General features: G+C 43.8%; 1 protein-coding gene across 1 annotated transcript; it reads right to left on the reverse strand.

The window, feature by feature from the left end:
• Nucleotides 1–17,064: 17,064 nt before the first annotated feature.
• Nucleotides 17,065–105,522, reverse strand: plppr5b (phospholipid phosphatase related 5b; the record flags this gene model as incomplete). The annotated part of the gene is made up of 6 exons (XM_080794082.1): nt 17,065–17,094; nt 24,235–24,369; nt 38,799–38,975; nt 57,885–58,135; nt 68,899–69,031; nt 105,319–105,522. 6 exons carry the CDS (start codon nt 105,520–105,522, stop codon nt 17,065–17,067), a joined length of 930 nt encoding a protein of 309 aa, XP_080650208.1.
• Between the last annotated feature and the right edge of the window lie 35,773 nt (nt 105,523–141,295).

Consider the following 141,295-nt stretch of genomic DNA (forward strand, 5'->3'; position numbering starts at 1 on the left):
AGGGAGGTACTGTTACTATGGGACTGATACTATGGGAGTTCATGGGAGTGAATGGGAGTGAATGGGAGGTATTGTTACTATGGGACTGATACTATGGGAGTGCTTGGGACTGAATGGGAGTGAATGGGAGGTACTGTTACTATTACCGTCACATTATAGAGCTATTTAACACTGTTACTGAACACACTCTATAGCAATGATTACTGTCACACTATAGAGCTATTTAACACGGTCACTGAACACACACTATAGCAATGATTACTGTCACACTATAGAGCTATTTAACACGGTCACTGAACACACACTATAGCAATGATTACTGTCACACTATAGAGCTATTTAACACTGTTACTGAACACACACTCTATAGCAATGATTACTGTCACAATATAACGATTACAATAATGACAATTAAATAAACCAATTATAGCAAAATGAGGGAGGTGGTGGGTCAGTTCAGAATAAGAATCACTAAACAAATCGGCAAATAAGCTTAAACTGTGATTTATTAAATCAAAAGAAAATCAAGTGCTCTATCACATAATGTTCACTTAATCAGATCAAAATGAAATAAAACTCTCAAAAGGTAGCACTGTCCAAACTAAACTCAAAGTGTCCAAACTAAACTCAGGTGCCCAAAAATAACGCAAATCCAAACCAGTAGAGTGTGGCCAGTCTCCTCTGGCCACTCTTAAACTCCTTGGGAAAGTCTGGTCAAATGTCCAATATCCACACTCCAGGAAAGGAAGAAGTTCTCTAAATCCAGAGGTCTAATCCAAATTCAAGGGAATAATCCAACTCCAAGGGAATAATCCAAAAGGGAAAGAATGGCAAGAACATGGGAAATATTCCTCTTGCCCACAGCCGTAGCCTGTCTGTCTCCCTGCTCCTTCACTCTGCACTGCCTGAGTCAAACTCCCCAGGTGGCCCAAACATTGTGATTGCCCATCAACCCCAGGTGAGCTGTGGGCGGGGCTTCACAATCACTGACTGTTGCCATAGCAACCCATGTATCCAACTGGCTTCTTGTAGCATAGTCCAGCAGATAATTAGAAACATTTCATAGCGCAACGGATTGGTAGAAAATAATAAAATACATGAAAAATGGTGCATAGCAAACAAAAAATGCATGGAACCAATGTGACTCTGGGCACAGATGTTACAACAATACAGAGCAATTTAATTTAGGTAACCAAATGGACCCCAATAGTAGATCTTTACACTCTCAATAGTTCAATTGTTGTTAAGCATCTGCTTAATTTCCAAAAAACTACACAATTAGAGAATGTTTAGAAGATTGCTACTTTTGAGCATTTGAGCCACGGACCACCATTTGAGGCCATTTAGTCTCTCAGACCCATTTGAGCCACCGACCACCATTGTGAGAGTCTATTAATGTGAAATGGTGGTCCGTGGCTCAAACATGTTATCACTTTTGAAGTTACTTGTTCTGTTTATATATGTAAATACTACTCTATGAAGCCGTGTTCTGGTAGCCGAGTGGGTACTCTCGACGGTTAGTATAGGCCCGGGTTCTACTCCCCGTCCAGGACTGAGAGTGTGTTTTCTTCTTACAAAAAAAAGGTTGTTTTTGCATCTAGTCGAGGTCCATTCAGTATATGAGCCACTGACCACCATTGTGAGTCTATAAATGTAACATGGTGGTCCGTCCGTGGCTCAAATACTGAATGAATAATGGACCTCGACTAGTCTAGCAAAAACAAATGTTTTGGTAAGAAGGAAAAACAATCTCGGTCATCGACGGGGAAGTGAACTCGGGGTTGTTTACAAAACGCAGAGAGTAACCATTCGGCTACTGGAACACTGTTTTACATCTTTGTGCAAACATCATAACAAGTAACTGCATAAATGATAGACGTTTGAACACAAAAACAACAACAGCGTTAAGTATTAAATAACATTTAATGACTTACCAGCTCCGACGACGGACACGATGCGTGACGTGAAACTTCCAAACAAACACTGACCAAACGTGCCTCATCGCGTCTGCGCCGTATTTAAGGGTGGCATCACTTCCTTCCGGTGTGAGGCCACGCCCGCGAGATTTAACCGCGAATGTCTTGAATACTCTATGATGTCTTGTAGTCATATTGTAGTCCTCCTACGTTACATCCGGGTCCCATCCGCTTCTCATTGTAACATGTTAACATGTAGGCCTACTGTAGGCTACTGTACGGCTACAGTGGTGATTCAGTCGGCTGTAACCCCCGCACTGTCTCTCAGAGAGAGAGAGAGAGAGAGAGAGAGAGAGCGAGAGAGGGAGAGAGAGAGGGATAAGGGGATATATGTAGGATTTATGACTCAGTAGAGGTTTGTATATATTCGGCACACATATATTTGACACAACTCTGAAGCTCTTCCGAGACCACTCTGCAAACGAGACGGAGAGAGAGAGAGAGAGAGAGAGAGCACTCTATAGTCTCTTTCTCTCAATCCTTCCAGTCATCTTGTCAAGAATGCTTGAGTGGAGCTGTGCTTTATAGCCATTATACAGACAGTACAGTACAGTACAGCACAGCACAGTACAGTACAGTACAGTACAGTACAGTACAGTACAGTACTGTACAGTACAGTACAGTAAAGGACTTTTTGCTGAACAAGAATGGAAATTAAAAAGAAAAATAAAACTATTGGTAAGAGAAATCTATGAAAATCTGGGAACTACCGAGAAATTTCTTCACCAATGTGTTTCTAAAGGTGTCTAATAACATTTGAAATTCAACTCCTGTGGGAAATTGCGTAATTAGCATAATATGTGACCATACCAATAACATCCTATATAAAGAAAAAAAAAAGTCCAAATTGCATCATTCTTTCAGTAGCATGTGACATATGAAACTAGGGGGTTTTCATGATTCTGAATCCATTCCAAGCATTAGTTTTGCACAAAAACCCCTCCTTGGGCTAAATTAGGCCATATCCACTTGGAATGGATTCAGAATTTCAAACTTTTAGAACATGTTATTAGACACCTTTAGAAACACATTGGTGAAGACATTTCTTGGTAACGATTTTAGTTCCCAGATTGGTCAAATATACCTGATTAAATGCCCTTACTATATAGGTATATCTGAGGCTATACGGAATGACGTCAGGGGCGTTTTAAAGTTATACTGAAACTCATTCCTGTGTGTCGGCTTATAATACTTGAGGCTGCCCTGCAAAGTGATCCTATATGCAATTACGTTATTACTTTTTTTACTTCTTTGTTTTGCTCATTGTTCGTCACAGACTGTAAATGGCCCATTTGTACGGTGTGGTGTGTGTGTGTGTGTGTGTGTGTGTGTGTGTGTGTGTGGGGGGGGGGGGGTATAAGCATATTTGATTTGTCTTTATTTCTGTCTAAAAGTCGTTAAGGACTCAAGTCATGGAAATTTTGCTAATGGTTATTGATGTTAGGCCAGTTAGGGCAATGATTGCCAAATATAGTTACTGATGGCATTGCGTTCACATCATCACATTTGCATGTTTCTGTGTTTTAGTTTTTCACCCCATGATGTATAGGGCTTGTCACACACTATAAAAAATACCAAGTGTTCCAAACCAAAATGGACCCCTAAGGGTCTATTATTTTGTGTGCACTTCAAATTAACACTCAGGATTATGCAGTGCAGCCTCACGCATCAACAATGACTGCTTTAATGCTTTAATCCATTCTGTAAGGCGTCGGGAACCCCTTTTGGTGTTTTATGCATTAGCTTTATAGCCATGTGAAAATAGCAGATCTACAAGCTCATAGCGCGGCACCGAGTGCCGCGCTACGAGCTTGTATAGGTCTGCTATTTTTGAAAAAAACCCGTGAAAATGTGGTGCAAATCTTTTGAATATATATTCTTTCAGAGCGAACGTTTTTTTTAACTCAAACCTTTGCTTCTGGGAGGGGTTCCTGCAATAACATGCTGTATTTTCAGATGGGGGGGGGGGGGGGGGGGTCGGCGACCAAATGCATCTAGTTTTGGGGAAAACGACTGACATATTATAGAAACACGAGGTTTTCTTTCCAGAAAACAGAAAAATCGAAGAACGACTGACAGAAATCTCCTCACAGCCGATATGCAGATGTATACATTGTACACTGTATACAGTGTGCTGTCCAGGGTGAGAAGCTTTTTCACTATGCACACACGCGCTTGCACCACCTTATTTTACAATTATATACCTACAGAGGCATGCCATAAACAAAACAAAGTGTGTCCGATCTCTGCTACCATAGCAACCACGATGTCATATAAATGCTCCGTCCAATCAGTATGCAGCTGTGATGCACCAACTTGGGAGTGTCTGGGTATATAGATACGTGTCAGTGCTGTGTTAAAGGGAAAACACAAAATCATGTGTGTGCACGTGTGCCGGTACTCAGCCATTATCACACGACTACAACCGAAACATAACTACAACAATGCTTAATGTCGTATTCACTGTTGGTCTTTTATTGGGCGGTTGTGGCGCGGCAGCGACATTCATGATTTGTCACTCTTACATGCAGAAAAGGGCAAAAGGACAGGAACACACCCTCCAGAAGGAAATGAGCCAGAGCTCCTTCGTCAAGGAGAAGAACGAGTGGGAGGAGATGATGACGGACAAGCTGATAGAGAGGCTCCTCTCGCAGGAACAGAACATCAAGGGCATGGAGGAGGAGATCCGGATGCTGAAGATGTCAAAGAGGCTGAACGACGTGGACGCGGAGGAGAAAAGGAAGTGCCAGATCTCCAACCTCAAGGAGGAGTGGAGCGAGAAGAGGAACAAGTGGGAGGAGGAGAGGCTCCGGCTGCACAGAGAAAAGGAGGCTCTGTCGCAGAAGCTCGCCTCCGCAGAGCAGAGGAACAAACCCGCGAGGAGCAAGACAAAGGTGGCGGAGAGCGGCGGCGGCGCCCTGTCGAAGCTGGAAGAGAAGATCAAAGACGCGGAGAAAGAGAGGCGGGATGAGAGGAACAGGTGGGAACAGGGGAGACTCCAGCTCGTCAGAAAGGAAGAGGCTTTGACCCAGATGTTTCTCTCCGCGGAGAAGCGGAACGAAGACGCAAAGCGCAAGATGGAGACGGCGGAAGGCAAGCTACTGAGAATGGAAGAGGAGATGAACAACCTGGAGGAAAGGAGGAGGGAAGAGCAGAACACGTGGGAGGAGGAGAGAGTGCAACTAATCAGAGAAAAGGAGACTTTTTTACAAAGGTTCCTCGATGCAGAGAAGGACACGAAAAGCAAGACGAAGGCGACAGTGAACGTGGAGATGAAGAGTGTTCGGCTGCAGAACAAGTGGACAAACAACGTGATGCGTTTGGGAGACAAGTGGGAGGAGCAGAGACTCCAGCTCATTAAAGAAATGGGAGCTTTGGTTCCGACATTTTTCTCTGTGGCGCAGAAGATCAAGGCCATGGAGGAGGAAAAATCCTCGACGCGCGCGCCGGACCTCACGCTGAACCCAGACGCGGCAAACGAAAACCTCGTCCTGTCCGAGAGCAACAGAAAGGCGACGCGCGTGACAGAGAATCAGTCATATCCTCATCCTCCGGACAGATTGCATCACTTTGAGCAGGTTCTGTCCGAGGGTCTGACCGGACATTGTTACTGGGAGGTGGTGTGGAGCGGATGGGTTTCTATCGCGGTGGCGTACAGAGGATCCAGCGACAGTCTCTTTGGAAACAACAAGTCCTGGAGTCTGGAATGTCAGTATGGTCTCCATCATAACAGCTACACCGTCTGTCACAATGGGAAGAGAACGGTCCTCTCTGCCTGCCCCTCGGACTCCAACCGAGTAGGAGTGTATCTGGACTGGCCTGCTGGCATTCTGTCCTTCAACAGAGTCACAGCGGTCTCTGTGACTCACCTGTACACCTTCTATTACAAATTCACGGAACCCCTCTACCCCGGGTTCTGGTTTGGTTTTGACTCGTCGGTGTCTCTGTGTCAAATGAAAGAGGTTTTGTGGAGTTGAACTTCGGGGACTCGCAGACGAAACAAAGAACCTGCATAATTTTTTTCCCCACTTGCTTTATATTTCGCACAGCCACTGAGACATCGATGCCCCGCCCTGCACAGTCCCTTAAGTCAGACCTGTGCTGCGGGTTGTGAATCACCGGTTCTGCGGGTTACAATTCACCCCTGACTCCCGACATGCGTGGCGGGTTAAAATGAATCTGTGCTACTGGTTACAATTCACCCGTGGCTCCCGACATGCGTGGCAGGTTAAAACTAATCTGTGCTGCGGGTAAAAAATCACCCGTGGATTCCTGTGAGGTTAGGGTTTGGGATAATGTTAGTAATGGTCGAAGGGGAGTTCGAATCAATGTCACGCTAGCTGATTCCCCCACGTGCTCTGCCCGCACGTTCCTGTATACACTTTCTAGACACCATCGTCTTTTTATTCTGAAGAGAATCTGAATTCTTAACTCCCCCCTGACTCTCCATCGCCTCTTCAAATGAATCCAGTGACTCCGACTCGGGAGTTAGTACGGACATTGGTGAGGAGTAATTTTACCAATACATAATTTTCATGAGAGGGCCAGCTTATTTTATTTAAATATTTATTTATTTCACTGATAGTTCAACAATGTATTAAAAATAACTCTTAGCTTAAAATCAATTACTGTATTTGTATGGACTTAAAAAATCACTGTTGTGGGCTCGATTAGCGAGCTCACTATTGTTGTCGTACATTTTTATTCCCGGGCACTGTGCACGTTTTCCTGCCGGGCTGTGATGTCATGTGGGTCATCAACCAATAGGAAGACAGACGTGTGGGGCTGTGACGTCATGTGGGTCAATGCGTCGCCATCGAGTAGAGAGCTACTCGAGCCCACACGGTTTCTTCAGGAGTAGTATTTTCTAGTTTTATTTGATGGCCTTCATTAGCATTTGTTCTTTGTGCACTCACAGGAGCCATATGTGGACGACGACATCCATAGTGATTACATTTATTTCAACCGGTTAAAACTGGGAAAGCATCGGTGAGGTATGATGTACACTGTATAGCAACATACATTTTTCCGAAAACCCTTATGATTTACCACAGTGGTTTAGAACAAAAATAGCAAACGAGGAGGGAGGGGCGAGGTTCCTTCCTGACACAAAACAGTTTGAGAACTATAGGAGGCATTTGTATACTCGGCACATACGTGTACAGTAACACAGCCACACAGGTCAAGTACAATTTTGAGGCACTTTGTCTTTTACTTTACGGTATTTTCAATTTCCAATACTTCTCCACTACATCTCAGAGGCATGTGTGTACTTTTTTTTTTCTTACTCGACTACAGTTAGCCTATTTGTAAACTTTAGTTACTATAATTACTTTGTAGATTTTAATTATAACAAAACATGCATTAACCACTTCAGTCCTAAACACATTCTGGCCATTGAAAATAGCCTAACTACAAGCTTACAACGAGCTTAACTTGTAGATCGGGCCGGCTATTTTCAAATGATTTTTTTATACATTTAAAAATTTGGAATGGGACATTCTGCATAATGACTTTACTGGATATTTACATTTACTTTTGGTAGCTATACTTTAAGTACGTTTTGATGTCAATGCTTTTCTACTTTTGCTCAAGTACATTTTGGTTTAGTTTTAGTCTATATATGAATGTGAATCAAACATTGGATTCATTTGAACCATGTTTTTATTTTTTATTCAAAGGCTGTAAATTTCACATTTTCTACAGTGTAAAAGGTCACATTTGTCATGAAGTTGTAACGAAGAGACAACAAACAAATAAGAACTGATAAACAACCAGGTTTTTTTTACCAGAATACTGTAGCAACGACATCCATCCTAGATTAGTCACTGAATGCAAACCAAGCACATCACCGACTTGGAATGAAAGACAGCAAAGCAAACAAAGTGTTTAGTAAAAAGAAAAGAAATTAAGAAATATAGAAGGAAACAATAAATTGTAGATGTTGTTGTCGGGCAGTAACCTTGTATAATTCAAAAATCACACCCGTGTGAAGTGAGGGGTGCTACTATATTAAAGTCTAACTCATGTTGATTAGGTGATGTAATGGTGATGTAAAACAAACGGTGCCAACACAAACATTAAATTGTCTTTATTGTTAATGGCATTTAATGTTTGTGTTAGGGACATGACGACGCACATTTTCCCGTGGCGTTTTTAAAAGCAAACATTGAACTAAAACAAAACATTAAACTAGGAGGGGCTAGCGCCCCTCCTAGTTTAATTTAAAATGGAAACAAATAATAATAACCACCACATCTAGTTATTATTTAATCAAGTACTTTTCATAGTACATGTATATAGACCCTAACCAGAGACATTTAAACTTTTTCAAACTGGCACTCTTATCTTTTTGGACATATATATACTCCTCCCTCCTCACCAGCACACTCACTGGCTTGTGCTTTCCTCACACCCCGCCCAACTACAACCCCCCCTTCCCCCGCATGGCGGCCATCGCGGCGCATTACGCCATCTCCTGACCGTCCTCCCCAGGGATGGAGCTCGATACCCGAAAAAGACAAAACTCAATAATAACAACTTATCAAGCCTGTTGTCGATACTGTAGCAGCCCTATAGTGGGCTCGAAAAAAGCCTGGCTCGATAAGTCAGCTCGACAAGGTGTTGCTCGTTTAGTCAATGAATATTAACGAGCTCCATCCCTAGTTATAATGGTCAAAACATTCCATTAAAAGCGTATGTAAAAGGACATTACTATATGGAAAAAAAAGAGAAGGGGGAGGGGTCATTAAAATATGACATTATGAAGATACAAAGGTTTCTTTCCGACAACAATAATATCCAGAATTTGAGCACGACCTCAGTGGGTATAAAGAAGTGTGACGCACAGCGAGGCTGGGAGAACAATTCATCTGAACACAACAAACAGGGTGAATATTAATTAACACTATTCACAAATGTATAATATAAAAACAGAATGTGACCAAACTTCCCAACATAATAACAAGATATATCGTCCGTTACGATGACTTGAAAAAAACGACAACACCATAGTTATCTGAGAAGAAACGAAACATTTAACATTTCGTGTTTTTTTCACGGACGGACAAACGAACGCGTGTGCACGCACACCACACACACACACACTCGAGCACACGCGTGCGCACCACACACACACACACACACACTCACAGCAATAAGAAAATAGACAGCAGTAATGTGTAATATGACCAAAAAAGGATATATCATTATACTTTTTTTGAACATGTACATTTTATACAGTTGCATTTTCTTTTGAATAGTCTATAAACAATACTGTCACAAGTTGTTGCACATTTGAGAAGGTTTCTCGTGGTTTTTTTAAGCAGCGGTGACACTGGCGGCCTTTTCTTTTGCGATGACAAGAACTGTAGCTGGAGTTCAACCACTTAAACCATATTCCATATTCTGTGGAAAAGTTTATCAGAAAATATCCAATCTTGCAAGCTTGCGACATGGCGTGGAAAGCTTGTTAGATCGGCTATTTTCAGCGAGGACATTCCGTGTAAAAGCGAAAACGGAAAATATACAGAGCCTTGTGGGACTCCGCTCAACAACATAATATGGGGTTAAGAGTTTAAAGTGCTGCCGTTTCTACCCAGAGACCACCTCTCGCTGTCTCGATTTGTGTGTGTGTGTTATAAGTGCTTGAGTGAGTATTACAAAAATAGACATTTTAAGTGGGTGGGGATTAACAGAATGGGATCGCTCGCTACGTTCTAATTTCCTCTCCTGAAATAAAGCCAAATACGAGTGTGATTTCACATAGGTTGTACGTACTTTGTCTCAATTCATATATGCTACAAAACGTGTGTGTGTGTGTGTGTGTGTGTGCGTGCGTTATTACAATGTTGTTATCGTTGTCTGGCCGAATATAGTATTTCCATATTCCAAAGTTTTATGTATGTTTTATTGTATTTGTATTTTCTTTTAAATGAATGCCTTACCCACGAAAAGTTGTATAATAGCTGATCAACAAGCTCCGAACACGTCACATTGTGAGCTTGTAGGTCTTCTATTTTTATTTAATTTTTAAATAAATGTGTGAAATTAGTTACATTTGTTCACGAGGATGCTTACGCACATCAACGTCCTTATGTAACGAATCCCGGGTGTTACACCTACACCGGTCCATGGGAGAATAAACTGGAGAGGGAATCTTGAAAAAGAAAAAAACAAGAAGATGGCTTCACACGCTGATAGCCAATATTGTATTCAGGACACAGATTAAGACTGTTAAGCCTTCTTCTTCCCTGAAGGTTCTCTGATGGTTCTCAGCAGGAAACCGATGGATTGTGCAGTCCTAGTAGGGAATGAGACATTGCCCCAGGTGAAGGAGTTTAAGAACCTTGTGGTCTTGTGGTTCACGAGTGAGGGGAGGACGGGAAGGAGATCAGCCGGAGAATCGGAGCAGCAGGGGCGGTATTGTCGTCACCGAAAAGAGAGCTGAGCCAGAAGGCAAAGCTCTCTGTCTACCGAGCAATCTTCGTTCCTACTCTCACCTAAGGTCATGAAATATGGGTCATGACCGAAAGAATTAGGTTGCGGATACAAGCAGCCAAAATGTGTTTTCTTCGACGGGTGGCTGGCATCTCCCTTAGAGATAGCATGAGAAGCTCAGTCACACGGGAGAGACTCTGAGTAGAGTCGCTGCTTCTTCGCCTGGAAAGGAGCCAGCTTAGGTGGTTCGGGGCATCTGGTTAGGATGCCTAACCAGATGCGTCTCCCTAGGGAGGTCCTCGATGCACGTCCAACTGGAAGAAGGCCCCCGGGGCAGACCAAGGATGAGTTGGAGAGTTTATATCTCCAATATCTGCCGGGACCGCCTCAGGATCCCAGATAAGGAAGTTATTAATGTTGCTCTGGAGCTCTCTGGTGGAGCTGTTGCCCTCGCGGCCCGACTACGGATAAGCGGTTGAAGATGGATGGACTTTTACTTGTAACGGAGTAGTTATACATTGCCGTATTGATACTTTTTTACTTAAATAAAACAATTTTGTACCACTGTTGGAAACCACTTGCCTGGCTACGCAAGACTACCAGGTGTAGGACTGTGACGTCGATGTTTTGGCGATCAACACTAGCACAGAGCCAACCAGAGCAACCTACACTTTCGTTGGGTGTAAGAATGTGGAAATTGTACGAACAACACAGGAATCACGTCAAGCACACCTGGGACAAAATGACTCATACTAAGTACTGTGCTTGGTATCTTAAATCTAAATCATATGACCAGTGTTATTATAGTTGAAAATACCAAACTAGAACTGGATTAAATAAAAGAGGCTTTACAACAGAGGTGTCGAACTAAATTTGGGGCGAGGGCCGCATTGGTCAAAAGGTCACTTGATGGGGGCCACAACCAGTTACGCTCGATGTCTCAGTCAGTCACTGCTAGAATATATATATATATATATATATATATATATATATATATATAAATATTCTACTGTAATTAATAAACAATTTGAAAGTAAAACATTTCAATTTGAAGTAAAGACATTACTTGTCTACCTGTTTACATCTGCTAATATGCAAAATATCTGCAGTTTCTGTTCAGTCATGTGTGGCTTTTGTTCTTATGTTTCAGTTTACAACAACAACAAAACTAACAGTATTGTATGTTTACAAAACTAACATTTTTTTTTAGCTGTGCCAGTTTTAAGGCCCGTTGTCAAAAATGTACAAAACAATCTTGGAAAATAGTGATAATTGCCATTTTACAAGCTAAACAAATAAGAACTACTGTAATAGGCCTACTAATCCCTTTAAAATGAATATCTAAACAAAGTCAGAAAACCTGCTTTAAAAACATACCAAATTTAAACTGAAATTGAAAACAAAAAGTCAAAATGACTAGCTAAGCTAAAATTCTATACCTTTGCATAATATGACAAATGTTGCGACAAAGCATTCCCAGGGGATTATATCACGGCTACAATATATTTCCGTATACTGCCCTATATACAAAGCCAAAGTAACTACATTTTTTTGACACACCGACTTATTTGTGCATCTCAAAGATCAAATTAGCCTTTGTGAGTTTGGGGGATAAACATTTACCTCAAGAACATAATATTACAATTAGGGTAATATCACTTATTTGCCGATATCTCATTTGGCTGACCAGTTGAAACACGTTTAAAACCCAGCCATCCCCCCCGTATACTTAGGCTTTGTAGGGCAGTATACCACAGCCATTTGCATCTAAAAGGCCTTTTCAGACCGGGCAGCGACTGACACGCCTACAGTATAGTAATTCATTTTCAATGAGAGGCACTGCGTTTATTTCTGGACGCGCAGAGAAGTTGAGGGGCGATTACGCAAGCGTATTTCCGCGGGCACGGTCCCGTGAGATTGTCGCGCCGTGCTCGTTTCATGCACACGTCCGCGGGGGCGACTATAGACCTGGATTGTGGTGAACTTGATTTAAAGAGCAGACGTGTCGCTGATCCAGTTAGGCGACAACGCCTGTGTCACTCGCTCCCCGTCTGAAAGGCATTATCTCCCATTGCCACCAGTCTGACGCCGCTCTGGCACCCGGAACGCAAATTAAAGTGTATTGTACCTTTACAAAATTAAACAAACAACATTTTGATATAATCTTTGACTGCATACAGTGTATATTCTCCACAATAACCATTCAACTTCTCTAGACACCATTTATAAGTGTCTGCCTCGACACTCATCACGCCATAATGACGCAGGCACTCGGAGGAAGTGCTTTTGACCGGGAAATGTTGGGGTTTTCTTTCTTTTTTTTAGACGGAGTGAGACCAAAGACACCAACGAAACTAGCTACTGTACACATGTCCCGTAAATCCCTACGACGCTATAAGAAATCTCAATTTTGGCCTGTGAGTCGAACCAACTGCGGTGACTTTCATCCTGCAGAAATCATGGTGAGGGACATGGGCAGATATTGTTTTTTTTTCTTCTTTCTTTTTTTAACAATGGATTTATATCCATGGCGCTACGTTGTGCATTTACAGTGTTGGACGACAATGTCTGCTGAAAATAATATTGCTTTTGTAAAAAAAAGGAAAATAGATTGTAAGGGGCGAAGTGATTGCGAAGATGATTGTCTGATGCAGCTTAAGCCTGGTTTATTTGTGGTTTGCGTGCCAGCGTCGCACTCCAAACAAAACAAATTAGCAGATGTAAGAGCTGCTATTTCCGGAGTGCAGCGCCGGCATGCAGATCAGCACAGCAGGGGGTGTTTAGAAATACCGCGTGGGGATCTGGGGGAGGGAGAAGCACAGAAAGAGGTAATATAATGGATTCACATTGGTTAGCTCAGCTTGTCTGAATCATACATAATATATATATATATACGTAGACGTGCACAGTTGCACACACACGCACGCACGCACGCACTCACACACACACACACAGGCCCCTAAACCCTCATGTTCCATTGTTATGACGCATAGACGATACACAACGTGCCAAAAAGGTAGATTACGTTTTCTACGTATTCTTACGTATAGTTTCCGAGGACATTAACAACATTAAAAACAGCTGTGCTGGACAGTCCCCGCAGATGATTTTGGTTGAGTGGCTGCTAGCTAAGCTAAGCGTTTGCAAGGGAGATCTTCTTGGTCGTAATGGCTACATACAACATTTTTTTAATCAAATCTCTTATGTATATAGTTATAGTTATAATGTAATTGAGTTGATGTGTATTTTGAAGGGTAACTGTGGTATAATCGCAATATTCACTTCAGCGCTGCATGCTCTCCTATGGGCTTGGTCCTGCAGCAACGCAGGTGTGTCATTTATGGTAACGCACACCAACACAACACAACGTATACACAAGTGCAATATTGCTTCATTAAACAGTCAGACAATTCTCGTCCAATCCATTGGGTTTCAAAGTGGGGAGACACCAGGTGGTGCAAGAGTCCCAATTGGACCTGAACTAAAAATATATATATATAAATCTCAATTATCTTTTTAATAAAGATGAGACAAAATAAGTAAACGTGAGTAAAAATGACTAAATTAATTTGCTCAAATTGATTTTTTTATTTGCAGTGCAGCAAATGGTTTAACCTTCAAGTCAAAACAGTCTCCAGCACTGCATCTCAGTACAACCTCTAAAACACAAGTCTTCTATCGTCTACAGTATACTGTCCACCGTATACATATAACCACACATTTATACGTGATACAAATCACTGTTTCTCAACGTCGGGTCCAGGGACCAACCAGGCGTCCAAGTCGACTCCTTTGGGTCTGTAAATATCAGACTTAAATGACCACACTGAGGACTGACCTTTATGCGCTGTGTCCACAGAAACCGTTTCATTTGGGGGGGGGGGGGTTTCTCCAGCTGAGAGATATCAAGGTCCACGTCGCACGCACACACCGTGTGTTCAAAACAGCCAAAAGAGTAGCGCTCCTTTCCACAAGTCGAAGGGTCTCCATCTTGAATTGCACAGGGTGTAAAAAATAAAAGCAAATAATAATAATCACACTCAAAGTGAGGGGGCGCTCTTATCGTCATACGTCATCAGCCAATCAAATCATCTCAGATTTGGTATACACAAACACACAAAGGTGGGCGTAGGAGGGGCGAGCGCGCCACCCCTCAACAATAATAATCACACTCATGTGAAGGGAGGGGTGCCTTTTATCGTGATGACCATGTATGATAGCCTGGTAATGTTTGTTTAGAGTGCTCTAAACACACGTTAAAAGACACATCCATAGACTTGGCTGCCACTAGTTTGTCTAAAGTGCTCTAAAAACAAACAGACATTGGACGGGGCTAGCACCCTGTGGCGATTAGCTGTGCGTCGCCACTCACGCCACCCTCAAGCCCCCCCCCCCCCCGCCACTCAAGTGAAGTGGGGGGCAGCTGGTAATGTTTGTTTAACCCATTCAGGATGGAATTGTGTGTTTTTGGCGTTTTAAGCATTATGTTATACTTCGTATAGCTATTGAAATATATTTGAATATATATATTCACATCTTGGAATATATATTCCTTCAGAGTGAACGTATTTAACTCAAATCTTTGCCTCTAGGGGGTCCCCGGAACGAAATATTTTGAGATGGGGGGTCGGCGGCCAATTACATATAATTTGGGGGCTCCTTGACATGAAATAGTTTGAAAACCACCGATATAGAAAACTGTCAGGATTTAGAAGACATTTTGGTGTTGGGTCAAAATGGGTTAAAGTGCTCTAGACAAACATCTCTAAAAAAAAAAAACATGGACCTGGCTGCCACATGACGTAATTGCAAAAGCCAGATATGCTCTACCATAGAAATGCGTGGCAGACTGTCACGGCCCCTTATAGTGTAAACCACTGCTATAAAGCGTATAGGCTATTTCTTCACTGGATAGAAGGACAATCCAGAGACAACTTTTCCCCCAGAAGTCGGCTTGCTTGCTGAAGAGCCGTTTGTCATATCTGACAGTTGCGTTTGTTTATACAGTACGTACCAACACACGGTAGCCCAAACAAAGCCATCAACACAACTCTTCTCTTTCGTTCTTGACGTTCTTCTAGATCGTTTTTTTATGGTGAGCGCCGGTGCTTTTCATTCTGGGAGGTATAACAGTTCAGGGAATAAGGTTTAGAACTGAGAATATGAAGCCACTCGACTTGTTCCACCAAACAATTATAGATTTTTCTGTCCTTTTCTTGAGCTGTAATCGACGCACAGGGAGGGGAGGGGCAGCAGAGGTGGGTAGAATAGTGTTCACTTGAGTAACTTTTTGAATTCATTGTAGTTGTAAGAGTAGTTACTTTTCATTTTCACATATATTGTGATGAAGAAAATGTTGCTTTTACTCATAAGGTAATGCAAGACAGTCAATTATTCACTAAGAGAGATAATAATAATACTAAATAATAATGAGCTGCCTTCTTTGTCTGCAAGTAAAGCATTATTGTGTATTGCTTAATTAAAAGTTGTATGGTAGGCCATAGTTGAAGTTGCACATAATTAGTTGAGTACTTTATTTAAATTACAACCCACCCACTGATTAATAACGTGACCTGTTATGGTGTCTATTTAAGTGGGTGAGGTATACACATGTTTCGAGCTTGACCCGATGAAGAGTCTCGGGGCTCGGTGTGTGGGTTTATTCTTTTTCCTTTCCTTAATTACATTCTGACTACTTTAAATTGTACTCGTGCCACTAAGTGATTAGCTTTTATCTGACTATGTTTTTCTTGGCTGCTCTATCCACCTCTGGAGAGGACGGTCGGAGGGACGGGAAATGCAAACACAGTACACCGCAGTGACATGACAGCGCTAGGGGGGGATTGTTGTTTTTTATCGGTAATGCGCTCCGTAGCCGGTAGGGAGGGTGTTGTTTTTTAGCGGTAATGCACTCCGTAGCTACTAGGGAGGGTTGTTGTTGTTAGCGGTAATGCGCTCCGTAGCCGGTAGGGGGGATTGTTGTTGATGTTAGCGGTAATGTGATCCATAGACGGTAGGGGGGGTTGTTGTTAGCGGTAATGCACTTCGTAGCCGGTAGGGAGGGTTGTTGTTAGCGGTAATGCGCTCCGTAGCCGGTAGGGAGGGTTGTAGTTTTTTTTGCGGTAATGCACTCCGTAGCTGGTAGGGAGGGTTGTAGTTTTTTTAGCGGTAATGCACTCCGTAGCCGGTAGGGAGGGTTGTAGTTTTTTTTAGCGGTAATGCGCTCCGTAGCCGGTAGGGAGGGTGTTGTTTTTTAGCGGTAATGCACTCCGTACCCGTTAGGGAGGGTGTTGTTTTTTAGCGGTAATGCACTCCGTAGCTACTAGGGGTTCTTGTTATTGTTAGCGGTAATGCGCTCCGTAGCCAGTAGAGGGGGTTGTTGTTGTTAGCGGTAATGCTCTCCGTAGCCGGTAGGGAGGGTTGTTGTTAGCGGTAATGCGCTTCGTAGCCGGTAGGGGGGGTTGTTGTTGTTGTTAGCGGTAATGCTCTCCGTAGCCGGTAGGGGGGGTTGTTGTTGTTGTTGTTAGCGGTAATGCTCTCCGTAGCCGGTAGGGGGGGTTGTTGTTGTTGTTGTTAGCGGTAATGCTCTCCGTAGCCGGTAGGGATGAGAGTGGACGTCCAGTGGGTCTGCCACACGGCCGACTCCAAGTCATGTGACCTCAGCGAAGGCGATGTGGTTCTGTAAGGACAAACACACAGAGAGAGAGAGAGAGCGAGTAAGAAAGAGAGAGTGACACACACAGATAGACAGATAGACTGACAGAGAAGTCAAGCTGCCATTCATGGGAGCCATGTATCTACGCCGGCCTCCTAACTGGTCCCCAACGGCCGCAATGTTATAGAGGGTTTAATGCAATCAGATAGGACTTTTCTGTTTGGATGTACATGGGCTGTCAACGCCAGAAAGTAGTTTTTTTTTTGCCACTCAGTACCCGCATAAGTTACGGGTATGATGATGATGATGAAGATGTCACGCGCATAGCCTCTTATTGCAAGTGGGCCCCCAAATAATATTTATTATAGTATCATTAAAAATGGTTATGAAACAGAAACAGGGTTTTAGTCTGCAACCACTGCTGCCCAGGTGCATCTGCCCATCATGACAGGGAAAGGCAACGCGTCAGCTTACAGTTACAATCTGTTAGGCGTCGCTCACATACTGTATGAAGATCAGGGTGCTCTCTCGCTGTCCTTGGGGGGAGAGAGGGGAGGGCAGAGCAGCTCGCAAATTAATTTCCAATGGGAGTCAAGTGGTTTTGACAAGACAAGCTTGCTCCATGGCTGTCTTCTGCCAACCCCCCCCCCCCCTCCTCATGGAGCAAGCTGAAAGCAAGCTCGTCTCGTCAAACCACGTGACTCCAATTGAAAATGCATTGCGAGCCGTGCAACACACAGAAGACACACGAGACAGCGAGAAGACAGCTGTCTTTTATATGTGACCGAGGCCTTAGCAGAAAATGTCACTGCACTGCCCTGCCCATGCAAGCCTGAAAAGACAATAATAATAATAATAATAATAATAATATTATTATTAATAATAATAATAATAATAATAATAATAATAATAATAATATGCCTGACTCACGTTGGAGTCTGTTGTGGAGAGATGCACACAAAATAAGATGCAGGCCATAATGGACAATGTGAGTCATCCTCTACACAAAATCTTGGCAGACCAGAAAAGTGGTCGCAAGAACCTGTTTCGTTCGGTGACGATGTAAGAACAAACCATTCAAGAGCACTTTTGTACCAACAGCTATCAGGCGCTTTAACTCCACGGCCAGCCGCTAGGCTTATGAACTGGACTATTGGCTTTCTAGCTTTAGTGTTTAGTTATTTATAGTGACACCTTTTAAATTATTTTTAATGCTTGTTCATATTATATTTTTAAATATATTTGTCTTTCTTTTTTAACCCGTCCCTCAGTGCCCAAGACGTCTCCAGACGTCTGTATAATTACACCCTATGGCCTATGATGTCTGGGGATGTCTTAGGGCCGATTCATACTCCTATTTTAGAGCCGAATAAAAGTTGGTTCGGATGTGTGGGGGGGGGGGGAGTGATGGGGGAAGCTCTGGAGGGAGACACTAGTCTCTCTCCGGTGTGATGACATACAAAGAATGGAGTTCGAATCCTGATGTTGGGTCCTGCTTCTTCCTGATGTTGTTTACTTACTAAAAGTAATATTGAAAGCTGCAATATATGCGATATATATATATATATATATATATGAATATTCCTGGGCAAACAAAGTGTTTAAGGCGTTAGTTAGACAGTTAGCTGTGTCCAACTGAATTATATACAACACACAAAACCCTAAAAATGATTCAATTAACCTAACCTACATGAGCGAGATTAGGTCCATAGAAGTTCTATTTTGACATATTTCCGGTTAATTGGCCCCGCCGAGGGTCTGCGGGTCGATGCAAGCATTGATTTTTCTAATCCATTTAATCTGCATGGCTGCGAGTGTGTAATGCCTGATTTGTACTTGGTTAACAGGGTTTTGGTAAAGCGAGCAAAAAGGTATGGATCAACGGCGGCGGCTAAACACATCACCTTTTTAACCCATTCTGACCTGAGATCAGATTCATACCAGGTTTCCACTGGACACACACTGGTCTGATCAACCCATTCTGACCTGAGATCAGATTCTAAAAATGTCAGTCGTTCTTCGAATTTTTCAAAAATAGCAGACCTACAAGCTCGTATCGCGCCACTCGGTGGCGCGATATGAGCTTGTAGATCTGCTATTTTTCAATAGCTAAAGCATAACATGATGCCAACACCAAAATGGGTGCCCGGTCAGAATGGGATAATAAGCACATGTGCCTGCTCGACACCACCACTTCCCACCAGTGGGTCGGGACCCGTTTGTGGGTCACAGACACACTATTATGTGTCCCGTTATTTGCTTTTATTTCCTACATTAATTTATTTTCATAATTATTATTATTCCTAAACATTTCCAAAATACATTACCCCCCAAACAATGCCCCAATATCATGAATGAATAAAATAAAAATCTGGGGGGGGGAAATAAATGACCCTTATGGGTCTGTAACTCTGAGAGTGTGCAAATGGAACCAAATGGACCCGTTTTCACCTTTGAGTGAAATTAACAACATACATTGGGGTCCCAGAGATAGCAGCGGGGGACCATAGCGTAATTCAGATCAAACTGAGGGTCCTTGCAATTAAAATGGTTTAATATCACTGCTGACCTTGGCATAATTATTTTCTAATGGTGGTTTGAGAGCCACTGCAGTACACAGTATACATATAGGCCTACACACTGGTAGTTTCAGTGCAGTAGACCTACACAGTGTTAGTTACAGTGCAGTAGGCCTACACAGTGGTGGTTACAGTGCAGTAGGCCTACACAGTGGTGGTTACAGTGCAGTAGCCCTACACAGTGTTAGTTACAGTGCAGTAGCCCTACACAGTGTTAGTTACAGTGCAGTAGGCCTACACAGTGGTGGTTCAGTATACAGTAGGCTACACACAGTGGTTCAGTACACAGTAGGCTACACAGTGTTAGTTACAGTGCAGTAGGCCTACACAGTGTTAGTTACAGTGCAGTAGGCCTACACAGTGGTGCTTCAGTATACAGTAGGCTACACACAGTGGTTCAGTACACAGTAAGCTACACACAGTGGTGGTTGCAGACTGCAGTGCAGCACAGTGTGTTGGGTGGGAAGCTGCAAGCAGCCATGCAGAGGGTTGTGCTTCGCTGCGGGGCGGGTGGAAGGGCGGGTGGAAGGGCGGGTTTTAGGGCCCTGCTGGTTCCCAAACACCGCATGGGACTCGGGACCTATTTGTGGGGCATCGCGGACACATTGTTATGGGTACCCTTATTTGTTCTAAATTTGGTTTATTATTTAAAAAAAAGGAAACTTTTCATGAATGAAACAAAAATGATATACTATATATTTTTCCTGTAACTCTATGAAGATTAAGATACAAATCTTAAGAAATTCCATGAATGAGAAGAAAACACAGAACTAGTGAAAATAGCAGATCTACAACCTCACTGCTCAGACTCTTGAACAGTTTCTATACAACAATTAGACTGCTGAACAAGAACTAGGCCTGGTGACACCGCACAGACTGAACTGAATGGGTCTCCTTTTAGTAGAGACTACTTTATATAATATACACATAGGCTACATCAATATTATTTAATTATTTTTATATGCATACATATATTGTACCATGTAGATTAGTCATGTGCTATGCACTCTTTCTTTCTTTTAACTGCAATGATGAGCCTGCACAAACAAGAATGTCACCCATGTTACTTGTAAATGTGATGTGACAATAAAGTTTGATTCTGATTCTGACAACACGGCGCTTTCGTGCCGCGTTGTGAGGTTGTAGATCGGCGTTTTCACTAGTTTGGGTCCCGGGGGCGAATATCTTATTTCTGTTTTGGGTCGCGGGGCTAAAAGGTTTGGGAACCTCTGGGTTATAGGGTAGCGTTGTATGGGGTTGCTAAAGCAGGGGGGGGCGGGGGGACGAGCTGCTACGGCAGTACCTTGGTAATCGACTTCTGCAGCCATATAGCTCTTGTCAGGCGCCCATATCTGAAACCAAACCAGAGCCGGTCACATAAATTATCGTTACTGTTACAGTTCCACCCCAGACTGTCTACGGCCGGTGCTGACCCCACAATGCCTCGTCTCACGGTAAATGTCCGATCGTCCACCATCCCAGAATAAGCAATTTCCTTGGCTCGTTCTCCGGGGATCAAATGCTTGCAGCGAGTGATTGGTTTATGACCGTATCATCTTCATGCTGTGCGTCAGCCATGTGAGAAATACACGGAAATGGAGTCACTGCTAGAGTCACTGACAGCCCAAAAGGTAAAATTATTATTATTATTTAAAGGACCAAGCAGTCCTGAAAGGTCCTTTATTGTTATTGTTAGTTTTTTTTCTTCTTCCGCCAAAAATAGCAGGTCTGGCTGAACCGTGCGAAATTTGGAGATATGGTAGAGGGCCATGCCAAACGGTGAGGATGCGAAGCCCACAACCATTGGCCAAAGGGCCAATGGTTCCGACTCTCATTTAATTGGTTTCCACTCACTCATTGAGCTCCTCGTCTGAATCTGGTACATTTTCAGGTTTATACGCAGTCAATTAATTTATCTTTATACCCACCATTATCCTTAGTTATCCTTGGGCAACTTGCTACAAAAACACTGAATGATTTTGCTGTTAACAATGGAAGAACTGATTGTGTCCAGTCAGCTCGGTAGGTAGAGCTCTTGCCTTTGCAACACAAGGTCATGGGTTCAAATCCGGGCACCGCCAACTCAGTGTATGAGTCTTCAAGAACCCTGACCCCCACTATGAAAAACCGACCCCGTCACAATACCATGGTCTTCTTTTTCTCAAGTTTAGTCTTCCAACCATGCATCTATGGCTTATTCTTATTGATTATTGCCTTCCTGCTTGGTCCTGCCATATCGCTGCTTGCAGCGATTATTTTCTAGTATTATTATTGTTATTGTTATTTTAGCAGGCTAAAAGGCTGTGTCGCTCTCAGAGTTAAATTAACATTGATGAGCGTAGATTTGGGATCCCAATCTATGCTCATCAATGCTAATCTAACTCTCAGAGTCCCAGAGATTAGGGGCTATTAGGGCTAATTAGGGGGGCCTAATGCATGTCAATTTGTGTTCCTTGAAATTAAAATGTTTGAGATAATGCATGTCAATTTGTGTTCCTTGAAATTAAAATGGTTGAGATTGAGATTGAGAATCACTGCTACAGTATAGCCATTACAAATGTTACTTTAAATAGGGGTCTCTGACATGGGAAAACAAAAGGATTGAAAACCACTGTTCTAAACAAATGTTCAGAAAACAAGAACAGAGAAAAATGCTCACTGCAAACACACAACACAGCAAACGTTGGAACGGCAACAGCCCACACATTGGAGACGGAAGAGCAGAAGAGTTGAAGTGGAATTTAAACTGAGTCTGCAGCATCATACTACTACAAAAAAGTTGTTTTAGTGAAGCGCTGCCTTGCTGACCTTCTGTTCTGCATTCCTTGTACCTCTGAGATTGTCTTAACTAGCCACTAGCGGCTAGCCGAACACCTATTCTAGCCGGATGTGTGGGCGATTTAATTGGCCAGGAGTTCATGGTGGCCGTGATTTATTGTGTTTTCGTTTCTGCATTCTTTCCGAGGCTCGATTCCGCCAGCCGTGAACAATGTGTCGCTTTCTGAGGCACTAACACCTCTCCGAGGGACCGCAAATACAGCCACCCAGTCGCAAGACACAACAAAACCTCTGTGACAAATTTGACCAAAGAATGTTGAGCCAAACAGAGCGCGAGAAGATATGGACGAAGGTTTCTACCAAGCCTCCGGAACCGAGGGGAAGAATTTAAGCCAAATTAAACAACGGGTCGTTTCGAGGAAGCAATCTGATTGGTTGAAACAGCCTCCTAGCCGTGCTTCAAACGAGCATGATGGAACACCTAATCAAAACAAAGTGCAGCAGACTGGGTGGCTAGGCTCGCGTGTTTCTTGGGACATTTGTGGCCGTAGTGACTACATCCGTCATCAAAACAATCACGATTTTCTTTTTTGCGATTATCTTAGTTTCAAGGGTAACTGTTGTATAATTTCAATTACACTCGAGGGTCAGGGTTAGGTCCCTTTGGAGTACGCCTTGAGAAGGAAAGGAGGAAGGGAGAGGAGGAAGAGCAGCCTCTCTTGGCTTATAGAAACCTTATTTTTTGGCATTGGGGGCTGGAGAGAGAGAGAGAGAGAGAGAGAGAGAGAGAGAGAGAGAGAGAGAGAGAAATAGTGATGTAAGCCAAGAGGGAAGAGAGCCAGTAAGATGGAGACAGAGTGAGACAAAGGCACAGTGAAATACAGAGGTTGATCCTCACGGGTCCACAGTTGGACACTCAGACTTAAACGAAACCCTGTGAATTTCACTGTGGAGAGAGAGAGAGAGAGAGAGAGAGGGGTGGGGGTCGGTGGGGCTCACAGCAAATCAAATCTGGAGCAGTGGTTCTCTAAGTGGGGGTCCAGGGACCCCTGGGGATATTGGCAGGGGGTTCCAAATGGACCCTTTTACAGGTCTGTAACTCTGAGAGGGGGCAAAAACATGGAACCAAATGGATCCCATTTTGCACCCTCTCAGAGTTATGGTATGGGCCGGTCTTTGAAATCTCAAAAAAGTTTGAGAACCACTGATCTAGAAGAAGGTTTTTCTATTGTTCATAATGATGGTGTTCTACTTAGTGGGGAAAAGTCGTTGGAACAGGGGCAGGCCTCGGAGCCACTGTAGGCAGGACAGCAGCCACTCTTTGATGAAACAGAAAGAGCCCTCCTCCTCCTCACTGCTCTCCGTCTCCTGTGCTCCATGCGAGGGGGCTACGTGCTACACCACGGTGCGTCGGAACGAGGAGAACAAAAAGAACAGGTTTTTATTTGACAAGACAACTCCACGCCATGTGATACGTGCTACCATGGGACGTCAGAACAAAGCCGACTAATCATGTCTTTATTGACAAGCCACCTGTACACCGGAGGCTACTTGTCCTATACAGCCTCGACGACCTTACAGGCGTATGCAAAGGCTCAACTTATGTCATTTAGATAGCATTTTATAGTATCCTCATAGTTTCAATGGGTGCGTACATATACTCACCATGTAGTTCTCCAGCGGCCTCTATACGTGGCCCATGCCCCTGTGTGTCTGTGTGTGTGTGTGTGTGTGTGTGTCTGTGTGTGTGTGTGTGTGTGTGTGTGTCTGTGTGTGTGTGTGTGTGTGTGTGTGCGTGCTCACTCACCTGTGAGGCGATGTATTTCTCCATAGGGCTGTCGACGCGGCCCATGCCCATGGCGGCGCTGCCCGGCAGCTGCTCCGACGACGTGTCATCGCCCAGCAGTAGCTTGCCTTTGAAGTTGTGCACGACACACACCACCTAGGGTGGGCACGCACGCACGCACACACGCACACAATGGAGGGGGTCAGACGCCAACGGGGAGAGAGAGAGAGAGAGAGAGAGAGACATGAGTTCATGCTGTTTCACAAATCACACATTGGGACTTAATTGGCCTGAGAACAGATATTGTTTTCTAAGTTAACATTTCAGTAAGAGCACAGTCACAATACAGACTATTTAGGTCATTAGTAGGTAAATGTTTTCGGATGCCCACGTCTGCGTGGGTGGCACTGACAACTCCACAGATTAATCGATGTGATTTGGGTGTCTGGTTTAATTAGTTAGTTTTTCCACTGACGTGTGTCAAAACCTCACTTTCGTGCGTCATAGGGCTGATCAATGAACAGCATCGACTTGCCCACTGTGAGCTTCTCACTTGCGGGTCGAAGCTGTCATTGTGGGGTGTTTTGATATCTTTTTTTATGGATCTTAATATCTTACGAACAGCAGGATGTATCCACCACATTGTTCCATCCACCGTCCACAGGCTCTCGAGAGCCACTGTTTCATTAATTTGCAACAGTTTCCGTACATATTAACGTTTTATGCCATATAAATTAATTGTATGTGGAAAAGGGAGGGGTATACGTGTCCTTGTTCTGCTTGAATGGTCTGTCTCTGTCTGTTCTTCTCCTATTTTTTCCTCTTAAAATAACAAAGCCTTTTTCTGACTGCTACATGAGGGTACAGACTGTTGTGCCTGATTTGCGGGTTTCTGTCTGCAGTAATAATTTGTGCTGGAAGTGTTGCCGGTGCCGCTGCTATACTCGGTGCGCCAAAGGTTAGGGTTAGGTTTAGGTATAGTTTTACTGAGGTTAAGGTTAAGGTTAGGGTTAGGTTTAGGTGTAGGCTGTCAATGACAGCGACTGGCCAGTCACAGCGCACCCTCTACGTCACTCTGTACTCCGTGGAAACAGCAGCTGTGACCAGATTTGATTGATTTGCCATCGTGCAACCTCCAGCTTTTCAGGAGGAGAAAAACTTATTTTTTTATCGAAAATGAATTAATAGCATAATAGCACAGGCAGACTCTTCACATACTAGAGCATGTCTAAAATAAATGTCAGAGCTGAAATCGACATAATTATAAATATGAAATAAATACTTTAACATTACACCTATAGCTACATGTTTGAGTCCACTCCACAGAAGTGAACCTTTCAAGCCGGTTTTCTCAACTTCTCTGCAAGACATTACTCTATAAGCCATATCTCCAAAACGGGTGGGTCAAACTGAACAACCAATATGGCAATTTGAAGCTATGATGCCCTGCTTTCATGAGACACGAAATGAAAATGTGGTTATCTGCTAACTGGAGCTACAGAAAAGCCATTACAAAACACAGTGATTGAACCAACAAAAGAACATCGAAAACGGAACAGAAACAACGGCCGAGAGACAGCACGTCTTGCACCTGGCAGTAAATGACACGCTGTGTCATTCTTGTTTACTTATATAAGAATTGTGTTGCGTGGGAAGATGCATTTTTCAGTCCGCGTTGGCTCTTTTCCATCAGTATAGATTGGACCCTGTGAATGTGTCGGACAGGCAATCAGTCGTATGATTATGCTAATATACATACTGTAATCACCAGTTCTGGAATAATCAGAACTGGTTATCCCTCCGCCCCCCGAACTCTGATTGATATGGCGCAGTTTCAGAATCCTCTCTTGTAGAGAGAGACAGGACCTCACTGTTTTGTATGCCATGTTGTCTGTCGTTGCTGTTACAGGGGCCAATACCTCGTATATTTCAACTTTTTAAAGGACCACTTCACCAATTTTCAACCTATAGGTCCTCACTAATAATCATGAAAACATGGCACAATTTTTTTCTACTCGGCCTGTGTCTCATAGGATGGCTGTGGGCAGTTCAGAAACAGTCAGCGGTTGTGAGCCGTGAAAAGAATCCGAGATAAAAAAAGATTTCGTTTGACTGCCGATCACGACGTTCCCGACTTTTGTTTTAATCGCTTAATTCACCGATTTTGATAACTTATAAGAGATACAAGGATACGTCACACGTTCCGGGAAAAAAACAACTGGCGCTGCATGGCTTCCTAGGGCTGATGGGAAATTGAGGCTCCATGCATTTCTAATGTAATTCAGTACAGAGAGTATGCACAATTGCACATGCTTGATTTTCCTACAGGACACGCCCCCCTCATCTAGACTGAGTGGCAAAACATTGAGCAGCATGGAGTGTTGGAGTTTGGAAGCGCTCGTTGGAAATCACTCAACCGTCCTGCCGTACCACCCGCTTCTAAACGTCACATAATGCAGGAGGCAGCAAAATGTTGTGTTATTGAAAACAAGCACTTCCAAACTCTGACACTTGGAAAAATAATCAAATGCAGGGCATTTCTTGACAGAAAGTAGCTCGTAACGTTTCTATGGTGGATTTTTATGAAACAAAAACTTTGCAGATAGATAGAGGATAAATCAAGCTTTTCGTACAGCTGCAATGTTGGTGAGTTTAACATTGTTTAATGCAATCAGACAGGACTTTTCTGTTTGGATGTCTGGGCTGTCGAGGCCAGAAAAGTAGTTTTTTGCCACTCAGTGGGCGTTCCCACATAACTTCCAGGTGCGATGATGTCACGCGCATATTCCCTCTATTTAAGTCCGACGTCATTTCGTAGTGCTACGTTACGTCGGGGTCCAAGTGGCACCAGCTCCCGTCCGCATCTCATTGTAAATAGAATATCTAAACGTGTGAATCTTTTTACAATGACGTTATTTTTCAGAAAGGAAGCCATTGAGGGTTAAAATGGGTCTTAATGCTTCCAACTAGAGTAGAATTATTAATGTGAAGTGTCCATGACAAAGAAAATATATGATGTGGGGACAATAAAGACTATTATCATTATTATTGAAGGTACCATTTGCTCGGTAAAATATTTCGGGGGCATATTTAGAATGTGTGCAGGCTTGAGTATGTTGAATCTAGTTTGCATTAATGATAAAATAAAATAAAATAAAATGGAGATAGTATTCAGTGTGGGGCAGACGGCCTTGTCACAGCCAGATTTGGGTAAAATTAAACTTTCGTGGTTGTTTTCGTCTCAGATTTAGTCCGACGGAGCGTCTCAGTATAACTCTATAACTCTAACAAAAGTAGGACCCGCGAGTATCTCTAGAGGGGGGCGCTCACGTCACGGCTAAAATACCGAATGGTGGCGTGAGCTATACGGGTCGCCCGGTGTTCCATTCTCTACTACTCAGCAGTGTGTCAACATGGCCATGAACGGAGGGCCCCTTTTCACTGACGGTGACGGACCATATAGCCTATAGCCTAGCGTTGCCTATAACAACGGAGAACTATTCCACACAGTTTCCACCCAACGGCGATGATTTCGGGTTATTTTCTCCAGGAAAAGAAAGGCACGTTATTTTGTCCCAGTGTGGAGCCCATCGTCTGTGTCATCTGTGCTTTTATACCCCCTCCTCTCCTTTTATATATACCCCCACCAGGGGACATGCTTTTTTATCCCTGCTTCTGGGCGTCACACAGTTTAATTCAGGCCTTTCCTCTTGGGAAATATATTGGCATCGCTCATGTACCGCAAGTACAGGAACACGCGCACACATGCAACGAACACACACACATGCGCACCCACACACAGTGTACTCCTCCACCGTGCATCCTTGCCGAGAGCCTCGTCTCCTCGCTGACTTGGAGAGAAAATAATGTCCCTACAGCCTGATCCTGGGGAAATCCCTGCAAAGCCAACAGAGTGTGCACTACGTGTGTGTGTGTGTGTGTGTGTGTGTGTGTGTGTGTGTGTGTGTGTGTGTGTGTGTGTGTGTGTGGATAAGGATTCTGCCACTCTGTCCATCTCGCTGAGAGTGGATAAGGTTGGAGAGGATAAGTCACGGAGGGAAGACTGACTTGGCTCAACCGGACGGAAATGTAGCCGTCAGCAGAAGATTACACACACACACACACACACACACACGCACACACAAACAGACACACACACACACACACACACACACACTTGTGCGCACACACACCCACACACACTATCGCCATCTCTTTATTTCATAAGAAGTGACAGCAGTGTGAGTTTACGGGACATCTCTATATCCAGCAGCCATACAGTGCCGGTACTGTAATGTTTTATCCGCCAGTCAGTGTCTCACTATATTCCTATAGCTCGCTATGCACAGTCCACTGTGCCCGTAGAGAGGCTTATACTGGAAGCAGAACATCCCTTTTTGGTCGAGGTTTGGGTTGCGTCATTCATTGGCTCTCAAACTTCTTCATATCAAGGACCCTTGCCGCAGCTGGTCCACCCCCTTCGAATGTTAGCGACTGATAATAATCACCAGTGGATATACGTTACAGAGCGTCGCAGTCCCGCCCCCTGCCAGGGCCCAGGAAATGATTCCCCCGTTCGTTTTCCTCATAGACATTTCAAAAAGTATTTATTTACAGACCTTTTAAGCCAACTCGAGTTGTGAGAAATATTAGAAAGAAGAAAGAAGTAAACACCTTTTGTTGTTTTTCTTCTCACGAGGCTATTCGAGGCAATTCAAAGTGCTTCACAGAAGACAAAACAAATACAGAGTTCAACAGTGCACTTTAAAAATGAACACAGATTATAATAGATAGGCTACAATTAAAATAAGATAAAGGAGCATATAAATGAGAACAAATACTCCCACCTTTGATACAAAAAAAACACAGTTCATTTAAAACCCATGCATTAGACATCATTAGCATAGGGAATGTTAAATAAATATTCTTTTTTTAAATTGGATTTAAAAACAACTATTTTTGGGGATTTCCTGATGTAACCTGGGATATTATTCCAGGTTTGTGCTTCATCATGTTTTGTTCCAACTATCGGGTGAACAATTAGTAGGCCAGCCCCAGATGGGTTCTAGGAGGTTCATATGGCTTCAGCATTTCTGAGATGTAGCTGGGCCCAGAGCCAATGTAAGGATTTTAAAACTGGTATAATAATGGTCATATTTCCTAGTTTTCGTCAGGACTCAATTGCAAGAGATTTCATCACTGATATATCACGGTATCTGTATAAAAGGCAATATTCAGAAAATATGATGTATTCATTCCAAAATCTTTTCTCTTCTTTCAAATTTTATTAAGTACATTAATCTTGCCTCCTCCAAACAGTAAAACACTGACTGCAACTTTACTACTCTACTAGTACTAACAAATCAATATCATGATAGAGGATGATATATCGATATGTGATATATTGCGATATATCGCGATATCGATATATTGGCACACCTCTAGTACGTTACTTGTCACTCAAATGCAATCGAGCCAGCGTGTTCGTCTGGAGCCTACTGCATGTATTCTGGCTGCAATTAGCAAACACGGAAGTTAATTATATATCACACGGCCGGTTAAGACTGATATGAAGTTAGGGGACTTACGTGGCCGGTTAAGACCGATATGAGGTTAGGGGACTTAAGTGGCCGGTTAAGACTGATATGAGGTTAGGGGACTTATGTGGCCGGTTAAGACTGATATGAGGTTAGGGCACTTACGTGGCCGGTTAAGACCGATATGAGGTTAGGGGACTTAAGTGGCCGGTTAAGACTGATATGAGGTTAGGGGACTTACGTGGCCAGTTAAGACTGACATGAGGTTAGGGGACTTACGTGGCCGGTTAAGACTGATATGAGGTTAGGGGACTTAGGTGGTTTATTTGTTTATTTGTTTTGTCTTCTGTGAAGCACTTTGAATTGCCTCGAATTGCCTCGTGAGAAGAAAAACAACAAAAGGTGTTTTCTTTTCTTCTTTCTAATATTTCTCACAACTCGAGTTGGCTTAAAAGGTCTTTAAAAAAATACTTTTTGAAATGTCTTGCCTTAGTAACATAAGTCATTTATTTCACCTTGGTTACGAGTCGAAAATGGGGAAAAGAATGCAATCAAGAGGTGAAAAAATTACGATTTTCAGCTCTTGATTGCATTCGTTTCCCCATTTTCGACTCGTAACCAAGGTGAAAGAAATGACTGTCTGTTACTAAGGAAAAATAGCCGGTATGCACTTCTCGTCAATAAGGATTGCGGAAATAATATATTGATGCATGGGGATAAAAAGACAAACATGAGACATCATGATAGAATATGGATTTTTAAGCCACTTAAGGATACATTTAAACGTCACCTTCTCCAGATAGTCATACTGCCCAGAATAGCTGAGACAGAACAGTATCTAGACAACTTTTTTTTGCATTTGTCTTTTGCAATCCATTGAGTCCAAATGAACGCTGAGGATTTGACTGTGCATCGATCCAGGGCCATGTTTAGCACAAAGTGACATTGATTACAGGCTCTGACGACACGCCTCACTTTCTCCTATAGCTGCACGAGTGACGGCACCAAAATGGATCCCTTTATTCTGTGGCCTCGAACCCATCAAGACCCGAGGCCCAAGTCTAATTCAAAGTTCTTTCTAAATCAGTTCTCACACTTTCAAGATTCTATAGAGATTGTATATTTGCTATTTTTGAATAGAGCACCGAAGTCCTGACGTAACTCGCTCATCCCGACGATTCCCCTGGTTCGCGGAAGTCATTTCTCTATGGAGAATAACATGGGGTGATCTTAATATCGTCTACTATAAGCGTTGTGGTCCAAAAATAAACAAGCTGTCTCTGCGTTGTTAGGTGTCTCTGTATCGTTTGCAACAGTCAGTCACTCATATATGATACAGTCTGCTTCTAGCGAAAATCTAACTAATTCAGCAGCAGTAACATTAGCGTTTTCTCTCAGTCAGTTGATTCTTCATATCCATATGAGTGAAGCGGCCGGGATGAAATGTTTATTTTTCAAACACAGTTCTTATATGAAGCAATCTAAAAATCCTCCTATGGCGATTTCAATGCAACTAAAAAAATACATGAACCTGGGGACTGACGCCCTCTACTGAAAGTGACGTCAGACTTCGGTGCTCTATAGCCTATATGCAAACATCGGAAATGACTCTCTCTCTCTCTCTCTGAGGGGAGGCCAAATGCATGTATTTCTTCCATTCTATTCTGTAGAACCATTCGTTGCGTGAGGATGTGTTGAGTGAGAGTAAAGCAGGGCTTCCATCAGAGCCTCTCACCTTAAAAACAAATTAAATAATAATAATGATGAATTGATATGATTTTATAGCTGCCTATAGCCTCGGAGTTGGCTGAACAAATTTCGATTGTGCCGTGTTTAAAACTCCTTTAGCGCCATCTAGTGTTAGAATGCTCACACTGCCGATATGCCGCCACGACTGCTCCCACTCTACGGAGCTTGTTTCCCTTCCGGGTTAAACAGGAAGGTGGGGGCCCTCCGGGAGGAGAACACCACCACTCGCATTAGCTCACAGCCTTTAGCATTAGCAGTACAACCAAAACAAACTCACGCATGATTTACTCTCGTCGGGTGCGCGGCGGCGGCGCACCATGGACAGCTCTCGAACCTTTCGAGATACGGCGCTTTGGAAATCCTGTTAAAATGGTGGCTCAACTGGAGCTGGCATTTAAAAATCGCATCGCTGGTGGGGGAGGAGGAGCTCCATACAAGCCGGAGCAATGCTAAAAGGTGTTCACATATATGGAGTAAACGGTTGTCTATACGCTTATACGCGTAGCTGGCATAAATAGGTCCCATTAGCCTATAGCTACGTTTATAAACGTAGATGGCACTTAAAGAATTAAGAATTTATCAACAGTGGTTGTTGTGAATAATAGATGTTTTGGATTGAATGAGCGTCTCTCGCTCACTGGCTCACTGCATTTGATCGTGTACATTGCTGCAACGTCAATATTTCGTACATGCTACACCAAAAATCTCTCAGCCAAAAAGAGCCGTTCTACAACGAGATAGCTTGTAGATTTTTCTGCTACTGATGTTTCCCCCGAGAATGCGGATGCTGGGGTTCAAGTGGTTAAATTGTTTGAGGTTGGAAGCATCCTCTCCGCTCAGTGCTTGGTTGGCCTTGACTGTGTGTGTGTGTATACTGTATGCGTTTGATGGGTTTTGTCTGGTCTAAAAAGAATAAACCAACCAAATGATGCATTTGCGTGGCGCTTGAAAGAAACGACACAGAACTAAATTAACAAACAAACATGATGCTCTGGCATCAGTTTCCTCCACCGGCCTCGATGAACCGTTTGAATCATTTGACACACTTACAGACGGAGTCGGATCCGGGAAACGAGTCGTCAATTTAACGCTTGGCGGAAAAGTCACCCCGGATTGAGCATTTCTGCGGAAACAAATCGGGCCCTCTATATATACATAATTACATTTTCATCCTTATTTCTTTCTTGGCTGAGAGGTAGCTAAAAAGAACGGCAAGGCAGGATTCCTTTCGCTCCTCTCGAACGCAGTGCAGAAACTAGGGCGCTCCGTCATTAGCGTGTGCTTAATGTCCCTTAACCCATTCTGACCGGGCACCCATTTTGGTGTTAGCATCATGTTATGCTTTACGTATTGAGAAATAGCAGATCTACAAGCTCATATCGCGCCACCGAGTGGCGCGATACGAGCTTGTAGGTCTGCTATTTTTGAAAAATCGAAGAACGACTGACATTTTTTAGAATCTGATCTCAGGTCAGAATGGGTTCATCAGACCAGTGTGTGTCCTAGTGGAAACCTCGTATGAATCTGATCTCAGGTCAGAATGGGTTAAAGCCTTAACGCATGCTCTGTAGTACGAAGGTGTCACAAAAAGCACTGATCTGTAAGCTGACGACACGTTGCGGTGCGAGGCGTTGTTAGCATGCAGATCTGTTCTTTATTTATTTGCCAAGTGACACATGAGGGATTAAAAAAATAAGCTTTACAGCTTCATCCTAACAGCACGCATGCACGCACAAACAGTACTGTACTGTATAGTCACACTCAAACATGTGCTTAGTGACAGTGTCGCGATGCTGCTTATTATAAACCACTTTGGACTTGTGTTGTTTTATTTTGCCCTGTAAAGTGGCTTGTAATGTTGTTTAAACCAGAAGTGGCCCACATTTTGTGTTCATGTCAAGGACCCTCAGGATCATTACTGTCCATCTGAAAAAAGACTGAGCTTGTAGATCTGCAATTTTCAAAGAGCCGATTTCAAAGTGGTAAATCGCTTGTTTCTCTAGCAAAGACCTGGCAACGCTGCTTGGTGCTCTCACACAGGCGGCGGGCACCGGCGTGCACACACAAGTACGGCAGATATTTATAGCCGTGTAGTGTAATATGCTAATCACGAGCTCATGTTGTTATTTCTGTCGGTTGCCATGCAGCGACACACAAACATTCACACTTTGCGAAGAATCTGTTGTTTGTCACATCACAGGTTTACAGGTATTGATGATATTCACACGGCTGCCATCTTGCCAGCAAGGTGACACTTCCCATACACAGCCCATTCATCCAAACAGAAAAGTCCTCTCTAATTATATTAAACTGTAACACCATCAACATCACCAACATTGCAGCTGTATAGGGAAAGCTATTATCCTCTTTCAATCTGTAAAGTTTTTGTTTAATAAAAATCCTCTCCTCTCCTCTCCTCCCCTCCCCTCTCCTCTCCTCCCCTCCCCTCCCCTCCCCTCCCCTCCCCTCCCCTCCCCTCCTCTCCTCTCCTCTCCTCTCCTCTCCTCTCCCCTCCCCTCCCCTCTCCTCTCCTCTCCACATCTCTCCTCTAGCACGGGGTGATAAGTACGAACAGACACAAGGCACATATTGATCCTGAACACGGGGGTGGGGCTGTCTTTTCTGCACCCCAGAAACCATTTTTCATTTTTTGTTCTTTCAATGTCCTAGACTGTTGGGGTTTTTTTGTATTTGTTGAGGGAATGGCTAATGGGGATGGGGGGGGGGAGCTTTTCACCACTCAACTGTTCATATTCGGGCCGAAGTATTCAGTGGCAATGAAAGGCAGACACACACACTGGAGAACTTTCTGTCAGCAACGGCAAAGCTGGCCGTCTGGCCAAGCCGAAGAAATGGGTCTCAGGAGGAGGGTTGTGTGGACCCTGTTCCCATATTGACTGGACTGACTGAATGAATTGATTTTTATTTGTATAGCACCTTACATATAGTTACAAAGTGCTTTACAGACAGGTTATAAAACAGTAATCATAAAAACATCAAAACAATGGACCATGGACTGCTGAAGGCACGGCTCAGAGTGGAAACATGCATACTGTATGATTGATGAACTGGAGGGTTTCAACACAAAATGGGCAATAGGGGGAGTATTGTGCTCAGTGATGGGCGATGACCAACTGCTCTTCACCTTTTGATCTTATCTTTAAAGGATGGTGTTGTTTCCTGTGATTTATTTATTTTCTTTTTGTGATTATAATATAAGGCGTGTGTTGAGATCCTGGTTTTGACCTGTATTATACCTGGCATTGAGCAATAAAGGACCTTTTCAAATCAAAATCTCCTCTCCCCATATCTCCTCTCCTCTCCTCTCCTCTCCTCTCCCCTCCTCTCCCCTCCCCATCTCTCCTCCCCACTCCACATCTCCTCCTGAAGCATTACTCATCTAAATATTCCCTCAGACAAGTCATTCTCGTTTGTCAACAAGCACAGGGCAGACACATAAACCTCCCATTTTTGCAGGGATGCGTTAAATGGACACACGGTGGGTTAGGCTGTTGCAATTTCTTTTTTTTGTGTAATGATTGAACGGAGCCTGTTCATGTTCAGCAACAGAGAAATGATGTCCTTAGAAATGGGGAGAGAGAGAGAGAGAGAGAGAGAGAGAGAGAGATAGAGAGAGAGAGATAGATATTTTAATCATGCAGGAACCAATGGAGAGGGTGAGAATGTATATAAGATGGAAGATCTTACGTTAGCATACACCGACACATAGGATAAGGCATCTCCTCAGTGTGTGTGTGTGTGTGTGTGTGTGTGTGTGTGCGCGTGCATTTTTATTCCCATTGATCTTTTCAGACTGCACATCAAAGCCAGGTTGTGTTCATCATTAGAGTAGCTACTGCAAGACCATGCAGCATCCATCGTAGCTCGCCACAAGTAAAGGAAATTACTATATAGTCTACACGCACGCACGCACACACACACACACACACACACACACACACACACACACACACAGAGAATGGGCCCTATAGCTCCACATAAACTTTTAATGGCTGCTGGCTATTACAATTTATTACCTTCAGTCCGAGTTGTATAGGAAAAAGGTGCTTGGGTTTCACCATTTGTTGTTTTGGTATAATGCAGTCCGGGTCTAAATGACCTCACGAGTCGACTATAACTTTTGACGTCCGCAGTCAGCAGAAGCTGAAGTTGTGGAGGCCAAGAAAGTAATCCATGAAAGTTTATGGAAGTGCATCGTTCGTTTTCAACCTTTGTCACGTCAAAGCCCATTATCTGATTCCTTATAGGCATTTGTGGCACGGACGGACGGGCCATTTCATGAGATTTAGTCTCTCAGAACCAAAATTAAACAAATAATTATTAAATTATCGTCGGAATTGGATGAGATTTTGTCCAACATTTCCATGCTGTATTGATGTGGTACCATTAGGAGAGATGACAGGCAAAAATTATCAAAATAACAACTATTTTACAATCTCTAATTGTGTAGAGTTCTCGTAAATTAACTTAGCGATGCGGATGTTTAACACTAATCTAAGACTCGAGAGCGAATTGTACGCTCTCAACAGTTAAATATATTTAACGGGTTATACCAACTGCATCGTATAGCATGGGGACCACCTGTAAACCCCCTCAAGGACCGCCTGGTGGTCCCCGGACCACCGGTTGAAAACCACTGAACTAGTGGTTTCCAGGAATTACATTTTGGGCAGGTAAGATGTGTTAATTGCCGTCTCCCCGCGCACAATCAGTATAGCACTAAAGGTTTTCAAAGAGATATACCTGCCAGACACCAGGATACAAAGAGATATATCTGCCAGACACCAGGATACAAAGAGATATACCTGCCAGACACCAGGATACAAAGAGATATACCTGTCAGACGAGTAGGATACAAAGGCTGAAAGGCATGCATTTACATTCCAATGGGTGATTGAGGGTCGCGCTCTACTGTTAACGGCCAATTAGCTGTCCACTAATAGTTCTCAGGTCTTGTTTTTGTCCTCTCTCTTTTCTCATTGTATGGAATTTGGCCATGAGGCCAGAAATGGATATGGACAGGCGGACGCCTGCCCTCACCTTATTGTAGATACAGTACGCCTCTGACTACATCATTGCGTCATTCTGTCTCGCCGCGACGCCCACACACACCCCAACCGTTTCAAGACAGCCAAGTCGAGCAACAAACAAACAAACAGAGATATTATGGGACCACATTCTGGCTCCTATAAACGGAAATATGTGCTCTGAGAAACCTAGTTGACGAGACGTGTGCTATACTCGACGCCTCCATGTGTGTCTGCAGTGCTTGAATGTGTGGGGGCGTCGTGTGCTTTGTTACAGCGTGTGCCATGCGGGTCCTTAACCCATTCTGACCTGAGATCAGATTCATACGAGGTTTCCACTGGACACACACTGGTCTGATTAAAAGGAGAATTCCATGCTAGAAGGCTTTCTTACCATTATTTGTGGTTGTTACATCCCCACCAAAGTTATTTTGTGCAAAAGTGCATTATTGGCTATTTCCCCTACCATAAGCCCTCAGTGGGGGTTGGGTTTTTGTGCTAATTCGCTTATTTCCATCGAGATAAGTAGTAAAGTGTGCCGCTTGGGATACTATTTACATTATGAAGAGAGGATATATACCAACAAAAAAATATTGAGCGGTGGAAATAAGCGAATTAGCACAGCACCCCATAGCCCCATTAAATTCAATGCAATTCATTGAGGGCTTATGGTAGGGGAAATAGCCAATAATGCGCTTTTGCACAAAATAAAACCTGGACCTCTTTTGGTGGGGACGTAAGAACTATACAAATAAAGGTAAGAAAGCCATTTAGTATGGCATTCTCCTATAACTCGTCTAGAGCCGAAGAAAATGTGTGCTGTGAGCATGTAGATCTTCTATTTATGTCGTGTGACACAAGTACAAACAAGGCATGGCTCTAAACCTAACCTCTAAATGTCTAAAGCCCAACCTGAATCTTTTCTAATGCACGTGACATCATCGTAGTACACCAGGAAGTAATGCGGGAACGCCTACTGAGTGGCAACAAAATGCTTTCTGGCTTCGACAGCCCCATACATCCAAACATCTGATTCCATTAAACTCACTTTGCCACTCACATTATGCATGCGCACGCGCTCTATTGATTCAGGTGTTTACCATAAAACAACAATGTCTCCAATTCTTGCTGTACTTGTGTGGACATTTGGCCCTCACAATACAAGCATAGAATTAAAATGTGGGCACGCACGCACAGTTCTATAACCCCACGTGTTACTGTCGATGTGGTTGCACTTGCACTTGCACGAGCCATGGCGACCTTAAACTGTACACTTTACTGTATGGAAGCTTTTGGAAATTGAGAGATGCAACCAGCCTGGCCGTGCACGCAATACTATTTCTAAACGCATGTGTTTGCTGTCATAGTGTGGGCTGGTCTCACCAGGAAGGTGGCTATAGTTCTAAAACGCATTGTGTTTGTTGTCGTATAGTGGCTGGTCTCACCAGGAAGGTGACGATAGTTCTAAAACGCATTGTGTTTGTTGTCGTATAGTGGCTGGTCTCACCAGGAAGGTGACGATAGTTCTAAAACACATGTGTTTGTTGTCGTATAGTGGCTGGTCTCACCAGGAAGGTGGCTATAGTTCTAAAACGCATTGTGTTTGTTGTCGTATAGTGGCTGGTCTCACCAGGAAGGTGGCTATAGTTCTAAAACGCATTGTGTTTGTTGTCGTATAGTGGCTGGTCTCACCAGGAAGGTGACGATAGTTCTAAAACGCATTGTGTTTGTTGTCGTATAGTGGCTGGTCTCACCAGGAAGGTGACGATAGTTCTAAAACACATGTGTTTGTTGTCGTATAGTGGCTGGTCTCACCAGGAAGGTGGCTATAGTTCTAAAACGCATTGTGTTTGTTGTCGTATAGTGGCTGGTCTCACCAGGAAGGTGGCTATAGTTCTAAAACGCATTGCGTTTGTTGTCGTATAGTGGCTGATCTCACCAGGAAGGTGGCTATAGTTCTAAAACGCATTGCGTTTGTTGTCGTATAGTGGCTGGTCTCACCAGGAAGGTGGCTATAGTTCTAAAACACATGTGTTTGTTGTCATAGTGTGGCTGGTCTCACCAGGAAGGTGGCTATAGTTCTAAAACGCATTGTGTTTGTTGTCGTATAGTGGCTGGTCTCACCAGGAAGGTGGCTATAGTTCTAAAACGCATTGCGTTTGTTGTCGTATAGTGGCTGGTCTCACCAGGAAGGTGGCTATAGTTCTAAAACGCATTGTGTTTGTTGTCGTATAGTGCGGCATGGTCTCACCAGGAACGTGGCGATGGCGCCGCCGATGATGAAGCCGGCGATGACGTCGGACCAGTGGTTGCGGTACTCGGCCACGCGGTTCAGGCCCGTCAGGAAGGCCAGACACACCAGCGTCAGAGACAGCACCGGCTTGGCCAGACGCGTGCCCTTGGCCTGCACCGTGTACGTCACGTACATCTGCACACACGGACACGCACACACACACACACGCAACGCACAGTGTTAACATTGGTTAGTTACTTTACTTTCTTTGTTTATTTCGACGGGACATTGCATATTAAAATGGACATTAATATGTGCCGCCTCTGGGTGACTGATTCCCCCCCCCCCCCCCCCCCGTGGGATAATAAATAATCTGTCTACATTACATATGAATGCAACATAAATACACCCAACTTAGCATTGCATGTTATTTTACATCCACAGCCCCCCCCACACGAAATATAAAAAACAAAACAGGTAGACGGTGAAGGACATTATAGGAAACGAAGCATAAAAACATGCATACAAACAATGCAAACAATAGTCGGCACTATTGCACTACTAGACCGGTGCCAAGCTGTAGAGCACCGAGTGGGTAACGACCCGTTCCACCCATCCGCCTGTGTCCCTTTTAAGCCCATATATGGAGATTTCTGTATCTGTCTTTCTGTGTCCCTTTATTCCTATTATACAGTATGTGTTGTGAAGTCATAACAGGCCAGCTCCATATATGGAGGCTGGGCAGGGGGCCCTGTCCAGAGGCCTTTTGTGGCGGTTCTGGACAACCGTGGGTCCGACCGACTCGACAACGGACACTGCACTCCCTGAAGTCGGTGGGGGGGCGAACAGTTCTCGAGTTACACGTGCGTCACAGACGTATACACACACACGTACAGAGACATGGTGCGTTTACAGATAAGACGAGTTGCTACAGGCTATACGTTGGGCTAATCGTCCTCCTCCTCCGAGAAACACATTACAGTCTCAATGTGTGTCCCTGCCCCGAGAGAGAGTGTTCCTTAAGTGACCATAAATAATAAATGCAACGAGAATTCTGCTGGTTCTGAAGTGTAAAGTGTCTTTGGAACGAGTCTGGTGAAGTGTGTGTTCAGACATTAAAGTGCTCGAGGCTTTTGAAAACGAGCGTGGTGGGAAAATGTTATCTCTGCTGTCGGGCCTTAACCAACATGAAGGCTGTATCAACCGGAGCATAATGATGATGTCCTTGCTTATCGAGACATGCCGTCTTCTTTCTCTTTGTTTATTAATCGTTAATCGAAGCCACTGCTCTGTGGCACTCAAAACATGTTGGAAAGAAATATCATTCAAGGTAGCACTTAGAAAACATATCATTGCCGTATTCAACATTAGAGACACGCCTTGTGCAGTTAGCGTTAGTTGAATTGGAACCGACTGAAACCAGTTTTCCTTTTTAACCGATACCGATATTTGAGAACTTGGCCGGTGATATCGGGAGGCCGATAACATTATAGGACATCCATAGTCCCTTGCCCATCCGCAGCCTTTGTGGTCCAACCAGCTGTAGTCCAACTAGAACAGCATTATCGTTTTGACCACAGAGAGGAGAAATTGCATAGGAGCGCGGCCGGCATATATACCGTCGCAATTTTATAATCCAAAATGAAGCCGTGAAATTGGCCTTGATTCTCACTGGCCTCACGAGTTCAATTTAGATTAGTCCAGACAATGTCAGAGAGAGAGAGAGAGAGAGAGAGAGAGAGAGAGAGAGAGAGCACAGCATAAAGGATGCTTGACAGCTCAATTTCGTCGCCTCCGCTCGTTTTGAGTGCAGCTATAGGAAGCGAGGCGTGTCCGAGGCCCGTGTCATTGTCACTGTGACAGTGGCACACATGCCCCCCCCCCCCGCCCCCGGCCGGCGCACAGCTGCAATATCCTCACTGTTAATTCGGTGGCTCGAATGAACCCGGGCTTTCTACTGTGCCTGCTGTGTGTATGAGAGAACCTTGAATGGTTATATTAACCCATTATGACCTGGGGGAACGATTCTACAAATGTCTTCTAAAATCTAAATCCTGACAGTTTGTTCGAAAAGCCTATGTTTCTATATGTCAGTGGTTCTCAAACATATTCATGTCAAGGACCCCGAATATATATGACATTGGCCGCCGACCCCCATCTGAAAAGTTGTTGTTCCAGGGACCCTCCCAGTAGCAAAGATTTGAGTTAAAAACTCGCTCTGTAACAATATATATTCAAAGATTTCAGGCACATTTTCATGATTTTTCTAAAATAGCAGACCTACAAGTTCATAGCGCGGCACTCGGTGCCGCGCTATGAGCTTGTAGATCTGCTATTTTTCAACAGCTAAAGCATAATATAATGCTTAAAACACCAAGAGGGGTTCCCGCCCAAAATAGGTTAACACAAGGTACAGTAGTAATGCCGTTAGCGTTACCACTTGTGGTAACGCTACAGTAAAGGTAAATATAATGAGGCTCTCAGAATCCAGCTGAGGCTCCCGAGGTGGACGAGTGCCAGCCAGCTGTTCGTTAGCGGTGGTGTTCCCACTCTGAAATGCTGTCGTCCGGGATTTACCCCATTTTGACCTGATATCAGATTCAAAAAAATGTCTTCTACATCCTGACAGTTTTCTGAAAAAGCTATGTTTCTATGTCAGTCGTTCTTCTTTGATTTTTCAAAAATAGCAGACCTACAAGCTCGTAGTGCGCCACTCAGTGGCGCGCTATGAGCTTGTAGATCTGCTATTTTTCAATAGCTAAAGCATAACATGATGCTAACACCAAAAGGGGTTCCCGCCCAAAATGGGTTTATGTTCATGGGTTTACTGCCTTAGAGAATCCTATCAACTACATTGAAATGCCTTGGATCTGGCAAAGAGTTCAAATAAATTACAGTTATTTCTTTAAACAAACTATGGGCCGATTCATACTCCTATTTTAGAGCCGAATAAAAGTCGGTTCGGCTCTGTATAGAGCATACAATTTGACGTCATTTGAGGTTCGGGGGGCGGGTATACCGTCCTAAAGTCGGATCTTCGGTGCTACTGGAAATTTCTAACGAGCCAAAATCATTTCAAGCTCGCAGCGCGTCGCGAGGAGAGGACAGGACAGAGGAGCGACAGTGTCGTATAAAGAGTCCACATGAGCTGGCTTCAGTCTGGCCACTAATTCAGAGGGAGTAAGTCAAGCGGGGAGGAAGAAGCCTCGAGCGTCGTTCCCTTCTACTCCTCTACTCCTCCTCTCTACACCTCCTCACATCCCCTCTCCTCCTCCTCCTCCTCGCCCCTCCTCCCCTCTCTACTCCCATCCTCCTCCTCCTCTGTCATCCTCTGTTCGTGTGGGACTCAGCTGCGACGACCCTGTGCGTCGACTCCATCAAGCCCCGTGACAGCTCCAAATGACCGGCATAGTACATTATCAATCTCTCTCTCTCTCTCTCTCTCTCTCTCTCTCTCTCTCTCTCTGTGAGAATGGCGAGCATGAGCACGTCGGGAACCATGAAGTGGTTCACAGGATTTCAGTGTCACGGACGCAAAACAAAAACATTGTGTTGTTGTGCTATTGACATTGGTGGGAGGCGGGGGCACAGAATGTGTAGGCACAATGCAAGGAATGAATGCATTCATTCCTTGCATTGTGCCTACACATGTTAGGCACAATGCAAGGAATTAATGTGAGCCATGAAATGTTGAACCAACCTTGTGGTCGTCTTTTTTGCATTGTTAATATTGTATCTGTGTTGTCCCAGCCTTGTAGCTATTGTTTTACCCGTTTCTCCGACATATTGTAAACCACATTTTTCACATGTGAATAAATAAATGCAGTTGCTGGTTGTGCTATTGACATTGGCGGGAGGTGGGGGTCGCAAACACCCCCCAGGCCATGGCCCATGAAAATAGGTAGAGACTAGAGTATGGACGCACCATAACGACGGGAAATAATGTCATTGCTAATGACTTAATTTCCTCCAGCTGCGTTGATAACAGATGCATGGGAAAAATACAACAGCGCCAACACGCCGACTGCACTGCAATACTGTACAGCTTGATTAATCGCGCGTGCACCAATTGGAAGCATTTGACAAAATGACTATTACATAAAGTCCAGCTGTGATGACTCTTAAAGACAGACTATAATGTTTGCACATAAAACCATCTGTGTGCGGGAGAACAGATGTTAGTGCCTTGAGACATGCAGCGGAGTTAAAACGGTATTAAAAACACACTCTGGCTCGCTATAGCCCCTTGATGTGCACTTTTACCACTCTCCTGGTTGCTGACATGTTTGACTTAAAACCCATTTTGACCTAAGATCAGATTCTACTAAATGTCTTCTAAATCATGACAGTTTTCTGAAAAACCCATGTTTCTATGTCAGTGGTTCTCAAACCTTTTCTTGTCAAGGACCCCCAAAAATGATATGTATTTGGCCGCCGACCCCCATCTGAAAATATGTTGTTGCCTCAGTCGCAAACTGGCAGAGATCAGACATCTATTTCAAAACGGTAAGGCAAACATCCTGTGTTTTTCTGAAACTAAGCTTGACGAGTCCACTAAGGACCCAGAGATAGAAATAGAAAACTATACTGTCATTAGGAACGACAGAAACAGGCATGGTGGTGGCGTGTGCATGTATATTCACAAAGACACTGAATATGTTACTCGTACTGAATTACAGCATGATGAAATTGAAACTGTGTGGGTTGAATTAATTTTCAAAAATGCTAAATCAGTACTAGTTGGCACCGTCTATAGACCGCCTGATCAGCACGGGTTCTATGATATTCTTGAGGGGTGCTTAGCTGGGGAGGAATCTGTAGAGAAAATCCTGATTGGCGACTGGAATACGGACATGCATCGTAAGGAAGTGCCTGTGTTTAAATCGTTTAGTCGGCTCTGTGATCTGCATGGTTTCAGCCAGCTAATTACCCAACCCACAAGAGTGTGTGATTCTACTCAAACTGTCATTGATCTCATTCTGACCTCGGACAAATCCAGAATCTCCAAGAAAGGGGTTATTGTATGTGGGCTCAGTGATCATTTTATGATTTTCTGTACCCGCAAAATACAGAAACTAAAATTTGACTGTCACAAAACAGTCATATCTAGGGACCTCAAAACCTACTCTAGTGAGGCCTTTAACCTAGAACTGGAGAGACTGGATTGGTCCGATGTGCTCAGGAGCTCACTAGTCGAAGAAGCATGGCTTGGCTTTAAAACCAAATTTACAACAGTACTAAACAACATGGCTCCTCTGAGAACCATCAGGGTCAAAACCCGCTCGGAGCCATGGATGAATTCGGACATACTGACTGCAATGAAAGCCAGAGACAACAAATGCTCTGAACTTCTTAAATGCAAGTCCAAGCTAGCTAAGCGCTTCGACAGTGATCTCCAAACCAAACTGTGCATCCTTAAAACCCAATGTAACAAGCTAAGAAACGGTGTAATTGCCATGACCAAATCAGCCAAAAGTAACTTTATCAATGATAAAGCCGAGGAAATCAAAAACAATCCTCGGGAGCTCTGGAAGCTACTAAACAACCAACTAGGCTGTGGTCAGAAACTTAAAACCAGGTTTACTAACATAAACATCAAATCAAATAACACCCTCATCACTGACAAGGTTGATGTAGCCAATCACTTGAACATCTTCTTTACAAACATTGCAACAATGCTGGTTAACAAACTGCCCTCCCACTCTGGGCGTTTTGGTGTAGAGCACATCAAAGGCTTCTACAAAAACCTAGGTGTTTGTAAAGATGATTTTAAAATGACAATGGTAACAACTGAGGAGGTACTTAAGAAACTGAGTGCCCTCCAACCCCACAAGGCCACTGGCCATGACAATATTCCCTCCAAATTTCTCAGAGACTCAGCCATTTCCATAGCTCCAGTCATCACCCACATAGTTAACCTCTCCATCAAACAAGGACAGGTCCCCAGAGATTTTAAACTGGCCAAAGTAACCCCCCTGTACAAAAAAGGGAGCAAATTAGAACCCGGCAACTACCGCCCTATTTCTATTCTAAGCTCCATCTCGAAAGTGATGGAAAAAATAGTCTATGAACAGGTTGAAAAGTATCTTGCCACTAATAAATTGTTGTACGAGTTCCAATCTGGTTTCAGAACATCCCACTCCACTGACACATGCCTTCTCTATTTGAGCGACCACATCAAACACGAGGTGGATGCTGGAAAATACTGCGGCATGGTCATGCTGGACCTCCAAAAGGCTTTTGACACCGTGAACCACTCCATACTGGTTAACAAGCTTAAAGCTATTGGTTTTGATAGCACATCAGTGAGCTGGATGCAATCCTACCTGGAGGGGAGAGAACAGATGGTGGAAGTGAACGGAACACTGTCCCCCCCCCTCCCAGTGAGCTGTGGCGTCCCACAAGGAAGCATACTAGGGCCTTTACTGTTCCTAATATATGTAAACGACATGACTTCAGCTTGTGACTGCAACTTGTTCCTGTTCGCAGACGACTCAGCACTGCTGGTCTCGGACAGGAACAAACTGCAGGTTGAAAAGACCCTCAGCTCTGAACTCGGTAGAATCTGCACCTGGCTCGCTGATAACAAACTATCCTTACACCTGGGAAAAACTGAATCCATTCTCTTCGGATCAAATAGTAATCTCAAAAAGGCAGATGGCTTCTTGGTTAGAGTTGGTGATGATATTATCACACGGAAGGATCAAATTACCTACCTAGGTTCCATCCTGGAGGCCAATCTTTCCGGTGATAAGATGGCCACCAACGTAATCAAAAAAGTCAATCAAAGAACAAGATTCCTCTACAGGATCTCCTCACTGGTCGACAAAAACACCTTGAAGACCTTAACAGGAGCCCTTGTACAAGGTTTCTTTGACTATGCATCCACCTCCTGGTACCACAGCACCTCAAAGGCCCTTAAAACAAGGCTCCAGACCTCCCAAAACAAACTGGTCAGGCTCCTACTTGGCCTCACCCCCCGAACCCACCTCACCCCTGCCCACTTTGACAGGCTGGGATGGCTTAGGGTCGACGACAGAGTACAGCATCTTGCAATGGGTCTGGTCCACAAGATTAGATACACCACCAAGATACCCATGTACCTGTCTAAATACTTCCTTAATGTAAACGAAGTCCACACCCACAACACCAGAGGGAGTGCAACAAACCATGTACAACCCAGATTCGGCACAAACAAGGGACTAAATTCTTTTCGCTCCTATGCGACCAAAATGTGGAACGCCCTACCAACAGTCATTAAGACATGTGAATCCCTTGGCTCCTTCAAAACTGCTCTCAAAGGGCACCTACGGATGGCTGCAATTCGAAACTGGCCTCTGTAAAAGCTGAATTTGTATCTGGATTGTACTATGTTTTTGTATGGACGTGGTGTTGGGTGCCTGCACATATGCACACATGGCATCAACGCATGGTGTTGTGTGCAGGCGCCCTACACTCTGTCTTTGTACTATGGATTGTACTATGTTTTTGTATGGACGTGGTGTTGGGTGCCTGCACATATGCACACATGGCATCAACGCATGGTGTTGTGTGCAGGCGCCCTACACTCTGTCTTTCGTTTTCTTTTCTTTTATCCCCCTGTTCCCCTCACTGTATATATACTTTTTTTCCCTTTTCGCTTCCTATATGATGAATTCCTGTTCTGTTCTTTAACTACATAGAAGTGTCTATTTGTTTGTCTCTAAATGTTTTGATGAATTGAACAATGTGGACCCTGTTGTAAACAAGTGTAAGGCTTAATTGGGTCGTCCACTCACAGTTAACAGTCTTTGTATTGAGTTTGTGCTTGAAATGTACTGTAATTCTGCAAACTGTTAATAAAGATTTCAATCAATCAATCAATCAATGTTCCAGGGACCCCCCTCGGAAGCAAAGATTTGAGTTAAAAACGTTTGCTGTGAAAGAATATTATATTCAAAGATTTGCACCATGGCAAAATGTGACTTTTATTAGAATGCCTGTCATTGTGTTTTTTTTTCTTTCTTTTCTATGAAAGCATGGACTCATGGCAAAATAACGATGTATGGGTTAATCAGAGTGAATACAGTTCTACAGCTTGTTCAGAGAGAGTACTACAGACACCTATATGTCATCATCCATAGTGGGGGTTGCATTTCCTTTGTTTTCATCATAAGTGTCTCTCAAGCCTCTGAGTGTGACTAGTCTTTGTTTGATGATCTCTGACTGGGACCAGAAGGAAAACAACTAGCATAAACACAACATTTTTTTTTACAAAATCTCATTGCTTATACATCTTTTCTTGGAGATTCACATTAGACATTATTAAAAGATCTTTTCTCCCCATTTCCGATGTTTTGGAAATCATGTGAATCGGAGATTTCCGTTCACCCGATCCGATCGGGACAACCCTAGTAGTAATACTGCGATATAAAATCACTCTGTTACAGCCAGGTCAGACTGATGAAGGTCTGTTGTCTGTAATCCACCATGCAAGAATAAAAACTAAAGCTGTCTTGGTGTGTGCATGCGACCCATCACCTTTTTTTTCCCCATTTCATGTAATCAAGTGTATACAAATTTGAAAATAGCAGATCCACAAGTTCACAATGTGCCGCATCGCAACGTATTGTGAGCTTGTTTGATGGGCAATTTTCAAATGGCCGAAATGCACAGTGTATATGTTTTGTAAAAATAATCAAAATCTACAAAATAGTACGTTTTTCACATAAATGTAAAAAGTACAATAGGGTATTTGGATCCGAGATGTAGTGGAGTAAAAGTAAAGGCAATTGGAAATACTCAACCAAGGTATATAAATGCCTAAAATTACTCCATTCCTTTAAGTTTCCACCACTGTTGTTGGGAACTCATTAGAAGGACAGAGACACTGGTCGTATTTGGTGAAGGTTTTGAGAGAGACAAGAGAAACCGTCTAGACTTACTGTCGGAATACGTCGTTTGCATTTTGTGTTCTGTGAATGTAGTGAAGGTTAAATCTGCTGCTGTGAATGAAAGCAATAAACCTTAGCTGAAGGGAAAGATATGAAAAACAGAGAGCTACATTACTATCCACTGAAGTCTGAGATCATCAGAGACACACACACACGCACACACACACACGCACGCACGCACACACACGCACGCACGCACACACACGCACGCACGCGCACACACACACACGAAAAAGAGCAGGGAGAGATAAGAGAGATGAAAGGAGAGACGTGCATATGTGATTTGCACATATCAATATTGGATACTGCATTTATGAATTGATTTGATGCAGCACAGAGAGAGATAGAGATAGAGAGAAGAGAGAGAGAGAGAGAGAGAGAGAGAGAGAGAGAGAGAGAGAGAGAGAGAGAGAGAGAGAGAGAGAGAGAGAGAGAGAGAGAGAGAGAGAGAAAGAAAGAAAGAAGAGAGAGAGAGAGAGAGAGAGAGAGAGAGAGAGAGAGAGAGTGTATGAGAGAAAGACAAACAGTATAGGCCTAGAGAACACCCATACAGCATGTCTCACAAAACAGCAAAAAAATATATATACAACAAATATACTTTTTTCTACTCGGTCTGTGTCTCATAGGAGGGCTGTGGGCAGTTCAGAAACTGTCTTCCAGTGACATCATCGATGGGGAATACAAGCTAATAGAAACTTCAGGCTTTCTAGTCCTGAAAAGTTGCAATGCGAAAATGGAAGCCATCGTTCTCACGATAATGAAAATCTAAACATTTTTGTAAATAAATCTTGTTTACAAAACATCTGCCTAATGATGATGTCACTGGAAGACGCTTTCTAAACTGCCCACAGCCCTCCTATGAGACACAGACGGAGTAGAAAAACAAATCGTGCCATTTTATCATGATTATTCGTGAGGACCTATTATATGAAGATAGGTTGAAAAGTGGTGAAGTGGTCCTTTAAGAAGCCATGGCGGAGCTTTGTACAGACGGGCTTCATGCCGCTCAAGCCTATATTTCCCGTTTAATATCCGACATCAGCGGACATCGGCACGCCACTATATCAGGGGCTCGTCGGGGTTAAATGGGGAGCCGTGCGCGATAAATCGTAAAGCGGGGGGGCCTCTTTCCACGGACACTTCCATCGTCAATCAATCACATCAATCCGCCCATGAGCGTCCTAACGACGCCGTGTTCAAATCGCAGAGGACGGACGCAGGCAGCGATTTAAGTCGCCGCTAATTAAATTAATTAGCACTCGTGCTTGCCGACTTTAATAAAGGTTTGATTTAAAGGTGTTTTTCTCACTCCGGCGGCCGCGGGGCATTACTCACGGTTGGAATAATTGTTTGTTAGGCGTTTGACTGTTTAATTGGGAAGCAGAGTGGTGCAGACGCTCACGATATATGGGACAGAGTTGAGGAACGAGAGTCCAGTGCTTGTCCGTGAGTTGGATTCAAAAGCAGGTCAGTGTGATGGATGGAATAATGTGCTATATATATATATATATATATACCCTTTTCATTCATATCAAGGCCCATTATTTATTGGGCTATTTGAGCCACGGACCACCATTTGATTAGATTTAACCTCTCGGACCCAAAGCAATATTTCATGTTGCATGTTAGTAGTAGTACCATAGGAGAGATAGCAGGCAGTCGACGTTGATCAGAATAACAATTTTTCTACGTTCTCTAAATGTGTGTAGCCTGGAACTCACCTATGCTTTTTATGGCATAGGCAGCTCCCGGCAGGATCCGCCGGGAGAATATATGCGCAGCTGCGCGACAGCAACCAGGTCTAGGAAAACAAGCCCAAAAGAAGTGACTATAGGCCACAGGAGAACTTCAAACCTACAGTATCATGCGGTGTACACGCTATTCGAAAGTAGCCAATCTGCTTTTGTAAAAATGATAATCATGAAACAGGCTTCTTCACCTGGAAAGGAGCCAATATAGGTGGTTCGGGGCATCTGGTTAGTATACCTCTCGGGCGTCTCCCTAGGCCTAGGGAGGTCCTCGAGGCACGTCCCACTGGGAGATATCTTTGATCTTTGTGGATGCTCATGGGCAGGTGCATTTGGTACCGCAAAACACGGCTGATGTAAGCCCTCAATGAGAGCATAGAGTTCAGCTCAGTAAATGGGAAATGGTGTGTTTATATAGCACTTTTATCCAAAGAGAGAGAGAGAGAGAGAGAGAGCGCACAAGATGCATTATTATCATTGCTATCTTCCGACCGTTACAGGCAACCCACAACCGCCGCCACACAATTTCCACCCAAATGACCTTGCAACCTATTTAGCTCCCATGGGGCATTGCCCATTGTGTTGTGTGTGGTCTGTCTGGTGCAATCAGGGGTGCAACGCTGCTATCTTACACAGTGTTTGTCAGCTGAAAGGTATAATCTTATCGGCACAGATATGTTCCTTTCCACACACACACACACACACACACAACGCATTATTAATAGGTCACCAGCAAACCCGGGGCTCGAAGGCCGCAGCCGTCCGTCAACCTGAGAGTGAGCGCATGTATCGAAACCTCATACAGTATATTTGCAAGAACACAATCTGAATTCAACGTGATAACAGCGTATGTATGTACATGAGATTTATGAGGGACTCCGTCCGCATTGAGGTGGATATCACGTATACGTGTCGTGGATATATAAACGAGACATTTCTGGGAGGAAAGGCTGTGATTCAGTTTCCCCGCATCATGAAATAGCTCCGCTACACTATATCACACTATTAGTTCTGCTCGATGGTCGCGCACACACACTCGCGTATCACCTCGGCAGAAAGTTATTTACGATCCGTCATCTACAGTATATGTATACATGCACCACGTCTCTCTACGTGTGTGTGTGTGTGTGTGTGTGTACAGTAGGTATATATACTGTACGTGCGCACGTCTGGAAATCCACGTAACTCGAGAACCGTTGGCCCCCCACCGACTTCGACACACGCGCGTTCCACACCCCCACGGGGAGTGCAGTGCCCGAGCCTGACCAGAACCTTGTGCCCGGTGTCGACCGACTCGACACCACACAAGGTTCTGGTCAGGCTTTGCCAGTGGACCTAATGAGCCTATATAGGTCCCATCACCTGTAGAATTCCCAGCCTCATGCCTCAGCCAATTGATTGCCATGGCAACCCCTGCACACCTGCCATTTGATTGCTTAACCAGTCCACTTTTCACAGTCACAGTTTGCACTCTTCAAGACACAGGTTTGTGTCTCCATATATGGAGACAAAAGGGACACAGACAGTTAAAACGGGTGCTAATAAGACAACGGGTATTGGGGGCAACGCGGCAGCCGTGCATTTTCGCAGGATGGAGAAATCTGCCAGAAATATCGGTGCGGGGTTTCCTTCTTTTTACAGGATTCGGGGCGTTATAATTCTAATACAGACCGAATGCCCCATCTCAGCACCGACCTCGTCTTGGCTGACAACTCCTAACCACCCCTACCCTGCACACCCCCTGGTATCGAATGATGCTCGTGCCACTGTTTTTGTGCCAACAGTTAGGTAAAGTGACGTTTTAGAACGGCATGGAGGGCCGCTGTCTCAAGCCACCACCGAGCGAGCTGAAGTGAGCGAGTTGCCGTGTCGCGTCGAACATTGTGAAGTTCGCCTGAGTGGACCCGATAGGCACATCAATCGTAACTACATAATGTTGTGGGAATGTTGTGGCCACTCAAAGTGGGACTACTGTGTGTAGTGTGTGTGTTGTAAGACGCACACAGGCCATTTGCTAGATGACCTAGATAACAAAGCCGATGTGCCATCATCGCAGTGCAGGAATCATGCGCATCCCGAAGGCACACACACACACACACACACACACACACACACACACACACACACACACACACACACACACACACACACACACACACACACACACACACACACACACACACACACACACACACACACACACACACACACACACACACACACACACACAGATAGAGAGAGAGGCTAGATATTAAATAGCCTATATTAAAAACATACAGAGTGTAAAATACAAAATAAAAGTCCCAAGGACAGCATATAAATCCCAAATCCTGTTCTCTGGTTTCAAGAGGGGGGGGGGGGGGGGGCACACAACAAAATATTATATTGAGCACCAACTTGGAAAGGACAGTATGTGAAGAGTTCCTGTGGACGAAATCACATACGGAAAAAAAGTGGACACTAGTGGGCCCTATATTGTTATTTGTTGAAACAAGGGGATAAGAAAATACAAAAGGTTTCTCAAAATATTTAGGGATATGGGTTTAAAATAGCCTTTTAATTTAGTAAACGTGTATAAAAGGGTAGAGTAATACATTCAATTACAAAAAGCCATCAACAGATCAAGGGGAGAGGGAAATAAGTCTGCTGGACATCTACCCACCATCACAGAAAGGGTCTTAGATCTAATTCCATGTTGAGGCCATTGGGGGCTAAAGTGTTCAAGGAGTGAATCCACAATGCTTCTCTTTTTAATAATGCATCATCAAAGTCTCCTTCTGGGGACAGGCAACTTCTCTATGCCTCGATAACGGAGAGAGGAGATAGAGTGACTGCAGCTTCGACTGCAACAGGATAGAACATATTATTGCATCTAATGGAACTGCAGTGTTGTTCCACTGTATGTGTCTTGAGAGCACGAATGGTTTTACCTATACATAATATTTACCGCAGGGGGCAACAGATCAAGTAAATTACACCTTTGGTGTTACAGGAAATCATTTCATAGGAATTGCTTTACCTAAGTGGAGTTTTTAACCCATTTTGGACTGAGTTTGATTTTTAAAAAAAGGCTTCTAAATCCTAACATCTTTCTGAAAAACCTATGTTTCTTTGTCAGTGGTGCTCAACCTTTTTCATGTCAAGTACCCCCAGAATGATCTCTATTGGGCCACAGACCCCCCCCCCCCCATCTCAAAATATGTAGTTCCAGGGACCCTACAGAAACAAATATTTTAGTTAAAAATGTTCGCTCTGAAATATATATATATATATATTCAATGATTTGCTTGTAGATCTGCTATTTTTCAATAGCTAAAGTATAACATAATGCTTAAAACACTGCGAGCACCACACTTATAATTCCTGTCTGGTATGGAGTTGAGGATGCGTTGTGAGTTAGTGTCTGGAGGCGAGAGGTCAGAATGAACCGACGAATCTCTGAGATTTCTACCCCTAGAGAAGACCACGCTCTAGGCGGGTCAGGGAATGTATTGCGAAGCTGTGGGTCAGATTTCAAAATGTGCCAGTGCTCGTTGAGAAATGGGTTTTAAAACATTCAGCAGCTTTGGAGTATTTTGTGATAAACAAAAGGGACTGTTTTTTATTTTATTTTTAGGGACCTCTTTTTAATGGTCTCTGGGTCTCTCTCTCCTCAATTCTATATCAACAGCAGTACAGAGTTGCTTTTCTGTTTATCAACATATCAATACTGTTCAATACTTGGATAGGGAGGGGGTGAAATTATGACAGGCAGTTAAATAGTAGTAGCCTTGTCGAGCCATGAGGCCCATACTGTAGCGTGAGGCAGCTTGGTGTACAAGCACACCCCCTGGACATGACGCTAGTATGTCGCAGGGAGGCTCTGGGTCCCATTTTTAGTCTTTGGTATATGACCCGGCCGGGGATTGAACCCCGAGAAAATGATATTGTCTTAATTTATTTATTATAATGCGTTGTAAACATGGAATACATAGCATGTTATGAAGTATTATAATAAAGTTTATAATGTGTTGTGATTAAGGTTATAATGTGTTATGATTAAGGTTATAGCCTTAATCAAATGGAACCAAATGGACCCTAACGGGTCATTTAGCTGGGGACCCCCTGGAACTCCCTCATGGACCCCTGGGGGTCCACGGACCACACTTTGGGAACCACTGATATATACAGTACATTCCGGCCTGCAAGCTCACAATGTGTCATGGTGATGTGACACGTTGTGAGCTTGCAGATCTGCTATTTTGAAAATGTGTAACATTTGGAAATTCAAAATGGGACTTATACTGCATAATGACTACTTCTGCTGTTGGTACTTTAAGTGCATTTTGAAGCCAATAGTTTTGTGCCTTTTGTACACATCTTGCAGTATTGATTAATACTTATACATAAGAAAAACAATTGAACACGTCTTCCAACACTGATTGTTGTTTTTCAGAAAACTCTTAGGATTTAGAAGTCATGTAGAATCAGGTCTTAATCTGTTGGTTTGTGTTCTATAAAATGCCCTTCCAGCTTACTGAAAATGTGATGAAGCCCTCCCTGAACAAAGTACATTTGGCTGGTGCTTAAATCCATATGGGTGCAGTTTTAGGATTAATTAAGGCTTATATGTTAGAGCTTATGTTAGATGATTTAAAGGCCAACAGACCCGAAATAGTAGTAGTTGTGTGCGTGCGTGCAATTTCTAAAGCCATACTCAAAAGCTGCCCAACCGAAATTGCATCCCATCTGAGGAATAGACTGAGGAATAGTCTAAATTGATCCTGTGAAGCTTCATGTCAAGAAGCCCTAATGTGATGTTTATTTGGCCGTCAAACAGCCCCCATCTGATTATACCAATATTATACACGGACAAAGGCTGGATACTGGATAGCCCAAATGTCTGTTTCGTGTGTACGGCACACGGATAAGTACAGAAGAAGCTCCTAACTATATTTGCCGTAAAGCAGTGGTTCTCAAACTTTGTTCATGTCAAGGACTCCTAAATCGACATTTATTAGGCCGTGGAACCCCATTTGAAAAGATGTGCCTGTGCCCCCGATAAGAGAAGATTTGTACAGAAGTGATTCCAAAACACATTAATTTCATGCATGGACCCAAAGTTGCACATGCATTAGGCCAGCTAGTGCTTCCGAAAGTGTGGTCCGGGGACCCCCAGGGGTCCTTGAGGGAGTTCCAGGGGGTCCCCGGCTAAATTATAGTTTGGAACCAAATGGACCCTTATGGATGTGTAACTCTGAGAGTGAACAAATGGAACCATACGGACCCGTTCCTTGGTTCCTAACTATCTCTAATTTAGCTATAGGGACCCCCTGGAACTCCCTCAAGTACCCCTTGAGAACCAATGCCGTAAAGCTTTACGGACCTCATGGCGTACTGACCTCATGCTTCCTTCTATGCATGAGGAGTCCAAGCTGCTTCTTTTCACCCGACAGCGGGAGAATTTCCACCGGCCGGACGTATAGTGCATCCGGCCTATAGACCGCGTTAGGCAGACAACATGTATACATGTTAGACAGTGTGTGTATACATGAGGAAATGCATATATAGGTATACATCCCACGCTGTTCACAACAACCAGATGGGGAGAGCAGAGGAGGAACACACACAGACACACGACGGCAGCAGCCCAGGGTTGCCCGGGAAACGCAAGGAAGGCACTCGAGAGAAAAGAGTACCTGCTGCATGCAAGTGATAATTCTCTCTTTCTCTCTCTGTTTCTGTCTATCCCACACACAAACACGCCCCCGCACGCGCACTCGCACACATATCGCGTGTGTTTTTCAGTAGGGGTGGATCGATATAGTAACTGCATGAAACAAAATCGATTTTAATTTCAAGAATCAATGTATGAAAACGGCAACAATGACTATGTATCGTATCGTATCATTTTGCAATGCAAATAATCGGTGTTGAATCGTTTTGCTGTGCAAAGAATCGATTGTATCAATGCTATATTTCTGTGCGTGGTGTTTAGCAGGACCTTAATAAGAGGCCAATGTGAAAACCTTGGGGCGGAGGTTCAGCTGTGGCATTCAGGGAGTGTGTTTTGCAGTGTGGCTGCCAGAGATTAGCTGTCCATGCACGCACGTGCACACGCACGCGCGCGCGCACGCACACACACACACACACACACACACACACACACACAGTGTGCAAAACATACTCTCGCCCCATGCCTTCGGCCTGGTGGAGACAATAAGATGATGTCATTGATGGAGCTCTCTCTCTCTCTCTTTGATCTCGACAGAAGAGCATCGCTTTTTTCCCTCCGATTATTTCTATTCCTATTCCTATACTATTCCTCCGATAGTCGATCAAACTGGAATAATGACTGTCTCTGTGTGTGAAGGTTATAACTGTGCGAAGGATAGAACTGTATAGGCAAGCTGTGACACTTACAAGGAATGTCACATAATGGATTACATTGTTTGTTTGTTTGTTTGTTTGGCTTACTTTGTGACTGTCTGCTATAGTTCTATTGGCTTTAGTACTTTGCAGATGGAGTACCAGGCATTATTTCAGTGTACCTGCCATGTGCTCTTCTCCTCACAGTACAGTTGGTGATGTAGCGTGATGCGTTACGGAACATTCATGTTAGAACTAGAAATGCACTCTGTCGAGGTGCCCAAGTTGTGCGCAAGCACTGCTACTAAGTAATAGCTAGTACAACTGCTGTTCTAAAAGTTATTGACCTTATACCAAGACACACACACGTCACACACCACACACACACACACACACACACACACACACACACACACACACACACACACACACACACGGTGGAAGACATACGCAGCCGATTGCAGTACTTGCGCACTCTGTTTGCCTCAAGTAATAACGAGATAAGAGTATCGGCCTGACAGTAAGGACATAATGCTTCATTGCACAATGGCATATTGGCCCGAACATAGCAGATTTAAGAAGCTATTAGTCCGGCAGCCGACAGGTTCTTTTGTTCAAAGCTGGAAATGTGGTATATAGTATTTTTTATTGGCCTAAAATATTGGTCTATATACATTCATGAATCCACTTGCTGACCGGCTGTTAGTATTGGGCAATCTTTTTTATAGGGGTTTCTTGTGACCCTACCATTGACATCCTATGGCTGGCAAAAATGTCAAACTTTCCTTTTGCTTTAAGTAGCATGTGACATGTCAAACTAGGGGGTTTTCATGATTCTGAATCCATTCCAAAGCATTAGTTTTGCATAAAATACACTCCTCATCACATTTGTCATGACGTCTATGGCCGTTTTTAGCCCAAGGAGTGTATCTGCTGTCTGTGGTCTGCAATGTCGTTGAACAATGAGTCATAAACTATAGGCATCAAGCAGAAGACCCATTAGCTCCATTTTCCCACGTAACTACAGTACAGACAGGCTGGGAGTGGAGTGGATACCTATCATTTGCCCTTCCCCCCCCCCCCCCCCCTCAAATAGGACACCAGATTGAAGTATCAATTATTTCTATACACATTTCTTCGGTGAGGGAGTAGGTAGAATTTCTCCCCTACTGCAATGTTGGCGCTTTTCCAAAAGCCTTTTGGATCACTGGAAGCATCGGATGCAGAATTCATGTAAAAGTCTTATCTAGCTTTTCCTTATTTTTGGCAATTACAGCGGTTTCATTAACGGCGTACATTGACGGATCAGCAGCAGTCTCTCTACGTGAAATATGGGTCGTGGAGCGGATTTACTCATTTCACGGTTTCAGCTCGCATCCTCAAAAGGAAAGCCGTGGGACTGAGAGCAGATCATATACGCCGCCGGCTCTCAAATTGGGGGACGGGGACCCCCATGGCGTCCTTGGGGACGTTCCATGGGGTCCCCAGAGAAATGAATAAACAAACAACTCGCACACGAACAACTACAAGTGAAAACATGTATGTGGCTTTTACAAGATACATGTATGTGGCTTTTACAAGCTACATGTATGTGGCTTTTACAAGCTACATGTATGTGGCTTTTACAAGCTATATGCATGTGGCTTTTACAAGCTACATGTATGTGGCTTTTACAAGCTACATGCATGTAGCTTTTAAGCTACATGTATGTAGCTTGTAAGACACCAGTAAGACGCGCAAACGCGGGAAGCGAACGCAGCTCGTACATATTTGGGGTTTTTTAAGATTTATTTTTAAGTTATTATTTTTTTAAGCCATAACCATATAAGGAGTCCCCAAGCGCAGTTGCATCAATCACAAACAAATCACTCAGCTCCATATATGGGCACAAAGGGGGGGGACACAGACACACGCACGCACGGACAGACATGATCTGCTAGGTCTCATAGTAAGTGCTCACTGCATTCGCAATAAGGAGGTCTACGTAGGTCTGCGTCTACGGTCACGTTTTGTCGTCCCACGACCTACGACATGAAACACGTTCACAGAAGCAGAGAAGAAGCAGGACGACTCACGGCCAGGTATAGTGCAGCGTAGACGCTGAGCCCCGCCTCCTTGGAGGGGAAGGTCTTGCGGGCGCGCAGGATGTCGTCCGGGTCGCCCGTGCACGCCTGCTGGTGGCTGATGTAGCGCACGGCCAGCGTGCAGCCCAGCGCCGTGTAGTTGGGCTTGCACACCGTGAGGAAGTAGGGCGTCAGGTTGCCCGTCACCACCTGGCCCGCGTTGACGAAGATGTCCACGGCGAAGAGGCCGAAGGTGTACACTCCTGGCAGGGAAGAGAGAGAGAGAGAGACATTCAACGACAACTATTAATGCTTACAGAATCCACTAGGGGTGCCAAAAAACATCAAATTAATATCGCAATCTTTTAGATTTGCTTTTTTTCCCTTTCTGGTTACAGTTACAGGAGTTTTCACTATACAGTGTTTGTGATATGAAATGTAAGCTTACCATAATCACAGTACACATTATCATGTCTCAGTCATTATCCAGTCAGTCACTTCAGCACAGCTGAGGTGTCTCTGTCAACGAGGGTCCAGCTGACCCTCGTTGAAGTTGAAATGTTTTGTATGAATTGTCTTGGATGTTTACATCATTCAGTTTACAATAATTTACAATTATTAAAGCTTTTTAATAACTTTCATGCCACAAGACTGGAGTAGATCGTGCTGAAATCCTATGTATTGAATCGAATAATGTTGAATAGAGAATCGTTTTGAAATTGCCTTTGAATCGAAAAGATAAAGGAAAAATTAATCGTTTTCCGATCGAGAATTGAGTTAAATCTAAAACATCGATTTGAATCGAATCGTGAACCCAAGAATCTGAATCAAATCGGCCTTAGAACCCGCTGTTTTGCAGTTAACAACGGCTCTAACGCACAGGTATACTTAATGCCATGACGCTGTACTGTGAGCACAGGTTTGGTTGCTGTCGGGAGGACTGCATTTGAGAGGGTTTAGAATTGTATTAAATTTTTTGCATAAATCAATGCAATTGAACACCCTTTACGTCTCTGTATTGGTTATAACTATATTGAACCAATGAAAAGTAGTCAAACGTGCTTCGGACAAAACCTCTTAACTCCAGTGGACCCTCAAACTGTCGGCTATTAAATGCAAGTAATTTACAATAATATATAGTTTTTTTTCTAAGAAAATTAACATTTTTGAGTCAGGTGGTTTCTCCCCAACAGGTTGGATCCGGTTCCTCCGGTTTTTTCCCGGATCCCAAACCTAGTAGTAAGAAGAGCACACTTGGGATGTGATATATCCACGGCACTCGATCGCCACAGCTCCTATAAAGCAGGACATGGCTGAGTGTTGGGAACAGCTTACCCCCGCAGTGCGTGCTTGCCAACACCTATACAGTATATAATATACAAACACACACACACACACACACACACACACACACACACACACACACACAGTGGGTAATGGGCTGCCATCCATTCCCATGGCTCTTAAAAACTAACAGGGATGTGCTTTATGTCTCTGTGATTGTGATGGCTTTAACGGAAATGATGGCTTTCCCACCGCGGGGTCCCCGCATCCCTCTGCCACGCTAAATCACCAAAACAGGCCTTCATGCCAGACACACACACACACACACACACACACACACACACACACACACACACAGGCAACGTCACGCTATACGCACGTGTATATAGTAACACACTATGTGTATATATCTGTATCGCAACAATGGGGAGCTTTGGCAATCGGAGTTTGCTCACTCTGAGACATCCATGGAAACAGGCAGCTGTGGCAGTGTGACTCATCTATATCCCTTCCGCTGTTCTCGCTTTCCTTCTCGCTACGTTTCACGTTAAATGTCACAGTCCAAGTATTTGCCTTCTCTCTTGCTCTACGGTCACCCTCAGGAGACGATGACAGGCCCCACCCCACCGCCATCGAAATACATTTTGTCAAGTCGCGGGCGTGACTCAGCGACCGAACCAACGCCACAAGGGTTCGGAACGTGGTATATTGGGATAGATGGATGGCATTTATATTGCCCTATGGAGCACGGGTCTTCCACGTATTTTCAGGGCAAGGACCCCCTCGCTGAGAGAGAGGGACCTCCCCACTATATATTGTATAAAATGATGGTGCAGATTCAATTTTTTCATAGATTTCCGCATGCATAGCGTCGTGGACTTGTTTGACAGCGCTGTCATCATTGCATGTTGGATTCATGTTATTGTGCATTTCTCAGACATTTAACCACTTCAATAGTTAGTAAACTTGACCTTTTCACTGTGTACTTCTGTTTGACAGCGCTGTCATCATTGTTGTATTCATGTTATTGTGCATTTTTCTGACATTTAAGCACTTCAATACTTAGTAAACTTGACCTTTTCACTGTGTACTTCTGTTCTTTTTTCCATCTACACCAAACCTCTTTGGCCCGAAAATGGGTGCAGCCGATCCACAAGCTCACTGCGAGGCGTTGGCACTATTTCTGTCTACTTCTCGCTCAGGAAGAGAAAGCCTCCGGTTTCTGTCAGCTTGGAATCCTCAACCATGATGTCATTGGTAGGCAGGTTTCTGAACTGATCGGCGCTCCAATAGGACGCGAGAGTGATCAGATGGAAATGGTGGCATCTTAACAGAGTTTGTCAGAATAAAGGCATTTAGGAGATTGGCAGATGGGCAGGTTTTACTCTGAAGAGCCCCGCCTTCCATTTCCCCCCCAACACCGGGTATGATGTTCCATTACTACCTCGCGCTGTCAAGTCTGGTCTCTCTTTAGAAGTGTTTACATATTCCAAACGAGATGCTTGGTAAGTCAGAAATTAGGACAGAACTCTGCCGTTCTGATCAAAACCATGGACAGTGCGAATATAGCAAGTTTTGTCGGTACATAAACAAGGAAGTGAATGGCTGCGCACATGCGCAAAACATGCACTGAACAAGGCGTAGCGTAGCAATGGGAGCTGTCAAAAAAAAAAAACGTCCTCAGCACCCCCTGTTGTTTATTGAGAGGACGTGCACTAAAGACAACGTGAGACCGTCATGTGGCCAATATGAATACATCTTGTGACGGGGTTTGTTTTATATACAATAACACACTGCATTCATCTCTCATAACGTACGCATATATATAGCGGCAGTGAATCTGCAATGAATGAATGACGTTGTGACGTCACGTGGCAGCCACAGTGGGCGCCCCTCATTTCACGCAAGTGTGATTTTTCATTTTTATCGTTGGCTATTCAAAAACAGCAGATCTACTAGCTGACAGCGCGTCAAGTTTCAGTGTGTGTGTGTGTGTGTGTGTGCATAAACAGAGTGAGGCAATGCACCTATTCTTTGATGGGATGCCAGTTGTGGTATGAGGCAACTTCATTGTCAGCCTTAGTTATCACATACCTCAAACAATGATTGTACACACACACACACACACACACACACACACACACACACAAGTTGACTAGTCGAATATGTAAAAAAAATAATATATATATATAAATCTTATCAACTAGTACCAACAAGGTTGACTAGTGGATTTACAATAGTCGACCAGTTGAATAGTCAACTAGTTGCTTAATGCCCTAACACACCCACACACACACACACACACAGTCGGTACGGGGCAGATAGGCCTTTGCCCTATAGCTAGAAGCCTATACGTTGAAAGTAGCTATAGCCTTGACCACAGTGTGCTTGTCGAGTATGAGGTTATCATCAAACGTGACGCCAAGGCTCTTCACTGAAGAACGGTCTATAGTAGACACATTTATGGACACATTTGTGAAGAAAGCTAGTGGTAAGCATTTCCTTTTCAGATTTGCCACACATTTCGCAAAATTAAATGCATGGTAGGGAAATATGTTCATGGCAAGGTCCGCAACATTTACACTTATTAGCCCACAGACCCCCGTTTGAAAACTATGAAGGATCCCCAGTTTGACACAGAAAGTATGGACAGTCGCACAGGTACTCCCAAATTAACTTTGTGAGTCGCACAGATTAAATTGTAGGTCCCACTCCAAATGCATGCACTTGCCCACACGTACACAGTGTGTGTGTGTGTGTGTGTGTGTGTGTGTGTGTGTGTGTGTGTGTGCACACGTGTGTAGTGAGTACACACTCTCTCGCGCACACACACACACAGGGAAATGTGAACGCACAGCCCTGGGGGGCTTTGTTGGTGTTGGGCAGTTAAGTGTTTGCAGTCATTTATAAGTGAGTGGGCAGACATGCGTGTCCATGTACACACGCGCGAGCGCGCACAGCGAAAGTGGTTTTGAAAGTTGACGTGGGCTGTTGCTGTCGAAAGTGGTGAAAGTCAACATTTGAAAGCAGTTAGTTAGTTAGTTTATTTATCTCAGTCATTTTTAAACAATACAGCTGGACATTCAGAATGAGGGTTACAAAGTTACAGTTTGACTCCTTGTGTGCCGCGCGATCCAAAGCATGTCTATGGCTCAGATTGAGCTAACTCACTCCCCGACAACGACGTCTTTTGACATATTTTCCGACACAGTAATTCTATGCATACATTATCAATTCAGTTTGAGTTAAGTTGGATAGCCCCCCATTCAATGTCTGCACTATTCAACACATATATCTAAAACAACAACAACAAGCAACATAAGAGTCACTCTATATACATACATGAGCCAGCATGTACTATAGGCTATAAATGGAAAAAAAATACAATAATAAAATAACACCATCTTTCAGTTCCTCATGCCGAAGCTCATCTAGGTCAAACAAAAACCAAAAAAAGCAACAATGCCGCGCAGCTGAAATGTTTCTGTCGTGCTTTGTTTGAAGAAGCTTGAAAAAAAAACGAAGGCCGTTTATTTGTGAGCAAACAATATCCGGCATGCAGTGTTGTTTATGAGAGTGCGTCTTCAAGAGGGTTCCTATAACCAGCGCGCCTGAGCGCTTTGAACCTTGAGACCCGCGTGTAGCAACTCCACCACCATGCACCACCACCACCACCGTGTTCTATATCTCCGGAGGGGAAGCCTTTCATCTATTTTTAAAGCCTGTTTTTTTATTGCTCATTGCCGCTCTCTGGGTTTTGACACTAACCGAGGGATTTGCGGTCAAACTATAATAAAGCGAGCGAGACTCCTGTCCAATCGGCTTGGAGGAGGAGAGGACCGGAGAGTGCTATAGTATGTGATGCGTTAACATAACGAGCCACCTCTCTCTATTCAATCGTTCCCCGGTTGCAGCCCATGCTAGTCGTAATTATTAGTTTACCCAAAGTTTGTGAGCTTGTAGATCGGCTATTTGCTGCGAGTGTAAAATCTGCCATTATGACGGCATCAAGGCCGGCCAAAATAAATAAATCACCTGTAGATTTAGTCGACTGAAACTAGACTAAACACTAAAACATTCCAGGTGACTAAAATGTGACTAAAACTAAATGAAAACGTTTCAAGTAGAGTCGTGCCGATCCCACCAATTTGGATGCCACATATAACTTGGATATGTTCGGAATTGTTTGTTTGAGCTGACAGGCCCCTTTTTTGACGGCAATCAATCAAGTCACTTCTGTCCATTAATATATATTGTTATATATATACTTTTAGGGGCATGTCATGTGGTCTATATACCAATACCTGCCAGCCTTTGTGATCACGATCTACCTTTTGGCCACCCCTGGTGTAGAGGGTATGGGCGTGTGACATCGTCCGTCATACCCTGAAGTTACGTGGGAATGCCTATAGTGGCATCCAAACAGAAAAGTCCTAGATCTGATTGCCACTCACTTCATGGGGTTGATTTGTATACATGCACCTTGTAACTTTGTGCTGAAAGGTGCTTGATAAGCGAGTGCACGCGCACACACGCACACACAGTGGGCTCAGCCCACTCAGAGAGAACCCCCTTCCAGCCCGCCTTGCGGCATTGCAGGTCAGAGATGCAAAAGCAGCACATCCACTGTGCAGTACTGTACGCACGCACGCACGCACGCGCACGCCCACACACACAGTGCATGACAAATCTACAGCAACACTCCGACATAAATAAACATGAGGTGCCACGGCCCCACCGCGCAGCGAGGCATGCTTCATCTGACTACCGCAGCGCGTGCCTCGACTCTCTCCCCTCCCCCTGAACCCTGCGGAACCAGGTCGACGTTCGCTTTGCATTCACGGCGACACGGTAAATTAGTTAATGAGAAACTGCTGCCTTTTACCTAATTTCCATTCGACCCCTCTGCTTTACGATGGATAGGCATTTAGCAGACACTCTTATCCGTGGCGATTTACAGTAAGACAACCAAATAACCACACATACATAATAGATTATAGAATGTAGAGTATTAGTATTAGTATGTATTAGTCCGGCAGGCTTCTTTTGTTTAACCCATTCTGACCTGAGATCAGATTCTGAAAACGTCTTCTACATCCTGACAGTTTTCTGAAAAAGCTACGTTTCTATATGTCAGTGGTTCTTCGATTTTTCAAAAATAGCAGACCTACAAGCTCGTGGCGCGCTATGAGCTTGTAGATCTGAACAGTTAGAGCCCAACCAGGCGGAAAATGCATCTGCCGCCGAGAATGGAAATTAGGTAAAGGCAGCAGTTCTCATTAAAACTCATTTACCGCCCGATATATTTCGCACCCTGCTCTTATTATGTACTATTATTTATTATATTATACGTTCTTAATACAAAAAACGGAACCAGAACTAAACACGGCTAACACGGTTAGCCGCAATCATTTTTTTAATACATATATTCCGCCAAAACATACATTTTGTAACCGCGACCGGCGACGCTTTAGTTATGAGCCGCGATGAAAGTTTGTTTTGAAGAAGAAAAAAAAACGCAACCCGTTAACTCGTATAGTATAGGTGGTATAGCAGGCCTATAGTGTTATCATTTTTGTTCCATGTCGTGACAAGTATAACGGTTCCAGGCGTGAAAAGCTTTCCACCCGACAACGGCGGGCGTGCTAAGTAATTACTGCCTCTGAGCGCCGTGTAAATGGGTGCTCTTGTAGTGTCGCACACCAGGCACGGCAGAGCCATTAGTGTCGTGTGCGCCTCAGCGAGCAAGTCACAGGGGGGTGTATGGTCTGTTTTATGGCCTCTCTTCAAAGTGACTGCCATTCCGGGGTCGGGTCTCGGTGAGAACTCCATCTCTCAGATTAAAAGGCTTGATATATATACGATGGTGCAAAACACAAGAGCCGGCCGGGCAAACACCGCCACCGACGGTATAGGTTATCTGCCCTTTTTTAGAACATTAACGTCACTTCTCACCGGTGCTATGTCATTATTCCGACCTCCAAAAAATTCCAAACTAACACTATATCCCAAACCCTAACCTGTATCTCACCCGGCAACGTAGGTCGGACTAAGGGGAGGTCGGACTTATTGTCACATAAATAGTTATGATTAAAGGGACACTTCACCCTTTTTTTCTTTTTGCATTGAACATTGGAATTGTATTTTTTTGTTTTTGCCTTTTAGGCAAATAATCACAAATTGTAATCACAAATTGCACAGGGCAAATATGACACATGTAACCATATTGTTATTTTAAAAAAAATCACACCCGTGTGAAGTGAGTGGTGCAACTCCATGTGGGGGTCCCCGAGGGGTCCCCGGAACTTCCACCCACAGGAACGCGCCCAGGGTGTGTTATAGGCTCTGCAACAGTGACACTAAGGTGGTGATAATATGCTATTTCCGTGCTCAGACCCAGGGACAAAGCCAGCCAGCCAAGGACACATACAGCCGTCTATAGGAGTGGTTGCACCACTCAAAAAATTACAAAATAGCGGACATAGTTGCTCTACAAGCTTACAGCAGGTCACAAAGGACGTGTTGTAAGCTTGATAATTGCAATTATCTCAAATAATTGCGATACGCCTACTGAACTTCCGATGATTCAGACTGAGAGCTGCCGTTTCCCTTTCCCTTAGGCAGTGTTTCTCAGTGTTCCCACCCCCCACCTCGGTCTACAGTTTATTTTACTCTTAGTATTTTATATTTGTGTACAGCACTTTGCTTCAAAGCCATTTTAAATGTGCTCTATCAATAAAGTGTATTGAATTGGATAGCCGTATATAACGGGGTAGTGCAGGTTTTGGAAATAATTGGAGCCGTTGCAGGGACTCTGCAGCAGACCGCCGTCTTGGAAAAAAATAATTGAAACGCGGAAAGGAGAATGAAACTTTAAAGGAGCATATACCAGTGTTACTGCTGTCTGGGGCTGGCCATTTGAACCCATCGTTCTCAAAGGGAGGTGTGGGGACTCCCAGGAGTCCTCGAGCGGCCCCAAGTCCCGAACCTCTATAGTTTTAGCGACGAATTATGAACACAAATCTTCTCTTATGGAGGTGTCCATGGCACATAACGTTTTTTTTTTTTATGGCGTACGGAAGAGCACATTCCCATTGGCACAAGTGATTGTTTCACAAGAGTGTGGTCGTGTTCTTCTAATATAACGTCCTGTATTGTGGTGAAAAGGGGTGCATATCTCTGGTCCGATGTCCTAACGGTTTCCGACGCGCAATTGTCCGACACCCTACCCCAAACCTACCCACACGCGGAAGCCCTGGGTCTTAAATCGGCCACGTATATGCCGGACTGTTGGTATATGTCAGACTACAGTTTGAGATGTACAGCGGAAAATGATCCTTCTTCCCTGGTCTTCAGCCTTCACAACAAAGATAATACATGTATTGTTCCAAAATAGCTCATGTGCTACAAGCTCACAAGATGTACACATCAGAGTGTGCGTGTGTGTGTGTGTGTGTGTGTGTGTGTGTGTGTGTGTGTGTGTGTGCGTGTCCTTACTATGAATGCACTGGCGTGTGCGCCTGCACAAAATGTGCCTGTTCGTGTCCATTAGTGTCATACTATGGGAAATGGCTCAGACTGTTAAGTGGTCCCTGTGGTGGGGGGGTTGTGGTGGAGTGCGGTGACATTCTCCCATTCTCCCCAGAGTCTCGGAAAGCCATTAGCGGCGCAGCGCCCTTTGAGACCGTCTGAGTACATGCGCCCCCGATGGCTGTGTGACAACATCGAACGTCCCTCAGGTGTAGAATATAAACAACATCCTAATAAAAAGCACTGGAACACTGTGTTTCATATTAAGGGAGTGCCCCCCGCCCCCGTTGTCCAATCAAAACACCACATTTTGGTGTTTTGATGCGGTGTTTTGATTGGATAACGGGGGCACTCCCTTATTATAAAAGTACAAACCTTTGTGTATATGTTCACATGACCCGATGAAGATCAAACAGATCGAGACGTTCTCAATTCTCAATAAAGAACGGGCTCCATCCAATATCTGCTGAAGTTCCTTCAGCCCTGCAGCACCCAGCATGTCGATGTGCATGTTCTACGTCCGCTCTCATAAAACAGGGACACAGACAAAATATCTGCGGGTGGGGCATGCATTTCCAACTTGCATCGTTCCAAGTAGGCCAGTAGTAGTACCCAACGGGGACACCGCTGTAGAGGCTCCAACGGGCACCGCTCCAGTATCTATGATGAATGTGCCAAGTCTCTGTATGTGTCATATCATACGTGTGTATATGTCTGTTATCCATGTAACTCCGTAACGATAAGTAAGTAAGTAGCCTTGCCGAGCCATGAGGCCCATAGGGCAGGAGCCTATCTCCTGTTTCTGTAGCGTGAGGCAGCTTGATGTACAAGTACACCCCCTGGACATGACGCTAGTATGTCGCAGGGACTTATACCCCCAATCCAACCCTTGATGCCGAGTGTCAAGCAGGGAGGCACTGCAGGGTCCCATTTATTTTAGAGTCTTTGGTATGACCCGGCCGGGGATCGAACCCCGACCTCCCAGTCTCAGGGCGGACACTCTAACCACAAGGCCACTGAGCTGGTAACGATAACGTAACGATAGATCCGCTTTATTTACTGAGAACGAAACCGGTACGCAACTATACCGGTAAGCATGAATAGCAGCTCCTCATGGGGTTGAGACGCTGAGAAGCAATTCAATTAACCCATTCTGACCTGAGATCAGATTCATACGAGGTTTCCACTGGACACACACTGGTCTGATTAACCCATTCTGACCTGAGATCAGATTCTAAAAATGTCAGTCGTTCTTTGATTTTTCAAAAATAGCAGACCCACACAAGCTCGTAGCTCGCCACTCGGTGGCGCGCTACGAGCTTGTAGATCTGCTATTTTTCAATAGCTAAAGCACGACTTGATGCCAACACCAAAATGGGTTCCCGTTCAGAATGGGTTAAATTACATCAGAAAGAACCTAATCAGCAGACCAATGAGCAGTCACGGTAGAGAGAGACAGATGTGACATTATCTTCTTTTCCATTTAATTTCAGTTCAGCACTTCAGCGTCGTCATTTAATTTTCGGCTCAGATCATTTAGGGTAATTTTATGGCATTCGTTTTTTCCACGCGCTGCACTTAGTTTGAATAGGCTTGTTATGTGTGCGATGGGTGTTGTTCAGAATCATGATGGTTTATAATATTATATACAGAGTGGAGTGTGGGTGTCGGGTTACCAGATTGACAGATTGTACTTGGTTGGTAATACTTGCAGTCTTGCTTTGATGGTGCATTTTAAAACATCCTCCCCAATAGCGGCATTTTTGTACATCGAATGTGTGATAATAGCTGAATCAACACAGGCCAACTTTCCCTGCAGTTTAAGACCACGCCAATGTTCTTTGCTTCAGTCTGTTCGTGCTAAGCAGAACCCACACACCCACACATTTGAAATGTGTATTTATGTCCACATAATGAGAAGTACAGGAATACATTGTACAAAGGACATAAACACTGCCAGTGCAGTTTGACAGTGGGAGAGATAAAAAAAAACTAAAAGTTTACATCTGTAGCCTATAGCTGTGAGATGGTCTGCACTAGCTGCTGATACTTCAGCACTTTGGTTAGAAAGGCTTCTTCCAGGCTATATAGTCAAAGGTACAGCCGACCTCGAGAATGAACCGTTTGCGAGTGCCGCGCTATGAGCTTGTAGATCTGCTCTTTTTCAATAGCTAAAGTATATCATAATGAAACACCAACAGGGGTTCCTTACCGAGGAACCTGAAGGTCCGGCGCACCAGCGGGTTGAGGTAGCAGCAGTCGCCCGTGGCCACGCTCTTCTCCGAGCGGTCGAACTCCTTGGACGTGTACTGGATCAGGAACAGCACCGTCTCCGTCACCGTGATCTGTATTATACGAGCCGAGAGATAAGACACAGGCAGCGGGAAGAGAGAAGATGAGTTTATGTGTTCCGTCACATTCTGTGCATACCGGCATCGACGACCATACACAAGCATAAAGGACGGGGTGGACAAAGAGCAGCGTTGACTGCAGGCGGCAGTAGCAGCAAAGCATAAGGCGATACACAAAACCAGACCACACAATACCAGAGCGTGGCTGAATAAGAGCGCATTGAATTACTTAAAGAAAGGAGTCAATGCATGGCAGCCTGCCGTGACAGGTGACAGCAGACTCTTCACAGTACTAGAGCGTGTCAGAAATAAGTGTCAGAGCTGAAATCGACATGTGAATATGAAATAAATGCTTACACGTGTAGCTATAGGTGTAATGTTATAGAGGCCACAGAAGTGAACCTTTCAAGCCTGTTTCTCTGCAAGACATTACTCTATAAGCCATATCTCCAAAACTGGTGGGTCAAACGGAACAACGATATGTCAATTTGAAGCTATATGATTCCTGCTTTCATGACATGAAAAAAGAAAATGCAGTCCTCAGTCAAATATAATCACATTTGTCCGACATGACGGCAGTGTGAGTGTCTGTGCACCTCACCTGACTCCGCCACATGGGGGGGGGGGCGGTAATTTGAGCCACCCCCCAACCCCCACCACCATCTGCCAAAAATAGCTGATCTAGAAGCTCACAGCGTGTCACTTGAAGATCGGCTATTTTCATTATTTGTGACCAAATCTTGATCGGGATAGGATGTTCGACGTCGGGTTGTCGCTACTACGAGGTGTGTGTGTGTGTGTGTGGACTCAAGACAGAGAGCCCAGATGGAGACAAAATTATTTCACACCTCCATTCACACAACGTGCCATGGGACAGTGTATAGTAGAGTCTCCCCGAATAGAATGTGTCAATGATTATTTTCTCTCCGCCGCCGTGTTCTCAAATTCAATTCCCTCCCGAGGTTGAATTCCACAACTGGAACCGAGTCAATCCGATCAAGGCGTGATCTCATTTTGTTATAGACTTTCACTCGGAAGAAAGAAAACAAAGCAACTCCTCCTGAGAATCGACGGTGTTGTTGCACGTATACAAGGACACCGGCGGTCAGACAGCGAAGACAATAAGGTTTGCAGGACACCTGTGGTCACTCTCAGACAACTGGACGGACAGTTAGTGTCACGTGACGTCACGTCCAGGGTTTAACCCATTCTGACCCGAGATCAGATTCTAAAAATGTCTTCTATGTCAGTCGCTCTAGAAAAGAACAAACATTCTGGCCTTGACAGCCCATACATCCAAACAGTTCTATCTGATTAAAACAACATTAAACTTGCCAACTTCTATACTATACTACTAATATACGTTCTATGCTGAAATTGTGTGCAGGCGATTATTTTCGGAAGCACATTTCAATAACACAATATCCTGCCGACTCGTGCATTATGTGAGATTTAGAAGCATGTGGTACACGCAGGAGTGTCGAGTGGTTTCCAACGAGTGATTCAAAGCCAACGCTCCATGCTGCTCAATGTTTTGCCACGGGGGGGGGGGGGGGGGGGGGGGGGGGGGCATGTCACAGTGGAAACAAAGTAACGCATGTGCATAATGCATAGTCTCTTATCTATTTTACAATCCTAAACCTGCGCGTCACATTAGCTCAGGGCAGGATTGCCGTTTAGCAAAACACCCTCCGATCCGGGCACAATGTGCGCGGCAGACCTGCAGCAAAGACTTGCGTGTTAATACCCAAATGTAATACCTTTACCCAAAACACACACCTAGCCCCGCCATAGCCCCGCGCACTGCATGTTGGGAAGGACACAGCTAAATGTAGGGGCCACCGATTGCTGTGAAACATCCCCCTCACATGGTCTCACCACCCATTTCTGCTACACCACACACACACTAACCTATACACAATTCTCCACACACAACACGGAGCCCTTATTGGCTTAGCCCCCTCACATGCCGATCCCACGGCACAACACAGCAACGAACAGCTGTGATTGGCAGCCACACACTACATATCATACATCTCATCAGCACAACACGCATCGTCGGATATGCCACGTTCTTCCGAGCATTGTTTCCCAGTCCCACCACGGACTCATAGTGACCTCGTAATCAGTGTCACCGCAGACACATGGGTTCACACTGTGGAGGATTTTTGTATAACGGGGGAGGGGGACTTGAACTGACAAGTGAGTGAGTGAGTGAGGAGTGAGTGAGTGAGTGAGTGAGTGAGTGAGTGAGTGAGTGAGTGAGTGAGTGAGTCAGTGAGGAGTGAGTGAGTGAGTGAGTGAGTGAGTCAGTGAGTGAGTGAGTGAGTGAGTGAGTGAGTGAGGAGTGAGTGAGTGAGGAGTGAGTGAGTGAGGAGTGAGTGAGTAGTGAGTGAGTGAGTGAGTGAGTGAGTGAGTGAGTGATTGAGTCAGTGAGTGAGTGAGTGAGTGAGTGAGTGATGAGTGAGTGAGTGAGTGAGTGAGTGAGTGAGTGAGTGATGAGTGAGTGAGTGAGTGAGGAGTGAGTGAGTCAGTGAGTGAGTGAGTGAGTGAGTGAGTGAGTGATTGAGTCAGTGAGTGAGTGAGTGAGTGAGTGAGTGAGTGATGAGTGAGTGAGTGAGTGAGTGAGTGAGTGAGGAGTGAGTGAGTAGTGAGTGAGGAGTGAGTGAGTGAGTGAGTGAGTAGCCTCGGAAACCCAGACGTTTTTATTTTCAGGGAGTGTGCGTGTGCGTGTGCGTGTGTGTGTGTGTGTGTGTGTGGGACTACGATGTGTAGCCATCTGTTACTAAATGTGAAGGGCACAATACTAATAATAAGGATGAGCCGCCCCCCAAAGGGCGGCGGAATTAGTATGCATAAACAAATGCATGCATGATGTGCACTATACAAGTACAAAGAAAACTCCAGCTCGCTTCAGTCAGTTGAAGTGGAAGGGCTCTTCGGTGCTCAACAGGGACAACTTGAATCAGAGAGAATAATACCCGGGCACTTCAGGAGAGTCTATACCCAAATAAAACACACGGGAGCACTCGACTGGTGCCATTTTGACTCACGTCTTCCTCAGAGTCAACCCGTTCTGACTCTGAGGAAGACCGTACGCCACTCGAAGTGTCCGCTAAACGATACATATCAATGAGTGCATTATAGTCGACAAGGCGCATCTCTGACAGTGCGTTCAAAGGAGTTGGATTCAAAACTGCAGTTTGTAGCGCCCGCACCCTGAGTGGGGTTGGCATAGGGCTTTTCTGTGTGGGGACGGGCGGGCGGACGGACAGACATCATTATAAATAGTTGCTGTTGGTATAGGCCTGTCGCGGTGCTCAAATTTCCCCACCGTTTCCACCGTGCTTCTCAACACCGGTAACACAGAATCCAACCAATAGGTGTCCTAATAGCTACTGTGGAGTCAGTACTGCTGTATATGGGGCCGACATGGACCCTCACAGTACAACAGGAAAAAGCTCTGGATGGAGTCTACACAAGAATGCTACGAATGGCACTATAGGTGTCACATGGACGGACCGCATCAGAAATGTGGACCTCTATGGGGACCTACAGTACCACACGGACAAAGTCAGCGAGAGAAGGATGAGGCTGGCCAGGGCACTGCGTCAGGCACCCAGAACTGGGTGAGGCAAGTTAATTGACCCTACGGGAGCCAACCACAGGGCAAAGCCAGGAGGGGAAAGAAGCGTGCCACCTAATGTAGACGTGCTGCGGCGCGACAGCTTGGCAGAGCTCAATAACCTCATGTTGGATAGGAATTTGTGGAGGGCAGCGATCCAGGAATCCCGAGTTGGTGTTGGCTAGACATCACTCTCGCAGCAACTACTACTACTAATAGACCTGCCTGGCATTGGTCCAGAAACAGAAACTAACAGTGCAGCGCTTGCACTTCTAGATCTTAATTTCCAAAGTAACTTACATCAAGGCTTTAGGGCAGGCGGTATAGGCAGGCACGGTCAAAAAATACAACTAGAAGATAAACAATCCAGCAGAACTCTTTTCATAGTTATATTTCCCTCGCCGAGACCAACAATGCACGTGTTTCAGCTCACATATAGCCTTCATCAGCGTTGATCAAGACGCTAACAGGAAATAATTACAGGATTAAGTGAGAGTGCACCGTTGCTACAGGTTATTGTGAGTAAATAAAGCACTAAAACATTGTGGAAGTATAAGCTCTCCGATGCAGCTATAAGACCTGTCACCAAACTAAAGTGAAATCTGACACCACAAATCTATAGCTACACCACACACACTAACCTATACACAATTATCCACACGCAACACAGAGCCCTTATTGGCTAGCCCGCTCACAAATCGCATGCTGCAATCTGGAGGAGTAATATTAAAATTAAAAAAAAAGTTTTACAAAAGTCGGCCTCCTGGTGACGCTATAACAGGCCGTTCTGGACATTTTGGGGGAAGACGTTCATCGTTGGCATCCAGGGAGAGTGTGCGCAAAACCTGGCATTGACCGGGTCAACGGTGCTGGAGATTAGCTGGTAACAGACGCACGGACACACACACACACACACACACACACACACGGACACGGATGAAGTGCAGAACACACTCTCTCCATGCCTTCGGCCTGGTGGAGACCATAAGACATAAAATATGGAGATAAGAGGCATGCCCGACAGCAACGCAAGATTGGCATCTGGGGACAGATTGGGATCCGAGGACAGATTGCTTGCCTGTCTTTATCCTCCCCCCCCCCCCCCCCCCCCTGCATAGACATATAAAGGTTTCGGCTCTGGAGTGTACGTATGTGTGCTCAAGGGAGGGCAAAAAGAAAAAACAACACAGAGATTCCTTACGGAGCAAGGAAGCATGAGCGTGCGTCACAGTGTGCATGCTCGGGTCTGACAAGTCCCGGAAAAGACGCGCTGTGATTGGCCAGTAGACACTTGAGTGGCAGCGTGATGTAGTGTGCCGTCCACTCTGCTCCAACGAACTGCAGCAGCCAATGAGGCATCTATTTTTTTTTATATCTCTATGCCCCACCACCGGCCATGATGCTTGAGACAGGCGGAGGATTGAAGGTGGTTTTCAGAGCAGAGACCAACCTCTGGATGCTGAAAATAAAGAGTGTGGGCGTTGACTCTCCTGACATAAATCCCCCCCCGGGCTATGTTTCATGTGGGCAGGATGGATAAAAAAATAAATCATAAAAATAGCTGATCCACAAGCTCACGACAGACACATTGCATTGTGACACGTTGTGAGTTTATATAGATCTGTTATACCTTCGCGGTTCGTCGTGAGCATTACAATAGGGCTTAAGTGGTTAAATCATAAGAATCAAACCCGTTTCTTCCCGTCAACTATATACTTGAACCTCATTATTCGAACCTCAATAGCCTATCTAGAAGCTGACAATGCTTCCTAACCCCAACGTGACCTGTTGTGAGCTACACTTGCTATATTTTATTTTTTACTTTTTTCGCAAAGGGAGGTTGTGTAGGGGCAAAATAGCGGTCGAAGTACAGAGCCAACTCAGGTCCGTTTGACTATACTGTATGTCTGGAGGGTTTAAATGTAGCCAGCCTCATTTACATGACCGCTTTCAAAACAACAGCACTAAGCCGAGGCAGCCGCACGCGGCCTTGACTGAATGCCAAGAAATGAAAAGGCCAAGCATGAACTGGTATAACATTTTTGCGAGAAGCAAGACCGACACAAATGGGCTATAGGGCTGTATACTCTGAATTCGCCGTGCATAGGGGGGCTAAAACGATATCAAAACTATTCATAAAAGCGGGGCTAGAGAGAGATAGGAAAAACAATTAATTGTCAGCCAGGACGTGTGATGGAGGGGAAAGGAACTGGTTGGAATAACGTGTTCCTTCCACGCGCTACGTCCTAACTGGAGAAACTCCCCCCCCTGTCAGGTGAATAGAAGCGGCTTGGACTCCTCAATGCCTCCATGCACCAAAAAAAGTGATTTACATTTTAATTTCAGACTATGAGCAACTCTAGAAGCGCAAGGAGTATTTGTTCGTGCCAGAAGCTATTTATTCTCTGCACATACATGGTCTAATGACCTTTACTGGCAGTCGTAGCTGACTGGGTAGACAGGTCTGCGTTTTCCTGAGCTAGTACACACTTAAACCCACAAGCCTCCCCCCCGAGGGCTCATCTCTAGAGAGTCTAGACCCTCTGAGCAGCCATCAGCAGGGTGAAGTCTCCCCCCCCCCCCACCCCCCGAAGGCGAAACATTACCGATGAGCTGGAAGTAGAAACCGGCTGTGAAAAGTGACGCGCGGATCTTAATTTAATTCATCCGAAACATATAATTGTGTAACCGAGACCAGAGCCACTTTAGTTATGAGCCGTGAATAAAGTTTGTTTTGATGCGTTTCTTAGCGCCATTGCTAGTGAGCAAAGGTGAGGACCATCCTTGCTCCAGAAGACGGATATTCCAATCGCGATCACCGGGAAAATCAGAAATTATCTCGCTTGAACATCGCAGATCCGATCAAAAACACGGGCAGCGCCGTAGTTTCTGAGAAAAGAGCGTGCAAAGGCCGTGGCTAATGCAGAAGAGCTAATGTGGTTGAGACGGCAGTGACGAGGCCCTATAGCAAGTTAGCAACCATGCCTAGCAACGGGAGCTATTCCAAAAATGTAAAATAGCGAGGCCTTAGGACGAGTATAGCCATCCTTGGCATAAAATGTGTTAAGGTGTTGACCAATCCTAGGTTTAGCACTGTTAAATACCGCTCTTTGATGTGGAAACATTGGTATGAGTGCCTCTTATAGATTTATTTTTATATGAGAGATTTTTAGAGTTTTATAAACTCCTGTATTTATTTGTAACTGTTTTGTATGTTTTGAATTGTTGAATTTGTCTTCCATTGGCTACGGCTGTCAATAAAGTTTGATTGATACCATTAAACACCCTTTAAACACACTCTTTATCGTTAAACACACTCTCAACAGCCTAGTAATTAAACACGTAACAAAGTGCTAAAGGCGCGTGGCAGTTAACAGGGCCTGATTAGTAATTACACATTGAAAATCTATCAATCACCAAGTTGGAGGCATGAGTGCGCGACAACCCGGTAAATTAAAAACATTTTGAACATGAACAAATGTGTAGACCAAACCAGCACATAGAGAATAATAACACATATTTTAATTAGAGACCGCACATGAAATCAATATCCTTGTTAAGACTGAGACTCTTGCAACTATACAGCCCAAACATTGGACAACGCGCGCACACACACGCAAGCACACACAACACACACACCCCACGGCAACACCAAATACCAGCCAATTCCATATTATGTTTTCAGGGCCAGCCACTGAGTTCTAAGGAGATAGAGAGCAGACGTCTGATTGATCCTAGAAACATCTTTATCTATGTCTTCTGCATGTGACACGAGGTGTTGTGTGCCGTCTTCCCACCTTTGACTGAGGCGCGAAGCCATAATTAAATTCCAATCTGCAGCTGCCAATTAACACGTAGTGTGCACACGCACGCACACACGCAAGCATGCACACACACACACACACACACACACACACACACACACAACCGAAGCCAACAACTTGTTCCATTGTAAATGGAACAACATAACAGCTCTTATGAAAGAAAGAAAGAACATCTAATGAGCCATGTTACTGCCTTGACAATGCACCGGCCGAGGAGCACGTCTGACCTTAGGTGGCAGCGCAAGCGTGAAGAAAAGTCGAACTGCAAGTCGTATAAAAATATTAGAAAAGTCACTTCTTCCGAGTATAATATCGAGTCGATCGTTTTACAAAATATCATTCCATTTGTGAATGCAGAATGAAAGCAGTGTCAACACATCAATTATAGTATTCTGTAACCTTTTCACCTCAACAATTGTGCAGAAAAATGCATTTGATCCAGCCTCACATCTGCTGTAAATGTAATTGCCTCATTATATTGCCCCCCCCCATCTCTATTATGTTCTACCTTTTGCTGAACAAAATGACAGTGATATTTGTAGCATCCCCTTGCATGCCTCAAGGTGTTACAGTGCAATCACTTTTGGCTGTGTGTTGTTTGGAGGCAACGTCGAAAACCGTTTAGAGGTAGATTATTGGATCCTAGGCAGAAATGGGCATAGCCTTTGCCTAGGGGAGTTCTAAAACAACATGTATGTTTGGGGACAGATCAGTCCAGCGGTTTGCGAGATTCGCTGTACAGACAGACAGACACACGGACACACGGACACAGACAAATGGACAAACGGTCTGGGTCGTAAAAACGTAATCTCCGCCGCCCGGACTTAATCCATTTAGGCCTGACGTCGAAATAAGAAAAATGTTCGCTCTGAGAGAATATAATGTTCAAAGATTTGTGGCGCATTTTTACGATTTTTCAATAAATAGCAGACCTACGAGCTCGTAGATCTGCTATTTTTCAATAGCTAAAGTATAACATAATGCTTAGTTAAAACACCAATGGGTTAAATAATGTAAATATGAAAGTATAAGTGGTGGAAAGTAACTATATGCTGCGCAAAAAAAAGCATGGAATACGGATGTGTACATTACAGGAAACTCCCGTTAAACTTCCCAACAAACTCCGGTAAACAAACCGAATTGTACACCATCACACCTGTATATTACCGTATATCAACTGTATGTGCCCGCTAAACTTGAGGTTTTACGGGCAAAATACAGTGCCCATAATTACCCGTTAACTCCTCTTTTCACGCAGTAAGGGCAGACGCAAAGATGCAAAGATCACAGCATAATTTGTCACGTTGTAAAAGCTCACACGGTCGTTGGCGTCAGCCAGATTTGCATCTGGAAGGTGAACTCAGCTCAGCTTCAATCTGTATGCTGTGATGCATCTTTTGCATCTTCATGTCGCTGGCTTCCATTGACAATGAATGGAAGACTGTATATGTCCGTCTGAACTCAAAGTACATTACTACATTGACTTTACTGCACTTATGCTGTGTGTGTGTGTGTGTGTGTGTGCGTGCTTTTCTTCCAAGTGCACGAGAGTGCACTGTAGGTGTGAATGCAATCCGAAACAGCAAGTGAAAGAGAGATTGAAATAGATAACGCTGCCTGCCTGTCTGTCTGTGACACACGCACACACACACACACACACACACACACACACACACACACACACACACACAGACTCAGACACACACACACACACACACACACACACACACACACACACAGTGCCCACTGGCCAATCAGCTGGATACAATCCAGTTGTCAGTAGGACTCGTGCAACGGTTCCTCTCGTGTTGTTCGCTGTGCAGTCAAGATAAGAATGGCAGCCTCTGGCAGGCTGAAAAGCCACTGCCATAGTGGAGATAGCCATAGGACCTAAACACAGTCTAAACACACACAATCTCAAACACAGTGAAATCACACGTGTTTGTGTGTGCACAGAGAGGGACCCTTACGGGTATATACATTAGATTCCATCTGTTCACACACAGAAGAGAGATGCTTTTACTTAAGTAAAAGTATCAGTACTGCAATATAGAAATATTTGTTACAAGTAAAAGGCTGGAATTAAAATATATATATATATTTGAGTATATTGAAGTACAAAAGTGTTGGTATCAAAATGTACTTAAAGTACAAAAAGTAGAAAGTACTCATTATGCAGAATGTCCCATTTCACAAGCCTAAAATGATTCTGGACGGGAATCCCTGTTGGTGTTTTAATTAAGCATTGTGTTATACTTTAGCTATTGGAAAATAGGAGATCTACAAGCTCGTAGCACGCCACTCGGTGGTGCGCTACGAGCTTGTAGATCTTCTATTTTTGAGAAAAGAAAGGAGGCGAAGGTACCAGAGAGCAGAGACGGCAGGCAGACCAGAGAGAAAACAAATCTAATTAAATAAACTCGTCAAAAGAGAACAACCAATCTCAAACCTTCCCTAAGGTTGAGATTAACTATGGTAGATCAGCAGCTATATCTTGTAAACGTATTATCCCTAAACTTATTTTGCCTTTTTTTTTTGTTAATACTTTAAAACATTTTCGAATTCAAATGCTATTTGAACTCAGCTATTTGAGTTCAAATAGCTGATGTACAAGCTCACAACGTGTCGAGAAAAAAATAGTTCAGGGGTAGGGGTTGTGCAAGATAGGGCCCTAGATCTATAGACCCCCACGGTGTCTGTTGTGTCCTCAAACAAACAGGCTCTTGGATCGGCCCTCGGCACGTGCTAAATTACTAGTATTGAAAAATGGGGAGGATCATAATATCATGCCATAATTAACTACAATGCCTATTTAGAACTTAGAACTTAATCAGTAGTAATGAGAAGTACTGTTGCCAATTATGTTTTGGGGGAGGGTTTAGTTAATGTGGTGAGAGGAACTGGCGCAGAGAACGGGGGTCTATAACGGCTTGATTGAGTGGCGATGCGATCACAACTGACGCAGTCGTTTAACAATTAGACTCTGCGGATTGCACAGACTTTCTGAATGGCAGCGCGATCTCAGGGAAAGACAGAGAGAGGTAGAGACAATGGATGTGTATGAGAGAGAGAGAGAGAGAGAGAGAGAGGGAGAGAGAGAGAGTCAATGTACTGCAGAACTGCCAATCACATTGCTACACTGCTATTTCATGGCTGTGTAGTATAACCCATTCTGACCGGGCACCCATTTTGGTGTTGGCATCACGTTATGCTTTAGCTATTGAAAAATAGCAGATCTACAAGCTCATAGCGCGCCACCGAGTGGCGCGATACGAGCTTGTAGGTCTGCTATTTTTTGAAAAATCGAAGAACGACTGACATTTTTAGAATCAGATCTCAGGTCAGAATGGGTTAATCAGACCAGTGTGTGTCCAGTGGAAACCTCGTATGAATCTGATCTCAGGTCAGAATGGGATAATGTTCAAAACAAAACCCTGCTCCGTATTGCCGGAAAGTACGCATCATTTGGCTCATTGGAATTCTGGTGCTGATCAAACATTCTATAGTTTGCAAAAAAAAAAAAAAAACAGGGGTTTCACTTCACTGTTCATAATTGAACACCGTCAGATTTCACTGTGGTGTTTGTTGACACAGCGTATAGTATAGTGAACGCAAACGCAGCAAATTTAAAATGCAAGAATGATGCAAGGTGTGAATGCAAGGCGACCGAAGCCGCAACACACAATAGTTTTATGATGTATTGATCATTACGATAAACACGCCCTGAAAATGCACGTGGGCCCACACAATTATAAAGTTACACCACAACATTATGAAGTTACATGTTTAACCCATTCTAGACGTGAACCCCTTTTGGTGTTTTAACTATAAGCATTATGTTATACTATAGCTATTGAAAAATAGCAGATCTACAAGCTCAGGTCTGCTATTTTGTTTTTAAAAACGTGAAAATGCGGCACAAATCTTTTAATATATATTCTTTCAGATTTTTTTTTATGTTTCGAAGTCAGGCCTCAAGCAATACAGTATAACAATTAATGATCCTTCCATAAATGTATGTAGGACTCAGGGGGGGGGGGGGGTCTCTGCTACAGGAGCTTGTCTGTATTGCAATGTACAGGAGACTGGGTGGGGAGACCAAGGCAGAACTGCCAGTCAATGCCAAGACAGGCCAATCGCAGCTCGCCCATCGTCCCACTTCTGCTCCAGACCGGATCAGAAACCCGGAAATGGTACTGATCCCAGACTAGGGTTAATGTGGTGAACCCATTTAGGCCTTTTTAAAATGTAATTTTCTCTGAAAAACCTCATGATTCTATATCAATGGTTCTCAATATTTCGTAATGTAACGTGCCGCCGACCCCCCATCTGAAAATATGTTGTTCCAGGGACCCTCCAGAAGCAAAGATTTGAGTTAAAAACTGAAACTCTGAAAGAATATTCAAAGATTTGAGGCACATTTTCACTTTTTTTCAAAAATAGCTACTGTACAAGCTCGTAGCGCGGCACTCGGTGCCACGCTAATTGAATGAATGAATGAATGAATGAAGTGTGTGTGTGTGGGGGGGGGGAGGGAATCACGAGTGCACCGTCCAGCGAGCGCTGGGAGCGACGGAGAGAGAGAGAGACCGCATACAGCCGGCAAGAAAGAAACGGACGAAGAAAGAAACTCAACGAAGCGATGCTATGCTATAACATCCCGCAGGACAATAATTCAGAAGCGTCAGATGATTATCATCGGCCATTTGTAACAGTCCAACGGACCTACTTAGAGCAGCCGGGCATGGGTTTTTCTAGGGCTATATCGCTGTGAAGTAGGGAGGAGTATATAGTGATTCACTATGGCAGGATGGTGGAGGGGAGGGGAGGGGAGGCTCTGGGCCGTGATCGATGGCCGTTGTGGAGGCCATGCGCGTGACGCTCCATCAGGCACGTTATCAGAGTGGCTATAGTGTCCTGCAGGGGGTTTGATGGACGGAAACAACGTTGTTCTCACTAAACGCTGTGTGATTGTATAGACCAGTGGTTCCCATAGTGGGGTCCCGGGACCCCCTGGAACTCCCTCAAGGACCCCTGTGGGTGGGGGGCTCCCACTTTGGGAACCACTGGTCTTACAATCACACAGCGTTCTGTGATAATACGTTGTTTCCGTCCAGCTAAAAGTTTAATTAACATTGACTTTACAATATAAATTGGGGGGTCCCAGAGATACTGTAGAAATGCCATCAGATGAGGGTCCGTATAGCCTAATGCATGTCAAACTGGCGGTCCTTGAAATGTAACGGTTTTGAGGATCACTGCTAGAACCGTCAAAATCTTCTCTTATCCCATTTTGGGCGCCTTTTGGTGTTTCAAGCATTCTGTTATACTTTAGCTATTGAAGAATAGCAGATATACAAGCTCATATGGCGCGCTATGAGCTTGTAGGTCTGCTGTTTTTGAAAAATTGTAAAAAAATGCGGCACAAATCTTTGAATAGGTATATATTCTTTCAGAGCGAACGTCTTTTTATATTTCGACGCCAGGCCTAAATGGGTTATTATAGGGTCCCTGGCATATCTTTTCAAATGGGGGTCCACAGACTAATTAGTGTCAATTTGGGGGTCCTTGACATGAAAAAGTTTGAGAGCAACTGATGTAGACGCGGATTATGTTGCAAAGTCGTCATATCTCGTGACACTGCGACATACCCCCCCCCATTTACCTTGGCTATACTGTATACACATAATTGGCCGTAGGCCAGGGTTTCTCACAGTTGAGTGCCAAAAAGTAATTTACAAGGGCGCCCTGAAGCAAATGTGTTTGAGATCCGCTGCTGTAGACTACAGCATTCACTGTATTACAGTGAGTAACTTTTAATATATTTAGTCACTGCGGGGGCTTGCTTATAAGTTAACGGAAGTATCACAGCTGTACCTGAACTCGCATCTTCACCCGAGCTGTATCACAACTTTTTAAATCTTTGCTTAAAACCCACTTATCCTCCCTGGCTTTCAACGACAGTTGAAGTATATAGCCCCCCCCCCCTTCACTAGTGCAACAGTCTGCTTTGTTTGCTCCTTTGTAATGTCTGCTTATATTGTATATTTTTCGCTTTCATTTCTTCTAAATGCCCGTTTGTTGTCATGTTTTAAATGCCTATGTTTATATTGTATTGTTTTTTTTTTGTCTCTGAACCTGTACAGCACTTTGGTTGACCTGGTCATGTGGTAAAATGTGCTAAATAAAGTTGAGTTGAGTTGAGTTGAGTACCTACGCAAAACAACGCGCCAACGGGTAACCGCATGTAATCCAGACAGGGCATTAGTCCGACATGCATCCGCAGGGGAGCGTCTGCTCCCCATGCTTGCGGTTATGGTTAGGTTATAGGAGATGAGGTGGGTTGTCATTTGTCGGACCTAGTCCGAACAACGTACTGCACCCACGGCCAGCAGCCTGAGCCGCCAGACTTAACCACTGGAACCCCATAGCGAGCGGAGTTGTCTGTGCGTTGTGTCTGTTCAGTGTTTTTTTCTGCGAAGGCTTCCCCCCCCCATCGGTCAGACTTTGAAACGACCCTCCGACTCCATTTCTTAACGCGGTTTGGATGACCTGCATGCAGCCTGGCAAACCCTCGCAAGGATGATTATAGCTTCTTCTGGACACGGGAGACAATGTGACCTCCTCTGATTGTCCCGACCTTGGAGAGGACACCATATCGAGGGTCGAAAAAAGGCGACAGAGAAAACAAACTGCCCAAATATTGGCTCAATGTCGAGTGCATTCCCCCCCTATCCCTGTCACACTTACTGTATATATGATGAGTGATGACACTGGTTTGACGTTGCCAGTTAGTGAAGGTAAATGACAGCAGAGAGAGAGAGACAGACAGACAGACAGACAGACAGAGACTGGACAGCAAGACAGCCAGACAGACATAATTAGTGTCTCTAAACAAAGCGCTCCATGTTGCCTGACCTGTCAGCTCACATTACTGCTGATTGGAGAACGGGGTCGGCACCGCGCTGCGGCGCTAAGGCTTTTTGGAGAATCAGACAGGCCTTAATTTGGCCCGAGCAGGGGTTCCACGGACAGACGAACGGACGGACGGACGGAGGCCGACCAAACTCTCGTCTGGGAGAGAACGCCAGCCTCCAGGGACGCACTGAACGGTGGTTTTAGTATTAAGAGCACATACAGAAACAATCCACTCCACTCGCCAATGTTCAAACCATCACAGTCTACTCTACAGGCTCCTAACGTTCAGGATTGTCAACATACATGCTTGACAGCCTGTGTTGGACTTTATTTGTTCTAGAAAGAAAGAAAGAAAGAAAGAAAGAAAGAACTCTTAACACATTTATACCCAAGGCCGATTTTAATAAAAAGGCTTCTAAATTTGTGCGTGTCGAATCTGAAGTCGGTGGGGTGAACCGTTCTCAAGTTACGTGGATTACAGACCTGTGTACGTATACGCACGCATAGTTGGTACATTTATTATAAGATTATTTATAAGAACATATTTTGTTCATTCAAGGTTCTTCTAATATTTATGCGCAAACTTCACACAGCCTAAAAGCCGGGAACACGATTGCAATCGTTATGTTCAGATGTCAAATGCCAAAACCACAATCAAATTGACAATCTTTTTTTTGTACAGGACAATTCATTGTCCTGATTGATGAGACATAGTGCTGCTGTGAGAGAGGTTTCTGCCCGACAGCAACGCTTTGCTGCAAAGTATTTTGGACATAGAAGGTTTCCACGCGACGGCGACGACGACGGCGCGTGGGCTTTTTGGCGAGCCGGCCTATAATAGTCTCGACTGTTTGCTCTTCCAAAGTGTTTTAATGACCTTTTTAATGGATCTGTTGCCATGGCGACCACATGGAGCATGAATACATTCATGTCCCATCACTGCAGAGGATGCTGGCATTGTAGTGGTGGGAAAAGGTACAGTCACATTCTTAAAAAGTGTGTTCTTTAATTTGTTTTTTTTCATTGATTCATTCATAAAATTACTGAAAAAAATACTAATGTTTTGAAGTAGTAATAGTTAAAAACTAAATGTAGGAGGAAAAAAAAGTGAACTGAGTGGTTCAATTGCACACAGAGTCCAGAAATGTTAAATGTGTGTGAATTTCAGCCTCTGTGGGGGTTATTTATATGCAAATATCATGACCAATGGCATTGCAATGAACATCACTGATGACGTTTAGGTGAAAAAAAGAACAGAAAAAATGTATAATAATTAAGTAATTCATTAAAATATAATTTTCGCTTTAAAGCAACGCTGGGTCTTAGAGGGTTAAAGAGGCCAGGGCACTGAGCCTCCGAGTCGGCATAGCTGATTCAAGATCGGCGTGTCTCCCCGGGGTGGGGTGGAGGAGGGGGTTTATACAGTATTCATGACTTCCACTCGACTATGCTTCAAAGACAAATCTATTGCACTTTTGACTATAGGAAGGGGGGAAAGTTACAGTATATTGGCCCGATCTACCTTTGTACTTTTTGAAAGTTTTCTGGGGAAAATCGGCATTAGTTCAAGAGGGTCAACGTTTGAATGCAGCGATGCATTGGAATTTAAAAAAAGAAGAAAATGCACTTTGTGATTTGTATTTTCGATACTTATAAGCATGCATTCAGAAATCAGAATACTTTTCACTTGATAGTTGATTAATATTTGAACAGGGGTATTGTATCTATAGCCTACTTTGACTCCAGTACTAGTTGACTTAATTATTTCCATTGTCGTGATACTTTGAACTCCACTACAGTGCAGAGCCAATTATTATCATTATTTGTTCTTTACTTTGCTATTTGTAAGTCTATTGTGCTGGCAGTATACTTATTGGCAAATCAAATTGTACATTTTTGAAAGTACAGGGCTTACATGGCTGTATAACAGGATTTGACTTCTTCCAACTGCAAAGTCAAATAATGATCCTTTTATTCATGTTATTCATTTCTCTCTCTTATCTTGGCTGTGAATGCATGTGAGCTGGTGGCTTCAGGGATCCTGGCAGTCTTCTAGTTTAGCTAGGTTATTTTTTTTTTTCTCCTCAAGGATTTTGTAGTTTTGTTGTATTGTAGTGACTGTGTTGAATAGAAATAAGCCTCTGGGCTTTATTGTGGGTTTTTTTTTGTATCCTCTGGGACATCGTGTCTGAAATTGCAGTGCAATTGAGGTAACAAGAAATACAATAACAAACGGAAAGGTAGGAGCGCACACCAGTAGTGGCGAGGTGCTGACCACAGGAGATAAAACTTTGACTTAAGAAAACAGCTCGTAGTCACGATGCTAGACACTTTAATCAACCAACGATTCGGCAAGCAGGTTGCCTTCTTCAGGGTATCAAACAACAACAAATTAAATATAATAAAAATAAAAGAATAATAATATGTCACTATAGACCTTTCAGACATTACTCACTAAACCAAATCTCGTTGTAGTAGAGGACCTGGCTAAGATATGTATGCACTTCATTTAGGAGAGAATATCTCAACTGTTCTTGGCTAATATGACCGCCGCGAACAACTTGGGAACTATATGACCGATTCTCTATCTGGGACGAAATACCCGGAAATGACCACACCCTATTAGAAATGACCGCTAGTTGAAACATGGCTCTAACTTCTATACCGTTGGAGCTACAGATTTTTTGAGGTGCTCAAAAAAAACAAACAAAGAACAAAATGTTCAGAATACTCATGTTTGTATACTCAATAGACCATATGCACACGGCGGTCATCTTTCCACAAGTTAATGGCAGGGTGGAAACTAGCCACAATGTTGCCAATGACCGCCCATACATCCAAACTGACATACCGGTAGTCCAATCTAATTGTATTGAATTATATCAAACTCACCAACATTGCACAGCTGTACGAAAAGCTTTAATTATCCTCTTTCTATCTGCAAAGTGTTTGTTTCATAAAAATCCACGGTAGACATGCTACTGTATGAGCTGTACTTAATGTCAAGAAATTCAAAAAGTAACTCCAAAAAGTATTGGAGTTTGGAAGTGTCCCTTTAATGTAAGTTAGTAACTCCCGGTCGTACAGTCCGTGACACGGAAGCTCTGGTCGCGAGTAAAACATAAAGGGGATGTGAAGCCTCCTCCCCACTTCCGTTCCGTCTTCACACAGTCGCGCGCATTTGTCCTAATATAAATCAAGACAATCTAAGCTTATATAGCTTGCTTCTCAGCAGAAATGGAAATAAACGTAAAGATCTACATTTATAGATGGAATAGTTGTCTAGCTTTAACACGCGAGACTAGTAACTCCGAGGACCCCCTTATAGGGTCCGACTCCCGGAGAACCCATGTCTTAGCTGATATGTTGTCCCGTTATAAATAACCCAATCACTCTTTGATTTGCCTTGTCCCATCACGCACACAATACACCCGTGGAAATGCCAACGCTACCACTGAACGCTCCTTAACAGCCACAGGGACAAGTCTGTCTTTTGACTTGTTATATAGTGTGTGTAAACTAAGGTCTGTAAAGGTCTGCGATGTGCGCGGGGACCCATTCAAACATCATCAACAGAGCTTAATGGAGGGTACCAGTGCCCTAAATATGACGGACTATATCTGTCAACCAGGCTCTCTGCATTTTGAGGGACTGAAGAAAAGCATATACAAGTACTTAAACCATTACGATCTATGCTAAACCCCTCCTTTAATGCAGTGGTGTAGAGGAGACCTCCCGCTGTGCCTTGATTAGTGTTGTCTGTTACACCAACATTGAATACGTATAGTAATCAGCTCACAACGCATCGCAGCCACCAAAAAAAAAACAAAAAACTCAAATGTTTGCCTATTTAGTATTTGGGAAAGTGGTTTTCAGCCTTTTTCGTATCAAGGCCCATTATATATTCTGCATTTGCAGCACGGACCACCATTTGATGACATTAACCCATTCTGACCTGAGATCAGATTCATACATGGTTTTCCACTGGACACACACTGGTCTGATTAACCCATTCTGACCTGAGATCAGATTCTAGAAATGTCAGTCGTTCTTCGATTTTTCAAAAATAGCAGACCTACAAGCTCGTAGCGCGCCACTCGGTGGCGCGCTATGAGCTTGTAGATCTGCTATTTTTCAATAGCTAAAGCATAACATGATGCTAACACCAAAAGGGGTTCCCGGTCAGAATGGGTTAAGCCTCGCACACCCAAAACTAACATAAGTTAACTTCGGATGAGATTTTGTCCAAAATATCATGCTGTGTTGATGTGGTACCATCAGGGGTGAAAGATTTATAAGGGTCCATTTTGTTACTAACATTCCATCATTTTAGCTGGGGACCACCTGGAACCCCCTCAATTAAGGACCACTGGTGGCTCCCAGAACAACGGGTAAAAACCACTGTTTTAGGACATGGCCATGACAATCTACAGGGATGGGGATCTTATGAGTTAGCAAGCAAGCAGGCAAAGCGCACGCACGCACACGAGAAAAACTCAGATTATACTGATGTGTAAATTAGTCCTATTCAAATCTGCATCCAGTCTTTAAACGTCACTCCTTATAGCATATATGTGTTTGCAAAAAGGGTGAAGTGTCCCTTTAAGCACTGTCATAAGTCAGTTTTTAGCAGCTTGTTTTGCCAGTTGTGAAGGGTTTTGATCCTGCCACAGAGCGGCTTTCTTCTCCTCAAATGGCCCTTCAAAGATCCTGCCATTAATCCCTCTGCATAAACATGACCAATGGGAGTATAGTCACAGCCAGCGGCCGGGCAGAGGATTAGACGGGGCCGACATGAGCTGCACGGTCACCCTGCACCCTGGTTCTTTAACCCACACATAATCCTAACACTTTTCTGAGATAAACGTATAACTGCAGGGATCCTTTTGAACGAACGCACGCGCGCACAAAAACAGCAGAACTATAAACTCATGGGCATGGCATGAAGTGACGCGCTATGAGCTTGCATATGTGCTATGCCCCCCCCCCACACACACACACACACATGCACCCCACAAAGACCCCTGCAGGGGTCCCAGGATCCCACTTTGAGAACCAATGTGCTATATAGGAGCTAAGGACGCAGATTCTTTCCCGTGGATTGAATGATGGGTTAATCCAGGAAAACATGGACAATGCATTTTAATCCGTGACCGCCAATACCGCTGGCCCAGCGTAATTGGATAGAGGACATACGGACAAGTGAAACACTAAATACTGCACAATATTTGCCTATTATGACAGATTGCCCATTGCCCACTATACCAGGGGTGGAATAAAGTATACTCAAATGTTTTACTTACGTAAAAGCATCAATACTGCAATGTACAACTACCCCGTTACAAGTAGAAGTCCATGTACTTGAATAAAAGTGTATTGACTCAATCAGAGCACTTTATCAAGGGAATGTGTGCAATGTCTCTGTTTTTGTATGTTGGGTGTTTCATGGTGTTTTTCCTTTTCTTATATGAACGTGTATGTTATCTGTATGCAGCTGCAGTGACTCTGTCTCCAAGACAAATTTCTCCCAAGGGAGACAAATAAAGACAACCTTGGACCTTGAAAAGTACAAAAGTATTGGCATCAAAATGTACTTAAAAGTATCAAAATAAGTACTTATTGTGCAGAATGTCTGCTGGACTGACCACCGGATGATCAGAGCCAAAATGTCAGATGGAAATCCGTCCTTCATAACTGAAGAAAACACCACCATGCACTGCATGCAGTGACTAAAACGGACTAAAACTGAAATGATCAAAGAGTTCAAAAGACTACGACGTCAAACTGAATATAAATTCTCTGCCCCGGACTGCTGCTGCAAGTATACGGAACAGGACCTAAAGGTCCGGACTCGAGGGCAACTGGGCCTGGAATGCCCTTCGCGGGATGAGGAGGATGAGCGTGTGCAAAATGACCTGACACGGAAGAGAAGACCTCGAGAGGCGGCTGTTCCTTCGCAGCTACAGTGGGAGTCACAGACTGCACGGAGACAAGGTCGGAGAGAGAAAGATGAGGCTGGCTGGGCACTGCGTCAGGCACTCAAAGCTGGAGGCCACCATGGCAACCCCCCCACCTCCTGGATATACAGTAGTGCAGGGGGTTTCTCAACCCGTGGGTCGCGACCCCTCGGGGGGGGTCGCCAGATTATTTTTTTGGGGGGGGGGGTCACCAATTTATTAAAAAGAAAAAATGTAAATGTAAAATCAGCCACATGTGACGCCTTACGTCATTATTTAGTGCCCTGAACAAACAGTAAAGTCCATAGACTTGGCTGCCACGTGACGCAATCTTCAAAAGCCACGCATTGGAGGTAGATGCCTTAGATAGTTGCACTGTACTGATTGCACTGAGGACACTGCCACTTTTCTTTGCATCGTTTGACACAGACTTTAATTTGTTTGCCATTGCATAAATTATATAAAATAAACAGGTGAGAATTTCACAGGGATCCCCAGAGCCAGAACAACTTCCTGCATGCGAGATGATGGGAGTCTCCAGGACAATGCATTAGATACAGTGTGTTTTTATACCCCCCCACCCACAGCCCAAATCAAACTGTTACAATGGGACCATCTGTTCGGTGGTCCCATTGTAAGCATCAATCTGCCCTAAATAGTCGGGTGCTGGTGAGACTGTGATGGGTAAACAAGGCCATGAATAAGAAAAACGATACAATATAATATAGAGACAGCTCTGCCCACAAGCTCCACATCTGACAACTGAGTGAAAAGAAAAGCATCACCCACAATATGCCGAGTCCTCCCCTGTGCTTCCGTTGGATCGGTAGAGGTAATCCCATCTATCTATGCGTTAAATTGTGATATATTTATCAAACATAATATGAGTCTATGTTTCCCTAAAAGTCACATACGTATTCAAGAAGGGAACTTATAGGCACCGGCATTCCAAAGCCCGGCTGTTTACGACGCATTGCCATTCAGGCGTGCCCACATCACTAACCGTGTCCCTAACCCTAAACATAACCGCATTACTAACCCTGTCCCTAACTAACCCTAACTGCACGCGGAAGTCGCGCGGTCGTAAGGTCGGTGCATCGGAATGCCACTAGTCTGTCCCCATTCAAGGAGCAGGGATAGAACGTATCCCCCCCCCCCCCCCCCCCCCCCCACCAACCACAACCACATGGCATATCCTGCACGAAACAACAACCAAGGCAGCGCCCCCATACAGACTTAAGTCCCGTCACCCCTATAACAGGAGAGCACAATATATGTTCGGTTCCATCCCTGAGGACCTGTCTACAAGGGCATGGCTGGCAAACCACCTGGAAGCGGGAATGGGAGTCGGCTGAGCCCACACGCCTGCACCGCTACACATCCAAGACCCGGGAGACGGAGTCGAAGGAGAACACCTACCACGCCGGCACTGGACCCTGCTAAACCGCCTCCGTACATGGGGTCAGACGCTTCGGATCGTCTATGAACTGAAGGAGTGGGGCCTGGCAGACAGCGCAGCATGCGAGTGTGGCGAGCCTGAGCAGACTGCCGACCATATAATTACCACCCGTCCTCTGTACAGACCTCCTTCAGAGGCTGGCCTCTTCCAAGTGGGACCAGAGACAATGGCGTGGCTTTCTGACACTGAGCTGGACATATGACGACGATACACGAAAGAAGAAGACCGACAGTGTTCATTCTGTTGACTAAGGTTTTTGAAATGTATCTCGACTGAGACTAGACTATAAGACTAAACCATTTCAGGAGACTGAATATAGGACTAAAGACCAAATGGTGTGTTATTCAAATATTTTCTTGCTAAATTAACATTGCATTAAGACTAAGAACCACAAGCCTTAAAGACTAACCCCCCCCCCCCCCCCCGCGCCACACACACATGCATCCAACCATGTAAGTGGGCACACTTCCCTTCCACACATACGCCTTAATTCCATAACTGCGTTACGTAAAGGGTAGTTATCCGGTACCTTTGTCTAGTGTCATTACACGCACGCTGGGCTATTTTAAGAGGATATAAAAACACAGTAGAAAGAAATGGGGGTGGGGGGTGGGGGGGGGGGGGTCTGACATGCCCGAATATACAGCCGACCCCAGTCGACACAACGCCTCGATGACTGGCAGAGATTATAATTATAAACCCTGCAGTTCTCTCTCCCGTCCCTTTCCTTTATGCGTCTCGGTTGGTGTAATGTTATTGCTCACCAAATGGTTGCTCTGGGCGTCTGTATAGCGCCCCATAGTTAACGTTAGGGATGGAACGTGGACAGAAGTGCACTTAAGTACAATTTTGAGGTATTTTACTGGAGTATTTTTCGAATTTCAATAATTTTACTTCTACTGCAGATCCAAAATTTGTACTTTTACTCCACTACAATACAGTAGTTGACAACTTTAGTTACTATTGCAGATTTTGATTATTACTACAAGACATACATTAACCACTTCAGCCCTACTGTACTGTATTATACATTTTGGACAGTTGAAAATAGCTATTTAGAAAAGATTTGTATAGATTTGAAAACTTGAAATGGGACATATTCTGTATAATTACTACTTTTACTTTTTGTACATATGCAGTACATTTTGGATTCCAAAGCTTTTGTACTTTCACTCGACTATACATTTTGCATTCTGGACTTTTTCTTGCAGTAATTGACTCTTTTACTTCAGTAAAAACATGCAAGTACTTGTTCCAGCCTCAGTCGACACAACGGCACAGATTGTAATTATAAACCCTGCCTTTCTCTCTCTCCCTTCGATTTCCTCACATCTCCGCTCGTGTAACGTCGCTCCGTAGTTAACCCATTTGAGGCCAGATTCTACTAATTGTCTTCCGAAAAACCTATGTTTCAATGTGAGTGCATTCGCAAACTATCTCATGTCAAGGACCCCCAGGATTATCTGTGTTTGGCCACGGACCCCCCCCCCCCCCCCCCCATCTGAAAATATGTTGTTCCCAGGGACCCCTAGAAGCAAATATTTGAGTTTAAAAAGCGTTCACTGTGAAAGAATATAATTACATTCAAAGATTGAATATAGCAGATCTACGAGCCCGAGCTTGTATAGATCTGCTATTTTTCCAACAGCTAAAGTATAAAAAATAATGGTTAAAGTGGTTAAAACGCTAAAGCGACACAGCTGCGTTCCCGTCGTAAATGGCTTAATGTCGTGGATTGTGAGATAAGACACGGCCAAGAGAAATGGAACTTTGATATTGCCGCGACCGAGCACAGACGCTGTCGTTTGAAAAAGAGGAGACGTCGGAATGCGAATGCGGTATATAGATAGTTTTAATGTTTCACGTTATTGGTGAGTGTTGATAAAACTAAATATTATATTACTGGTGGACCCGCCAGCTCACTGCTTGGGAAACATTGGCTTATAGACGGCAGCTCTTTTCCGCGCACGCACGTGCACACGCACACTCCCACACACGCACACACACACACACAAAATAACAGATTTTCGACGGACAAACGTGACACAATGCATTCGTACTACATTGCATGAATTATGCCTTAGGCTATAGCGCGCCGGGCACCGCATTAATTCAGTTATTTTGCATACCGAGCCCTGTCTTAAAGCTTAAAGAGTGCAGTGCATCTGTCATCCTGACAACACGTTCACCTCCTCCTCTGTGGAATGTTAATTTAACAATCCAGCAAAGTAGTGAAATCCTCAGGTTCGGGTCCTCAGTGCTTCATTCTTCTAATTTAACCACATGAAGCGATACTTTGTGAGCTTGTACCCTATTGGAAATGTCCTAAAAAAAACTGCATCGTATTATAACCGGGGGACTCTAGACTATTTCACATTCAATGTTCTTTTTCCACAAACGAGTCTTGAAAAATGGGAGTATTTATAGTCTTATAATCAGAGTTAATTAAGTCAGCACAAAGAGATTCGGTATGGCGAGAAAAAAGGAGGGGTTGAAATATAGACAGTCCGTGGGGGCAGGGTAGAAGACAGGGTTTGGTCTTCCTTCTAATTAGTTGTTCTGCCAAAACATTTGTATATATATTGTCATGATTTGTCAGGGTCAGAGTTTGGCTTTGGACTTTTTGAAACGTCTCCCTCTCCACATTTCCTATCAGTTATCTATCAATAAAAGACAGAACCCCCCCCTGCACTGAGTGGTGCAACTCACGGACACACATAGGTGAAGGCATAGGTGAACACGGACATTGCCGTTCCTTGGGAGTGGTTGCACCACTCAAAAACAGAATGCAATTGAGTAAAATGTACCTATACTATAGTTCCTTTCCAACACTGCACCCAGTTGATGAACATGAACATGGAGCCCGAGTGTTGCGCTCGGTGTTAACTCGGTGTATACAGATCAATGCTGTTCAATGATTATGCACGGCACACAACACTATGCAAAGGTTAATTGAACACATTGGTCTTATTATAGCCCAGCTAGCTTGACGAATAAATCCTTCATTGATTCCTGTGTGGGGGAAATCTAGGTGTCAACGCCCCAATTGATCATATACTGCACAGAGTCACAACATAAGCATCGAAGGCAGCGGATCTACAAGCTCGAATCGCGGCACGAGGCGACGCGGTTTGAGCTTGTAGATCTGCTACTTTTGGAGAAAAAAAATGTTTTTATCCTGAAAAGTAAAATGCATACGAGGTTTCCACCCAACAGAGACATTATTATGAATAGTCTTAAAGCGATATTAATTAAGACATGATGCACACAGTCTGACTGAGGCGAAGACAGGGCAACCTGTAAGTGTAGCCAGGCACAGTACAGTATGTTATGAATTATTATCATTCTCATAAACGATATACATATCGTCGCAGTCGGATGGAAACCATGTATGTCCAAAATAGAATAGGCCTATACAAAGAATCATAATAAAAGGAGGAAAAAAAGGAAAAGATGGCTGACAGAAAATGGGGGATATAGAGAGACTGGGAGGGAGTGACATGCAAGCAAAGCCCGGATCCAGCCAGGATCAGGACTCAAACCCATGACGCGCTTCATGCAGCCTATATAGGTGGACCACAGTGGGGGTCCACATATGGACGTCCTTGGTCCATAGAATGTGCCAGAGAGACTAGCAGCAGTAGTCGCTAAGCCAAGAGCACGGGCAGAGTGGTCCATATGGAGGCCATGCTTGGCGCCGGAGCCTGATGGCTGCTGGTACAAAGGAGTCAAGGACAGGGGGGGGGGGGAGGGGTGGGGAGAGCCTCCTCATGGCTGCCAGCACAATGTCACTGCCCGCGTGGAAACCTAATTATGACACGTTTGCTTCTTTTTGTTTTGTTTTATTTCATAGGACACGTTCAAGTCTTAAAACTTTGCGAATTAAACTCGTTATTTTACATTTTAACATTTTGGAAACGGCCTTAAATGGTGCAGAGAAAGCAGGTAGGGATGTATAGCTCTGGTCCATATAGCCTTACTCATGGACCAGAGCTACATCCCTATACCTGCTTTCTCTGCACCATTTAAGGCCATTCCAAATGTTAAAAATGTAAAAGACCAATATTATTATGAAGAAAACAAAATGGTAAGACAAATAGAATAAGGTTTACCTTCAGAAAAAGTGTTGTTTATGGCTTCTGAATGTAGGTATTTTAACATGTAATGTCTATGGAGTGATGTCACGTCAACGCCACTAGCTCAGAAAAGGGTGCGGGGAAGGGCTGTGAGATAGGCCTAATAACTTGTGAATGGGAGGGGTTAACTGTTGATTCACTGCAAAACAGAACTTTGCCCAGCCCCCCAGTTTAGTTATTTTTTGGCAGGTGAAACCACTTGACTAATGAAAGCTCATGAACCACCTAGACCACCTGTTCTAGCCGCTACATACTAATTCCTAGACGGGTTGTGTTTATAACCACGCCCCCGGGCAAGTGAAGTTTACAGAGGTTAACGTTATAAGGCTTAGGTATAGTTTTACTGAGGTTAAGGTTAGGCTGTCAATCACATAGCGACTAGCCAATCACAGCGCGACGACTGCACAACCCGTGTGTAGGCTTTGGTATGTCGTGTTCTAGCCATATAGTCATACTGACAGCCTATAGCCAGCCTGATTGGCTGCCTCGTCTGCATCCATGCGCACACATGCACCTCTGGGCAATGGGATGACAGCAAGCACTTGGCTACTTGCCTACTGCAGCTATCCGGTCAGAGTGAGGCGCAGCGCGCTGCAAGAATCACTCACGACATCTTTTATACAGTCGGGTCTGTCGCGACGAGTGGACCGTTTGAAAGTGTGACGTGCATTAAGCCATTAACGCGAGGCTGTGACACACAAACATAAGTTATTGGGGGTGGTGGGGGGAGACAGCGCACGCAAACAACCGCCCCGAGGCGCGAGGTTGTGTCACACAAACAATACACGTTGCTAAAAATATAAATAATTATTTCACCCGACTGTTTTTTTATACCGCAGACATCCGTAGAAACATGATATTATTAATGTGTTAATGTTAATAACTTCACCTTTGAGATAACGTATGACGTCAGGAGGAACTAGGTCAGAAATACCCCCATATAGATCCACTGACCTGCAGTGATGGGGAAAGTCACAGATGGTGCTAGGGTAGTGTGCACGCGCGTGTGCGTCCGTGCATGCTTTCGTGCGTGCTATATAATGTAGTAGTATAGATACATTGGTTGTGGTGATAGATGAAAGGTTTTTTCCCACCTTCACAAGCTGCACTCCGTTAGTGAGAAAAGACTAGAATAGTGTGCCTTTTTTTATAGCAAACACAGTGTTGCTGTTAAACGTTTTTTAACGTTCAAGGTTGCATTTATTGCTTATTGTTCGGTACAGGTTCCCTCTGTGCAAGCTCAATGGGAATACAAATTTAGAATCAATGTTCGGAAGTAACTAATGCAACTTATTACTTAAAAGTAATAATATTACCTTTTTCGCTCACCCGAACGCATATAGTCGCCGGGCGGAAACCTTGTATGTCCAAAATGTCTTTTCAGGAGAGATAGAATGAAAGAACCTCCGTTCCAATGGATCCCACGTAGTTATTATTTAGTTATTAGTCACAGGCTATTAATACTTTCCCCGCCAGGATTCATTAATTAATTCACCTCGTGTTGCCAGGACTTTCCCCCGTTCAACCCTTGTTTATTTTTTAACCCATTTAGAACCTGAGGACGATTCTACAAATGTCTTCTGAAATGTGCCTATGTCAGTGTCAACCTTTATCATGTCAAGGACCCCTTAGAATTATCTGTATTTGGCTGCGGACCTGAAAATCCGCTGCGGACATAGATAGATTTTTTTCAAAATAGTTAAACATGCTGCTGGTCCAGGCACCTTGGCTGGTAATCCAGTCTGGCAGTGTGCCGCGGGTTCGACTCCCGACCCCGACGGCCTTTACTGCACGTCACCCCCCCCATCTCTCCCCAGCCTAGAGCCTACTGTCTGTCCCTCCATAAAAAATATAAAATAAAGGCGAAAGCCACAAAAGAAAATAGTTAAACATGGCGTGTGGCACAATAGTGAGCCCCTGGACTCTATAGAGCAGATACGGAAAGGATGCGCACTCGTCTGTGCGTGTGAATTATCAGGTGCGGAAGGGCGGGCCTTTAACCGTCTGGAACAAACAGGGTAGTGTGAGACTTTTGGGGAGAAATTAGATGCAATTACTGGGCTATTTTACTGGGTTAAAGTAAAGTTATAAGTAACAAGTTACTTTTGGCAGGGAGTAATATAATAGATAATATAATATCATCTTTTTTTGAGTGGTGCAACCACTCCAAGGAAAATCAATGTCCGTGTTCACCTATGTGTTCACCTATGTGACGTTAGTTAATGAGCACCAGTATAATGAGTACCAGTAGGGGCGCTGTTGTGCCAGAAACAGAGAGAGGGATAGTGCTGCACTGTTGCCTGCTAATGAGAGAGAGAGTGAGAGCGAGAGAGAGGTGGGGGGAATTGCACCACTCAGTTCACACGGGTGTGATTCTTTTTTAAGTGAAGTAATATATGACCGTTTTTGAGTAACTTTTCCAACACTGAACGAGAGAAAGGAGAGCATCCGTTTGGCAAAGTAAAAAAAAGAAAAAGAAACGAGGTGCTCTTTGGTATCTGCGGTGACAACGTGACACGTAAAAAAAGAAGAAAATAAGTGACAAGTCCAAGGCGGTCTCGTCTGAAAAGGCCCAACACATCAGATGAACGACAGATATAGCTATACACCTACGTGCTGCGGCAATTTAATTATGCCTTCGTCAAGGCAACCGTGTATAATTCACACCGGTGGAGGTATTGTTGCAGCAACGTGTGGGCGGAATGCACTCCCACATGCTGTCCTTGCCAAGCATTCAGCCATACAATTAACCAGTGGTGGCAAAAGTACTCAAAGTGTTTTGCTTAAAGGGACACTTCACCCTTTTTGCAAAAAAAAGTATATATGTTAATAACGTTTAGAAGCTTTAGAATGCTTTCCTGGGGGGTCTTTATGTGTGTACTACAGTATGTGGTTTTACCAGCTCAGTGGCCTTGCGGTTAGAGTGTCCGCCCTGAGACTGGGAGGTCGGGGTTCAATCCCTGGCCGGGTTGGATTGTCCCTGCGACATACTAGCGTCATGTCCAGGGGGTGTACTTGTACATCAAGCTGCCTCGCGCTACAGAAACAGGAGATAGTCTCCTGCCCTCATGGCTCGGCAAGGCTACTTGCTTACTTATGTGGTTTTAGATATTTTAGATTATAGCAGTGAGCCCCGGTGTCTCCGATGTCATGGACTGGCCTCACTTCCTTCCTGGACTACAATTCCCAGAATTATTTGGTGCACTGCTCCTCCTGTGTGCATATAGGGGGGAGGGCTGTCTTACTGAGACAAGTTGTAGTCCATGGCATCAGAGACACCGGGCTATACTGTACCATTCATATCCTATGGCAGGCAAAAATGCCAAACTTTCCTTTTGCTTTACGTAGCATGTGACATGTCAAGCTATGGGGTTTTCATGATTCTGAATCCTTTTCAAGCATTAGTTTTGCACAGAATACACTCCTTGGGCTTAAAACTGCCATAGACGCCATATAAGTGTGATGAGGTTAGCACATTTTGAGCACATTTGGGCAAGTGGCTATATGGCTGCTTTTAGCCCAAGGAGTGTATAATCATGAAAACCCCCTAGTTTGACATGCTACTTAAAGATGGAGTGCCATGATTTGTTTCCACCTTAAAACATGATCATCAGGTCTTATTGTTATATAAGGAGGAAGAAGTTTTTCAGAAATGTGTACAGTATTTGTTAAAATGTTTTTTATGTGGACACACCCACATGTGGAAGCCGTACCCACAGCTGTAGTTGTATGATAAAGGGTTAGGGGAGGGGCTGATAATGTGATGTCACTATATTACTGTTTTTTTTTCCATTGGCCCGTTTGACTATCAAGGGTTCAGCCTCCAGGAAGAAACCCTAAAGGGAATACATCATTGCACATAAAAACGACTTCACGGTGTCTAATGAAGTATACCGTCACCTCATATATGAGGTGACGGTATACTTCATTAGACACGTGAACAACTGGAAAAATAAAAATAATTGTGGCACTCCATCTTTAAAGCAAAGTGAAAGTTTGACATTTGTGGGTAGGGTCACAAGAAACCCCTATAAAAAAAAAAGCCCAATACTGACAGCCAGCCAGCAAGTGGATTCACAAATACATGTATATAGACAATATATTAGGCCAATAAAAAAAAAAGACTATATACCAAATTTCCCACTTTAAACAAAAGAAGCCTGTCGGCTGCCGGACTATAAGCTAAGAACCTGACATCCGTCTAACAGTGGAATATTACGATGAAACTATAATCCGTGTATATAGAGTGCTTATACAGTATGTCTACATAAAATGCTATCTGAATTGCATAAGGTGACGGAGAGAGAGAGAGAGAGAGAGCGAGAGACAGAGAGAGAGAGAGAGAGAGAGAGAGAGGAGGGGGGGGGGGGGTCGGTGAATCTACAAAGGACCCGCTTCCTTTGTCTCAGCGTCTATCTCGTCCTCCTCCCACGGGGGCGTTCGCTCAAACCTCAAAAACCTCGTATGTCCAAAACGATTATACTTTTCAACGAGAGAGATACACAATGAAAGAACCTCCGTAGTTATTCTTTAGACACGACTAGCTGTAAATACTTTGCAATGGCTCAGTATGTATGAAACAAACACACACAGGCAGCACACACACTTCAGCTCGGAGGTTTCTGAGCTTCTGAGCTTATGCAGATTGGCTACGTTTGCTTCTTCTGTTTTGTGAAACTGTTTGCGTGATGAATTCAGGGCATTCATCTGTGAATTCAAAAACACAACAGGACGCATAATAATGGTCTCCGTTGGGTGGGTAAACCTCACTATGTTCAAAGGTGTTACTTTTCAGGATTCCACGAGCCGCGTCAGCAACGTCAATTATAAATTGAGTGCGGGCAAAACTTATACCTATACTGTATGTATTAGAAGCGGCCCTATTGATCTGCTTATTTTTTACAACCACTGACCACTGGTCATCCTGGACAAAAACATGTTGTTGCGATGTCTATATAGAGACAGAGAGACAGAGAGACAGAGAGAGAGAGAGAGAGAGAGAGAGAGAGAGACAGAGACAGAGAGAGACAGACGCACCAAAAAGCCTCACGTGGGATTGAACCTGATGGGCCAGCTAGAGGAATTAATCACTATAGCATTATATGTATGCGTTACGTGCCCTTATGCCCGCCGACCCCCCATCTGAAAATATGTTGTTCCAGGGACCCTCCAGAAGCACAGATTTGAGTTAAAAACTGAAACTCTGAAAGAATATATATTCAAAGATTTGAGGCACATTTTCACGATTTTTCAAAAATAGCAGACCTACAAGTTCATGGCGCGGCACTCGGTGCCGCGCCATGAACTTGTAGAAAGTAACTAGAAAGAAAGTAACTAAGTCTAATTAAAAAGTGCTGTAGCCTACAATTTTGAGGTATTTGTACTGTACTTGAGTATTTCCGATTTCTAGTAGAGCTACTTTTACTTCTATTCCACTACATCTCAGAGGCAAACATTATACGTTTACTCCACTACATTGATTTGAAAACACACACACACACACACACACACGCCACAAAACGCGCAGTCGCCTGCCAAGTTCCTCTGCGCATTATTCATTTCCCAGTCCCACCACGGACTCACGCGCGCGTGGGTGTGCAGTTTCAATTCAGCATCACTAATCAAAATTATACAAAACAAGTTAACACATAATAATAATAATAATAAAGTATAGAGTCTGTCAAATCCCGCAATTTCCTTCTTCCCATATTGTGCTGCAACGTAACTCTAGGATGAGCGGCCCTTCGGGCGGCGTGATTCTAGTTACAAAACATACGTCAACCACCTCAGCCCTATATAATGGATTGCATTTGTATGGCCCTTTTCTATGCACTACGTGCCGACTCAAAGTGCTTTTACAACGGTCCATTCATTCATACATTGGGAGGTGAAGCGGCTAACAGTCAACGCCGGCGTCCTCACTTCCCACATTCAATGGTGGCGATCACTGGAGGCAAAGTGGATTTCAGTGTCTTGCCCAAGGACACTTCAGCGTGCTGTATATATATAAGTATATATATATTTCGGCCATTTGAAAATAGCAGACCTTCAAGCTCACAATGTGTCTCGCGGTGCAATGCATTGTGAGCTTGTAAATCTGCTATTTTCTAAAGATTTCCATGCATTTTGAACTTGTGAAATAGGGGAATTCTGCATCATTTACTCAAGTAAATTTCGATTGCAGTACTTTTACTTGAAACAAGGTAGTTATACATTGCAGTTGCCAGTATTGATACTTTTACTTAAGTAAAACCTTTTAGTACTTTTTCCGCCACTGAACTGTCACCCGCTCCCTGTCTGAAAGGATTAGTGTTGATTTTGACAGCTAATTATGACTTAGTCATAGTCTTTTGTTCACATTTTCAGTTAGTTTTAGTCACTGAAATGTTTAATGTTAGTCTAGTCTTAGTCGATTAAATATAATATGATTTTAGTCGACTAAAATGTATTTTGGCAGGCCTTGATGGCGTCGTAATGGCTGATGTTTACATTTGTTGGTTGCTCGCTGAAAATAGCCGATCTACAAGCTCACAACACGTCTCAGTGCGACGCATTGTGACGTTGTGGATCTGATATTTCCAGACCGCAACCAAGCATGAAATCATTTTGAATCAAATCGAAAGTATCAATATATTTAGTCTCAGTTTTAGTCACCATACATTAGTTTTAATGTAGTTTTCCTGGAAATAAATGCAGTTTACGAACAGAATATCGTCATACTGTAGTTTTAGTTGACGGACAAATCAACGCTAGCAGAACTGTACAGTCCCAGTTTTCAGCAGGCGGCGCACCTGTTTCTCAGCAGGTTTGAACTGGAAAGCACACGTCACGACACCTTCACGGTTCACACCGCCGTAGCCGATCAAACGGAGCCGCGTGAAAGGGAATTAACTGGAACAGGGAACAGCTGTGTGCCAGCCTCCTTCTGAAAACCGAGACATATGTGGTTGTGCATGGAAATAATGTGCTATTGTCTCTGTCGGATCGAGACATTGTACGTCCAAAACCGTTTCACACTTTTGTGTGACGCTGTAGTATAATCAAGTAGGGCGTTCATTTCCTAATGTCATGTTTGAACCAGTGGCTCTCGCATGTTTTTAAAAAAAGGACCACAAAATGAATAATGTAATCTGAAAATATTTAGTGCCAGTAACCCCCCCCCCCCCCCCCCATGCTGTACAATATCTGTGTTGTTAAAAATGGTTCAAAAATATGTTTTCAACCATTGTGAGCTTGTGGGTGTGCTATTTCCAAAAGGAAAATTTCAAACATAGCCGCATCTTTTTGGTCTCGTTTCCAGATGCCATGACCACTTGTTACTCTTGTCAAATCTGGGAAGTCTGCCCACAAGCTATACAGACCTATCTCAAAGCTGTATCCAAGTGGTCAGCAGATAATCTGTATAGTCTTGAGAGAGTAACGTAGCAGCGCGGCGAATCCATTTCAGGAAAGCCCGTTGGCGTCAAGAAGTGACTCTCATCTTTCTATCGCAGTGTTCAGCAGAGCTTAGGGACACATGTGCACTCCCTGTTAATCCTCATTCTGAGGACAACTGTGTTACTCACTTACATCCACACCATGGCTGAGAGCCATGGCTGAGAGGCTGTGCTTGTTCTATTAACACAACGTGGCGCCAGTGCCAGAGAAATCCGCGTTATAAAGCTTACAAGACGGGTCACTTCCGCCCGCACCGGAAATGATAGCCGCCCACATTTGAGCCACCTTCTCATTCCAGGCTGTGTCGCTGTGCGGTGGATTCAAAGTTTAGACGTTTGTAAGGTCTTACAGATGGCAGTTTGTCTCATTTTGAGGAGAAAAAAGGACTATTAACACATTTTGTACATAACACGTCCTGAAACGTCATAAGGATTGGAACCGAGAGGTGCCTTAGACGTCTGTGGACGTCCTAGCGACGTCCAAACGACGCGGGGCGAGATAATAATATTCAGAATAATTACTTCTTTTTTTTTTGGCATTTCGCTTTTCGCTTGCCGTATGCTAACGCTCTGTGAAACTATTAGCTTGTCATTGACTCCCATGTTAGCGCGGCGGAAAGAATGACTCGTATCTCCTCATCCAGGGCGCTCTCCGTGGTGATGAATGGATCGATATGCTGGCGCTGCGTTTCTGCTCCTCATCCGTCTCTCCCGCAAAATATGAACTCTTTTTGTAGCGTATATAAATATATTAAGATGATCGGAGATTGTGATGGCACTTTGTCAGTCAACTTTTTTAAGAAAGTATTTCCGGTTCATGGCTTTCAAAATGGAAGCGATCACTACTCTGGCGATTACTCCGGCGCAAGCAACGCCTTTATTTTGATGCAGTTCCGGTACTAAATGTGTTAAGCGTTCGCGCGGCCGCGTGCGCGTCGGATCCGTGTGGAGGCTGTCTAACATGCGAGTATTTTTTGTTTTAAAATAGCTTCACGGTCAAGAGCTCTCCCTTTGCTGCCGGGCTGTAACTCAAGACTATAGGGTTTTAAATGTTTAATATGCCATGTTGCCTATAGCCATATATGTCATCATGGGGCTGACAAATCGTGGGTGCATGGTTTTCCAACGTGTGTGTGACATAAATGGCCATTCGATTGCAGTCGAGGTGATTCTAGACTTGATCACACAGATTCTAGACTGAGTGACACAGATCCTAGACTGGGGTCACACAGATTCTAGACTGGGGTCACACAGATTCTAGACTGGGGTCACACAGATCCTAGACTGGGGTCACACAGATTCTAGACTGGGGTCACACAGATTCTGGGTCAAACAGACTCTAGACTGGGTCACACAGGTCAGTTTAGCAGAATGTTTATACCCGTCGTGACATGTACGAGGGGATGAACTGAACAGGGCAAAAAAATATATAATAAAAAAATAAAAAATAATGAAATGGCCTCGTCCGTCCTATGAGCAAACGCATGCCGTCAATATTGTTTTCGGTTCTGCTCCATTTCGGTCTCATCTCAATCTCACTCTCAATCCCACCTCCCGCCGCGACATGCGTGAAAGGCGTTGGCAGGCTGACTGAAGACGCCCCACAGGCTAAATTACGCCGAAACGTATGCGTATGCGCCGTGCAACGAGGTACAACCGACGCCCGCGGCGTGCAGAGGCGATAGAGCGAAACTCATAGCGCCGTTAAAATCGGTTTGAGTGTAATTTGCAGCTTCCAGGCTCCCCCCTCATGCCTGCCATGCCAGGCCAGCACGCTGCAGGGCTCTCTAATGTTGAGTCTCAGCGGTTTGCAAACGCATGCCTCGCGCGTGCAGCAAGGAGAGGGTTCGAGGGGTGAGACAGCAAGGAGATGCACACACACACACACACACACACACAGGCAGGCAGGCACACACGCATGCATTCATGCAGGTTGAGGCAGACATCAGCCTGTTGGCTGGCTACCCAGAGTGGGCGTCACTGGATATAGAACGAGGGGCAGAGAGAGAGAGAGAGAGAGAGAGAGAGAGAGAGAGAGAGAGAGAGAGAGAGGAATGGATGGGAAGGGGGGATATAGTGAACAAGCGAGGAGAGCTAGTAAGACACACATGAGAGAGAAGGCAAGGAAAGAAGGTGTCTTTCTCGAGAAATGGGCTACACGGTGAAATGAAATCCGACATTAAACTGTAATAACTACAGAACTATTTGACATAATCCACAGAGCCATGGATGGGGTGGCTGTGGTCGACGCACGCTGCCTTGGATTGACAGCTCGAAGGCAACGAATCACACGGAGCGACAGTCTCTCCACTTCATATTCCTCAAACCACGCACGCACGCACGCACGCACGCACGCACGCACGCACGCACGCAACACACGCACACACGCACACACACACACAATCTCTGCTTATGGTACCAACATCAATACGGCATGGAATTGTGGACAAGATCTTATCCCACGACAACAACATATTCTTCAGTTTTGGTCCATGAGTGTAAATGGCGCAAATGCCGAATAAATAACAGACCTCGATAAGAAAAGAAAAAGGGTTGAAAAGCACCGACTTAAAACAACACGGGAAACACACGTGTATGCATACTGTGTCAATTCTATATCCAGATTATCCCTGAATAAATAGATTTCCTCTGCCTGGACACTTCTATTCAGTATAGCAAAGCATTAGAATTGGGCAAAATCAGTGAAAAAACACGAAGGGAAAATGTGCGTTGAACTCATGCTTCCTTCATGCCTGAGTGTCCAAGTTGCTCCTTTTACACCTGACGGGGGAGTTTCCCTGGTTGGACGTAGCGTGTGGAAGGGACACGTTATTCCAACGGGTTCCTTTCCCCTCCATCAGGCGCCCCGGCTGTCTGTAGGCTATATTATTAGGAACGTGTGTCGGTGTCGGTGTGATAAACTCACCACCAGAGTGGGCACGCCGGCCACCAGCGCGTAGAGCAGCACGGGCGGCACCGCGCCGCCCTCCTCGGGTCCCAGGTAGGGCTTGGCGTAGGCCAGGTCGTAGCAGAAGAAGCCCTGCACGTGCACGCCAAACGTGTCCGTGCACTCGAAGTAGTACGCCAGCATGACCGTGCCCGCCATGATCACCAGCTGGAAGTAGAGCATGATGGATGGTTGGTTCGGTCGGTCGGTCGGGTCAGGGACAGAGACAGACAGAGAGAGAGAGAGAGAGAGAGAGAGAGAGAGAGGCGTGGGAGACTTAGGAGCGTCCCCACCCCCCCAAGACTAAGAGACTAGGAGCGTTGCATCGAACAGGTTCCCCCTCAGGACTAGGAGTCGCATCAAACAGGTTCCCCCCCCAAGACTATGAGGAGCGTCGCGTCGAACAGGTTCCCCCCTCAAGACTAGCAGACTTAGGAGCGTCGCGTCGAACAGGTTACGCCAACTAGGAGCCTCTCAACGAACACATTTCCACTCCACGACTCCACTACTCCACTCCACAGCGGAGCGCACCGCACGCAACGCAAGAGGAGCGGACTCTCCCACCGTCTTTCTCAATCGCTCTCTCGCCTCCTCTCTCTCTACACTCTCTCCTGCCTTCGCAACCTCTTTAGCGGCGCACACCACGGCAAAAGAGCCACGATGGTATAGATGGGGTTTTTCTTTTTTGGAAGCTGCTCAGACAGTCATCTTTATCCTCATCATCATTGCTCCCGGGGATCTCACTATAACGGACGCGTCGCCATGACTGACTTTGCGCGCGGCGGTTATGCTGCCGAGCGGAGAGACGCTTATCTGGCAACGATGGATGACTGTGCGAACGCACCGTCCGCAACCCCTTCTTCTTCTTCTTCCCCCCTTCTGTGCGAGCGAGCGAGCGAGCACTCGGATTATACTGAACACACGCGCGCACAGGGGGAGAGAGAGAGAGAGAGAGAGAATAGTGGGAGAAAGGGGAGGGTGGGAGGGAGATAGAGATGGATGGAGAGAGACAGAGAGAGATGGCTGCGCGAGTGTGTAAGCCGGCAGAGGCTCGGTCACGCTTGCGGCGTGTGCGTGTGCGTGTGTGTGTGTGTGTGTGCGCGTGTGTGCGTGAGAGACACTATTAAAGGGCGACAGATCATTTCAGAACATACATCGCGCTCTCGCTGTGTGCGTGCGTGCGTGCGTGCGTGCGTGCGTGCGTGCCACTATCAAAGGGCGGCTCCATACATTCCCAGATGAGATGAATGGAGGAAGAGAGAAGAATGTGTGAAAGAGGAGGGGGGGGGAGAGAGAGAGAGAGAGAGAGAGAGAGAGAGAGAGAAGGCAAGATGGGGGATGACCTGCTCGCTGAAGCAACACATCGCACCGCTGTGCCGTTTTTCAGATCCCAGATCCAACAGCTTTGTGTCGTACAGTACGACGAGCACTATAGCTGTGTCGGCGTTCGGAGAGTCGACGCCGCGCGCTGCTGCTGCTGGACCTAAAGCGCGTCCGTCCGCCGCCTACACTATTATCTGACAAGATGACGTGTGAAAGAAAACACTGCCTATAGTCGATGAAAATCCCAGAGGCAAATATTGGTACTTGAAAACTTGAGTTACTGTATAGGCTATAGTTACTTTGTAGATTCAAGATAATTTATTGCAAAACACACTAACCACACACTCTTACTAGCCATCGGCTATTTTCTAAAGATTTTGTATACATTTTGAACATTTTGAACTGCACAATGAATACTTTTAGTAGGCCTACTTTAAGTATACATTTTGAAACCAAACACTAGAATAGAATACTTATATTGGCGGTTTAAGAAAATGTATAGAAAAGAAAAAAAAAACGCCAAATGGACAGACACAAAAAAGCTTGTTTCCATTGTGGTCCACTTTTGTACTTTTACTCAAGTACTTTTACTCAAGTACATTTTCAATTCCGGACTTTTACTTGTAACAGAGTGTTTCTGCCAGGGGGGCAGTCAGACAGATATTTTGTGAAGCCACTAAGGAAATGAAAGTTCATATAATGGCCTGTTGTGGCGCTGTCATTGGGCTCAAAAAACCCCATAGCCCCATAGAGGTCCATGTATTTGGGCCCAACTTCACCTAGACTGTATTACCTTAATAAACATGGCCATGAATACTTTTTGCTTCCAGTCACTAGTTTAAAGTCTCATTTCTAATGTCATAATATTCTTTTTGGAAAATGATGGTCCCATTTATAAAATAAATGACCATAAAGTCGCGCATGTTCTGAGGGGCGTGGCTACCGTTACAGTCTATGAACGGGATCCCCCACCCACTCGAGTCAAAATAAAAACCAACGAAGAAGAAGGGGGGAAGTCCGGCCTCGTTGTCTGGGCCAGCCAATGGCTCAGCTGGGCCCAAACGGATCTAGAAAGATGGCGACTTCCATTGCAAGGACTGACAGGCTTCATTTTACGTTCATGTTAGACCCGCGGAACGCTTTGTCCATATTTTTTACAGTCTATGGTTTCTACATTGCAGAAGTGATACTTTTACTTAAGTAAAAAATGAAGGTATCAGTATTGTCAGTGATGTGGCGGTCATTGGTCAATGAGTTAAGATTTTTATTTATTTTAACATCGAAACGTTGTCAGTATTTCAATAAAGAACGTCTTGCTTATACCTGTGGTGTGCAGGCTCCATCCAATCTACTGAAGTTTATTTTAGCCCAGCACCCAGCCTGTCGATGTGCGTATTCTACGTCTGCTCTATTTATTTTAACAAAAACATTGGTCAAAACTTCAATAATCTATGTTCTAGGACTCTCCAAAATCGGCCAGGCTCTATTGAATACTGTTAAAAACTGAATTGCGAGTGTCTCGTAATAACCAATTTCTGGCAGTGGGGAAATATATTTAAGTGGTTGTCCAGGCAACTGGAAAGGGATATTCAGGCAGATGGCCGTTTAGCAATATTTGGTTGCTGTGATGAGACAAGGGCTCTTCCCTCCCACCAAAAACAGATCCTTAAGGCAGGTATGGCTGCTGCCAAAACCACAGGAAGATAGATGGACAGGGCGAGGCCGGACGAGATGGATATAGACAGCGTGTATTAAGCTTTGTGACACATGATTAATGGCACCATTAACATGTCATTCTGTCACTTGACCCACACAGCTCACTGTGTGTGCAGTGAGTGCATCGCCTGGCTATATACAAGTGGTGGAAAGTAACAAAGTACTGTACTTACAGTAAGTACAATTTGGAGGTGTTTGTAGTTAATTTGAGTATTTACAATTCCCAATACTTTTACTTCTACGCCACTACATCTCAGAGCCAGCTATTGTATACTTTTACTCCACTACAGTCATTTGAAAACTAAAGTTACTAGTTACTTTGTACATTTTGGGTTTTATTCCAAAACGTATATGTTAAAGACTCCAATATACATTTCCGTCCATTTTAAAATAGCCGATCTGCCATTTTCAAACGATGTGTGACACTTGAAATGGTGAAGCACTGAGAAAACTGTTCTTGGTCCTTTTTTTCAAACTTAACTACAGGAGCGGTGGTCTCAAAGACATAGAGGCAAACTTGACCGAAGACGACTCGCTCACTGTATAACAACATGAAGTAAAAACTTCTATAGACTGAGACTTAGGGAAACATTTTTCCTTTTACTTTATCATGCTCATAAAGTGCTCTGTGCTCAAAGTTCAATTAAAAAGCAAACGTTTCGGTCCTAAGACTTTGTCAGTGCTATATCACACTTGAAATGGGACATTCTCTACGAGTACTTTTTTAGTACTTGAGTACATTTTTATACCAATACTTTTACTCAAGTACAATTTGAATTCTGGACTTTTATATTGCAGTATTGATACTTTTACTTAAGTAAAATTTTACACCGCCTGGCTATACGAGTTCAAATTGCAATCCCACAATGTAAAATATATTTTTAAATACAATTTAGTCAGACCTTACATGTTTACAAAAGTCATCTTATGATCTATTTAATCACGACACATTTATAGATAGAACAAAATGTAATATATAAAAAGATGTTACTTTCTATTGGGAGGTGGCTGTCCCAACCTAACCTCCCAACTCCTACATTTCAATTCATGAAAAAACAATATCTAAATGATTTTTGTCAACTTAATTATTAAATGTTGGTTTTAAATCAATCTTATTGATTTATCTTAAAGGGAAGTTGAAATATTTAGATTTTGTGGATTTTCTTTGAATTCAAAAACGTTATAAATAAAAAAGCCGCCCCATGTTTTCACGTCACTATCGAAACACAAAGAGTTTTAGTCCGTAGATGGAGTAGTTTTAGCCATACCCCAACACTCTTCACCAAGAAGTGACATAGACTGCATGTTTATTATGGCCAAATAGTTGTAGTTTACTTCAGTCTGAAATTAATGTCTTCCAAAGTCTGAAAATCGGTGTGTGGTTTTAAGGAGTGTCACTACCGAGCTGGTCCGAGCATACGCATAAAAAAGACAGCACGGCCACAATACTTAAATAGATTTACCGCTTTACCTGAACCAAAACTGCATTGCTACATTACAATGCGTCAACGGTAATGTCCCCCCCCCCTCCCCCCAACCTCAAATAATTAGTCTCCCTGAAACTCTCGACCAGCACCCTCCGCTCATAAAACACATACAGCCTCAACCCCGTCACGTCCAACCTGCGCACCATGGGTGACAGGGACTTCTGCACAGTTGCCCCTTAACTGTGGAATACCTGCTCTGCACACTTTAGAGCGCCACAGTCAATATTGACGGTTGATACCTATTTATTTTTTGACAAAACAACCAGTGTCTCTGTAGTGACTGTATTGTTACGGTAGTGACCACAGCATTTTCTTTTACAATGCGGAGCCAGTCACTTTGAGGTACAGTATATGACATAAAGTCAAAATGTTCTCTCCATCAAAGGTTGGCAATACTGGAATGAGCTTCCCACTTTCACAGCTTTTGAAACAGTGGCTAAAAACGTATGACTCTCAGTCCACAATAGAGTTGGCCTACCCTAGCAATAGTTTCTCTTTTCACTGTGTTTGAAATGCATTATGTTTTTGCATGCTGTCCTCTCACGTCTTGTTATGTCTATTGTTTAGTGTGAAAGTATAATGAGCATATCTGCTAAATCTGGTGTATTTTACGTTACATTTCTAATGTAATGTTCATTAATAGGCTCTGTCCCGTCCGAAAAAACAAATAAAGTAAATTACTGAATTGTTAATGTCCATACAATACAAAAAAAAATCAAAAATAGCTATCTACAAGCTTCATGCCTCACTTTGTGACATTTTTTGGGGAAACTGGATCGATTTTGAATCGTCAAATTAATTTACACAAATCACTTTTGTTTTCCCCGACAACACCCCATATTCATTGCCATTTGTCTTCACTTTCATTACAAACCCCACAAGATATCTAACGCACTCACAGACTTATACTTACACTTAAAACTCCATGAATGAACAGTAAACAAGGAAAGTCTGCTTTCATCTTTTACGCCACAGACAAATGGCAGAAAATCCAGGACGCTCTGAAACAGCACTATACTTGAGGATGCAACACATAACGACTGTATATACGTGTTTTCCGTAACCCCAGTCTATTAGCATCACAATGCCCATTAAATTATATTTGTATCATAGGCCTACTTATGTAAACTTGTGTTATTTGTGGTCGTTTATTTTGTACTTTTCCGTACTCAAAGGCGTCCTTGCAAAAAAGAGAGCATGCGCTTGCCTGTAAATGACGACATGTTCCAAAATGTCTGGCTTCAAAACATGGCCCCACTTAGCCTCTGCATGCGTGTGGAGGAGAGTGTGTTCCCTGAGCGCCACCGCAGGGCAGGCGTGTTGGCACGCTGCCAACATGCAGGCATGTGGAAACGTAAACATGTCACAGCGCATCTGTCCCCGAGTGCTGATGCAGTGACACACACACACACAGCTGTGTGGCATTGGTCGGAAAGCGACTAAGTATATTCACTGTTTAAGTCATTCAGGCCTGACGTCGAAATTAATAAAAAAGTCGTTTGAAAGAATATGTTACATTTTCAAAGATTTGTGCCGCATTTTCACGATGCGGCACAAATTTCGTAGAAACGTAAACATGTCACAGCGCATCTGTCCCCGAGTGCTGATGCAGTGACACACACACACACACACACAGCTGTGTGGCATTGGTTGGAAAGCGACTAAGTATATTCACTGTTTAAGTCAGGGGTGGGCAAGAATCTTTTTCCCAAGGGGCCGAATTGAGGAACGAGAAAATGTTTTGGAGGGCCCGGGCCAAAAGGCTGAACTCAATTCTGCAGAATATATAATTTAATTTCTATATAAAACGCAGTATATGCTTAGTAGTGCATACAGTATTTTGTTGAATGCTCTCCATTCGGCATCCACTTTAGTTTTTTGGCACAGACATGTTTTGAGGAGTGACAAGGAAGACAATAGGTTGTCAATCACACAAAATGAACTGCAGGACACAGACAGCGATTGCACGTGTACGTGAATAAACAGGCTTAAAAATATAAGCAATCTACACGCTCACAATGTGACATATTGTGAGCTTGTAGATCTGCCATTTTCAAAATATGTTTTAGTACTTTTGGTGCAGTACAGTAGCCTACACTTTGATGCCAATACTTGTGCACTGTTACTTTTAAGTATAAATTAGTTAGGGAAAATTAGCCTAAAGGACAACTTTTTCAACCAAGCTTCATGTTTAAGTTGTTATTAGAGAAAGTAAAAGATGAGTGTTAATTTTTCTTCATTTGCTGCTTTCTTTCGTTTTAGAGATTTTAGCGTTTTTTGACAGGGGGGGCAGGGGCATTCGAGCATGGGGCTAAATATGTATTTTTTTGCATTTTTTTATAGCGATTTACTCTAGTCCTACTAGACCTCAAGAAATTACACCTGGCCACAACAGATCACGAGATCTACTGAATGTGTCAAACTGACATATTGAGCCTATAACACACTTATTATTACACGTATATTATTAGGACTGTAGTAAATAATAAAATAAATAAATCGCCATAATATTTTGTAAAGAAATACATATTTAGCCCCCTGCTCGAATGCCCCCGCCCCCCTGTCAAAAAACGCTAAAATCCCTAAAACGAAAGAAAGCAGCAAATGAAGAAATATTAACACTCATCTTTTACCTTCTCTAATAACAACTTAAAACATGAACCTTGGTTGAAAAAGTTGTCCTTTAAGCTAATTTCCCCTAACTAATGTCCGGAATTCAGAATGTACTTAAAAGTAACAGGCCCTCCGTGTACCCCAACTTCGATTAGCTCCCATAAAGTTTCCCAAGGGAGTTGGCTTGGAACAATTATTTCCGTGATAGTAGACACCTTCATGAACACACCTGTGAAGAAACCTAGCGGTAAGCATTTTTTTTCTCCAGACTTTCCATAACTTAAGCAAATTTTCCCCTATTACATGTATGTTCTGCATATGGAGTATTGAGTTTGCAGTATAGGAAATGTGAGTACTTATTTTTCCCCACCACTGGCTGCCAACATGTCAGAGTGCATCCATCGTTTGAGTGACGCATTGACACACTGCACTGCACCGGGAGGCCCTCAATGGACTGTCAGCCATGTCAACACAGGAGATGGAAATGCACAGTCAGTCACTGCCGATGACATGCTGCTCAGGCCGGCCAGCGGTGGAAAGCAACCAAGTGTGCATGTACTAAATGGTAACTAAATGGTGCATTTATATAGCGCCTCTATCCAAGGCGCTTTACATAGATTGTGCATTACATCCACCCATTCATACACCGATGGCAGCGGAAACCATGCAAGGCACCAACTATAGCACATCGGGAGCAACCAGGGGTTCAGTGTCTTGCTCAAGGACACTTCGACAGTAACTCTGGGGGAGCCCGGGTTCCAACTGGCGACCTTGCGGTTGCCATCCAGGCACTCTACTTCCAATTTTCCAATACTTTTGCTTCTACTCCACTACATCTCAGAGGCACATGCTGCACTTTTACTCTAGTGCAAGTATTGGAAAACTTTAGTCGCTAGGGGGCTGGTCGTTATTTCAATAGGAGAATGGGGGGGGGGGGGGGGGGGGGTGGCCGGATGCACCATGGTGCATAGGTGATGTCTATTTCTTACAAAATTGTATGCAAGTACAGTGCTTCAGTTAATGTACTTATAGTTACTTTACACCACTGGTAACAAGATGAGGAGAACACTGCAGGGGCGGACGGATTGGGAACAAAATTCTGCCTGAGAATTCAATTGACAGCGGCCCACGTATCTGTCCAAAAACGGACACGAAAACAGTGAAATTGTTTTGAGCAGACATAAAGCCAAAGCACGTCTATGAAAGAAAGAGAAGGACTCTGCAGCGTGATAATTAGAAGGACCAGACCTCAACGTCAATCTTATCAAACAACGAACAGTAGTATTATGAATAAGGACAAAAAGATACAAAGAAAAACCTTCCACGCACTCTCCATCTCCAGCCTCTTTTCTTCTCTCCCTCTCCATTCGTGTCCGATCAGTGCAGTGTTACATTTGCTGACTGAAAATATGACGAAAAATATTCATAGTGACAAAAACGAAATAAAAACTAAGCTAACAAATATGTTAATAATTCTGTCAACAAATAAAAACTAGATTAAAATAGAGACTCAGTTGTGCTTGGGTGTCACACTCGATCTACAAGCTCGCAACACGCTGAGGAGCGATAAGACGGGGCCATGCAAAAGGAAAAACGTATGTCTTCTTATTGCTGCATTCCTTTGGGCGGGCTGAGCCAGCTGCAGCTGAACGAGTTGGTCCTCAACTGCTAGTGTTGACAAAATGTGTGTGTGTGCACGCGTACGTGCATGTGTCAGACGGCGGGCACAGACGGACAGAGTTGACATTTCAATAGTCAGATAAGATGGCAGACTTCTGAGGCCAGACACAAACAGGCCAGAAAGGCAGAGGGTGAAATCATATAAACCACTGATCTCCATCCTCCTAATGACTCAACAATGTTAAATGTCACCAAAAGCATTTGAGACTAAAGTATGTCTGTTTAAAAGGAGCTGTAAGTTATGTAGCTTGGTTAGATGAAAAACTCAGGGTCACCGATGGCTTAGGGCCGATTCATATTCTTATATTCTTCTACATTCTTATATGTCTAGGAAAGCTCAACTCACTACACATGACACGCTGTTTTGGATCGTCACACACACACGCACACTAATAACAAAACAATACAATGGATAAAAGATACAAAAACAAATTTCACCCACTTTATGTGTGATTTGACAGTAAAGCTGATGACTTTTTTTTGTTTTCAGGTCAGTTGCTGAAGGCTGCTGAGAAGGAGGAATTCTTGTGCATATCAAAGATAAAGATTGTGTGGCTCTGGAAGTGCGTTACCACAGGAATACAGACAATACACACGGTCCTTGTCAAAGTCTACGGAAACACATACTGCAACCACAGATGAAGTGTGAGTTATTACACTTTGCACATTTCAAAAGTAAGGCTTTGACCAACAACATATACTCTGTATTTTGTCTGTCTTTAGATACAATGTTGACAGCAGACCCCTTTGCACAGGTTATGTATGTTCTTTGCGTGTGTGATTTCAGAAATGAACAACCCTTTTCTGCGAGCTACAACATCTTCTGTGTACAACATTCTTCGTTAAGAAGAATGAGTATATTGATGCTTCAGACTACAGCCAACTGTGTCCTTGACAGTTCAGTAAAGAAAAACCTTTTTCATACTGAAAAGTTTCCATTGTATTGATTTATTCTCTCACAACGAATTTGTTTCTCATTGTGAAAAGAAATCCCTTTATTTATACATTTGTGCTCGTCTTTTTCTATATTTTCATTTTGCAGGCAGGATAAACTGAAAAGGCGGTTGGCCTCTGAACTGTTTTTTGTTGAAAAATTATCAGAGGATACACTGTTAAGACAGGCTACCTCATCCATCAGACACAAACAACTGAGTCAACCGAGGTAAGCCAAGCTTTAAGCCAAGCTGAAAGTGACAATGAACACACAACTACAGACAGAGCACACAAGGACACTGCACTGTATAGTGCAGGACTGATATTAAAGAGACTTGTAAATTAATCTCCCGGTATGAAATTCCTCCCACAGCAGAGGATTTGAATGTTTCTGAAGCGAAATCTGTTGTGCCAGTTGAACTATTCAATGTCATTTCCTGGATTATAGGTGCAACAGAGGAACCAACACTAGACTGTTATGCAGGATGCAAAGTCCCTAGTTGTCATGCTGTATAGTCTTCTGCCTGAATCTTCCTCATTAAATCATCTTCACTTCACCCCGAGTGGATATAATATTTTCCATGATAGCATTACGAACCAGAATCAAACGATTCTAGGGCCTGTGTCTTGTTTCTTGTATCCTACTTGAAAGCAGCGAGGGGGGGGGACAAAAGAAAAGGTTGTCAGGGAGTATACACTATTAAATGCTTCTGAAATAAACTGGATATCAAAGCCACGCACGGCTGAGATAAAGATACATTTCTTTATCCTCTTCACGAGGGTAAAGCCTGGATATTCCCCGGAGGACAGGAATCCTAGTGAGCTCGAGCTAACGAGCTTCATCATTCCGCCAAAACACACACAGGTGTTCAGAGGGCCAACATTGCAACATGAAAAGTGCAGGTAAGCAACTGACAGACTTAAAATACAATAAGAAAATATAGCTGCAAGCACCGCTAAGACGGGACCAAGCAATAAGCCCTTTAGGCTGCTCAACAGTGCCACTTTAGGTCACCCAGCGGTATTGCAGCTGTCCGTACCCCAATTATACAGACAGATATATAGCTGCATGCAGCTATATTATTTTGTACAAATTTCCATGTACAAACTTCTCTTCAACTGGGATGTTAGATAATGGTCCATAGATTGTGTGTAGAACATTTCAACAATGGAGAACAATTGCTCCAAAATTCCGGCAGAAAAGGTGTAAGCGTTTTTCAAACTGCTCAAAATGGCGGAAAATCTGAGGTGGAGCTTACTGGTCAAAGTGACAGATGTGTTCCGCATGAATCAAGACACATGGCATCTGGCCAAACGAGGCATGAGTTCTGCCTGTTAAATGATTTCATTTTCAAACGATTGCTATAGCGCCCCCTTGGGCCAATTGGAATAAGACTTGTTTCAGCAATATTTGGCATGACCCTCTACCATACTGCAATGTGTCTATAAACATGTGACTCTGCTATGTACATGTATTGGGGGCAGAAGAATATTTTTTATAAAACTGAAATATTAATCGACTCATAAAACCTTTTTTTCCCCACATTTTTACTCCTGACGTTTGTCGATATTATTTCAAAGTCTGTGTGTAGAAAAAGTCGTGAATTTTGATCAAAAATCTTGAGAGAAGATCGATTTGAACACATATAGGTCGACTACCTTTCTTCACTGACAAAAAAGAAATGGAAACTGAATGAAAACTAAGCTAACTATAGCTAGTCTCTAGCGCAAACTATTGAAGAGACTACGACTAAAACTAAAATGGAAATGCTCTGCCAAAAACAACACTGCTATGAATAGCCCGGGTTATGCTCGATATATACCGTATCAAAAATGCTTTAGGCACAGCGGATATTTTTAACTCATATCTTTGCTTCTGGGAGGTCCCTGGAACAACATATTATTTGCAGATGGCGGTCGGCTGGCCTAATCCATACATTTTTGGGGTTCCTTGACATGAAACAGTTTGAGAACCACCGATATAGAAACACAGGTTTTAATGAGAACTTTAATGATTGAAGACATGTATAGAATCAGGTCTCAGGTCTAAATGGGTTAGAGTATGTTTGATTGCACCATTTCTGCCTGTGGCAACACTGTGACCCAGATACATTAAATACATCAAAGACAAATCTGGATGAAAGAAATAAAAAAAAGAAAAATCAGCTAACAGCCATGCCTGTCACTTTGAAACGCACATGTCCATATCTCCTGCTGAAATTAAATCCAAACCAATAGCTAATTGGCGAGGGGACATGGCGACGATGAGTCAAATAAATGATTGGCACAATGGGACAAAATTATTTTTTGCTTTCGTCTAGTCTGACAGCGAGTTGAGCATTGGTGGCACTCAAGTGCTGTACCAAATGACAGTTTTGAGGTAATTTTACTTTACTTGAGAATCTTTAAATTTGATTATTTTAATACATAGTTATATCCCACTACACTTCAGAGGCAAATATTGTACTTTTTACCCCGCTTTGTTACTTGTTTTACAGTATTACTGTGAAAACATACATTAACTACTTAGGCCTAATTTATGCGTTGGCTATTCGAAATGGATAAAAAATCATATATGCTGATTGAAAATATGCATGCTATTTTTATTTCCGGTGCTGTAAACAACAGATGGCAATACTTTTGTAATACTTTGATTTTGAAAACCGACATTTTCATACAATTTGGGAAAGCAAAGTGTGTCACTTTAGATTGTATACGTCGGCTACTCAAGAATAGCAGATACACAGTGCAAGCTCACAGCACGAGTGTGCAGTGTGCAGTGTGCAGTGTGCAGTGCACATCTGCTTTTTGTTTGAGAACTACACCGATTCCGCAGCCATTAGCGGAGTCGTCGGCACCAGGTCTTAAGTAGGAACTGTGAGTGCAAGCTTCTTCCACTATACCGAGTATGCATGGAGAAGAGGACAAGTCTTAAGAACTGTAAGTGCTTCTTTCACTATACAGCTACAGCTCAGTGGCCTTGTGGTTAGAGTGTCCGCCCTGAGACTGGGAGGTCGGGGGTTCGATCCCCGGCCGGGTCATACCAAAGACTCTAAAAATGGGACCCGGTGCCTCCCTGCTTGACACTCAGCATCAATTGGATTGGGGTTGGGAAGTGAGGACGCTGGCGTCGACTGTTCGCCGCTTCACCTCCCAATGTATGAATGAATGAACCATTGTAAGCGCTTTGAGTAGGCACGTATTGCATAGAAAAGCGCCATAAAAATGCAATTCATTATTACCGAGTGTGCATGGAGTAGAGGACAAGTCTTAAGAACTGCGAGTGCTTCTTCCACTACCATGGAGTGTGCACGGAGAAGAGGACAAGTCTTAAGAACTGCGAGTGCTTCTTCCACTACCATGGAGTGTGCATGGAGAAGAGGACAAGTCTTAAGAACTGTGAGTGCTTATTCCACTACCATGGAGTGTGCACGGAGAAGAGGACAAGTCTTAAGAACTGTGAGTACTTATTCCACTACCATGGAGTGTGCACGGAGAAGAGGACAAGTCTTAAGAACTGTGAGTGCTTATTCCACTACCATGGAGTGTGCATGGAGAAGAGGAGAAGTCTTTGATTTCATCATAAAGCAGCAGTTGTCGGAATGGAGGCGGAGTGTCAAACTTCAAAGAAAACACACGCTCCCAGCAGCTGTGGCTTATCTGGTGCGTGTCACACTTAATAAAGCAGGGGTCTTCATTTTTTTTGCTTTCTTTCTCCAGGCCAAGGACTAGCTGTGAGAGATGAAGCAGCTATAGGGGACCGCCATTTTCCATTGATTTCACAGATGGCTCCAACTAGAGTTCTCATCGGGCCCGGAATTTGAAGCCCGGCCTGGCCCGGCCCTAACTGGGTCAGCCACGAAGCTCGGCCCGACCCTACAAATTTCCATAATGTTAGGCCCGAAGCCCGATAAAGCCTGACAAAGGAAAAAAAAAGAACGCCACTTTAATGCATGGCCAGCGCAGCGACACACAGCGTCGGAGGTTCAGTGTGTGTCTGTGTGAGAGTGAGAACGGAGTTCAATGGACTTATCGCCGAAATGAAGGATTCATGTAGCTCACGTTAGACTGTTAATGTACCATTTTCCATATCATTCTAATGGATTCCATTTCCAGTGGTGGTGAGTATAGCTCCCCTTAGTTTCCTCTGAAGTGAAGCTATGTCCAAGACCCCAAGTATCGTCCCCGTTCGGTGTCCAAAAGAACAAACATAGCCTACAAAGTTTACAAACCATCCACGCACCCACTCATGGCGTGTCTCGACAGCTTAGAGATCTGGTATTTTAAATCGGCCACATATAACGAGGAGCGCCGCCGCCGCACTGAGGGACGGCGGTTATAATACTAATCATTTTGTAAATCAAATAGCCTGTAGCCTGCAGTGGACTGTAACATTGCGTGGTGCCGTGGTCATCATACACTACAGAATTATGGATCGGTTGGTGACTATAATATGACGTTGATTATGCCTAATGATTATAGGTTATTCATCGCAGCCAGCTGGGTTTAACGAGATGGCTCAGAGCAACGGTTTTCGTCATGTTGCACAGTTGCAGTCTATCGTGTGATAATCCGATTGATTTATAAAACATTTAGCATATGAACTGAAGCTCATTTGGTGCGCCGCAAACCAGAAGGACAGCCAGCGGTATAAACATTAAACAACCACCCCACCGTTCACTTCTATATAGCTCTGCCTGCGCGCAGTCAGTAATCCATTCCAAGCCCCCCCCGCCTCCACTCCTCCGTCTTCCTCCTCTCAATCGCCAAAGCGCAGCCCTCTTCATAATAAATACATACTTGTAGGCTATAGCCTACACATCACACAAATAACAGAATTGCAATTTTTATTATAATAAAATCACGGAAAATCACAGAGCCTGAGGCTCGGCCCATATAGCTTGTAGGTCTGCTATTTTTGGGGAAACTGTGAAAATGTGACACAAATGACAAATCTCTGAATATATAATTATTCTTTCAGATGACTTTTTATTTAGTTCGACGTCAGGGTCTAAATCGGTGAACAACTCTCTCAGTCCTTATATAGTGCAGTCTCATACGCAGCTGTGGGACTGTGGTGGCTTTCAGAGAGCCAGGTTAGTCTATCTATATTCATGTGCCGTTTTGTTGGCAGTTGAAAACAAATGTTTTACTGTACCACTTTGTTGTATATATACAGTGTCCAAAAGGTAGCGAAAATAGACAATGTACAACCTCACAACGCGTGGCATGTGATATAGATCGGCTATTTTTTGAGTGGTGCAACCAGTCCTATAGACAGTTGTGTGTCCCTGGGTCTGTCAAGCACGCAAATAGCGTTTGTGTCACTGTTGCACAGCCTAATACACAGACAGGCCAGGGATAACATGTATATAACGACACAATGGGACACTGCTCTGTTTACAAAATGCTGTATATTCCCTCCAACTGTATATGCTTTTTGAAACTGTTTTTTTAACACCATTTTAAACTGTTTTATTTCATTTTGACACCTGCTTTGGCAATGTAAACGTATGTTTTCTCATGCCAATGAAGCCCCTTTTGAATTGAATTTGATTGAATGCTCAACCAGGAGCTCTGACCAAATCTATTATCAGACGGTTCATAGCCTCGCCGGGCCGGGGCCATTTGCATAATGACATTTAAAACATCTCTCGTTTCTAGATAATCGTGTGGCAACCCGACACATAAGAAGTGGAATGACCTCATAATTGCGTTTGGCTTGGCTTATTGCCAGGGCCATTCTGCAATGCACGTTCATGTTAAAGACGCTCGGGGAGCGACCGTGCCTCGCGTTTCAGCGATCCAACGCGCTCATGAATATGCTTCCTGTGATCTCAATCCCTTACAGAGAGACAGAGGGAGGGAGGAGAGAGAGAGAGAGAGAGAGAGAGAGAGAGAGAGAGAGAGAGAGAGAGAGAGATATGAAGGCAATGACAGAGAGAGAGAGAGAGAGAGAGAGAGAGAGAGGCAGAAATACAAAGCTATATACAGGAGGTTAGAGTAGGATGAGAGAGAGAGAGAGAGAGAGAGAGAGAGAGAGAGAGAGAGATATGAAGGCAATGACAGAGAGAGAGAGAGAGGCAGAAATACAAAGCTATATACAGGAGGTTAGAGTAGGATGAGAGAGAGAGAATCCTATAGTGCAGTGGTGTTCCCAAACCTTTTCATGTCAAGGATCCCCAAATGGCCAGCGGACCCCCATTTGAAAAGATATGCCCCCTTATATAAGAGAAGATTTTTACAGCTCTAGCAGAGATACAAATTTCTATCAATCTACAAACTCATCGATCAGCTTATAGATCTGCTGTTTTTTGTAAAAAGAGAGTTTTGCATTTATTCATTTTTTGTTGAGTACTGTATAGGTAGTGGTAGGTACTCTCATGCCAATTATGTTGTACTTTTTCTGTAGTAAAGCTTTGAATACAGACATTGCCGCTGTGGTCCGTGTACGTCTTCCACCACTGGTGACTTTAGTCCATGTTTTTTATGAGCTCTGTGCACACTCAGTGCACGCTTGGGAAATCACCGCGGGCGTCGGGCATGACAAGGCCAACTTGTATTTGTCAAAGAATAGTATGTGATCCATGTTTAATCTCCCTGCAAACGGAATATATATATAGGTCCCAGGGCCAGACCACAGTTTGGAAAGAGCATGGGGCCTCTGTTCCATCAGCTCCGAGGTGATCTCTCTCTGGGACCATGTAACGGTTTGTTGACAATAAAAGTCAGGATCTGACATTATTGCATAACACCATGTCCCTATAAATCATTTTCATTTCCTTCCCCCTGAACAAGCTGTCAGAACATGTTTTTTTTTTTTTTTTGCAAAATGCGGAAATGTATTAAGATTACAGCCCGCCAAGTGAGAAGACTACACCTATCTGGGCAGCCTCCTCAGCAAGGACAGCGGGGCATCGAAGGACATGAAGGGACGACTGGGAAAGGGCTTGCCTTTATGTCCTTCTCCCAACTCCGTTCCATCTGGAGGTCAAAGCAATACAGCCGGCTTAAAACCAAGATGCTCCTACAGTATACAACAGCAATGTATAAAGTCTGTTCTGCTGTACAGCTCCGAGACCTGGCGAGTAATTAAATCAGACGTGAGGGAAACTGAAGTGTTCCACAACATCCGGAGAATATGCCAGATCGTTTGGCCAAATAAAATCTCTAATAATGATAACTGTGTAAACAAACCGAGCCAGAGCATCACCAAGGAGATTACACGTCGACGCCTGAGATGGCTATAGGACATGTGCTGAGAATGAAGCAGGACCTCGTCACAAAGGTGGCCTTAAGACGGACACCACCATGGAAAGAGAAAACCCCATGTGGTTACCAACTCTCCATCATTTAGACGGGGAGCACCTGGAGCCCCCTCAAGGACCAACTGGTGGTCCCCGGACCACTGGTTGAGAAACCCCCGCTCTAGAGGAGGGGTGTTGTGGGAGAGGTAACCTAACCTATAGACAGGACTAGTCAGGGGAGCAGCTCAGCGGAGGAGGCCTAATTTTGTATCCGCTATTAATTGAAGCACTAACGACCCCGGGGGATTGTCTGGAGCCGCGGTGTAATTACCACTTCATCTGTCACCGCAGGACAAACAGCAGCAGCGCTGTGCGCGCGCGCGTGTGTGTGTGTGTGTGTGTGTGTGTGTGTGTGTGTGTGGCTGTGTGTGTGTGTGTGTGTGTGTGTGTGTGAGTGTGTGAGTGTGTGGCTGTGTGTGTGTGTGTGTGTGTGTGTGTGGCTGTGTGTGTGTGTGTGTGTGTGTGTGTGTGTGTGAGAATGAGAGAGAGAGAGAGAGAGAGAGAGAAAAAAAGAGACACAACTGCACTACACAATGTTTTCTAATGGTTGTGATATACACATATTCCACCGGAGGGAGCTAGACTTTTGTTAAATTTTTTGTCACATTGGTCCTCACTAAGGGTACAGGCATACGTTCGCATAAAGAGGCGTCAAGAAAGCATACGGTATATCTAAATGACGGAGCGGTTGCGCCCGCCCGGCAGCACTGCAATGTATTAGTTATTAGTATTTTTTTGTTGAATTACTCATGACAAAGTTGTAAAAGTCAACAGTAAGTATGTCCATAAAATAAGCAAGCAGCATGCGCAGACAATATATACACTAATTCTTTCATTCAATCATTTTATTATTATTATTATTATTATTATTATTGGCCTACTTTCTAATGTTTTGATAATTTGCGGGACAGATGTATGCATATAACGGTTTTTCAAACCAGTGTATTTAAAAAGAAGATGATCAGGTAATATAATTGTAAAAAAAAAAAAAAAAAAAATGATTGAAACAAAGAACTAGTGAATCGTTTGCTAGCGAGCTGCTTGTTTATGTTATGGATATATACATACTGTGCAACTTTGTCATGAATAAATCAACAAAAAACACTTATAACACGAACAGCCTACTTCCTGAGCCACTGCCGCCCCTATCGAAGACTGAGGGTGCATTTGGCTCATACTGTATAGTCCGGATATCGTATTTAACCCATTCTGACCTGAGATCAGATTCATACGAGGTTTCCACTGGACACACACTGGTCTGATTAACCCCATTCTGACCTGAGATCAGATTCTAAAAATGTCAGTCGTTCTTCCATTTTTCAAAAATAGCAGACCTACAAGCTCGTAGCGCGCCACTCGGTGGCGCGCTATGAGCTTGTAGATCTGCTATTTTTCAATAGCTAAAGCATAACATGATGCTAACACCAAAATGGGTTCCCGGTCAGAATGGGTTAAAAAATAGCCAATCTACAAGGGTTTCCGTTAGTACTAGATCAGCTATTTATTTGTGATTTTCTTTTTAACACATTGCCTCCCGTTACCTTTAGGCACTGATCAGTATAGCCGCACGACCCGGAAGTAATAATTGTCCATTTTCGTGCCAGAGACACTTCCCCAACAATATCGCCGGGACCGTTTTGGACCACAATTCTTATTACGAGAGGATGGCCCCATGTTATTCACCATAGAGAAAGTACTTCCGTGATCCAGCTGTGGATGAGAGAGTGACGTCAGGGACTCTATTCTGAGCCCCAAAAACACTAAAAAGGCCACGTCACGTTGCCGCGTCGATGCAGAAAAGTGCACGGCCGAATCGCCATGCATGCATTTCTGAATCGATTGTTTTTTTGTTTTTTTACTCCACTATAGTTTGTGCTGACTCAAGCGCTCCCTAATGCTACCTACAAATGCAGCGTTGATACTTTTAACTTCAGTAAAACAACATGCAAAGTGCCGTTTCCACCGCTGACTGCACACAGCAGCACCTGCTCTCTGATGATCATACACGCTCTGACAGAACACGCCTCATGTTTATTCATCAGCAGCCACGCTGTCAGAGTCGGGCTAAAGTAAACAACTGCATCAGTGCCCGTGTGTAGAAATATAGGCCATCTGAGTGTGTGTGTGTGTGTGTGTGTGTGTGTGTGTGTGTGTGTGTGTGTGTGTGTGTGTGTGTGTGTGTGTGCGCGTGCGTGCGTGACGGAGAATTGTCGCTTCACCGGCCCATTCCTAAAATTGACATCCTAAAATGTTGTTGGTACAGTAGTGTGCGTGCGTGCGTGCAGGTCAAAGCCTTACACGGTGGAAATTAATCCCATCTTGTATTGAAAATTGCCTCGTAAATACATGCCAGTCGTTGTCATAAAACACGTCAGACGCGGGTTCCTGAAATGAAGCATCGACTTGAGTTGCATTGACCTGAACTGCCAATAAAAGCAGTCGGGCAGAGACAGATGGAGGCAATGACAGAGAGAGAGAGAGAGAGAGAGATAGAAAGCTATACAGAGAAGGTTAGAGTAGGATGAGGTGGCGTTTGTGAGAGAGAGAGAGAGAGAGAGAGAGAGAGAGAGAGAGAGAGAGAGAGAGAGAGAGAGAGAGATTTAAATATTTAAATCAGTTATAGTATCAATTGCATCGTATGGCAGTGAGGTATGGGGTCCCTTATTACAAAGTGATTGGGCAAAATGGGACAAAAATCCAGTTGAGATCCTACATGCAGAGTTCTGCAAAACTATTATCAGGGTACAAAGAAAATGCCCAAACTCTGCATGCAGGGCTGAATTAGGCCAATATCCTTTACTTCTAGATATACAGAAAATATCTATTAAATTCTGGAGCCATATATTAAAAAGAGTGACCCTGCCTGTTACCATTATAAAGCCCTTGCCTGCCAAAAGTTGAACATCCAAAGGAGCCCCCTCAGTCAGCTGGTTCTGAAACTAGCTGACCTCTCACCTTCTGACATCACAAACCCCAGACAGCCTCAGTGCAGCTACACTATCACTCAGAAGATTAGACCTAACCAAATTATAACTAAAGAAAGAACTCACACAATCACAACACAAACTAGAAACATATTTGGCTCTAAACAGACAGTATACTGTGGCAGACTACCTAACCACAGTAACTGATAAAAACCTGAGAAAGACTTTGACAATGTACAGACTGAGTGATCATAGTCTGGCAATAGAGAAGGGCAGACACAGACAGACCTGGCTGCCCAGAGGAGAGGCTGTGCTGTCACTGTGATGACGGAGCTATAGAGACAGAGTTACACTTCTTAACACAATGTAAAAACTACGCAAATATTAGAGAGTTCTTCCCAAAATTTGAAACAAATTTCCCAGAATTCCGAAGTATGACAGAAAGGGAAAGATTTACCACTCCTTCTGGGGGAACAGAAAGAATGTGCAGTTTTGGCTGCAAAATATGTCAATCCCTGTCACAAGAAAAGGGACAACCAGTAGTGGCATACAGTATGCCGTGTTTTATTTTCTGCACCACCTGCTTCATTTTATTTTATTTTTATTTATTTTGTCATGTCATTGATATTATGTTGCCATGTTGTTGTTTGTCATACAGTATCTGTGATTGTGCTTTGGCATCACTTGTAAAACGTCATGCCAATAAAGCCTGTTGAATTGAATTGAATTGAATTGAATTAAGAGAGAGACAGAGAGACAGAGAGAGAGAGAGAGAGAGAGAGAGAGAGAGAGTCCTATAATGCAGTGGTTCCGAAACTTTTTCATGCCCAAATCGCCAGCGGACGCCCATTTGAAAACATATGCCAGGAACCAGAGAAGATTTTTACAGCTCTAGCAGTGATTCTCAACCCGTTTAATTTCAAGGACCCCCAGTTTGACGTGCATTAGTCTATGGAGTCTGTATGGCATATATATCTCTGGGACCCCCCAATTTATATTGTAAAATCAATGTTAATTTAACTCTGAGAGTGTAGAAATGTACATGTGTACACTCTCAGAGTTACAGACCCATAAGGGTCCATTTGTTTCCAAACTATCATTTAGCTGGGGACCCCCTGGAACTCCCCCAAGGACCCCTAGGGGGGATCCCCGGATCCCACTTTGGGAAACACTGGTCTACAAATGACGGATTGCTGTGTACTGTAGAGCACTTGTACTGTTCAAATAAGTTGTCAAGTAAACTTTAGAGGATACGTTGTCACGTAAACGTTAGAGCCTTCTTGTATTCTTTCTCCCCCTCCTCTCATCAGATGGAACGTTAAAATTGTCTCTGCTCTGCTGCGTGCGTGTGTGCAAACCGAGATGGTGCAAACCGACCAGTCACTCACTACCACGTTCTGATTGTACCAAATTAATCTGTCACAGCGACCCGACTATACACGACTCCATTATCTCAGGTGACTGAAGAAGAAGTTTTGGTATGGGCCCCTGATGAGGACCTTCCAGCTCAGTGTCTTCCCCCGAGACGTGAAGGTTGGGGTTTCAGTCCTCAGTGTGACAGACTATAATAAAATGTCATCCAATCCAATGCCTCTCTGCTTGTTACACTCGGGCATCAACGAAGGAATGGACTGGTCGGTTTGGGATCCTGACCCAAGGTTGAGAATTCAACTAAGCCGTGTGATAAAAACCTCATTAACACATTGACATTTCCTCCCATAGGCGGCAAGCAGTGGCCATTGCCAGTTGAATGCACGAAATAAGGAAAGAAGAAGAGCCGTGTTATGGTAGTTTGAACCGGAAGTGTTAATCGACCATGTTCTACTGAAGGCTGCAATCCGTCATCTGTTACATTACTTTGCTAACCGGGATGTTGAATTAATGTTGTTTTAACACAAGGTATGGCACACCCACGAAAGGTTTATTGCTTAAAAGTGTGTTCAAAGTTGGACTTGGGTAAATTGTACAAAAGCATTCAAAATAACATCAAAATGTTATTAGCACCAAAGCAGTACAAAGATAGCTGATCTATAAGCTCAGAACGCATCACCTCAATCACGCTGTGAGCTTACATATTGGCTAATTGGTTAATGTAGGTTTTGTAGGCCTAATAATAATCTAAATCTAAAAAAAGTAAAATATTTGCCTCTGAGATGTAGTGTGGGGTAGAAGTACAAAGTAGTAAAATATAAAATAATAGTCAAGTATAAGTACTTTAAAGTTGTACTTGGGTCAGGGTGCAGTACTTGAGTAAATGTATTTCCACCACACTCACACACGCACACGCACACGCGGCTGGTTGGCACAGTCAGCCAACCTGCATCCGAGTGTAGCCACATTGGTGACTCAACTTCATTAGTAATGTTTCTCTTTCTGTTTCTGTTTCTATTTATTCATTTATTTATGTCTAAACAAGGTGAGTCACTCGGTCACTGTGAAACGTTACAGTGTTACATAAGCAGTAGATGTGATGCTGGTTCAATCCTTAGGCCGGTGAGAGATAATGAAAGAAAATGCATTCAGTCTCCCACTCAGACTGACGGGACTGCTGCTCCTAATCGCAATTGTTTTGAGTAAACAGGTAAATTCTCCTTCTACAGCACCGCCACCCAAGCGTTGAATGCCCTATAGGGCCTAACCCCTAACTAACCCCTTCCCTAAAAATAAAACGCTTTTTTTTTTGGTCCATGTTGAAAGAAAAAAAAAAAGCTGATAGGTTGTAGATCTGCTATTTCCCATGTTGTATAAAAACAAAAACGTTAGAATATACAACGATAAAAAATGTCGTTAATTTCTTTGAAGCCTAGCTATATTTAAGTTATTTGGCATAATCTGCCCGTGCAATTTTTTATTACGAAGCCTAAAAGGTAACGGAAATAATAAATAAATGTCAGCACACACTGCAATGTTCAATGGCAATGTCAAGAAAACATTAAATTGTTCATTGCAATTATTTCTATGACAATTAAATCGCCACGTCAACATACATTTTGCTCCGACCCTCTCTGTCATTTTCCGCAGCCGAAACACTCATCCACGCCTTCATCACATCCCGCCTTGATTATTGCAACAGTATCCTCTACGGCACCACCTCCAAAGTCCTCAATAAACTATAATAAACTAACTAAATATGTCCAGAATTCAGCTGCCCGCCTGCTCACCAGTACCCGTTCGTTCCAGATACCCATACCTCAGTGACCTCCTCAAAACGTAAGGCCATGTCCCCTCTCGCTCCCTCAGGTCTGGTGACGCAAACCTCCTCGACGTCCCCAAAACCAAACTCCGTACGTGGGGTGACAGAGCTTTCGCCTTTGCTGCCCCAACCCATGTGGAATGCCCTCCCTAAGGCACTCAGAGATGCCCCCACCCTTCAAACCTTCAAAACCACCCTCAAGTCCCACCTCTTCAAAATTGCCTTCCCTAGCTAACCCTTTTCAATGTTCTTTAGCTTTTAGTGTTTTTCTTTTCCTTTTCTTTTTTCTATTAACCCTCTAGCACCCAGAGTTGCTTTTTAGCTACAATTTTATTTTAATTAATTACTAAATTATTATAATTTTTTTCTGTTCTTTTTTCACCTAAATGTCATCAGTGATGTTTATTGCAATGCCAATTCAATGCCATTAGTCATGATATTTGCATATAAACACCCCCCACAGAGGCTGAAATTCACACAAATAAAAAATGTTTGGACTCTGTGCGATTTTGAACATTTTTTAACCTAAAACTTTTGACCTTTACCCTAATAAAAGTAGGTAAAATAATTGTAATATATGTTTTTTTGTGATCATTAGAATGTCTAGAACATGTTTTATTCATTATTGTGAAAGATATCCCCCAAATGTAATTTTTTTTTTTTTTATATTATTATATAATTATTATAAATTTTTCATCAAACTTTATTTTTTTATTTTTTTTAACATCTTTTTTAGTGTCAGTGCTAGTAGTACAAAGTAGTAGTAAGGTTGAAATCTATTTTTTGCAAGTAGAAATTAATGCGGGTGTTAGAGGGTTAAAGTTGTTTTTAATTTGTTGTAAAGCCCCCCCCCCCCCCCATGTCAAGCGTCTTTGGGTACTCAGAAAAGCGCTATATAAGTTTGACATATTATTATTATTATTATTATTATTACAAGCTCAGCACTTGGTGAAGGACAGCTTACCTCCCACACCAGCACCATGTACCAGTCCCGCATCCCTTTGCGCGTGAGTCGTTTCTGCGGCATGGTTGCGTTGCTCCAACTAGTATCAGAGAGTCACTGTAAAAACAAAAAGGGAGCACAATACTAGTAAAGCCTTGTACATATTTTTTTCACATTTTTTATCCCACGATTTTGTAACCCATTTTTTAACCCCTGTGTCAATTATCAAATGTGATCATGGGCTCTATACACCCTCCGCCAACCTGGGGAGAGCAGACCCTAGGGGACACGGGGAGAACATGCAAACTCCACACAGAAAGGACCCTTATACATCTTCTGAAGGCACCTAGCTACCTGCCAAATGAATGTGAAAAGGGTGGATTACTTTCGCTCACAGCATAGTCCACAACAAATGTATTGTAGTGTAAAATTCATGTAAAAAAGTTATTGAGCTTCATTGCGTCTTATCCATTTGTGCAGATTATGTTCAAGTACTCATTTGTGTGTGTGTGTGTGTGTGTGTGTGTGTGTGTGTGTGTGTGTGTGTGTGTGTGTGTGTGTGTGTGTGTGTGGTGATGTAAATAGGTTTTCAATGTAATGAGCCTGTTGCAAACAAGTGGGTTTTTTTGTTTTGTTTTTTTATATATTTTTTATCCTACGATTTTGCAACCATTTTTTTCACCCAGTGTTAATTATCTAATGTCCTGGGCCTGATTGTCAGACTCTGAGAGCTTCCAGCTGTGCGCTCAGTCGAGTGGGCTGGAAACCAGGCTAGCTCTGCTCACATAGCTATATATGTTCTGCTGTCTGCTTTAAATGAATCAAAAATAATTGAGCAAAGTCTTCGGGCACATGATCATGACTTATAGCCGTTTAGGCTGGCTTGATCACCCAAATAATGCTACACAGTGAACATCACCATTGCTGTTATACACTATCATTTTGGTCATGACCCATTGGAAAGCACTTTGGGTTTAAGGGTTACCTGTTAACTATAAATGTGCCACATGAATAAAGATGACTTGATGTTCTGACTGTCTGGGGAGAAAGGTTTCTGAATTCAATTTTGGACGCATGTTTACACGCATAGGCCACGCCCACGCACGTTCACGCACATATACTTATATTCTGAATGAATATGTTACTAAAGTAATTTCAGCTTTCATAAATATGATAAATAATGAGTAAATAATTAAGTAGCATGCATATTTATAATACCTTTTCACTGTTCAACACAGGCCAGTCCTGTAGAAGGATAATATTAGAAGTATAGAATAGAATAAAAATGACTTTTTAATGATTTTAGAGCAACCGGAAGTTGCGTCATCACACCAATATGGCGGAGGCACTGGGCGCTGGTTGTTACTATGGGGTTTAATGAGAGTGTCGCCTCTTTATATAGAATATCTTTGGCGCGTGGAAGGAACACTTCCGACCAGTTCCTTTCCCCTCCATCAGAGACGTGGAGGAGGGAACACGCCGCCAGCGCCCACAGCGTCCCCAGTGGGGAATCAAACCCAGGATCTTCTAGCTGTGAGGCGACAGCACTACCGACTGTGCCACCGTGCCCCTTCTGTTGCAAGCAAGTGTAATGCTTAATCATGGTGTTGTCCACAGTAACAGTTTTTGTAAAGTCAAAGCCGAAGTTATTTTGGTGGAAAAGGGGCCTCAAAGTCACAGACGTGTGACTTGACAATGGAGTGGGCCACTCTTTTTCCACTTCATTCCAGAGCGCCACATTGCATATCACAAGCTCAGAACGTGTCGCTTGTAGATCAGCTATTTTTGCTATTTGAAATCCTTAATCATGTTTTGCCATTTTTAATTGGAATCCTGAAGTGTAACATTATTTAATTTCAAATGCCTTTAATTATAGCTATGTTAACTTTATAAACTAAATACAAATACATTGGACATAAAAAAAAAGACAATAACATTTTAATGTACTACTCATGAAGCTACTAATTTAGAAATTAAAGTGGGTCATGTTTGCAAATCAAAAATATATCAGTATTCTGATATTAACCTGAGGGCCACATCAAGTGAAGGTGGGGGGGGGGGGGGGCATGTGGCCCCCGGGACGCCAGCTGTGCATAGTACAAAGTAACAATTCACACATTTTGCAACAAAAGAAAGTGACAAAGTCAGTTAATACAGGCGTACAACAGATGAACAAATGAAAGGCTGTATAGCTGCAAACGAACCATCTTTGACAATGGACTGTAATTTCCTTTAGCCACCACTCGGTGGTGCTGAGAGACCGCTCAATAAGCAGATCTGATTTACCACCTTGGAACAGTCAGAGCCCTCCAGACACTGAGCGCTCGGAGCGCTGTTCATGCAGCCTGAACTGAGACAAGCTGGAGTTGGACTTTTCAACGAGGGCGGTGCAAATAAGAGCAATTTTAGGCATGTGAGCAACATGCCAACTGTTTTAACCCATTTAGGCCTGATGTCGAAATATATATTTTTTTGTGCTGCATTTTCACGATTTAAAAAAAATAGCAGCAAAAAACCGCGCGCTATGAGCTTGTTGATCTGCTATTTTTCAATAGCTAAAGTATAACATAATGCTTTGTTAAAACACCAAAAGGGGTTCCCACCCAGAATGGGTTAAAGTATTGTACAGTAACAACTAAAGTCTCTTTAATGTTTATGCTGTACAATTACAGTACAAAACAAGGATTTAAGATAATTAATCTTAAGTGCTTATAAGTAACATTTTGAGGTATTTTTTTACTTCACTGGAGTATTTCCATTTCCAATTCCAAATACTTTTACTTCCACTCCACTACATTTAATTTGAAAACTGTAGTTATACCAGTTACTTTGTAGATTTGAATTATCATTACAAAACATACATTAACCACTTCTATGCGGTCATTTGAAAATAGCCGATCTATACAATGTGTTGGGATGGGATGCGACCGATTGTGAGCTTGTAGATCTGCCATTTTCAGAAGAAACCACACTGGGCGCTCTTATCATCACGACAAATGTGGTACACACAAACACACAAAGCTGGGCGTAGGAGCGGCCTGGCGCCCCTCAACAATGTGAGTATAGTGTCTTCTTCCACCACCGGAAAGGGGGGGGGGGGGGGGGGGGATTGCAAATAGAACCAATTATCTTCTGGTGAAATAACATTTGACTTTTAAAGTTCATTACATCCATGCTGAGATAATATGAATTGCACACAGAAAGAGAGAGGGAGAGAGAGAGAGAGAGAGAGAGAGAGAGAGAGAGAGAGAGAGAGAGAGAGGAGAGCTGAGCAAATATGAATTGCACACAGAGAGGGAGAGAGAAAGAGAGAGAGAGAGAGAGAGAGAGAGAGAGAGAGAGAGAGAGAGAGAGAGAGAGAGACGAGGCGAGGGCTAGAGCGAGAGCGAGGAGGGGGGAGAGAGAGACAGAGAGAGAGGGGAGGGGGAGAGAGAGACAGAGAGAGAAAGGGTGGGGAGAGAGAGACAGAGAGAGAGGGTGGGGAAAGAGAGAGACAGAGAGAGAGACAGAGGGGAGGAGGGAGAGAGAGAGAGACAGAGAGAGAGAGGGTGGGGAGAGAGAGAGACAGAGAGAGAGAGGGGAGGGGGGAGAGAGAGACAGAGAGAGAGACAGAGAGAGAGAGGGGAGGAGGGAGAGAGAGAGAGACAGAGAGAGAGAGGGTGGGGAGAGAGAGAGACAGAGAGAGAGAGGGGAGGGGGGAGAGAGAGACAGAGAGAGAGAGGGTGGGAAGAGAGAGGGAGAGCAACACAGCATGCATCCTCAGCATGACCTGTGTTGTTGACCTTATGGAGCAGCAAGCTGATTGGCCGACATCCTGACACTCTTGCATTTCTCCTCCACTCCACCATTCAGTTTCTCAGTGTGGATTCAACATAGACGGGCTGGATTGAGCAACTTGATGCCAGTTTACAGCAGCAGTCCCCACACGATGCTGTACATACTAATTAAAAATATAAATCACACCTGTGTGAAGTGAGGGGCGCGAATAGCTTAAAGTCTAACTCATGTTGATTAGGTGATGGTAATGGACCGGTGATGTAAAAACAAACGGTGCCAACACAAACATTAAATGCCATTAACAATTAAGAGACAATATAATACGTCATATAGCGTCATATAGAGGGACAATGTGACGTAAATGTTCCCTTTATTGTCAATGGCGTTTTTAAAATTAACATTGAACTAAAAACAAACCGTATATAAGCAGGCAAACACTGGAATTCATTACTAGTGTTTGCCTCGTGTGCCCAGCTTTGTGTGCATCACATTTGTGGGGATTTGATTGGCTATAGCTTTGTGTGTTTGTATGTATATATGTACGACAAATGTGATGTATGATGATGTGATGTGTGTTGATAAGAGAGCGCCCGTCACTTTTTACTTAAGTAAAAGTATCAATGCTGCAATATAGAAATACTCCGCTACAAGTCAGGAATTCAAAATGTAGGCCTCCTTGAGTGAAAGTATGAAAGTATTGGCATCAAAATATACTTGAAGTACCAAAAGTTTCCCGTTTCAAGTTTCCAAATGTAGAAGAAGGAAAGAAAGTCTGAAAAAGTATTAGAAAACTCAAATAGCAATTATAGTAGCTGTTTCGTACCTCTGATACATTGTCATTTCTGCTCAGGGTATAATGTAATGTAAATGTATAGTGTCTGCTTGTTTTTTTTTTTATGTTTTTGTGGTGGGGACTGCAGCTGTTAAGATGCAGCAGCTAAGGGCACATGAGGGGAGATCATTTTTGCGCAGTGAGCACAGATTGCATTACTATGCATGCATGCATTAGCATAGGCAGGAAGAGAAGAGAAAGTTGTTTCGCTGTTGCATGGGTGGAACACATGTCACACTGTGGGCATTCACTTCTAGTGATGTTTACTAGTTGACCAGTTGCCTAGTTTACTAGTCGACTAGTTGTTTAACTACCTATTGTGTAAAAAATGAATATTAACAAGCCAACGGTGCCAGAGATTAGCTGTTCACAGACGGACGGACGGAGTGCAAAACATACTCTCCGGAGTCGAGAATATAGTGGAGTAGAAGTAAAAGTTATTGTTAATTGGAATTACTCAAGTAAAGTACAAACACCTCAAAAGTGTAGTTAAGTACAATACTTAAAAAAGTAAATGTATTTAATTACTTTCCACCACTGAGAAGCTTTGCTGGTAGCATTGGGACTTGTTGTTGCATGCATGTGTGTGTGTGTGTGTTTGTGTTATAAACTACCCTGTCTGGCCTAGTCTGGCCTGTGTTCACTAATTAGGTCATCTGGGACACGTCTGTGCTCAGTCCCCAGAGTGAAAACGGAACGTGGTGAATCAGCATTCCGTTTTTGGTTTTGTTTTTTCCCCTTACCGTGCACCTATATCTGGAACAAACTCCCCGGAAAACAGGTCTGCAGGTCTGCTACGGCTCTCGGTTCTGTTAAATCAAAAGGAGCGGAATGCTGTTCCGTTTGCCGCTGCCTTGTATTTGGGCTGTTGTTGGCTCGTTAATTGGCCAGCACTGTAACTTTATTGTAGAACTTTCGCTTTAAACTTTGCTTTTGAATAAATAAATACAGACTCTTCTTTACATTAAAGTATTGTGTTTCATTAATCGAGTGAAGATAGCCAACCGAAAATAGACAACTGGACAATTGACTGCATATCATTGACACTTAATTCAGCTCGACCCCTGACCTACAGTAGTGCATGCATGGCAACCCAACGCCTGACACAAACTACAAGTTCCACCATGAACAACATGAGCCCAACTGAACTACAAAAAACACAATCCCTCAGCATTCCACTCCATCTCCAATAGTATACCCATATGCTTAATGACCTGGGCTCTTCTGTCTGTCACGTACATTCGTAGCATTTACATCTGCGGAGCGATTCAGGGGTCTGGTGGTGACACTGTCGGGAGGTGAGGTTTTCAGGGTTGAAACTCTAACCAGCCCAATGCCCCCTTTTCAGAAAACGGCTGCACTCACTGAGAGAGCTTTCAGACTGAATAATGGAGTGAAACAAAATGAAAAGTCAGGCTAACTCCACTCCGATATTTGAGCGTTGTGACCTAATTTTGTATAGCCCAATTCATGGCCTTGATATTGGTTCTCTCTCTATTTAGCTTGCCATTTTGCCAACATGTGGACATCGGACGATGACACACGAAAGAAGCAGGAGCAAACATGTATTGTGTTTGCTTGCAGTCTGTTTGTTAGAAACGACACACAGTGTGTGACTGCAATATCAGTGCCTGACTGCCTGCCTGTTCCCCTGTTAAATAAATGCATGGGTGAAATGGAAACCTTGGAATGGACATTGCAATTTGCAACATACAGCAATCTGGGCGACAGGCCACTTCCGCAAACTGTGGAAAAGCCAATCGTAGCCATCAGGAATGGAATATGAAAAACCGGAACAATCTACAAATTACAACTAAGAGCAGATTCTCCTCCATCCAGAGCAATTTACAGTAAGCAGGGTAAACACAAGGTAATACATCAAATGCATAGACAGTGTAGAGATCTAATGGGGTCACAAGTAAACCAATAACCGTCACAGAGCGCATGTTCGGGCCTGATAAGTCCCGGAAAAGATGCGCTGTGATTGGCCCGTAGTCACTTGAGTGGCAGCGTGCCGTAGCGTGCCTTCCACACTTCCGGCATACTTCCGCCCCCCCCCCCCCCCAGCGGAAATTGTCCCGCCCTCCAAACAACTGCAGCGGCCAATGAGGCATCTATTTTTTTAAATATCTATGATAGAGGGTATATGCGTGACATCATCATGATACCTGGAGGTTATGCAGGAATGCCTATTGAGTGTCAAAAAACTCACTTCATACCCTCTATAGAAAATGTGTTGTACTTGTGGATTGGCTATTTTTCACTACTAAACAATTGCTTTCTAATTTATGGAATTTCTTTTTTTCTTTGATTTCTTCATGAAATTACTGGGAATAAAATCATTGAATTTTGTTTTCAAATTCATGTAAAGTTTAGCTTTATCAAAACCTAGGGGCGCGTTCAGAAATAGCGCACTGAGTGCACTGTACAATGCAAACTGCACAGTGCGCTCCGGTGAGTCCAAACACACCCCATGAAATAATAAAGAAAGGGACCCATACAAATGTGTCTGCGACCCCCAAATGGGTCAGTGTTTGGCCCAGTGTTTAGAAACCAGTGGGTTGAATTATGATCCAGTTCCAATTTTGTGTGCACTAAATGTGCACACAAAATGCACATTTGTGTTGTTTCATCACTTCCAATGTTGCTTTGCTATGTTCTGTTTCTCCAACCGTGTATGTATGAGTAATTTCCCCTGATTGGTTGAAATAGTTATCCTGACCTGAAAATTAATTTTGCGTTTACTGAAGCTGGAGAGATCGCTGACAGACAGGAATACAAAACTATGGAACACCTATTTCAACAAAACATGATCACTAACAGCGAAGGGTAAGTTATATTTTGGTTGAAACAAAATGTTTTTGTTATAAAATGTTAAAGCACTATTTTCTGATAAATCATTGCTATAGAATGTTTCTTCAGTAACCCTTGGCAGCTGCCAATTCCAGCCAATCAGGAGAGAGCAGGCTACCAATTAATCAGCTTTCATGACCACGCCAGGCCCAGGAAATAGTTCCCAATGCATTTTTCCCCATTGACATTTCATAATTATGAAAAGACCTTATAAGACCTTATGAGCCTACAAAGCCAACTCTTGTCGTGACAAATCATGACAACAAACACAATCTTTTGCAGGACCAAACAAATAATTACAAAGAAGAAAAACAACAACAAAAACAACAAAAAGAGTTGCAAATTGCGGCTAGGCTATGGACCAGAGCTAGAAAGTAACTATAATGTACACATAGTAGGCCTACAGACAGCACTTTATTTTTTCTTTTACCATTTTCCAGTAGCCTACTTTTACTTCTACGTACTTCACTACATCTCAAGATTTTACTCAAGTAAGTTTTGAATTCCTTTTGAGTACATTTTTTCCAGCACTGCATATTTATCACTGCAGCAGTTAGGCTACACCAGTGGCTGGGCTGTGTTGTGGTGCATTGCTGTTAAACACACTGTAGCCTAAAACAGACAGTCGTACAGTAACAAACATATCCTACCTTGTGGAACATGCAGCTCTCTCTCTCTCATATGCACCTGTGTGTGTGCACTGTGCAGCCAGCAGTGTCTCTCGTCAGTGCGAGTCCATCTATATGGGACCCGGCGTGCACTCCTCATACGCAGGTTGGACGGTCCAGGTAGAATCAGGATGCGAGGGAGGGAGGGTGGTCTATTATTAGATATAGTTATCTTTTGTTTTTTAAACAGACCGCACTGTAAACTCATAGAAACTGCCTAGAGGGGTCTACCTCTGGCCACGGCGCGGCGCATGCGCGACACGGGTTAAAGCGTCAAGCCTCCTCTCAGCTCTCAGCTGAGTTTTCTTTCTTCTTCTTTCTTCTTTTTGTAAAGATCCCATAGCCCAAGATGGACGGCCCGAGTTGTGATTGGCTGCTTTGGTTGTCACAGACAACCCGTTATGTACTTGTTTATATTGGGGAGACTGAATTTGATACTATGGTTGTTTAAAACAACAATGGTGGAAGAAAAGCTACTCTATTTGAAATACCACAATATTAGGCTAAGATTTAATAACATCCTCTGTTACAGTAGGGCTACAGCAGGGAAAAGTCCTGTAAAAAGTTATTTTGACTTGCGTAAAAGTATTTGTATTACAATGTGTACAGCCTAAAACTAGGCTTTATAGCAGGGCAACAGGCTTGTACGTGTTTGACGCGTGCAGTGTGATTAATTCAAATGTCCAGAGATTTGTCTTACTTTCGATATGTCAATCCATGTATTGATATCTCAGCAGTAGGCCTACAAAGGTACATAAACTGTGACACTGTGTAACTATTTGAACAAACAAAACAACTGAACCTAAATGACCACGCACGTCGCACGGTCGAAAACTGTCTCGTCGCCCCCGAGTGACATCACAGTGTGACAGGTATATGAGCGTTTTCATGACAACCAATTCTCATGACGTCATTAATCAGTTAAAATAAACAAAACAAAATAAACAAAAAGCATTTTGGCTCCAACACACCGGCCCCTAATTGGGAAAGGCAGGAGGCCGTGAGCAATTCAATTCAAATAAATACAAAATGGAGCCAATAATTCATACAAAACCATAAAAATCAATCCAATATTTGCCCTGAGATTGTAGTTTAATAATAATAATAATAATACTTTTCAACAAAGTAGGTAAGGCAATAATGGCATATATCTTCACAGAGAATAAAATAATGGAAATACACAGTGATGCAATGCCGTTAAGAAATATAATCATGTTGATCTTCTTTAATAAATGTTTACTAAAAATCATAGTCTGTCTATTTAATCAATAATAAGATATTGATAATCTAGTTGCTCTAAATTGTATTATTTAAATTTGTAAATGTGGACAATGGTGTCTCCTAAAATGTAGTCTGCAGTAAAGCAGTTTGTTTGTTTTTTGTTTTGTATTTTTTACCTCAAATGTAATGTAAAAAAATCACACTTGTGTGAAGTGAGGGGCGCTCTTATCTTCATACAGGCTACTGGAAACAAGACCGCAAGCACTTTTTTGGTGCTATCCCTTTTGGACTGCGTGTTTGACTGTACTCTGTTGGCGTTAATACATTCTGTCCAATAAACTATTCAAACAATCAATCAATCAATCAATCAATCAATCAATCAATCAATCAATCAACATCATAACATTCCGGCCAGTTGGCGTCTTCAATTTTCTGTCCTCACTTTTGAGAGACAGCGAAATCCCAGAACGACGGACGACGAACGTTGTGGCGGGGGTTTTTTTACGTCTTTTCGCCCCGACGGTTTAATTTCATTGGGGCGATTTTAAATAATGCCAGTTTGAACCCGGGCTCCCCCAGAGTCAGTGTCGAAGTGTCCTTGAGCAAGACTCTGAACCCCTAATTGCTCCCGATGTGCAGGTTGGTGCCTTGCATGGTTTCCTCCGGCATCAGTGTGGGTGAATGTAATGCACAATCTCTGTAAAGCGTTTTGGATGAAGGCACTAAATGTACCATTTTCCATTTACATTGACCAGCCAATCAAATTATCACTATGGGGTGCTCAGCCAATCAAATTCATCGCTATGGGGTACACACAAAGCTCGGCATAGGAGGGGCTATAGTTCCCCTCAAAATTGTGTTGTCAAAAAAAAAAGCCAAACATTTCAGGAACCGTTGCCTGACAAACAGCTATGCCCCAATGACAGCGCGGCCGTCCCTCCGGCCTATGGGATGTATGCACTCTCATTCCATCCTCACTGCTCCTCCTAGTAACAACAGGTGTCTTATTCACACTCATCACTTAGTATGCAGCGGACGGTGTCTCTTTACCAGCCTGCCTGACTCTCTGCAGAGAGTCATGACACATTGCTGGAATCCAATATAGCCTAACCCCACTACGATTTGTTACTCGAGTAAAGGTGGAAACCACAATATAAAATAGCCTATTAAAAAAAATGGTCATGTATTCAAAGTTTGACTTGAGTAAAAGTATAGCCTATACAAAATCAGATGTTTCAGATGTGTCCTTAAAATACAGATTCGTTTTCCACAGACAGACACACACAGATGCACGGTCCTGTGAACTGGATCCGAGATCACAGGCGGACTAGCCGATATAGGCCGCCTATACGACAGATATGTCAGAGCAGTGGTTCTCAAACGTATGTGTCAATATGGAACCAAATGGGCCCGTAAGGATATAGGGCTATAGGCCTATACAGACAGTACATTCTTATAGAGTTGCAGACCATGCAAGGGTACATTTTTTGCCCGTCGAATGCCTTACTAAATCAGATAATGGCATTGGCAGCCATGGCAAGTCTATGTCTATATATATTTTTTATCTAACGATTTTGTAACCCATTTGTCACCCCTGTGTCAATCATCTAATGTGATCCTGGGCTCTACACACCCTCCGCCAACCTAGTCCCCATATATGGGGGACAAGGGGAGAGCAACGGACTTGAACTCATGCTTCCTTCATGCCTGAGTGTCCACGTTGCTCGGGTGTCCTTTTACACCTGACAGGGGGGAGTTTCCCTGGTTGGATGTAGCACGTGGAAGGAAGACGTTATACTTATTCCAACGGGTTCCTTTCCCCTCCATCAGGCGCCCCGGCTGGCCAGGGGGAGGTAGTTTAGAGACCAGGATTACTGCATGTTTTTGTGAGGGTATACCTATACCCTCTAGTCTAGTCTATGGACTTTTAATCTTTGTGTAGCGCACTTTTGTTCCCCTTAATTTTTATCCGACGATTTTTGTAACACATTTAACTCAATTGTCTGATGTAATCCAGGGTGCTACAGTACACTCCCTCTGCCAACCTGGGGAGAGCAACGGACTGACCTCATGCTTCCTTCTATGCAGGACGAGTCCAAGCCGCTACTTTTCACCTGACAGGGGGGAGTTTCCCCAGTTGGACGTATACCGCGAAAGGAATACGTTATTCCAACCAGTTTCTTTCCCCTTTATCAGGCCAGGGAAAGGCAGTTAGACGAGGATCACTGCATGTTTTTTGTGAGGTACCCTATATAGGGGAGATCATGCAAACTCCAAAGGCCCTTTCGCCAACCCCGCCTCGGGTATATGGGCGCAGATGACGCGGAGGAGAGAGCACGCCCCCAGCGCCCACAGCATCCCCGTGCAGCGGGAATCGTACCCAGGACCTTCTAGCTGTGAGGCAACAGCGCTATCGATGCAGGCGCCACCGTGCCCCCCTGTTTATGCGTTTCTGGTGGACGTGTTATCGTCCACTCATGGTGTGT

This window comes from Protomyctophum bolini, assembly GCF_963924005.1.
Source record: "Protomyctophum bolini genome assembly, chromosome: 21".
Taxonomy (NCBI): Eukaryota; Metazoa; Chordata; class Actinopteri; order Myctophiformes; family Myctophidae; genus Protomyctophum; species Protomyctophum bolini.